General features: G+C 40.9%; 2 protein-coding genes and 1 long non-coding RNA gene across 3 annotated transcripts; all 3 read left to right on the plus strand.

The window, feature by feature from the left end:
- The first annotated feature begins 1,252 nt into the window (after positions 1 to 1,252).
- On the plus strand, positions 1,253 to 76,309 carry shisa9a (shisa family member 9a). The gene is made up of 4 exons (XM_022208251.2): positions 1,253 to 2,188; positions 2,846 to 2,952; positions 54,593 to 54,754; positions 66,465 to 76,309. The coding sequence occupies exons 1-4, from the start codon at positions 1,674 to 1,676 to the stop codon at positions 67,352 to 67,354; spliced, it is 1,674 nt and encodes a 557-aa protein (XP_022063943.1). The 5' UTR covers positions 1,253 to 1,673; the 3' UTR covers positions 67,355 to 76,309.
- A 36,011-nt stretch (positions 76,310 to 112,320) lies between these two features.
- On the plus strand, positions 112,321 to 115,792 carry LOC127531143 (zinc finger MYM-type protein 5-like). The gene is made up of 4 exons (XM_051939781.1): positions 112,321 to 112,541; positions 112,887 to 112,964; positions 113,128 to 113,232; positions 113,387 to 115,792. The coding sequence occupies exons 1-4, from the start codon at positions 112,463 to 112,465 to the stop codon at positions 114,385 to 114,387; spliced, it is 1,263 nt and encodes a 420-aa protein (XP_051795741.1). The 5' UTR covers positions 112,321 to 112,462; the 3' UTR covers positions 114,388 to 115,792.
- Positions 115,793 to 130,082: 14,290 nt separating this feature from the next.
- On the plus strand, positions 130,083 to 139,504 carry LOC110960848 (uncharacterized). The gene is made up of 2 exons (XR_007938124.1): positions 130,083 to 134,913; positions 137,520 to 139,504. It is a non-coding gene; the product is annotated as an uncharacterized LOC110960848 (long non-coding RNA).
- Positions 139,505 to 144,179: the final 4,675 nt, after the last annotated feature.

Here is a 144,179-nt window from a genome sequence, read left to right on the forward strand (position 1 = left end):
TATGTTAGCACATGAATAAAAGTGTGAGTTTTAATGGAAAACGTGAAATTGTCTGGGCGACTCCAAACTTTTGTAGCTGCGTCTGATGTGTACTTCAGCAAGATGTTTGTTTATGTTCAAACCTTTGTGCACCCTCGGATCACATCACACATATCGGCTCAGTGTACTAAAGAGAAAAGATTTGCACTTATGGTGACAAATGCTCTAAATATTTAAGGGGGTGTATCCTCTGCGTCCCCCAGTGTAACCTCCACCTCAACATCACATCACTTGTTCCTGTCGCCCACAGCTCCTGGTTTACACAAAGAGAAGGACCTTGGACAGAGGCTGCAGCCTTTCAGTACCATGGAGAGGGGCCGTTGTAACCACATAATCCATCTCTGCTCTTTATATTAATGAACAAAAACTGTTTATCTCATCGGTTATAGATGTTAAATGTTTGTTGGCTGTGCTCGCTTTTAATGCTTCCACACAATTTAGAAACTTTAAAGGATTAATGATTTGCAGGTGACATTATACCGAATTTTAGGATTTCTTACAGTGGCTCAGCTCACATCAAGGCATTTGAGGGAGTTTTTTTTTTTTTACACCACCTGTATTGGTGATAACATGCATTTAAAGCACTTGAAACATCCATTAAATGTGACTCCATCTATATAAAGTGGCGACTGAGATAAGCTGGTCAGAAAAAAAAATTATTCTGGTCTTTGGAAGACCAATTTCAAGGGAGAGGCATTTTCCAGTTAGATACCATATCACAATAGCCTGTGGTGTCATTTACCTTATTATGTGGTTGTGCCACTTGGTTATAATACATTTGAACAAAGGGCTGAGTGTTAATGGGCATCAGTGACTACGAGAACAATGGTGTTTTGTTGAACTCCCCTGGGATCTGTAGGCTTTATTTTTCGGGGTTACATCTTTTGTCAAAGGCTCTATTTCAAAATGTATCTCCTGTTCTTAGAAGCTCTGCCAGCCACTGCCAATTGTAACACATTAAGCCACTTGTGATATTTCTCAAACAATGGCAACCTACAGCTGCAAAATGCACAAAGTGGCGAAAATGGGGGGTGGTCTCCCACGTCTTTCCTCGCAAAAACTGCATAGTGATGTGCGTATTTCGGGGCTTTTATCATAATATTTCACAATAAAGCTTCTCTCTCTCTCTCTCTCTCTCTCTCTCTCTCTCTTTCTCTCAGCCCTCGCAGTCTCCCTCCCTCCCTCCCTCCTTCCCTCCCCCTGTTTTCCTCCTCCTCTCCTTTTGCGCACCAGGCGCTCCCACCCTCGGCTCCTCTCTTCGCACACTGCGCTCTCATCCTCGGTGCGGCTTGTGTCTCTGCCTACTCCTGTGCGTAAGAGCGCACAGATGGATATGTAAAGTGATGCACTCCTGAAAAACGCGAAATCTGAGCCTGCCAAAGCCATTCTGGGGAAGACGCATAGATGCGCAGCAGAGAGAGCAGCCAGTCAGATTAAGTTCAGTTCAGTTTCTTTTTTTTCCTGCGCGTTTTTGTTTTGGATGATGCTATGTGAGTAAAGATGTCCATCTGCGCGGATGACGGTGCGTTGCTACTCGGATGTATGTCCCTGGACTTTCCAGCATACCATGACCGTGCGCCTTTGTTCCTCTCTCCAAGTCTTTTCCTTTCCGCTTGAAGTTGACCGGAGGCACAATGAGAGGGAAATACTTTCTCCTCGGCTTCTTGTTGCTCAAACTTATGGCTCTCGTGTGCAAGGCTGACGGGGAGCCAGGACTGCTCGGCGGATTCGTCATGATCACCACCTCCAACGGTTCCAGGGAGGAGGAGAGCGTGTCCGAGGTGACCCCACACACGGAGGACCAATGTCGGGGTTACTACGACGTGATGGGCCAGTGGGACGCGCCGTTCACCTGCAAAACGGGCAATTATCTGTACTGCTGCGGCACCTGTGGCTTCCGCTTCTGCTGCTCCTTCAGGCACTCGCGGCTCGACCAGACCACCTGTAAAAATTATGACGCTCCGGTGTGGATGAAGACCGGGCAGACCCCCTACAAAAAGATGAACAAGATTCACGACAGCACCAAAGACAAGACGAACTTAATAGTTTACATCATTTGTGGAGTAGTGGCCATCATGGCTCTTGTTGGGATTTTCACCAAACTGGGGCTGGAAAAAGCGCACCGGCCACAGAGAGAGAACATGTCCAGGTAAGTCTCTCCCTCCCTCCCTCGTTTCTTCTCTCCCTCTCCCTGCCTGCTTCTCTCTGAGCGCTTGTTTACAAAGACACTTGCAGTAGTAGCCTACGCACGCACTCAAACGGAGCGCGTCGTTCCTCTGCGCGCATCAGAAGTACAACATGAAAATACATGAACATTTGCAATAAGCTGTAACTTGCTTTACTTAAACGCATCGTATTTCACACACTGGATGTGGTTTCTAGGCAACCAGAGCAACTTATGACATCTTCTGTGGCAAGACTCTTGGATGCTGCATGCGCCTTCCACTCCAGCCTATCCATCCATTGTGGTGGATAACATAACGCTGCTCCTGTCATGTGGCGGGGGCGGCTTCTTTCACTGGAGTAAAGGCGGCATTGCGCTCCATTTGTGTGCCTAATTGGAGACGCTTTACCTTCATGGTGTCATTTAATAGAGTATGTGCAGCAGAAACAGCACAACAAAACCAAATGTCACTGGGGAATGTCAGTCTTTTTTCCCCCACTTTGCTTCACCACACAGTCTCGTGAAAAGGTGCACCAGTGCAGCCCAAGTGAATAATTAAATTAACCACATTTCCTCTTGTCTGCACCCCTCATCCGCCACCGCCTCAATGTCTCTCTCCCCCCCCTCCTTTCTGTCTAACAGGGCCGTCGCCAGTGTGCTGCAGGGCGGGTGTCCAGGTGAGCAGTATCGGGGGGAGGAGGCCCTTGGGATGCATTCGCAGCACTTTGTTTCCAGGGCCACAAACCTGCGTGAGTTTTTCTTTTTTTTTTAAAATGATTTTTATTTACTCAGGGAGTTTAGGACTGGCTGCTGTGAACTGTGTGCGTAACTGATCAGCAGCATACGGAAGTGTGGGTGGAGAGTGTGCCAGCAAAACAAAAGCCCGTGTCCAGATTTGGTGTCAGAGGCTGTGAAGTCATTCAGAGTGATGTAAGGATGCAAGGGTTCGGGGATCAAGTCAATCAATCTCAGCTGAGTTCAAATGTTTGGAACCAAACTCATATTTGAGTCAGAAAATCCTCAAAGATTCAGTTGCAAGCGCGCAAAGAAAGCACACATCCCTGCAGGCTTGTTCCTATTTTGTTTCAAATGGGTTTTGTTTTATCTCTCAGCAGCCAGATATCCATCCATTTCATAACACGCTCGAAAGAGAAAGATCTGCTCGTCTCTTTCAGCCCGCTTTTTCAAATCCAGCCATTATTCAGTGCTTTATTTTGGTTCGTGCCCACATGATATAATGAGAGAAAGAAAGAGGAAAGTGGGAGTGTGTGTGTGATTGTGAGGAAATGGTGGTGGTGTGTTTGTGTGGAGGGTTTTTTTGGGGGGGTGGCAGTGGTAAGGGTATAATACAAAGACTATGAATGCCGTCTATTTCTGCTGTGTCCCGTGGGCTGCTACAGTAGCGGGCTTCTTTGTGTTTTTAACACCGAAGATCAAACACACGAATGCGCACAAAGCACAAATATGTACAGACCAGAGCATACGGTACATATAAAGATACTGTAGCGCTCAGTGCACAGCAGCCTCGCAAGGTTGCATCACCAGTCACACAGAGGAACGTCTCTCCCTCGTCTCATGTGTTACTATCGAGCTATACATGAATGGCATCTTGTAGTATTCCAACTAACTGCAGCTGAAAGCATCAAACAGCCTGCATCTTGCCTATTTGAGTGCATTTCATCACTTTGTTGCAAGGCAAAGAAAAATCATTAAGTTTTTGATGTGCTTTTTTCACAAAAAGTGAACTTTTCACTTAATTTCCTTGCAGCCAGCAAAGATTCTGATCACATTTAACGCCGGTAACATCCCCTAATTCTTTTTATTATCTGTAAACTCTGCACAGTTGAGTTTCAAATCATCAATCAGGAAGTGTACATGTAAGGAAGAAGTGGTGGTGGTGGTGGTGGTGGTGGGGATTGAATAACTACTTCTATTTGTGAGAATGAGATAAATATGCAATCCTACAACAGCTCCCCTGGCTAACGACAAGGTGACATAACCCTACTCAGCGTGAAGCACTACACCCACAGACACCATCAAAATCATGACGAGAGTGCATCTCATGTAGAAGGGAGAAGGAAAGGTTGCGTGCATTTTTATTTTTTTGTTTTTTTATTGAATAAACGGAAAGGTGGTAGGACGAGTCTTAAAAACCTGCCACTGTGAAAGGAGATAAATAACACTTTCAGTAGGTGTCAGGGCCGGCTCGAGTCTTTTATTCCCTCTCCTCACTGTAGGAGAGATGAGGTAGCGGGGTGGCCTATCACCTAAGTGGCCGGAGAGGACACAGCTGTGAAAAAGCGATTATTATTTGCAATGTGGAACCTGCTCCCTTGAACCTCCTAATCCTGGGGCTTGTGGGTAATCATGTGGAATTTTATTAACCTCTGTGATCTGGCGGGATCCCTCCCACGGCAGCCACCCGATCGGCCGACGGGTCCCTCCGTCGGTCGAGAGCGGAAGGCGATTCATCACAGTTTGTAGAGAGAGGAGGGGAATTAGATATGGATTTTGCCGGATGTGGACGTGGTATTCTTATTTTAAGTGATTAACCGAAGATTAATAGACTGGAAAGGGCAAGGTGATTTTTCATTAGGCGTGTCACTGTAAATGCAAAGGACAGATGACGGGGGAAGAGATGGAGAGAAAGAGTGAAGAGAGTGGTAATTGCAATGTAAAGATAAGTGGTCAGGTTAAAAGGGCCACTTGCGCACATGCTTGGGCACACTAAGGGAGTCTGTTCGGATGTGGCCCAGGATTGTGCTGGAAAATCTATTTAAGTGCAAACTCCATATTGATTATAGCTTATGGCCAGATTGCCCCTATTACTGGCATCAATGAATCTGGTCTGGCAGGTCTGTGCTTCTTATAAAAGAGGAGAAGATTCCTTTGGGTCTTGTGCGACTGCGCTGCTTGTAAAGGAATCACCGACGAGTGCTGCTGCTTGATCATTTAAAAAAGTGTATTTGCCAACAGAGGCGTGAAACAGACAGAAAACCTCCGTTGCCTGATAATTCAGGATCATAATGGGCCACACAAGTGAGAAAAACACAGAACCAATTAGTAATATACAAGCCGGAGGTCTGTGTTTGCCATGTCGGAGATCCCAATGCGTTTTCCTGCAACAGACTGAGTAATAAAACTGGACGCTGTTGTTGCTTTGTGAAACAGAAACCAGCCAACTCACAAATTCCCCAGTTGGGTGCAGGCTCACACTCTTTCATGTCATCTCGAAACCCCGAGACTTTGTTTGACTCCCTAAAAGGCTGAAAATCCCACGTCTCTTCAGCATCAAAGAGCGAAAAGAGACAAAGACGGGAAGGATGGAAAAAGAGGGGGACGGGGAGGACGGGGAAGGAGAGGAAGAAGTGGCACAAAGAGGGGAGCCAAGTGATCTCAGTGGCAAAATCCAGCCTGATGGCAGCGCTCCCTGATGAAGGACAGGGCTGTGTATTTGTCATATGTGCCACGTTAAGGCGCTATTAAAGCTACACTCTTCCATGGATTGACTCGGAACGTCTTGAGCCATTAGCATTTAATTCAAGGTGACTTTAGCTCAAGTTTTCAGCTCCATAACCTCAAAGTCCTCAGCTCATCTCACTGTTACATTTACTGTATATTCCGTTGAATGAGTAGTTGTGAAATTTGTTTGGAAAAAAGCAGTTATCCTTGATGGTGAATTATCCTCCAGACCAATAGCGCTTTTCGTTCCCTAATCGTCATTTTGCGTATCACTATAAAGAGCTCTAGGTGGGCAGCACTTGATTAAGACAAAACACACACTCACGCACTTACACAATGTACACAGTGCTCTGTATTCACAACTCAATTCACCATTTGCAGGCTTAATTACCTCCCCAGTAGTTATAATCTTTTCCTAAACATTCTGAGATGGGAAGGATGAAATTTTAATAGGTAATTGCTTCGGAGATTGCACAGGCACGAGAAAAGGCCCTGTCTGCAAAATACTGCTGCTCCTCCTTGTGACTGTGTGTGTGTGTGTGTGTGTGTGAGTGAATGGAGGTGCATGCGTGCGCACAGTGTGCATGCACTGTGTAAATGTGTTTTTATGCGCAGCACAGGCCTGTCAAAAGGAGTTGTACATATCCTTCGTTAAAAGTAGGTGACTGTGTGACCTTGTCTTCCCGACTGTCATCCGAGCCTTCAGCATGTCACATCTGATTGCAGAGTGTCAGAGCGGAAAGAGACGCTTCAGCTACTGAACCTACACACGGGCCGCAGAAACAAGCAAAGAGAGGCTGTGAAAGAGAAAATGACAGAGCTGTAGGTAGTTATCTGTGAGGCGTCACTCCAGCTCGGGCTCCGTTTGAAGCTCAGCTTCTGTTCTTGTGTTCAAACAGGCAAGAAAAGCACAGTTGAGGTTCCATCCCTGAGTTTGTCTTTCAGACTCATAGGCCGCTGGAGTGACAGTAAAGCTCCCACTATATCTACAGCTCGCTTTCTTTGATCGACACCATCGAGGAAAGGGTTTGTTCCATTTCTTAATCCGCTTTACTTACATTCTCACACAGACACATTTAGCGGACATTTTTACGCATGCACTTAAAGGTATACTTCAGCATTTGTGGAATATGTTTTTTCCCTTCTATAGGTGACACTCCTGTCGTATCTGCATGCTAAATATGAAGCTACAGCCAGCAAATTGCAACTTTAGCAATGAGACAAGAAACAGGCGAGAATAACTGGCCTGACTAAGTCCACAGTACTAGCAAGAAAAGCACTCAGAGAGAGCAATACTCCACAAAAGCTGTTTGTTGCCCCATATGGCATTGTCAGAAATGCAACCGAAATCACGGCAACATAGAATGTGGCCATTTAACATAGATGTACCCACAAACAAAATTACCTTGCACTGAGCACAGGTATGTGTTGTGCATGTGTACGTTATGTACGGATACTGAATCGAGCGACCTAAATATGTAGCAGGCACCGAGAATTGACAGGACTCAGAAACACCCCCACAATTTAATCAATTGTTCCTTGTATCATTTCCCACTGATCAGTCCCGATACGTCTGCAGTGGTGGATTTGTACTGGGATCGCAATCATGTGATTGTCAGCAAGCAGCTGATGCAGTGTTCACTTGTAGTCATAGTTACAGTGACGCTGTGCCACTAGCTCGGAACGATACAGTAATCTTTAACAAATCCGTGGATCCAAGCTATAAGCTGCATCACTGCCAAAATCTAATCAGTTGGTTCTTGTGTCATTTCTGACCTTCCCTGAATGAGACAGACAGACAGGCAATCATACAGACAACCAATGCCGATCGTCCCAAAACTCCACCATGTTCCTTTGCACAGTGAAAATACAGAGTTTTGTGTGGTATGTTTCTGTGCTAGACATGATGAGCATAAAGCATAGAAAATACACCAGAGTACAAAAGGTGGCTGGAGCACGCCGCTTAATTTATAGGCTTTTACTGTGCAAGCACTTTCAACATTACTGTGTCTTCATCGGAGTCAAAGTGGATGAGGACACAGTAGTGTTAAAACGCTAGCCAGCCAGTTCGCTCATAAAGTCTGTAAATTAAATTGTGTGTTCAGTCCTCTTATGTTTTCTGGAAATTTGCTGTCCTTGAACTGAGAAATGCTTGTTGCTGCTGCATGCAGAGAACCCTGTTTCTACTAGAACACATGATGTACCTCCCTTTTTTGTGGGAAATCATAAACAAGACAATACATTTAAAGAAGTCTTCTTAAGGAAGTCCTGCCACTCTTAGAAACACCACTTGGGAGTTATTTCAGACTTCAAGGACCAGATCCCTATCTAACTAATGGGGACAGGATCACAACTGCAATTCCGAAGGTTAATGAGACATAAAAACTACTAATCTGTGCAATTTGATTTTAAAAATGCTTCAAAATGAGGTTTAAAGGGGTTTTCAACACTGCTACTACGAATGCGCACAGTTTCTTGACACGGCGTAGGCTTGATGTTTCTGATTTAGACAGACAGTTGGTTTAGTGGTGAGGAATGATTTGATATAAAACCATCATCTCTGGTGATGCAGAATTCTCTCACAGATTTCTGTTCAGGATTCTTCAATTTCAGAGTCTCTCCTTTATATCGTCCCTGGTATCGTTCAGTAAACTTTGAAGGATGAAGGCTGGTGGATTCTTTATATTTCAAACAGAGCTGCTAATTGATTCCTGGCTCTAACATTATATGTAGCACACAGACGTGAGAGTTTTAATATAATTCTTTGGCTTAAACAGCTGCTACCATCGTGACAGTTGTTTCTACCCAGGAAATTGAAATTTGAGGAAAATGGATGCTTCAATGATGCAAATAAGATACAACCAGCATGATAGCACTGATTAACATCTGAGGCAACTGTTTGTCGAGACAAATATGCCTCAAATAATGCTTTGCTTTTAGTCTTAATATCTTTTTTAACAGAATGTAGACTCCTAAATTGCCAAAGATATATCAGAAGAAATGAAATTAGCTGCTGAGAACTTGACGTTGTGTAGGATGGTCATTAAATGCATCTTTGAGTTCATTTGGATCTAATATTCAGCCCATAGTTAGAACATGAGAAATACCTGCTGGAATACACTTGTTGGCTCTCTTTAACACAACGCCTTCAGGCTGTCAGACATCAGCATCAGTCACATTGCCATAAAGCAGATTTAACTGGCTGGAGAACCTCATCACTCATCAAAATCATGTCCTTCAGCATCATCTGGAGCCTCGCAATGGAATAGAATCAGCCACAGAGCAAAACGGCAAAGACACAGCAAGTCACAGAGCTCAGATTCTCAGAAAGTGAAGAAGCGTCTCCTCCCCCTCTCCAGGGCCTCATTCCTTCACCCTCTCGCTGCCTAATTATCCTAATGTGAGGCCCCTCAGCAGCCCTGGGACACCATTAGACTCCTGCTTATTAGGGCTCTGGGGCCGCACAGCCAGCGAGCATCGACCAACAGTAGACATCTAGTCAGTTTAGGCGCAGAGGGAGGCCGGACAAGGAGGTGTCAGCACAGCCGGAGGGAGGGAGGCAGACTGAGACCGAGAACTGGAAAGGGAACAAAAAGCAAAGAAGGTTTCAGAAACAGAAAATCCCGAGAAGAGAGCGTGCTTTTGTAATTTCTTCTCTGAAATCCTAAGAAGAAGCAGGTTACCCTGAGCTGCATCATGCTCTTGTTACTGAGCATTAGCTTTTCTCTGAGAGCTGGTGTAAATTGGAACGAGCGCTCATTCAGGGAAGCAGAAAGCAAACAGCAGTTTTGATCGGTCCGATGCGCTCCACCCGTCATCGTCTGCTCTTAGCGTGTCATATTTTCCATCTTTACGTTGTGTTGCGGTGGAATGAAAGAAGCAACAGGGATGGAGAATATCTTTAACTTCTAATCAGACGAACACCCCACCCCACTACCACCACCCCTTCCCCTCCTCGCGAATATTAATCAGTTCATTTACTCCCAGGAAGCCACATCTTGCTTTTGACAGGTAATTATGTGTGTGCGTTTTGCGGCTGTGCACACATTCACGTCTCCGTCGGCTCATATGCCCATCATATACACCTGCATGTGTATGTCTCAACCTGTGGCGCGCTTCAGTCAAATCCCGAGTGTGATGAGGAATATTGCCTCCGTCCGTCTTCATCTGTTTCATTTACATTTGACTATCTGTAATGATATAGCAGGCGCAGGCGGTCGTGGGATCCGCACACAGACTTCCCATCTGTATGTTTGAGCAGGTGGTTCTCACCACTGGCTTCTAATTAATTGCTACACTGACTCTACCTAATCAACTATTCAACCTAATGAGTCAAGCCTTTTGGCAAATATTAGGATTATTTTCTGAATTCACACAGAAATGTGATTATTAATGAGGATAACTGTAAACACAGCGGGTTGCATTTGTAATTCTGGACATGTTTAGGTTACAAGAGACGCTTGGATTCATGCACGCTTCCTTATATTAGTCAGTGCGGCAGAGGAGCTGTCGAGAAAACAGCTGTGTTCCTTATAACAATGACAAGCTTACCGTCAGTCAGATATACAGCGAAGCAAGCAAAATCTCATAGTGGCTTTATAAGTCTATTTAGGCTCCGTAACATGTAACTGTGTTACGCGGTGTAATACTGAACGCTGTGTAAAATCCTCTGTAATCTCTTGCTATTTTCACTCAGTTTTTCCTTTTTCCACTGTTTCTAATAAGAACATACAGCCCTAATCTTCAGTAGTGCCAACAGTATAATGTATACAGACATGTGAAAGGAAAAACCTGAATGTTTAGCCCTTACAATAAGGGGATCCGATGGATTTGTTATACTGTGGATGGATTTCAGCTGGCGTGGTTTGGATCCTTATGTCCCCTCAGAGGGAAAGGAGGGAAGGGTCGCCTCAAATCAATATAAAGTTGCTCTGAGTGAATGAAACATTTCTATCCTGATCGGAGAGGTGCTTTCCGGGATGACAATGCTTCCATCTATAGGGCACAAAGGGTCACTGAATGGTTTGATGAGAATGAAAATGATTTGCTGAAATGCTTTGACCTTCAACACCACCAGATCTTAACTCATTTTAAGTATTATGGTGGAATTTGATCAGCGTGCTACAATGCAAAGTCCACCACCGTCACCAACACCCAGATGAGGGAATATTTGCATAGAAGGGTGTTCATCCCTCCAGTGGAGTTTAGAGACTTGGAGAATCATTCAAACTGTTCCTGCAGCATGTGGTGGCCCAGCACTTTACTGAGACCCTTCATGTTGTTTTTTTCCATTTATTTTGCATCCATCTGTATATTCTTGCTACAGTATTCCACCTGTGATCTAATGGTGTAAGATACGTAAATACTGTTGGCTAATATTATTTGCTGATATTGGCCTATTTCATATGTATATTAGTCTTGGCATATATGTTGTCTGGTGTGTGCCAATATGTAAATTTACGTGAAAGAAATGACTTGGAACATATTGCAGAAAAATATGCTTTGGGTAATTTAGAAATGTTGTCATGCCAGTTTGCCCAGCAAAACAGCTCCATTCTCAAGAATACTCTCAGCTTGTCCTAGGAGACAAGACAATAGTTATATGTACAGATGATAGATGCTTCATCAATAGCAATAAGAAAATCATTCTATAGAATCTTTGATGATTTTACTTAAATGCAGTAGATGCAAACCACCAAGGAGGCACATAACGAGTCCATGGACATCTGGATCTCCATCTGAGCCCGCAGACCCTTCCCTGCTAGAGGCTGCAGCTGGCTGGGCCTGGCTTTGTGGTGTAAAACAGCTATGAAAGTGTGCCGAAGCAACACATTCCATACCTTAGCATCAGGGGGTGCACAAAGACTAGTGTGGGGTCGACGTCCGGTGATACCCAGTCCTGAATAAACATTCACTCCCTTAACCTCTCACATTAACCTGTGCACCTTGATAGAGGCAAATGTAGTTCAGTTCAAAGTGGTTGAATTCAAAATTTCATTTAATTGCTAAACACTACCCTCAGCACTGTCTGCAGCACATGTAGCAGAGTACAGCTGGTGGTGCAGAGTTAAGTGGCGTCATCATATTAAGGTGGTGCTAGTTTTTGTTTTCCCTTTTCAGTATAATTTTAACATATTGACATATATAAAGAATAATAGCTGACGAATATATACACTACCGTTCAAAAGTTTGGGGTCAGTTTGAAAGAAAAGCATTTTTTTTTTCAATGAAGATAACATTGAATTAATCAGAAACACAGTCTAGGCATTGTTCATGTGGTAAATGACTATTCTAGCTGGAATTGGCTGATTTTTAATGGTACTATATCTACATAGGGGTACAGAGATCCATCACTCCTGTGTTCTAATGGTACATTGTGTTAGCTAACCATGCTAACTCACGTTGCCTGGATGACCCCAAACTTTTGAACCGTAGTGTAGATATCTGGATTTTTCAGTATTGCCAGTGGCCCCATCGGCCTACTTTAAGTGAAATTGTGATGTGATTATATATTGTATATAATACATTAGATAGATAGATAGATAGACAGATAGACAGATAGACAGATCAAAAAGAACTTACAGCTTATGACTCATGGTGCTGTTAGAGTTCTTTGTCCAGCAGGTTTGTGTGGTTCATCTGAATAAAAAGGTTGCTACCACTGTCAGTATCTTATGATACTTACAGGAGCTATGCTGGACACTCACCTCTCCCTGCCTGTATATTCTCAAAGTCTTGGCTTCGAAAGCGAACAATCTGGAACAGTCTGTTGTGGTTGAACCTGCCAAAGCCACCGACCACTTTCCGTGTTCGCAGAGTACTGATGGCTCTTTTTTCTCCTGTCTTTCTAATGTACACACATGCATATGGACACAAAAAGGTACCCACATGCATATAATCTCCATGTGCACACAATTTGCAGTTCCAGGCCTGGGTTTCACACGGCCCAGGGGCAGGCAGCAGATTTGCTTGGCCAGCTGACTGATGCCACCAGCGTCACAGGCAGAGAGCTTCATGCTGGGGGCACATTTGTGAAACTCCCCGTCCATGCCACCGCCCCACACATACACCCATCACCAAACTCGATCCTGGGAGAGCGAGCTCCATTTCTTTTCTCTCTCTTTTGCCCGCAGGCTTCAGTATGGCCTGGCTCGCTCGCCACCCAGCCCCGAGGAGGTCAGGACACATTGGCAGCCTTCCCGTCGCTCACCCTCCCATCTTCGTACATACATATGGACACACACAAACAGTAAAACACACAACCTCGTGGACAGGCTTACAGCCCCCGCTCCCACACAGCCCCCCTGTCCTGCTGGGTGCTGGCCTGTGGATAGGGGACATGTGGCTAGGCGAAATGCGTCACGATGCTGGGCTCTCACTCCGACAGATCTTGTGCCTGTCTGCCTGCCTGCAAATTACCAGCCTGGAACGCCTCACGAAAACAGAGAAGGAGTTTTGTTTTCCACCCTTCTGATTGCAGCAATCGCCCTACTCTCAGCTCCACTAGGCTTCTGGCCACTGTTGCCTTTTTCTCTTGGCATTTCACGTGTCTTATGGCAGTAGCTGGTTACAGAATCTGCTCCTGTTGTGGTTTAGGTTTTCTAGATTCTCCTCCAGAGAGAAGCAGAGATGTGTCTCTGTAACAACATGGTTAGAGGACACTGATAAACCTGCTCAGATTGTTACATTTCATATATTTCATGCTGTGTGACTGAGAATGAGTAGCGTGTACAATTGAGCAACAGTTCTCCTTTCGTGGAGGATTTAAACCAAAAGATCAAACTGTTTGGTTTTTTTTCTGGGAGCTTTTCTTTCAGGAAAGGTCAGATGTTGTCTTTATTTATTTTTCCCATCCTGATGCTGTTAGAAAAACCATCTCACAGCCTGAATCACCTCTGTGTCAAAGAACAGAGGCAAGGAGAGCACACTGATTGAATACACAATGCTCGTAGCAAGGCTTTCAGCCCTCCTCGTAGCCAGCCTCCATCTACTGAAAAGGATTTGAGCACAAAAGGTCGCCCTGAGAAGTTTGCGTTTTACTCATTTTTGCAGGAATAAATTAATTCACTACCGCTACAGTGGATTACAATGCTGATCCAGTTTCATATCGAGAAAATGAGTGGCATGAAATGTTACAATGTTTGCTTATTTGCCTTCTTGCATATAGTTAAATGACAGAACTGATACCATTCTGATGTCTGATGTCGAGCTGGAACGTAATTTAACTTACAGACTGGAGACAGGAGGAAACAGCTACTGGTTGCCTGGCAACCTCACTGTGACAACAAAACACATAATGGTAAATGGTCTGCACTTTTTTAGCGCCTCTCCCTGGCGCTACTGGTACTGAAAACGCTTTACAATGTCTTTCTCATTCACCTATAATAGAGATTTTCATACCAGCCATGTGAACCCATAAATTTTTGCTTTTACACTTGTCAAGGAATGATATACAAAATATCTTGTACAGGTCTGTAAAAAGCTTACTTAACTCTGGTCTACTGTATGTCAGTTATTACAAAAAAAATGTCCATAGTCAGCCTCAGTGCCAGAATGAATTAGAAATAAAAATAAAAAGCTAGTATTTCAGCATATTAAGTTATTTTAACTGACTTATTTAATTATTCCATCCCCATCCTGATATCGTTGTTTCATTTTGATGACACTGACATCCAGCTTGCTGTGGGTGCAGCTGCTGCTACTGACAGATACTGGAGCCACCGAAGCTGCCGCTGGATGCGCCTGCTGTTATAAAATGTTTATTATACCAAACATATTGAAATATGCTAATTCTGATACGTTCACACTCAAAGCCTCAGGTGTTAAAGACCCCTTCTGGCGAAAATCAAGTTTTTAACCTTGTTAGAATGTCCATATGGTGTTTTTTCAGATGCCAGAAGACACGTCATGAGCAAAACAAGCAGTCGACACCATGGCTGAGCAATTCCACCTCACAGCACACTGACAGGACTCTCAAAAACATGGATTCAAACTTTTTTATACTTACAGTTGAGCAAAAGTTTCCACACGCTTGCAAAGGCGCTGTAGTGTTTGTAGCTGAGTCTAGTGAGTGCATTAATAGGCCCTATTTAAATTGGCTCAGAGGAGTCAGCAGCTGCAGTCAATCATAATCACGCATGAGAAGTTAAGAGGTCATGCCGCTAAAAAATGCAGTTAACACACCTTTCTACATTACTCAAACTGATCATTCTAGTAGCTATGTATAATTTTGACCCAGCAGATTTTGTCATATTTCCAGAAGATCTGTTAAGACAGATGAGTTTCAATGATTTCATCAAAGAAAATTCTGAGTTATAGGAGTCATTGGAAACTCAAGACTGCCATGATATACATATGTATGTAAACTTTTGTCCACAGCTGTAACAAACCTGAACAAACCAACCATATCAGCTTGTGGGAGGGGTTTTCTTTAGCATTATTCTTCTCCAGAATTGGGTTGCAGTACATGTACGGCTGAATGAACAGACTTATAGGTGAGCTGGTGTGCTCAGCTGCAGTGAGTGGGGACTTTGAAGATCTCCATATTCTAAAGGAAGCAAGGGTGTAGAGGAACATCTCAGTAATTTTATGCCACTATAGCTTTCATAATCTTAGATGTGTTTTAGGAGTTGAACCAGTGATCGGAGAAGGACTTGAACAAGATTTATCACTGACTTCTTTGACATGGTGCCAGCTAGTTTAAAGATGACTTTGAGTCAGTATGTTAGTAAATGTAAAATAATGTAAAAAATAAGCTTGATCTAGATGTCTCTATTAGTTTTGGTGGCTTCAATGTGTAAAAACCTGGTTTTCACAAGTAGTCTGTTCCTGCTGCCACCAGGAGTAATGGATTAATGTTGGAGGTCTGTTAACATAGAGCTTTTCTCCTTATGAAAGTAACACTGGTGAACGTCTGACAATATATTGACCAACCAATTGACTTGTCAACCTTGAGATTACAGGTTTAAATCAGCAAGGTTCAGGCATGTAACCTTTGAAAAGAAACAGGTTGGACGTTTCCCCCTGCATAATATATACACTAATGTTCAAAAGTTTGAGTCACCCAGGCAATTTCATGTTTCCCATGAAACTCATGCTTTTATTCATGTGCGAACATAATTGCACACGTGTTTTTTAATCATCAATTAGCCTTTCAAAACCATTAGTTAACACAATGTAGCATTAGAACACAGGAGTGATGGTTGCTGGAAATGTTCCTCTGTACCTCTATGTAGATATTCCATTAAAAATCAGCCGTTTCCATCTAGAATAGTCATTTAAGAATAGTCATTTATCTCAATAACAATGTCTAGACTGTATTTCCTATTAATTTAATGTTATCATCATTGAAAAAAGCTGCCTTTCTTTCAAAAATAAGGACATTTCTAAGTGACTACAAACTTTTGAGCAATAATTTATATTGCCGGTATATTCTACCTATCCTCTGTCCTCATATGTCTGGATATAGATAAATAACACAGCTGTGTTTATATTTACCATTTTGGAGGGGGGAGTGAATGAGAAACATTTTCCCTGTGATGAATAATTTTCCCGAGATACACAATAGTGCAAGAACACAACATTTACAGCAGCAACAGTTGTAGTGGGCAGCCCCACAGTCTGTGAGTCACTGTAAAAATGCGAACATACGGTTGTCGAAAATTCTCTCCACCAGTCATTCCTGGATAGATAAATAATATTTGTGTGCATTATCAGTGTCAAAGCCGGTATTTTAGAGTCCTTCTTGCCAGCATCACACTCCTGGTAACCTGTAGGCTGAATATGTAAATGTGGATTACTTCCCTGCCCTTTCATTGACCACTGTGTTTCGTCTCATGCATTTATGCAAATGCACCATTTCAGTATCTTCTCATCAGATCACAGGCAGCAGCATGACACTGAGTCTGCACACAAAGCAACTTAATGAGCTTCATAATCCCAACGGGCCTTACCTTATTGGAAAATCAGCGAGCACATTAATTTAGGTGTCTACCCCGTAATGTATAATATACACTACTCTGCCTGTGATGAGGCATTCCACTTTTATTTAGCTTTATTATCGCGAGTAGAACTGCATGCAAATTTAATACTTCCCTTGAGTGTCTACCCGACAGATGATAACCATCTCCAATCACACAAGAAAGGTGCTTTTTTCCCCCCACGATACGGAGATGGCAATAGCATGGAGTGCAGCAGTGAATGGAGGAAGAGGAATTCTTGAGAAGCATAAGAGACAGGCATCCAGAGGGAGAGGTACCTTTAGATGTCACTGTCAACCTCAGCAGCAAGCAGTGATTGAATCAGTCCCCCTCAGGAATCTTGGGAAATAGAAGCTGAAGGGATCTGAAAGTGCCATTTTTTCCTCCTCTCTCCTTCTATTCTGATACAGGAAGCCAGACGGAGAGGAGTTGTAAGTCTGGAAGACAGAGAGGAATAAAGTGAAGGACCAAAAACGGAGACAAGTACAGTGCAAGCGGGGGGACAAAAGATGAGAAAAGATTGTGAAAAAGAAAGAATAAAGGGCGCCGACTAAAGGGGAGGCTGTTTGACGTGAGAGGAAATCTATATCTGAGGCCATCGATCTTCCAGGCCTCTCTTGGTATGAAAGTGGAGAGACACAGAGGAGATAGGATTCAAAGCACCCTGCTGCGATTCACCATCAAGAACACAATAGCAACATTATTCTGTTTTGGCAATATGACTTCGATGCTTTGACATTCATTTAGCCTTGAATTGGTCCAAAGCCCCCCTGTGTACAAAGTCCGCTTTATGCTGTTGCATCAGCGATTCAGTTGCATGTCAAGTGTGAACAAACAGTATTGATGTGAACGTCTTGCACAGCTTACAGGTAGAAGATGAAAGACAGTGATTTCTTGTTTTTGCTGCCGGTGGAAAGCAGAAGATAATAGGCAGACGGGGAATTGGTGTTTGGAGGTAGTACGCTGTTGTTTGTTGGTATGAATGTGAATGGATGGATTGGAGCAGGCATGCCTGTCAGCAATTCTGAACTTGCTTTCTCGTAAATATTCAATTGTACTGTCAACTTCAGTTTGTTTTTAAAGTGAGCATCTCCAAAGAGCCTCTGCAGAAGTGTAAGAAAGCATGACATCTGGCGTATGATTTCATATTGGATGTAATCAGCAGTGGAAGAAGTATTCAGATGCTTTACTTAAAGTGAAAGTACCAATACAGCGACGTGAAAACACCCCATTACAAGTAAAAGTTCTGCATGTTAAAGTATGGCCAGCAAAACGTCGTAAAATTAAGTACTGATTGGTCCCTCTAACTGATAAATGATCATATATGATGACCGTATCAATAAATTGTTAATAGTGGGGCATCAGTGTTTCAGCAGCATGTTACTGTTGCAGCTGCTGCAGGTGGAGCTTGTTGGAACTGCTTTATATTCAACACGGTCTCACGGGGATTCGTGAAACTGTTGCGTAAATTTTTTGTTTCTTTTTCGTGCGCACCAACACGATTTCGTCATGTTTTTCGTGCCGCTCACCACGAAATGTTTTTCGTGTTGCTCACAACGAAACCCGCTGTGGTAATCACAGCTGAAAGTGGTTTATACCAGCGGATTCATGACGATCTAAGCTGTCCATCGGCGTATACTGCTTGTGTGATCGCGTTTGCGGCCGCCGGCCGCCGGACATTCTTTAAATTCCTATGCAAATTGGTAAGTGTACCACCGGGTTATGGTTAGGTTATGGTTAGGTTATGGTTAGGGTTATGGTTAGGGACGATGTCATGCAAAATATAGCGTTGGATTCGCCATGGTTTTACATTAAAAATATAATACACACATTCGTTTGAAATACGTTCTGGGTGGCACGAAAAGTCCGCCGTTTAAAATACATTGGTGCGCATTTCGTGGTGAGCGGCACGAAAAACATGACGAAATCGTGTTGGTGCGCACGAAACCGAAGCAAAAATTTACGTAACAGTTTCACGAATCCTCGTGAGATCGGGCTGTTATATTAGAGCAGGTATTTGATTAATCGGTTAGCTGTCAACTAATGATGATCAATTAGAAACAACGGTTTAATTCTCTGATTCTAGCTCCCTGAGTTTGAGAATATTTTCTGGTTTCGTTCCTCCTCTGTGACACTAAATTGAATATCTTTCCTTTTTGATCGAAGCACAGAACTTGAGGACAAAAGCTTTGGGTTCTGGCAATATGTCTTTCATCATTTTTTGACACTATATGGCCCTAATAAGTCACCCATTAATCAAATTGCAACTCTACTTGAAAGACAATTTTATGTACTTGAACAGCAGATATGGCTTTGGAAGTAATTATTACCATTTCTACCAATTATTACCCACTGATTTCGTCTTCTTTCCTTGCATTTCTTAGCAGATCCTCGCTGTATTTTGTTCTTAAGATTGTAATGCATGCTGTTTTGTTGATTCCAGTGCAGACTAGTACTGTCTCTCTCACTGTATTCCTCACCACAATGGCTGTCTTCTCTTCATCTCGCTGTTCTCTCCTTTTTAAGGCATTGTGGAGTTAAAATTTAGTTTGGATTATCTGTTGATTCGACATATACGCTTATGCACAAAGTAAAGGTAACTCAAATGTTTTAGTCATCTAATGTGAATTCTGATATTTTTAGTTTTAATATATCATATTTGAAGCAAAATTCATTGCATGTCTTGGATTATTATAAGACTTCTTTGTGTCTTTTACAAGATGCTGTAATTATTTAACCACTATGATAAAATCAAACACCATTACCCGTGCTGAAGGCCTGTTGTGTAGACTTTGCAAAGAAAACAACAGGTGGTCTAATAATTATTTTTCCAAACTGCAGATCTGAGGGCTCGTCAGATGATTAATAAGAGATGAGAGAGGAAAAAACTGAGTTCTGGTCCACAAATCTGTTTTCAGTTTTTTGGACTTTTTCTTTAGTCTTTGATTTTTGGTGCGATATTAGATCCTTTGAACATTTATTGCAAAGAAATTTTAAGATGTTTAGAAAGAAGAATCCCTGTTTGATTGAGCTGTCCAGCAGATGATGGACATCTGAAACATGACACAGACTACACAATGCTTTCTGTAAGAAGACAAAAAGATTTAAGATTTAACTACATGTTCTATTTTAAAAGCTTGTTTTGTTATGAACTGTGTAAAACCTTTATCCTAGAAGAAACTAAAGCTGTCAGATAAATGTAATGGGGCAGAAAATACAATATTTCTCTCTAAAATGTAGGGAAATGGAATTATAAAGCTGCTCAATTGTACATTACAGTTTAAATGTAGTACCTGAGTAATTGTATTTAGTTACTTTGCACCACTGAATGTACTAATGTTAATATAACTAAAAGAATTGAGAAGTGGGACTTTAGGAGCATTTGGGCAACACAATATTGTCCTAATTAAAGTCTGACTGAGATTATTAGCTTTATTAGATTTCAGGTGTACTTACTTGAAATAAAAAGGAGAACAAATAATAAACAATAAAAGCATTCAGAGAGCGCAGTACTCTGCCAAGACTGCTCAGTTGTTGTATCATTTCTGACAGCTGAAATTTAGAAAAAAAATTGTCGCAGAAATCACAGCACTGTAGAATGTTGACATTTAGTATAGATGTACCCACAAACAAAATTACCTTGCACTGAGCACAGGTATGTGTTGTGCATGTGTACGTTATGTACGGATGCCGAATCGAGTGACCTAAATATGTAGCAGGCACCGGGAATTGATGGGATTTAGAAACATCACAATTTAATCAATTGTTCCTTGTGTCATTTCCAATAGATAAGTCCCGATAAGTCCACAGCAGTGGATTTGTAATAGGATCTCAATCATGTGATCATCAGCAGGCAGCTGACATAGCGTTGTTTTGTTGTTATACCTACCGTGACGCTTTGCCGCTATCTTCCAATGATACAGAAATCTTTAACAAATCCGTGGATCCAGACTATAAGCTGCATCACTGCCAAAATCTAATCAGGTGGTCTTTGTGTCATTTCTGACCTTCCATGAAAATTTCATCCAAATCCGTTTTTCCATTTTTGAGTAATGTTGCTCACAGACAGACAGACAAATGGGCAGACAGACAAATGTACACCAATTGTCACACAACTCCGCTGTTCCTTGGCAGAGTTACAAAGTAGTTTAAATAATGGAGTAAAACATGTCTGGTGCCAGTTGGCTTTACTGCCCAAGAGCAATAGAGATTCTGCCGGTAGGATGAAAGTGTATTAGGCTTCTATAAGCTGATCATTAAAGCAGCATCCCCTCTGAACAGTTCACTTTCCAACTGTAATCCTGCATCACACACACGAGACCAATTCCCTTCAATGCACAGGCCTAATAATTAAATATTCAAGTTCTGCGGCTATGCAAAACCTGCATGACAGTCTTATTAATTTTTTATTGCTCTGGGATTTTCAGAGGTCAAAACTTGATTCAAGCCTTCACGCAGTCATGTCTCAAGTCATCATTTTGAGCATTAGGTTTAAATGTCCAAGCGTTTTTTTGATTTCTCTTTCTGTATGCTCATGTTTGCAAGAGGGGGCGTTTATGCGTCATTATGTGCTTTGTAGAGTAGGTAGAAATAAATTTTACGGGCATGGCCCTGAGTGCAAACATTTCACTTATACCTGCTTGTCTGTGTCTCATGTTATTTCAGCATCATATTGAATTTCATCTTGCTCTACCTGAGTCATTTGGTCCTGCTGTATGTTTGTATTGATTTTAATCTGCTCCCCAGCATCAGCTACTTCCCCTCCCCACCCATGTCGTACCTATTTCTGCTCCTCTCTCATTGTGTACATTGTTCCAGCAGGTTCTGCGATGCCCAAAGATCAACAGTTAAAAGCCATAAATGATGCATAAGTCATTCCATGCCGCAATGCCATGCAACAGATTAGATTTATGTATGAGGGCCTCCCTTAACCCACAATATCTGTCTCCTGCTGCTTTCCTAAATTATAATTCCTCTCACACCATTCCAAGCTTCTTCTTTCTTTTTTTAAATGTGAAAACAAGATGCCTTTTTCTCCTTAATTTGTTGGTAACAACCGAGCTGAAGTCTCTGGTTTTGAACTTTGAAGTTACTTTCATCAGTTTTCATCATTTGAACCATTTGATTACATAGACACAGCAATCTGCATTTTAAAGGCTTAATGTCATACCTTCTCATAACTGTTTAAACCTCAACTGTCCAATCACTCAGCAACCATAATTGTGACACATCTGGCCTGTCAGGCTTTTTAATTTCTTTACATGTTGAAGCTGTGTGCATGATGCTGCAGTAAGAGATACGCTGTACACTGCATTTAGAGAGTCTGAAGGTTAATGTCTTTTTGGATGCCTTCTTAAGGAACAATGTGAGGACTAGTTTTAACAAAGTGTGTATGCGATTTGAATGTAACCTAACAAATTGATTTTGTATACCAGGAAACTTGTTTCCTGTCTGTGTCTACAAACAAGTAGCAGTAACAATACTGCTTTTGGTGTCTTTAGGGTAAACCGAACCTTTACATATGTTCCAACCACTAGAGCCACCCCTTTAAAGTCTGTTTCAAGGCTGTTTTCAGGTAGACAAAATTACCTCTTCCAAGATAGGTACTTCAGAAAGGACAATCTCTCAATGTTCTCGTTGAGTGGTAGTCTTTTCCTCTCTAACACTTGCACCGTCAATACAAAATGTATCACATCAGCTAACACAACAAACCTCCATTGTACTATTTCCTACATCCTCTGAAATGGGGTTACATCCTGTAACTACTATTTGTAATTTTTTTCACATGCTCAAAGTTGACATCGCAGTTGAAGCTTATAGATTCATAAAGGAACAATTACTGGGCCATTCCTGTAAATGTTTGTGACACAGACAGATATCCTACAGTGGAAAGCTGCCAACTAGTCCATTAGAACTTAAAGTTACATTCAATTTGAACAGGGATATGGGAATTTCCCAGTTTCCAGTCAGTCATTTCAATTGGAGCACCAACTGTAGTTGAATTTCCTTCATGAAAAGTTGGAAGAACCTCAGCAATCCTGATGTCAATCTTGAGTAGTGTCCTTGAGTTGTGTGTCAGATCCACTCCTCGTTCATTACATCTGGTTCCATAAGACCAAGATGGCGCTGGCCAAAACACTCCACAAACCAATAAGTTATGCTATGTGCATTATTTTATCGTATACATACAGTGTATGACTGGAACTTGACGAAACAGTGTAATACTCTAAGCTTATATTTTTTTCTCATCATGCCTGTGATACTAGGATTAGCTAGCTCTACATTGCACTACAAGAACAATTCTGTTTAGTTTGACATCTGGTCCTCTCTGGTTATTGATTTAACCCCTAAAAAAGTTACATATTTAAACCTTGTCTTTGGCAATAGTCCCTTCCTGCCTTAAAATGGCTTAGATATAACTCCACACCATTGCTTCCTCTAGAATGCATAGAACTATGAATGTCTGCCTCTCTCACCACTCATGGCAGCTCAAGCACACCTGCTCACCAACAACTCTGCTCAAACACTAAAACTACTCTACGCTACACGATGACAAGTTGTATTACTGGACTGATGATTCTGCCATGCATGTTTACATGTCTGAAAACCTGAAAGTCCGCATCTGTTCTTATTAAGACAGTCAGCAGTATTCTGTACTTTCAAGGTGGAAATGCTCAGTGATGGTGTAGACTGTTTATTTCGCTGGTGATAAATCTTCTGGTGTATATAAAAAATACCATATGGACATGCTAACAAGGTAAAACCGGAGGGGATCTTTTAGTTCAGTATCATGTATGAACCATAAAGTGTGTGTTTAAGACCCCTTAAGACTCTCATTTTCTAGCATGTCAGCTGGAAAAATTAAAAAGTCAGCTAGAGACTGCATTTTTTCACAGCTTGTGGAGATAATTTAATTAGCTGGCTGGATGCAGCTAGAATTTACAGTCTTACCTTTAGTCCATTTACATTTTAGCATTGCTATAAACCACAGAAGCTCGTGTGTTGTGAGGCAATCTTCCCCTGCCATGATATCAAATTACTTAGTAGTAGAACATAAAGCAGAGTCCATCTGAAACAGCTGCCAAGTGATAATCTGTGTTTATGTCTTATTTGCATTAATGGATGATACAACACCTTTATATCTTAATTGCTAGCAATTGCACAGTTTGCAGCTTTCCAATGTTTGCGAATGAGATCATCGTCATTCTATTTAATATGGATTGGATAATGCACATCTCCACCTGCCAGATATGTATCAATGTCAGAAGAAACATATGCCAATAAAGCATCTTTCATTGGCTCCAGCTGCAGCAACCCTGGAGTGAGGGTTTCAATATCAAGTAGTTGACTTCTGATTAAATTTGCAACATGTCTTAAAATTTTAAGGAACAGTATTGGTTTGAATGTCAATATGCAGTGGCAAAACTGCAGCACTCTGGTCAGAAGCACCATCACCATCCCAGTATTAGCTCTCTCCTAAATTATTTACTGTTTTCTCATTGCATTTGCCAACTGACATCTCAGGTTTCTCCATCGCCACATCCGCACTCCCACGCTGTCTACCCATCTGTGGCTGATGGAATTCCACCACTGCTTCATCCGACGATCACGGCCATCGTGGCAACATTTGTTTATAGCGGCGCTTATTTATTTTTCTGGGATGATTTGCTAACAGCAGGCGCAGGGCACACAGGTTGATGGAGGTAATAAGCAGGGGAGAGAGAGAAAAGGAAGAAGGAAGCTGCATAGAGAGAGAGACAGAGAGTGATGATAGCTAAACCGTGTTTTTATGGAGGATAATTTTCCTCCCCAGAAGGCAGTGATTGGCATTAATTACCTAACAGGTGCTAACAGCGATGAATCTCATAATTAACCATTTTAGATTTAGTTCATTTGGGAAGACATGAGTATGAAGCAGTGGGTGGAGTCGTGTGTTTGTGTGTGTGCACATGAAAAAGCAGGAGTGAGAGGCAAAGTGAATGATGGTGCAGGATGCAGGTAGTGTAAGGCTGCATGCAGGTGATTCGTTTGACAGAATCCATGACATTTTATCCTTTCATCCTCTGATCTGTAGCATTTTTCTTGACACCATTCTTGGTATTTGAGTGAGACAGTTACATCTAAAAAGACAAAACCATTTGGGAGCCTATAGCATTTTGCACAGAGCGTCTATGTAGCCAAGTGTTTGTCCCCTCGGCGCCTGTCGCTCAGGGCTGCGGGTTAGTTTTGAAGGGCTGCTGGCAGAGCAGCAAGTGCCCAGCGGGGTGTGGAGGAGGGGGACGGAGGGTCATCCATATGGGGATTTCCTTATGACCCACTTCTAACCCCCCATGCTGTTCCACAGAAGCTATCTCTCGCCTGCCTGCCTCCCTGCTCTGCAGCATTCGTCAGGCAGATGGAGGTGTCTTTGTCTGCTTGCACTGGTTCCTCTCACAATCCCTGTTGCCAAGACACCGAGCGACGGCGCTCTGCAGGACCATCGCTCTGCACGGACCCTTGCATGATCATTCACCAGATATCTGTGCGTCGAACAAAGGCACACTGGAGGCATTCACGCGAGAAAAATCCGCCCTAAACTATTGCACAAATGCTTGCAAGTGCAAACAGCCATGTGAGAAAGCGCACCCATTCATTTGAGCAAACATGTGCACCGCCATGTGCTCTCATCTACTTGCGTGCATGCCTACATGCTGCTGTTTCTGTTGTTCTTTGTACATTTCTTCAGCCGCTGTCTTTCTCTCAAAGGCACAGCGACGCTCAGGCACACACTAAACAGAGTGATGCACACTCACACACTGTACACTTTGCACCCTGCCAGCGCCTGTGTTCACTTGCTTACAAATGGAGCGAGGCAGCCGGTCTTTCTTCTGTAACCTACTTTTTCTCTCCCCTCTCCTTTTTCACTTTCATCCCTAACTCTCTAAGGGAGTATAGATGTCTTGCTCGAGCCGATCCCTGGAGCACAGACCATCAATAAGTGCTGCGTTTAGTTTATATTTCTAATAATAGAATGTCACAAAGGCATCTTAGTGCATGAATAGACAAGTCCTGTGGTGAAGTGTGGGATTCACTTGCGGGCTAATCTGTCCGTCTTAGTACGGAGATCCCTCAGGACCCCACAGAGGTTCCTCAAATAATATTCCTCCCTTCAAATTTCATAAACTGGAGGTATCAGATGCACTTTTGGATCTGAGCGTGAGTGTTCAGTGGTGCATTGAAAGTGTGCTGACCTGTTCTCTCTCTGTTTGAGCTGCAGCTAGACAAAAAAAAGGAGAAAAAAGCAGAGAGACAGGTAGATAAACACTCAGGATGCTTTTGACAACAGATGGACTGAGGGGGAGCAGGGGATTGAGAGGAAGAGGAAGAGGCGCAGAGAGAAAGAAAAGACAGATAAACAGGTACACAAATAAACAGGCACACGGATAAGAGTGCGTTTCCTACCATGTGCTGATATTAGACTGGCATATGGCAGCGACACAGAGGCAGAGATGGAGGGAGAGGAGAGATCTCTCCAAGCCTCTCAATCTAACCTTCCTCCCTTTAGTCACCTAATGCCACATACAATAAAGCACCCATTCACGTTCTAGTAAATCATGCTTTGACTGCCCAGTCGAGTGCAAACACAAACACGCGGCCACAAAACATATTGCAGCCCTGGTGAAGTAAAAAACCTCCCGTCGGATTTCCCCCAGCGAGCAAACAAAAGGCAAAATTAATGTTTTTTTTAGGCTAAAGGAGGAGAAGAAGCACCAGACAGATGGAGTGATGACGGGACGCGAGGCTACTATGAACCCTCGGCTCGACACGCTTCGTCATTGATGTGTTGTCATGTGGACACACGAGCACATGAGACAGACAGAGAGAGAAGAAAGGACAGCAAGAGCGTTTGCTGTTGTGGAAACTTCTAAATGTCACAAGTTATGAGTCTGCGTGCAAAACAAATTAACGCTGTAGATCACGTTATCGAGCTGCTGTGCTCCGAGCCAGTTCTAGGAAGTATGTAACAAGGAGATATTTGTACTGGAGACATGCACCTAGAAGCCTTTCTTTGTTCGCCAAACAACAAATGAAGCCTAATTGCAGTCTGGGATTGATTAGATTGTTCGGATGTTGTGTGAACTGCATGCAGCTTAAGCCGTTGCTGCTCGCATTTAACTCTACTTCTCGCTTTTGTTCAGCAATTATTCTCATGCATTTCTCATCCTCCTGCTGCTGCTGCTGGCTGGCTGTGGAGGGATGAACTAGGGTAAATCTGCCTACTGCCCTGCCTTCTCTTCGCAGGCCAAGAAAAACCCCTCACAGCTGTGCTCCGACGCTTAAACCTGCCAGGGATTCAAACCAAGGGCCAGGTGCAGCAGACTATAAAGCTTTTTAACATAAAACTTCTCTTCAGCAGAGCCAGCGGAGCAGACTGTGGGTCAGAGACTGCACGGGAAATAAATTCAGAGGTTACACTTAATTAAACCCTATCAGCTATCAGAACGCTGCCTTCAGTCATTCAGCTGGATTAAGCGTTAAGGTGAGAATTGCACCTCAGTTTAGCCTCTTTTAACAATCAGATACGGGGTGTTTTTGTTAGAAGGCAATGAGCAACAATCAGTTGGATTAAATATGAAGATGGAGGAAGACTTTTGTAACTAAATAATTAAAGTTAAAAGTCCTTGTACAAGCTTGTGCGGCTTTCAGCTGCTTCTCAGGGGTTTTATTTTGGGTGTTTTCGTGCCTTTTTGCTCCAAGAGAACAATGAAAATGTATTCCAAAAATGCTATGTCCCATTTTAACTTTGCCAGAGACTGATAGTATAGTATAGTATAGTATAGTATAGTATAGTATAGTATAGTATAGTATAGTATAGTATAGTATAGTATAGTGTGCGTTCTGACACATACACATATATGCATACTACCATACCACTAATCATGTCCCCATATGTACCACGATGCCTTACTGCATCTGTTTTGCAGTATGCAAGCCAGCACGCTTTTCTGGCCACTCTGATCCACAATCCTCTGTGCAGCAGAAGACACGTCTTGTGAGAGTATGGACAAGCTTGAGCCTCTGAGAACACACAGATAGATGACAGCTCATTTAACACTACACACCGCAACAGATACATGAGCAACACGGTCAAAGCTTAAGGTGCAATATAATGATGGAGTAGTGTGTCCCAATTGTATTCACATTGCATGAATCAGTACGTACTTTGTGAGGGCAGCTGTAGTATGCACTTAAGGGAAAAAGGAAAAAGTGTGTGATTTAGAACGAAGCACTGAAGACATTTAAGACACGCAGCTGTGCAGTTTGCTCCTTTCTGGCCTCCAAAATGTCTCCTCCTTCACTTGTTTCGAATGTTGCCAATTAAATGACTGTTATCATTTGTTTCCTCCTCCACCTGCTATTAGCTCAGTAGCCTGTTTTCACCTCATTTGATGGTGCTGGTTCAGAGTGTTTCCAGTCAGAATTAGGAGATTGGAGGGGTTGTGGTGGTACAATTTTCACCACAGAGACTCGGGCAACATCCACACAAATGTGTTTTGATCTTAAAACAGTGTTTTGAAACAAGAACTACCTCAGTCCAAATGAGAATTTTAGCATGCGGGTAAATGCATATCGCCTAATTAGTCACCGGGTCTGCTTGTCAGTTTAAACGAGAAGCTGAGGGTTGAACAGAGAAGACCAAAAGTAAGACCAGAGATTTCCTCATTTGGACCAGTGATGAGGTGGAACTGTTGCTGAAAGTGAGTTACATTGGTTTCTTTGTAGTCTTCTGAAAAACAATACCATGATAAATCAGGAAAAGTGACCAATCACAAACTGAGGATGGGCGTGTCTGATTCCAAAAGTCTCTGCTCTCTTCATCCTGACTGAAATGCAAGCCTTGAGTTTTCAATCTAAAATAGGCTCTGCAACATCTCAAAAAAAATGTCAGTTTTAGGGGCCCTGACATGCTGGAGCAATGTAGATGGTAGGTATAAATGTAACAAAAGTTATGCATTTAACAAAACGTATTAGTGTGCAAGTATTTTTGAGTTTGAATCCCTTGTCATATCATCATTTTGTGTTATTCTTGACTTAAGTTATGTTCTTACACTTGTATTCAGTCACCGTTTTTAGCACCCAAACCAATAAGTTAGGTTCAGGAAAAAATTAGGTTTGGGTTAAAATACACCCTTTTGCTATATTCATCCCATGTTACAGAGTGATGACTCCACTAAAGATTCTATGTACACTTATTGACCACAAGAGGTCACCTACATAACCGTCGTCACTTTTGATTTATTAATGATCCCAAAATATGATAACATATCCTCTTCTGCACACACTAGCATGTGCAAGAGGGCTTCTGCTGTCGATATTTATGTGCCAATTAACAACTGATAACAGCCATGTAATGGGCTGATGAGATGTGAATCAGCTCCTCAAACTTTACACCTCCAGTTTCTAATGCAATCTTTTAGCTATTTCTATCACGCCATGTGGATTATTTATTCGAACTTTGGAAATCAACAGTTTGCCGAATGAAAATGACCCTTTATGACCAGTAAACTGAATCAATGAAACAACACTTTATGTTGGACTTTTGCTACAATTACAAAATCAATCAGAGCTTAACATCACAGTCTTTCAGGTGACCACATATGTTTGGGTTTACTTTTGTCAACATAGATGCCATAACTACCTGACAAGCTCTCCCAAGGGACCGTTGGAAAGCGGTGTCCTGCCTGTCTCTCTCTGGTGGTATCTGGGTCGACACTGCTGACATGTTGTCAGAGGTGTCAGCCCCCCATGGAGACACACATCATTATCATCACCATCTCCCACTGCCTCCCTCCCAATCTGTCTGAGTCTGTCTGTCTCGCTTTGTCTCTAACAGCATGTTGCCCTCAGTTGATAGAGCGGCAGTCCCACTGCTGACTCACAACACTGGATGAGGGGGGAAACATTTGGGCCCAGTAAGACAGGGAGGCACTGCGGCGGTAGCATCCTGCCAATCAGGAACCTCAGAAAGACTCAAATGACTTCCCAAAAAAAGAGACCCAGAGGAAGAAGAAAGAAGTGAGAAGAGGTCAAACTTAAAGGACACGCTAACTTTTTAGAAACTGGCCTCTTTTTCTGGGTAAAATTCAGAGATAATCAGGCCATGACTTGCAAATGGAACATATTTCTGTGGGACAGACAGAAGATCGTTGTGAAAACAACAGGGCCAGATGTTATAGTGGACGCTCTGTTTCCCTGAGTGGTGCTCCATCATCATGATGAATAAGGGCTCCTCTTTGTCAATCACATGCTTTAGTGAAGCAGGTATTTATTTTTCTGTTTTCACTGTGCCTCTCTCTGTGGCCCGGTGACTGATGAGCCCTGTCACAGCGAGGAACACCCAGTCTGTAGCCACTGGAGACGACTGCCCAAGACCCTTATCAGATACAACCATGTGACAGAAACCTGCATACTGACATTTTCAAATACCAAGGAAGGGAAATTTCTTTGAAATCATTTTGGAAGTTGGAGGATTGTGTGAAATAAAAAGAAGATTGTGTTCCAGACTGCTTCCTGAGGTAAATCTGACCTCTTGACACTGAATTGATTGTAGGGATACACCGGACCAATTTCCTCTCTCTTGATATCTCAAGTTAAGATTTCTGAGCTTTTCTCCAAATTCAAAATCTGTATACCTCACTGCGTAGAAGTCACTGAGATCCTTTTTAAGTCAGGCAATATGAGGTCAGGGATTGCTGTGCTGCTAGAAGCTAAGTCAGCGGCTTAGCATCAGCGTGACTGAATAACTGTAAGTGGTTGTAGGAAGTCAGACATTTTTGACAGAAAATGAAACTTTACTTAGCATGGACACTCACATCAGGAGCAATGCCTGTGTTATTTTCACATTTGTGCCTACACTTTTTGCTCCCTTTGCAAATTTTTGTTACCCGTACTGTTTTTTTTAGTTTATAGTTCTATATAAAACATGATATAACCCATATATACACACATTAGAACCGTCTATCTAGTCAAATGTACATCCCTTTTGTGCCACTAAAACAATTTTGAACCGTAGGGGCATGGACATAGGACCTCTGGTGGTCTTTTGCAGTGTCTGTCACTTGGACTTTGACAGAAGATCTTTATCGTTCTGTGCGTTGTTGTATTTTGGCCTTCCACTCGATGCACATTTGGAATGAGATCTGATAAATATGGCGGCCAGGCCGATGTCTACAGCTCTTGGCTGTGCCCTTTGATCTGTTCCTGAGCAGTTTTTACCATGTGGTGGGCTACATTGTTGCATTCAGGGCGTACCGTTGCAGTGGGTAGGTTTTGTTGGTCAGACACGATGTTTAGATGGGTTGTGCGTGTCAAAGTAGCATCCAGCTGAATGCCAGGACCCCGGGTTTATCTGCAGATCATGGTGGTTTTCATCTTGTATGTGATTAGTGCATGTTTATAGATTTCTTTTAGACTTTTTAAGAACAGATGGATACTATTGACAAGGCATTTAACAAGACAAAATATTTCACTGCACCTGCATTACATTGCATGATGCACAGGACAAATAAAAGTCTCAAGTCTTGTTCTATCTCCAGAGATCCCACGACATCAAGAGCTTTGCACCATTTACAAATGTTTGCATGTCATGCCACTAACACTTTAATAAAAGCTTTGTAAACTAGTGTTTTCCACATATTAGACCTCAAAGCTAATGCAGTATATATTTTCTTGTTGACATTTCAGTTATTAGCTGATGTTCTGCAGCTTTATTCTCCAAACAACCTTTCTGTTTTCTACCTGGGGTTCTCCCACACATCTGTCAGCACTCAGCAGTGCAGAGGACTTATGGTTTTAAGCGTCTAATAAACAGGTCTTTCTATCTGGAGGTGTTATTTTGCATTTCATTTGCTCCAACGCCCTTCACGCTTGACTTGTTTCCATCCACTCGTGCAATGTAGATGCCACAAGGTAGATTCCTTTACATTTGACACATTATAATGCTGTTACAAATGGCTGCTCCCATCTGCTATATGGTTTATAAGCTGGATACAGAGAAAAAGAAGAAAACTGTGCTTGCATACATTAGGTATGTTAAGCAATATGCTAAAAACAAGCGTCTTATGGGTCAGTAATTATCTGAATTGTTTGGTAACCTGTGTGGGATAAGCTCCCACGTACATAACCTTTAAAACATAACTCCATTGGGCTGAAATACATCCAGTTTAAAGAGCTAACAGAGTGATATCTTCCAGTTGATTCAGTGACGAGCTTTAACAATGTCCTGTGAGACTCGAGTCAATGCATTGTCCTTTGACAAGACAATGCAAGAGGGAGACAGCTGTTGAAACCCGTTGCAAATGTTCTGCCAACACAAGAGAGGGGGAAAAAACAGCAGAACAATAGAAATCGATAGCACTTCAAAATGAGGACGGTATGACGGAAAGCTCTAATCATAAAAAGGTGCCGCGGAAGTCATTGTGCTTTCAAAGGATCAGCGAGGAACAATTAAGAGTAGATAAGCTATTCTCTCTGGTGTCCCTCCTCCATTCCCCATGACAGATTTCTCAATAATAGCGTTTCCCTGTACCGCACTCCTGTCTGTTAAATGGTCAGTCGTCGTGGGAATCGCTCAAGTTTGGAACAGAGTTGATGGCACACATTTCTCCATAGCACATTTTTCTATAGGCCTATCTCTGGAGCAATTCAGGCTCTCTGTCACCATTTCTCTCTAAATGGGAGCATACTGATGCACTAATGAGTGAAGACAGAGCTAGCAGCATATGGTGATGATAATGAGATGAACAATGTTTGGAAAACAAGGCCATATATAAGACTGAGGATGTGACATGTTGCTTTGGAGCAGACAGACAGTGTTGTGCACTGAAATGCATACGGCAGCCTTAAGGCTAAGCTACATGAGATATATTATTCATGAACACACGCACCCAAGTCCTTAAGGCACGGTTTCTGGGCGAATAATTGACTGCTGATGGCGGTGACATGCCTTTAATATGGTAAGAGGCTTTGATCCTATTGCACATGGGTCGAGTTTGCAGCTGAGCGTTCATGCAAGTTCTCATTTTATGGCTCCAAAACTTCCAGTGTTGCTGAAATCTTGACATCAAAAGTGGTAGCTCCTTCTCATTCATCAACACAGCAAACTGTGTTCCGTATGTGTGAGCTGGAAGAGACTCGAACTGGTTGTTAATGAACACTTTTAGATATATAGAGATAACAGTACTGTTTTTATAGCAACTGTAAGAGTTTAGGTTTGTCTTTTTGTCCTGTGTCATGGAAATGCTTAACAATCCAACCATTTATCAGTTAGTTTCAGACAGTAATAATTCAGATCCTTTATCTTAAACTGATCTCCAGTTGTTGAATAAACTCCTAAAAATTCATCTCTGTGTTTCAAAGTGACATATTTAGATGTGTTTTTAATGAAAGTAACTCCTTCCTTAGATGTGACTCTACACTGCTGTTTTCACTAGAAAGCACAAACCTACATCGTCCCTGCCTCTACTGAGACCACAAGCCCCACCCCAGAATTGGTTCCTTAAGTTTGTTGCATGTGAAACCTTAGAAGTTTGAATCTGTTTTTGAGAATTCTATTGGGATGCTGCAGTTCCAAAGTGGAAATCCATAGCCATTGTGTTGACTGTTTTTTTTTTAAAAATCATATTGTGTCTTCCAGCATACAAAAAAACATACACAGACATGTTAACAAGGTAAAAACAAAAAAAAACAACAACAACATCTTAGTACTAAGATAATAGCATGAAAAAACAGGTACTCCACTTCAAGTAAAGGTTCTGCATTCAAAAAAACCTCATATATTATCAGTAAAATTGACTGAACGTATTCAAAGGAAAAGTACTCATTCTGCAGAGAAATGTTCCCAATCAGTATTTTACTTAAAGGTGTGATGTGTCTGGATTCTGGAAGGTTTGACTGGGTACTTTTAACTCACTTATATACTGTTGGGTAGTTTAATGATTTTCGATAGGATCATTATATGCTTGTAGTGTTGCCGCCTTTTGAGAAGCACGTATCTCTAAAAAAAAACTGTAGAAAGTCCTGTTCTCAGGTTTTTGTGCATTATATCTGGATATTTATATGTGTTTATCTAATTAAGTTGGATGATGATCCCAATCCATAAAGAAACCCTAACTCTTTCAGTTTATCAGGAAAATTATAAAATAATCATATTTGGAGATGCAAGGTTTTGGCTGAAAGGAAACGGTATGGAAGCTTGTAATCTATAAAGTAACTAGAGCAGTCAGAAACCTGTAGTGATGTGCGGAAAATAAAGACGGACAAACCCTCTATGATGTCACCTGTCGGTCTCTAGTTGTCATCACACCGAGCTTCAGATATATTCTCTGTACAGTTGTCCTGAATGGAGAAATTACCTTAAGAAACTAAAATATTTTGTACCAAACTGGAAACATGTTTATTTCTGCTGAAAATTTAGGTATTTAACATGGCGGCCTATGAGGATTTACTTACTTTTGAGGCCAGTTTAAACTTTAGCATCTTTTTTCAGCTCCAAAAGTTGCCATTTGGTTACAGCTCGTTTATTGTGTATACATCAGGCACTAACCGTGACGTCACCCGTTGGTTTCAACGCCGAGAAAATGAAGCCCGGATTTTGCTACTTCCTGGTCGCCGTTTTGGATTTTTTGGAGCCAGTGACGTAAAAGGCGTCATCAAACAGACTGGACCGGAGAGCACCTAGGGGCAGGATTGGCTGAGGACTCTCTTATCCCGCCCACGTTTTACCGCAGAGGCTTCTGTTGCTGTCTATCAAGTATAGCCACGCCCCCTGGCTCCACCAACTTTAACGATTTATTTAAAATTCAGTATTGATTTATTTTAAGATCGGCCACCTGATCTCTCATTTTGACCATGAAAACTAATGGGGAAAAAATCTTGAACTGTAGAACATCAGTCTATCAAATTTTATTTTTTCCAAAAATGAATTGGGGTCTATGGAGAAAAAGCTTTTTGGAGTCAACCCTAGCGGACGGCGGGATATTGCAAGTTTTTGACACTTCCGGGTTGGCTTCAATTCTGGAGCCAGATGCTACGTCCACTATATATACAGTCTATGGTATACATATATATTTGTATATTTTTAAATTGAACACAGCTTTTCTGTGAACACCTTGGAAACAGCATAATCGCTCAATACAAGTAACTGATGGGGCATCACTGCTTTAAAGCAGGCTACTCTGTGACTTTTGAAGCACCTCTAAAAGCTGTACACTGTTTGCCTGCCTCTCATAAAGCTGGCAGTCTTTCAAAGTGTAAGCACTGGTGTCAAATAGTTTCTATGTGTGAGCTTTCTGGCCCTTACACTTCAAACTCGCCTCCCACTGCTGACAGCGCCAGCAGGTAAAAAGACCCATGGAGCCTTGGACATCTGTTCTTCTCTCACTGTTTGCCTCTCATTCTCGCAAACTTTCCTCTTTATACAAGCATCTAATGAATTTCTCTCCCTCGTGCCTTCCAATCACACAGGTCTGACCCGCTCACCCCAGGGCCCAAAAACTTCCTCGCTCACAACTCCACATGAACTCTCTCACCTCACCGCCCGCCGTACAAAGGGGATTTTACAGCCGCCTCCCGGCAAAATTCCCATGAGCTCAGCGGTCTCATAGCGAGGCCTGTGCTTGCCTCTGTGATCTTCGCCGTCCTCCATGCTGCAAGGGAGAGATACGGGCCGGAGGGATGAGGTCAAGACAGATGCAGCTTCTTATGTGCTGTAAACAGACAGGAGGGCAAATAAAGAGGAAGCTCCCGACTCCTGCCTCACACTGGCTCACACATAACCTGCTTACCATTTTCACTGTGACTAAATATGCATATGCAGAGAAACAGAGAGGACCGCACATACTCCCACTCAAATTCAGGGATGTGTGGTCACACAAAGGTGAATGATTTCTGACAAAGTACAGAACTCTAACAGCTACGTAATAATATAATAAATTCAGAAGACTTTAGAAAACACTTATTTGTAGTGTCTGGAAGTAAATGGCACAGTTTTCGTGTTACTCCTCTGAGCTAATATCACAAAGATGTTTACTGTCGGTCTCAGTTTCACAACAATGCAAGCAGCAGCTCTGGCAAACTGCACGCGCGTCATCTTTTTCATTTCGAGACTCTGTTTACACAGATTTTTATTGTCGGTGCAGACTTTTGTGTCAACATCCATTCAACGTCAAAGTGCTTTACCCTACGATGACTCACGAAATTGCCTTCTTACCAAACTGGAACAAGTCTTTCAATCAAACGTGTGCTTTTTTGAAGGTGCCTGACAAAGCTGTTAGGATGTGACCTAGAACGAGCTCTGAGGAGGCACGCAGACACGTGAAGAATCGGTGGGGAGAGTTGAACAGACAGACCCACGGAGCAGCAGGCAGCATAACATAGGTTGCATAACAATGACTTTTTCAGTACAGTACAGCCGGCCTGCCTGTTGATATGTGGGCGCGGGTGACTGCGGGACAATGCGAACTCGCCGTGTGCTGCAGAGCAAATACTACACGAGAGAATACTGTTGCCATGACAAGAGCGAGATGGAGAGAGATGAGTAATGACAGAGAAGCAGTGCTGCAGCTGAAGAAAAGAAGAGGGTTTATCCACTTGCAGAGTGAGGAGAAAGAGAGAATAATAGATGAGTCAGCTGCTTACAATTTTCAGCGCCGAATCAAACAGGCAGTGAAATTACACTGTACAGCCAGTAGCAATGGAGTCAGGCCAAGCATGAGATAGAGACACTCCTACATACATGTGCTCTGGCTCTCTCTTCATATCTCCGTCTGTCTTTATGTTTTTTCTCCTTCGTTTCCCCTCGCACACACACACACAAACTATACAGCGCACATCAAGGGGACACAGTTGAATGTGCTGTCTACTCTATTTCCACGCCTTCACTGTGCAGCAGAACAGAATATATTCTTGTCTGGGATATGAGAAAAGCACAGATACCGCTGCTGCCCCGGGAGGATTGCCTCACGGCTCCATGCTGGATGTCTGGCTTCCCACGAGGGAGAGAAGGCAGCTTTGAAATCACTCTGTGTTTCGCTGTTGTGCGCCTCTCTGCCTCTGCAGCGTTAATGCTAGTGCATGTTTGTGCGATGCTGACTGCACTGTCTGTTACCTGGCGGTCGTAAGCTCGTCATGCACAAGCTGTCTCATCAGTGGCGTCACACTTACTGTAATCCTGACATTTCTGCGCCTTTGCCCTGCAGTGTAACGTCATGTAAACGTCTGCTGCTTTAACGCTGAAATTAAGGTTCAAACTGTGGCATATATTTCAAAAACCAAATCCAACCGCTTCACCCCCGACGATTCCTCAAGTAGTCCTCTGTGATGCCTTCATCTGAATAAATCCCCCGTTGCCTCCTGTCAGTGATTAATGTAACATCGCAATGATTCAACCTTAAGCCAATTTACAGCCACTGTTACAATATGCTTCTGCAAACAGCTGGTGTTGTGAGAGGAAAAACACAGCCTGGAGGAAGTGTTAAATTTTTCATATTGGGGTCAGTGTGTGTCTTTTTAGACAGAATTTAGGAAATATGTTTCCTTCACCGTCTTTACTTTGTTATTATTTGGGATCCAAAAACTAAGTTCTGTAAAGAATTTTTGGCAAAATTTTAAGAATTGTACGTTTTTAGAGCTACGAATCATTGCACACATGCCAAAAACAATCTTACCTAAGAACTGTGCCATTTCAAGTCTAAAAAATGCAGTCTTCAGTTGAGATTTCAACAACTTGACAGCTTGTGATATTTCTAGCATGAGCAGGATTTGATGTAAGGCAAGTATGGCAAGAAAGGATTCCATTTTTTTGCTGTTCTCACATGCCAAATTGGTAATGTGGACTCATTTGGAGGAGCAAAAAAACAGGTGTGCATTGGTGTCAATATATTGTTATTGCATCTGCAAAGTTACAAATTGCTTCCACAGTTTCCTCATGTTGAAATTTAACAACATTTAAGGCTTATTTTGCCTGGCCAGATGTTTCCATAGATATGTAGCTGAAAATGAGCCTGAACTGGGAAACATTGGGAATTCAACATCACAATAAATCTCTTGTTTATCTTGTTTACACACAATGGTAAGGGCTAAAACAATGAGACAAGTGAAACGGGATATCAGTGCTGTGCTAAAAGTAACAAATGAAAATGCCATAGAGGAATTATTAATCAGTCGATTTATGTCTTATATTTTACAAGGAATTTCTCAAAAGTCATTTCACTGTCTCTGTCGGTCATTTTCTCTCCTTACAGTAGTTGGAGCTGGATGGTGACAGAACATGAACTATTGGCACCAACAGATATCATCGGAGGCCACTTGAAGATGCAGATTGTGTGTTTGATCGTAAGTGGTGGCTGGATCCACCACTGACAAGGATGAGGAGGAGCAGGATGTGAGGAGGAAGTTCATGCACCCAAGTGGGCCAGCTGCATCGTTTAAGTGGCCTCCATCTGATGATATCTGTATAAACCCATAAATTTATACTTACAGGGGCTTTGTGGGGCCCTAATACCATTCTCTTTTTTTAAAAATAGCATAATTTTTCCATTGTCAAGGGTCAATAATGGCCAATTTGACCTCTGCGGAAGTCATGTGGTCATTTGTATCTACTAGAAGAAATTCAGTCCTAACCAGGTTTTATAGCTGTAGGAGTTGTATTTCTGGAGGTATTGCTACCCTGAAATTGCTTCCAAGGTAAGAATTTTTTAGGGGGAAAGGTTCCCAGGTCTGAAAACATGTTCATGAAATTCTCAAAATTCAGCCAAAATAATTTACAGAACTTACTTTTGGGTCTCAAATAACAAATAAGTAAACTCTGAACAAAATCTGAGATGGTGCAGCAACTCTACTACCTGAGATGACATGGACTGACCCCATTGGTCAGTAGTAATCTTGCACAGCCAGACGTCCATCTTGTCAAACTCAGAAAGGTCTGAGGAAAATCATAATAACTGACCTTTAGAAGAACTGGCTGTGAGATGGAACACCCGTCAATGGAATCGATGTACCTGTCTGGTATTTGATTATAAGTCAGCACCATGGACTCCCTGCTTCGACTTTTTATTGTGGAGAAACACAATAAAACAGTTCTTTCATGAGCACAGCTAACAGAAAACCTTTTGAAAGTTTGTGTGCCAGTCCTGACATTTGTGAAGTAAAGCCTCTCTCTAGTCATTGATTATGTACACTGCCAGTCAAAAGTTTGGACACATTTGCTCATTCAGATGAATTCATTCAGATGAAAGTTCTTCACATGGATCAGGAGCAGAAACACGACAAACATCAGACCAGTTTTACTTGCTCATTCAGATGAATGAGCAAGCGTGTCCAAACTTTTGACTGGTAGTAGTTAAAGGGACAAAGTTACAAATGTAAAAGTGGTTTTGATGAAAGTAATCCCTTCCAGCCCTTAAAATGTCTTAGATACACATTGTCTAGAATGTACAGATCTATGAAGTATCTCCTCTCTCTCCACTGACTGCAACTTGTGGAGAACACAATCTCACCTACGACTCTGCTCAATAGCAGTGGTCTGCTAAAACCACTCTGTGCTGCACAATAGCAATATTGAAGTAATTTCCAATGAGACACCAATTTTGATGAAGACTAATGATATAGAAAGTCCCACCTTGCAAGCTGATGGGACTGGTTCTCTAAACTTGTTACATCTGAAATCCATGAAGTCTGAACTCCACACTGGCCTGTTGCATGCCAAATGGTAAATGGAGAACACAGAGCTTTGGTAGAAGTTTGCCAATCTCAGTTATGCCAGTTTATTTCATCCATGTCAAAAAAAAGAAAGATGAAAGAGACATGCTAAGATTGAAGCCAAGAGCTCTGCTCTGATGAAGCAGCTAATTTCACTTATGCTAGCGAAAGTGAGATTCGCCAACTTTGCCCCCAAGGCTACCTTTTTACCTTTGTGTATTCAACACTGGAATTCTATGATTTTGGTTTAGCACCACAGATAAATGAAATATAGTGGGAAGGTGTGACTTTTAAAGTCCACATTGACGAGTCACTTGCCAATACTGCCTGATACAAGCGACCCTAAAACCACGTATGGGAGTGGTTCCAGTTGATAAAAGTGACTAACATCTGCATGAGGACATAGTCACAGGACCGTCACTCAGGAGAGAGTATGGGACCATCATCTTTTAACTCATTATGTTTTGCTTTCAGTTTTATTTTCATTTTCTTTATTTTCAATTGCTGATTGTTTAGTTTTAAATGGTAAATGGTCTGTATTTATATAGCGCTTTACATGATACGTCACATTCACCCATTTACACACACATTCACACACTGATGGCGGAAGCTGCCATGCAAAGTGCTAACCACAACCCATCAGGAGCAATTAAGGGTTTGGTGTCTTGCTCAGGGACACCTTGACACCAGGCCAAGGATCGAACCGGCAAAACGGCCACTCTACCCACTGAGCCATGCCGCCCCCCACCGTTGAGGCAGGAAAACTACTCAAACCTTTCACAATGTCAGCACCATGTTAAAAGGCTCAATTTCCTAGGTTTCCAGAGTGGCAAGTTCTCTCACATCATTCACACAATTGCTAACGGTTGCTCAATTTGAACTATAAATCATAACAGACTGAAAAATGATCATGATGTCCTTTTTGGAGAAATGACAGGCTCCATTGATGCCTAATACAATACGACATCCTCGTGCCTGTTCTACTGCAACTGACCTCGGAGCTTGAATGTTTGTGACCTTGTTGAGATAAGCAGGAAAACTACAACAGCTTAAAACAAGAAAAGCACTCAGAGAGTGCAGTACTCACCAAGGCTGCTCAGTCGTATGATTTCCGATGGCTGACATCTTGAAAAAAGTTGTGTCAAAAATCACGGCAATATAGAATGTGGCCATTTAATGTGTAATATAGATGTACTCACAACCAAAATGACATTGCGCTGAGCACAGGCATTTATGTATGTGTATGTTATGGATGGATACCGAATTACGTGAACTAAATATGTAGCAGGTAGTGGGAAGTTATGGGACTTGGAAACATCCCCACTATTTAATCAATTGTTCCTTTTATCATTTTGGATGGATAAGTCTCAAAATGTCCGCAGTGGTCAATTTGTAGTAGAACTGCAGTGATGTGATCGTCAGCAGGCAGCTAAGGTAGTGTTCACTTGTTGTCATAGTTCCAATGACGCCGTGCTGCTATCTCGAAATGATACAGAAATCTTTTTTTATCCCCCCCCAATAAAACAAAACTGCACCTTTCAGAGTGCCTTTTTACTGTCGATACAGAAATCTTTAACAAATCTGTGAATCCACACTATAAGCCGCATCACTGCCAAAATTTAATCAATTGGTCCTTGTGTCATTTCTGACTTTCACTGAAAATTTCATCCAAATCCATTTTTTGAGTAATGTTCTTAACAATCAGACAAATAGACAAACCAACGCCGACCATCACATAACTTTGCCAAGGCTCCGCCTCCTTGGCAGAGGAATAAATCCATTCGGAAAGCAATAGGTGATAGCCATCCTGGTGAAACAGGCAGAGAACAGTGCGCCACCTAGGACAGTTGAGTCACAGAAAATTGGAGCATTAGTCATCTTTAACCTTTCATACCAAACAAACAAGTAACTAGATGAGCCCTCAGTAGAGGGCAGAACCACGCCCTCTGCTGGCGAAAACCCTGTCCTCCCTATACAACTGATGCAATATGTATCAATTTTGATCATCGTACGTATCTCCCTCCCTACTTGATATGCTGACCTGTAACTCCACAACTGAGCAGGGGACCTTAGACTGATCTTCAGTGCCAAGTTTGATTATCCTGACTTCAGCTGTTGCAGAGATATTGGACCGGACATAGCCACATACACACGTGGACAAAATTGTTGGTACCCCTCAGTTAAAGAAGGAAAAACCCACAATTCTCACTGAAATCACTTGAAACTCACAAAAGTAACAATAAATAAAAATTTATTGAAAATTAAATAATCAAAATCAGCCATCACTTTTGAATTGTTGATTAACATAATTATTTAAAAAAAACAAACTAATGAAATAGGGCTGGACAAAAATGATGGTACCCATAACTTAATATTTTGTTGCACAACCTTTTGAGGCAATCACTGCAATTAAACGATTTCTGTATTTGTCAATGAGCGTTCTGCAGCTGTCAACAGGTATTTTGGCCCACTCCTCATGAGCAAACAGCTCCAGTTGTCTCAGGTTTGATGGGTGTCTTCTCCAAATGCCATGTTTCAGCTCCTTCCACATATGTTCAATGGGATTCAGATCTGGGCTCATAGAAGGCCACTTTAGAATAGTCCAACGCTTTTCTCTCAGCCATTCTTGGGTGTTTTTGGCTGTGTGTTTTGGATGGTTGTCCTGTTGGAAGACCCATGACCTGCGACTGAGACCAAGCTTTCTGACACTAGGCAGCACATTTCTCTCCAGAATGCCTTGATAGTCTTCAGATTTCATTGTACCTTGCACACTTTCAAGACACCCTGTGCCAGATGCAGCAAAGCAGCCCCAAAACATTACTGAGCCTCCTCCATGTTTCACCGTAGGGACAGTGTTCTTTTCTTCGTATGCTTGGTTTTTGAGTCTATGAACATAGAGTTGATGTGCCTTACCAAAAAGCTCCAGTTTGGTCTCATCTGTCCAAAGGACATTCTCCCAGAAGCTTTGTGGCTTGTCAACATGCATTTTTGCAAATTCCAGTCTGGCTTTTTTATGAGTTTTTTTCAGCAGTGGTGTCCTCCTTGGTCGTCTCCCATGAAGTCCACTTTGGCTCAAACAACGACGAATGGTGCGATCTGACACTGATGTACCTTGGCCTTGGAGTTCACCTTTAATTTCTTTGGAGGTTGCTCTGGGCTCTTTGGATACAATTCCAACGATCCGTCTCTTCAATTTGTCATCAATTTTCCTCTTGCGGCCACGTCCAGGGAGGCTGGCGACTGTCCCGTGGGTCTTGAACTTCTGAATAATATGAGCCACTGTTGTCACAGGAACTTCAAGCTGTTTAGAGATGGTCTTATAGCCTTTACCTTTAAGATGTTTGTCTATAATTTTTTTTCGGATGTCCTGGGACAATTCTCTCCTTCGCTTTCTGTTGTCCATGTTCAGTGTGGTACACATCTTTTCACCAAACAGCAGGGTGACTACTTGTCTCCCTTTAAATAGGCAGACTGACTGATTATGAGTTTGGAAACACCTGTGATGTCAATTAAATGACACACCTGAGTTAATCATGTCACTCTGGTCAAATAGTTTTCAATCTTTTATAGAGGTACCATCATTTTTGTCCAGGCCTGTTTCATTAGTTTGTTTTTTTAAATAATTATGTTAATCAACAATTCAAAAGTAATGGCTGTTTTTGATTATTTAATTTTCAATAAATTTTTATTTATTGTTACTTTTGTGAGTTTCAAGTGATTTCAGTGAGAATTGTGGGTTTTTCCTTCTTTAACTGAGGGGTACCAACAATTTTGTCCACGTGTGTACATACATACATACATACATACTTACCCAGCCAGATACCGCACCGAATGCAATAACCCCGCCGACGTACCCGTTGGGCGTGGTTAATGAGAAAGCCATGGTTTGCACTAAAGAACATAGCTGCACAACAAGAGGGCCTTTACTAAATTCAGCTTCAACTCTTACTTAACACTGGCAGAATGTGGACTTTGTGGTATTTGCACAACACATTTGACTGCAAAGAGAATTGTGAATTTGACCTAGAAACACAACAACTATAGTAAGACTTAAAATATTTAAGGTGACAACATGATTCAAATGAGGCCACTGTATCTTGTAACTGAATTATTCAGCAGCTTTCTTTGTTAACAGCTGATTCAGCATGTTATTATAATATCCAGTGGACTTTGTAACCTGTGGTTTTCTCTCAATTTTATGTTGCGCACAGCTACATGGTAGCCACTAAAATGTTTTATAATTTATAAGCATGTATTCTGGTCATTGTAGAGACATCTACAACTGGATATGCTGCTGCACTGATGCTGTCATTTTGTGTTGTAATGGGGAAGCCGGTGCTGTTGTGTTTTTGGCTATTGTTAGACTGAAAGCCCTTTTACAGGATTACATCCCCATACAGGATTACATCCACACTCAACAAAAAATATTTTCAATAGCATCCAAATGGGCTACTTCAGATGCCATTGAGCCAATATTCCCCATATGCTGTCAGTGAGAAGTCTCTGGAAATTACTTTCTGTGAAGTAATTCATGGCCCAGTGTAAGAGTCCATGTGAATGAAAGATGACCAAATTGCAGTGTACAGATTTAGTTTTATTTAGTAGGAGAAAAAAATGTTTGAGTTACCACTTTAAGAATCACAAACATCTAAAGTCCATCTTTTCTTTTAAAGGCATTGCAAAAGTCCGAAGAGCAGAATTGCAGGAAAAGAGACATTATTCTCTTGAACCTTTCAGTAGAAATAGACCAAATGAGGAATTAAATAAAAACCTGATAACCTGTCAAAATGTTCTTGACTGTGATATGGAATTATTTAACATGTCTTGGGTGGCAGTGTGGACTGGATGTGCTCGGCCCACCATAACTGTTTCACAGATGACAGCATTTGTCTCCATTGGTAACAAATAGTGAAGTCCATTAGAGGACTGCATGCACACTTGTAGACGTGGAGTTTTTTTAGAGTCAGCTGACTCTACATAAAGGCACCCTGACTGAACCAACATCAGCAATCTTACTGATAGTGACTTGGTAGTTAAACCACATTAGAATACTTTATTAAGAGACAGTTGGCATGAGATTTGAATGCTGGAGACAACTGATATTTCCTTGGGAAAGGAAGCAAAAACTAGAAATTTGATACATTTTCACCCTATTGAATTAAAATTTTGGATTGCATAGTGAAATTCTTCTTTAACTTTTTCTCATTAATAATGGAGCAGCCATTTTGATTAATTCCTCATATGGGATTTAAACATAATTTAAAAAAATCTGTGTCCACAATAAACATTTCAGAGATATGTATTGAGCTGACACTCATACAGATACTAAATAATTACATGTAAAGTTTGGCATTTATATTGCATTAGCTGTAGATCTTTTTCTCTACACAAACAATCCATCTAACCATCCATGTTCTTGCATTTCTGTGGGGTGTTGTTGTGGTGGCAGCAGGCTTAGCAGGTCATTTTAGATGGCCCTCTCCCCAGTGACATTTTCCATTGGCTCCTGGGGATTCCTGAGGCACTCCTGGGCCAGATGTATATGAAATCCCTCCAGTGAGTTCTTGGTTTACCTTAAGGCCTCCTTATATTTGGATGTACCCAGAAAACCTCCAAAGGAGGCATACTAATCACATGCCTGAACTGCCTCAACTGATTCTTTTTAATGGAGGAAGGAGCAGCGACTCTACTCCAAAACTCCCTCCAAATGTCCGAGCTCCTCACTTTATCTCTACGGCTAACATCAGCCACTCTGTGGAGGAAACTCATTTTGACTGCATTTATCTGGTGCCTCCTTCTTTTGGTCTCTACCCAGAGATCATGACCAGAGCTGAGCCTGAGACAGATCAATAAATTAACAGTCACCACGATAGTCTAGTGCAATGTCACCAGCATTGCTGATGATGCAGAAATACTATCTGTACATCTCGTGCTCCATTTTCCTGTCACTCATGAACAAGATACTTAAACTCCTAGCATCAGACTTGGAGGTTCTGATTCCAACAAATGCACAATTAAAATTTGCAAATTTAAATGTGGTCTACAGTACAAACATGAGATGTAGACAATAAGGGATATCATGAGCCCAGTTTTAAAATCATGAGGAAACATGACATTAACTATGCCAAGAAGATGCATTGCTTAGATGCAGGATAACTATTTCATGTTCTCCCTGCTAAATTTAACACTGATTCTGTCAAACCTCTGTCACGGTGATGCTTTTCTGGCTAAACGCTTATAATGCTTTCTGCTTGCCAACTCTGAAGAGCCTGTCTCTTCTGGTTGCTATTGTTTTTAACAGTAAGAGGCTCCACCTGGGGGTGCAAGCAGGTATGACAGCTAACCTAGAATACTTGAAGTGTGCTTTATCTAGAAAAATGGTCATCAGATACTAAATATTTGATTGTACATCCCTACAGTCGATTATATTGCGGGACGTCATCTGTAAACATAAGACCCCCAAGTAGATCTGGCAGGTCCAGTGTATCTATTACTGACACCAGTGAAATCTTCTACATCAGGTGGCTTATCAGTAACTGTACTTGCACTAAAAACTGTAGACCATGTAATCAACTCAGTTCATTCATTTGTCACAGACACGCTATCCACCGCACTGTCCACTAAATTTTCAAATACATTTCACAACTCCACATTTTGCCAAAAGTCTCTTTGGACTGGCACCACCATCAATCCAATCTTTTCAGTATTCAGATAACCATACTGTGTGTTCTGGTCTGTTTCATAAAAATAATATCTTCTCCCAGCTTGATCAAACTTTTTTTGACCTCTTGTCCTGTCATCTCTTCTCTCCAGCTTGGCTGCAAGAGTTCTGATTTACTGAGATGATTAGCCTTTGGTAGAGGTTTCTTTCCAGCTATATTGGGCAATTTCTCTCATTAGATTCTTTCAGTCGCTTATATTTCTTCTTAGTACACTAGATTTTCAATGAGCTGTGAGTTGGTTAAGTAAAAACACAGTAGGAGATGATAAAGGCTTTCTGTGGCTGAAGTGTTGTCTTGATTTTTATTTATTTTATATTCTTTTTCTTGTGGTATCTCGGTGTTGATTTTATTTTTCTTTTTGTTGATTTTCTTTTTCTTTTTGTTTGACCCACCACCTGAAACGAAATGAGACAGTTATTTGCTACTGGTGATTCCCAGTTGCTTCCAAATTCATGTTAATTTCTTTGTATTCTGCTGCTTGTGCTAATCTTGGGGGAAATATCTCTACTGCAGGAATAAACGCTGGCGGTAGATGACTGTCGTGACCTCAGATTCAGTTTGTTGTGGTTCAGCTCGGTGAGGCACCATGACCACACCGGCAGACTCCCACTGAATCCGTTTCATCATCCCGACAGACATCCCAGTGACAGCTGTCAGTCATCCTGCTGAATGGGTTCGTGGTGTGGTGATGTCATCTGGGGGCCTTGTTTGTTTTCACTCTGAGCTACCGAGTGTGTGTGATCTGTTCTTCTATGATCAGGGATGAGAGTTTTTTTTTTTTTTTTTTGCTGAGATAGATCCTGGATCACAATAAAGTAGAAGAGCAGAATAATGAAAACTGGTATTTTTGTGATAGCTGGGTCTTTAGTTATTAATTTTCTCAAGGTTGCATGAGGCAAACTGCGTCAAATTCACCTCTGTCAGTCTGCTAAGATGGGAGGAAAAATAACTATTATCCTATAAGCAAACAGGAGTGAGGATTGGGTTTATTGGAGTTAATAGTGGGTGAAAATATACAGTGTTATGAGCATTGTGCTACATTACTTTAATTCATTTCTGACCCGGAATGCATGTTAAAGGACAATTAGTGCACATTTTTACAGACTGGAACAGAACATAATGTGATAAACTGTGAAAATGTTCCTTTTAAAATGGATTGTGAATGTCCAGTAAAACTGTTTGTGCACCTATTGGAACCACTAAGTCAAAGAGAATCACTGCAGTTTGTTCTATGAATCATCACCGTACTTAGGCACTTCATGAGGTGTTGAAGTGCTTTAAGTCTGGCCCTTTCAAACATGGTTTAGCTTACTAAGAAAAGTGGCTGACGCAAATTCAACAGTTCTAGCAGGTGCTGGATAAATGAGAGGGCAGCCAAGTCTCACACTAAAATATGTAATAGGTGCGTGGGGCCTCAGCACAACATGTATTATTCTCAAAAAAATGGCAGTAAAATTGTGAGACTTGTGTGACTTAGTAAAAACCGAAGCAAACAGCAGCTGGACCTGAGGTGTAAAAGTGTAAAGATGATATGAAACAGCATTGTTTCACATGGTACTCAAACTGCAGTCTCCTTTGTAAAGGTCCTGTGACTAATGCTATCATCACCTTCTCAGCCTCCTAATGAGGACTGGTTTTATGTGAAAAACAAAAGAAGCAGTGGAAAAGTACAGGCCCAAAAAACTTCAGCATCTCACGGTTTTACAGCTTTTATTGTGAAGTTTACCGTGCGCCGTGGACCAACACAGTTGTTACAACTTCTGGTGAGAAACAGAGTTGGAGTGGGAAATAAAGGCAGAATCTGAACTGTCACACTTAATTTTACACTCTTGCAGTATTTGTTCCTGCCTTTTTTCTGTAATACTTCAGCCATGCTGCAACAGGTAATTAATGTTACTAACAGACTGCAGTTCCTTGCATCCATGTGGATCTTCACCCATGCATTCAGGACACATGCAATGTGTGGACTAATTGTAAAGTTAAACCATCATAGTCTGAAATAGTTCTAATGCTGTTGGTGCTTTTTAATTTAACAAGAAGGACACTTAAAGAGCACAGTCCTCCACTAAGACCAATGTCCTAAGATTATATGGATCTATGCAAAAACTAAACTGGGTGCACTCCAACTCTTCAGTTACAAGTTTCATGCAATTCTGCAATCATTTTGAAAAAAAAAAGCCCTAAATCTCAATGCAGTGCCACAGTGACAAGATAGAAAACAGTTGTGTGTTCACATGAATGGAGCATGCTAAAACCACTGACAGTGACGGTCACGGCAGTATTTGTAACCTCGACTTCCTTTGTACTTATGAATAATTATCTGATCCACAGCTCAAAATCTGTGATATCAATCATGAAATTGTTTATTTTGCCTTAGAATAAGGTACTGAGGCCAACTTGCGTTTTGGCACAGTGTTAGATGAGAATATTAAAACCATTTTCATGTCCGTTCACAAAATACAAAGCTATGACAGTTAGCTTAGCTTAGCCAAAGACATATTCAACAAGCAAGACACATCTATCAGTGGTCTTTAGGGGTGTTCGCAAGGAAACCAACTGTTGATGCTGTTGATATAGTGAGGCCTGCCTTTTCTTTTTCTTCAGTCATCATGCAAAGCTAGACTAATCATTTCTGAGCTCTGTTATACAAACTATACAGTCATGATGTAGCACAGTGCTACTGATCTTCTCTTCTTTGCAAGAAAGTGCATAAAGCATATTTTCAAAGTGGTGCATAACACTGGATTTTTAGCCAAAATCATTTTGACTGATTGTCGATAGCAATACATGGACATATTTTTCCAACTTATTGTAAAGAATATCAGGTCTCTCCTTTACTGGAACTTACATATTATTGTGTCTTCTCTTATTGCAAGCTCTATACACTTTTCAAATGTACACATTCACGTTGAAAGAATAAGAAACTTCAACTTACACATAAAACAGGCCTTATGTATTTGCACGTTAAACGTGGTTGTATCATTATGCATGATAGTATTTCCCAAAATGTGTAGCTGTTGTTTAAAGCCAAATGCACCACAGCTGTAACCAGGTGTTCCTTTGTGGCTCACTGAGAGAATAATTAGATTTTCCATTTTGTCATGCCTTCTGTAACATAAAGCATTTGCATACAATCACGTTTTCTTTTTTTGTTAATTTTTTTTGCAACTGTACCTTTTGCAATTTTGTGCAGCCATTTCCATGACTGCTCATGGATTCACTGCGAATCCGTTCATGGCAGATTGCCTGCAAAGAAGGAGGTGCACCTGTGCTTTGATAGAATGTTGAATTTTACAAATGTGCTCCTCAACCGGACAAAATCCATTATGAAATGAGAAAATTGGTGACCTTATGCCAGGCGATTTGGCCTTTTATGAAAAATAAAGGAGTGGGCCGGCTTTTATCATGACTGGAGTGAATGTTGTTTGTTTTTCTGGGGAATTTCTATTAAATTAATGAGAGAGAGAGAGCTCAGCATCATAATAACTCGATGCCGTCAGCTTCTTTTCTTCTTTATTCCTTCTATCCATGGCGTCTCTCTGGCCCTGTTTCTCTTTTCTGCCCTCCACAGTGCACCTCAGCGTACCTAAATTCATGCAACCTTCAATGAGCCAGTGTTGCCAGACCGTCACAGTCAATGCATCACAGAGACACTGTGCAACTTGCATCCAAATGCAATAATATTGTTGGAAAATGAGTCAAGCTTGCATTTTCCACCTCGCTGTTGTCTATGAGATCTTAGACCGAATGTGTCTTTTTATTCTCACCAAACACCGCGGGACGTTTCATCACAGCGGGGAACCTCAGGCCCTCCTCCTTCGTCTACACGACCTCACACGCTGTCTCTCACTTTGATGCGCTTTTTAATTGTCTCTCCTCTGCTTCTACCTTGTCAGTCAGGGTGTGTGTGTGGTTTGAGTCAGTGCCAGGGCTAAGTGTTTAATTAGTAACAACACAACTTGTTTTGCCTTGGCAGTTGAGCTGTGCAGGATTTTTCGGCCTTTGAGCGCACCTCGAGGCTCAACGAAGCACCACTGGGATAAAACAGGGAGAAGATGGTGCAGGAAATCAGAATTGCACATCTTTCCCATCTCTGTTTGCTGTGGAGCAACAAAAGGCCATCTGTATGAGTACTTTCAAGAGGAGAAAGTAAAGAAAGGCGAGGGAAAGAAACAGGACTTCTTGAGATTATGCGTCTTTTCTGTGTCCGTGTCTTGTATTTTCTGCTTTAATGATTTTTGTCCGGCTTCCTTTGAGCTCCGTACACCTCCTTTACAGCATGCCAACTAACTTTCTAACTTTTTTGTTTATTCTTAACGTATCCTCATTCTTCTCCACTTTCCCTATTTCACTTTTTCTCCCTCTCATTTCATAGTCTCACTCCCTGTCTCAACATTTTTTTTATGTTCTTCAAATTATCAAGTGGCAGTATTGGGGCTTTTAGCAGAATGTATTCACTTAGCAAGGATACCTTCGCCTTCCATAACAGGAATTTGCAATTATTATTGCTCAGCGCAGCGAAAGAACAAGTCCCACATTATAGTTCAGCGTTCGGCTATGCTTTAAAGTCAGACTGCGCAGCTCCGCTTCAGCAGTTCCTCGTTGCTCAGCCCACTGCACATCTTTTGAAATCTAATTATCTCTTATTTAATTAGAGGAAGAAAGTACAGTTATCTAATTTCGCAACCACAATGCTGTAATTAATATAAGACATCTGTTACTTCCTACACCATAAGCGGGAAGCACGAAAGAGTCACACACAGTTACCTGCTAATATAGTAACAGTGAAGAGATGTACTTTTAAGGTTTTAAGTCTTGAAATGTGAGAGCTAAACAGATAGAAGGACATGTAAAAATATTTTGGAGAAGCTGAGCTGTAACTCCTGAAAACAACCTACTACAATTGAGAATGTGTGTAATGAAATAGAAAAATAGCTGAAGACGTAACTAAAAGTAATGGATAAACAGTTAAATTACCTAAAAGAAAATAAGAGATAAAGGTTGAAATATTCATATTCTCAGTACACAGTCCACAAGTTTCAGTTTTGGTGATGTCAAGGTGCGGAGGGTGTCTGGTTTGGAAAGCAAAAGGTGTATTTTAGCTTTTTGCAGATGATGTTCTTCTGTTCACTTGTTCAAGATGTGACTTTCAGTGCAGACTGAGGCAGTTTGCATTGGTGCAAAGTAGCACAAAAAGCAAAAAGCTTCCCTGTCTAAAGCCATAGTTCTGTACCAGATACCAGAGGATTGTTCCCTGTAGGTTGGGGGTGAGTTGCTGCCCCAAGTAAGAGATAAAGTATCTCTGAATTTAATTCAAGAGTGACTAGAAGATGAAGTGCGAGATTAATACAGATTGGGCATCGTCATGGTGAAGAGCAGTCTATGTTCCAACCATCAGCTGTGGCTATGAGTTCTGGGTATTGACCAAATGAACCAGATCGCAAAAACAAGCATGGTTTTCTCTGTAGGGTGGCTGTGCTCAGCTTTAGAGATAGAGTAAGGAGCTTGCAGTAGATTTGCCTCTTCTTTGTGTCAAAAGGAGCCAACTGAGATGGTTCGGGCTTCTGATTAGGATGTTTCCTGGATGGTTTTCTTTGAAGGTTTTTCAGGCTCACCCAACTGGGAAACTCGGGGGGTAGACCCAGAACTTGTTAGAAATATTACAATTCTCATCTGGCCTTGAACACCAAACTGGGGGATGTTGATGGAGAGAGGCACACGGGAATGCCCTGTTGAGCCTGCTGCTACCCCGACCCAACCTAGGATAAGCAGATAAATGGATGGATTAATGGATGGCTGAGTTTTCCAGTGGTTCAAATAATAAACGGTGAAGCTCAAATGCCTCTCTCAAACCTCAATAAAGCTGCTGTATCCTGACTTTACCATTCATTTTTAGATGAGTTAAACAAGCAGATTACGAAATCTTTGTCAGGCTTGTCAAATTTGCAGACTTTCATCCTCAATCAAAGCAGTGAGGCTGATTGCAGACTATTTAATATTTGGAGCACTGAGTGCACAAAACTCAACAAATGTTACAAGTAAGTCCAAGAACAATGGCTCTATTCTTCAAAGCCTCAAAACAACACAGTGAGATGTCTGCATGTGAAAGATTTTTCTTCCCTGCTGCTGTTGTGGTAATAACGTCAGCACAATAATGATAGTCAGCTGCTCCCTACACTGGAAAAATACCGTCAAGAGGATATTCTGAGAAACAGAGGATCAAATATTTCCGCATGGCTCGCATTCTATTGCTTTTGAGTAGAATTATTTCTTTACCACAAAATAGAACATTTAATATCTTTTTAATGAATCCTAAGAGTCCTGGGAGAGGACAGATGTATTTCCTGAAACTTTTTATTTTTAAGCCATTAGAAGATTTTTCAAACCCAGAGACAGACAGTTCTCACACAGTACCTGAAACCCCTCGATTTAGGATTTAGGATTTAGGATTTCATTTTTTATTTTTCTACTGATGTCCCTAGGTTTTTGTACATCCCCTAACATTGAAAAAGTTCCCACTGTGGGATTAACGGAGGTTTATCTTATCTTAAAGTACCTCAGAGAGGACGAAGGGAATAATACTTCTAAACATCCACAAGTCTGTAGGGGTCCGAGTGATATGGATTTTGTTATTTGCCCAACTCTGCCAGAGTCTGCATGAATCTCTTTGTGGACATCCTTGTGCATCGCAAAAATGTGTGTTTACCTGACCTCTACACTAAAGGGGCAGTAGATTAATCCTCAGCACAAGTGTGCCTGCATGGAATACCTACATGCTGATCTACTGCACATATACTAAACATGTCTTGCTAGCCGAATAGAGGGTAGAATCATATACAACAGCTACACATCATGCTTTCTTCATTTGCTTGCTTGCAAGGGTTCACTTGACGTAAACGTCTTCAACCGCTCATGTCCAGCAGAATCTGCAGACACCCATGTGCAGCCCACATTTTTGACCAGACTCACCACACGCACCAGGACAACAAGATGAATGCATGTTTTGACAACACACTGTATGAGGAGATCTGCCATCATCAATTCATTATTCACGTATATAATATATCATTTAAGGAGTTCAAATTCTCCAGAAATTCTGTGCCAGGTCCACCCAGTATGCTTTGGCTGCCAGTATAGGGCTTGGACACCTTAGGAATGATCCGTGACACGGTGCTACAGTCCAGTCTGTGATGAGATGTTATATTCTGTAGAAACAGCAATGTGTTTCAGCCAGCCTTTCAGAAATGCCTAGTGGATTTTTGTGTATTTTCCTGTGTATGTCTGCCTAAAAAAACAATGTACATCTAATGTTTGCATTCAAAATTCTCATTGTTTATCACACAGACATAGAAATCATGAATTGACCTTAACGCAATTCAATTTCCTTGTTAGAAAAACAAGTCAGTTGTATTGTAAGATTTAACAATTCAGCTGACATCACAGCTACAATTTATTTCTTCTAGAAAAATCTGAGAATATTCTGCAAAGTTCTTGTAATGGTGTTAGTAGGAAGTTCCCTTTTAGTTCCCATAATGTTCTCGTTAGAGCTGGGCTAACTAAAGGAATTCCAATAATTTTGGTGATAAAAATTGATGGATCATACTCTTAACATTCTTGAAATGTTTTCAAAATGTTGCATTGAGAATTTCCTTCTTTTGGCATCATGTAACTTTGTGGGAACAACAATCTATAATGTGTCACCACCACAATATCCCCAAAACATCCTCAGAATGTTTCTGGCATAATATGTCAACAAATCACATTACATCAACATTTTCTTTTTTTTTCCAAACAATTCTGTCATCTGACATCTTGAACATATCTTGAGAACAGTTTGTGAATGTTGGTTTCAGAACATTCTTCATTTTTTTGTCATGTAACATAATCTGTGATGCTGAGAACGTCCATAAAACATCCTCTGAATGTTGCAGCTAAAACACTTTCTAATTTACTCTATACCTTGTCGGAGCATTATTTAAAAAGATAAATATCCTCAAGACTTTCATTAAACATTACACTGAACCTTTCAAGCATTATTTGAAATTGTTGGTAATGTTAGTTACTTCCGTGTTAATGTTTCCTGCCAGCTGGGACATTATACTGGCATGCATGACACAATTACTGAAAATCTCATATAATAGACAGCAGATGCAGCTCATCAGTGTGCATATATGTGTATATTTACACACTGGATTGTGCCCAAATGTGTAGTAGGCAGCGAGACATACAACAGGCTGCAGCTGTAGAATGATGGCAGGAGTCCATGAGTGGATGGTTATAAGAACTGTGGTGGATGGCCAGAATCTCTGCAGCAGCAGAGCATACAGCATGAAAAACAGACGCTTATGTAAGTAGTTGCTGGAAAATGTGAATGAGAGCTGTTCCTGTCAGGCTGCCCTTTAGCAAATCATTTGACCAGCAAAGTCCCTCCCAGAGTTAACCCTTAAACATGATGATAACCTTGTCCTGTTGTGTGTCCTTGTCCACAGAGGGTGGCCAGATTAATAACAACGTGGCACCGGGGTCAAACATGGGCCATCAGCACCCTTATCCTGCCCTCAGCCAGCTGGCTCATGTCTACGAACAGCAGCAGCAGCAACAGCAGCAGCAGAACAAGGATCTGAACAAGTATGCCTCTCTGAAGGCTGTAGGTGAGTGTCCAGAGTTCTGATTATTATTTAAAATTTCTAATGAAGGAGAATAGAGAGCATTTAAAAAAATCTGAAAATCTTGTCATACTGGAAGCTGTGACTGTTTGGAGGTGCTACATCCTCACAGTGACTCTCGGTACCCTGTTCTTGTTAGTGAAGTCACCATGATTGGTCCTGACAGTGAATCCTGACAAAATCGGACTTGAGACTTTTCTTCTAGTGCAGTTTACTGAATGCCTTTTGACCCAAACACAAAGGGCACCAGATGCTTCTTTTTCTGGAGATCTCCAGGAAAGACATGGCTAAACTTCAGTACAGCAGGTATGACAGGTTTTATTGGTTACACTACGAAACTGGACATGCTATCAGACAGAAACTGCTTATCAAGCTTTTTGACTTTGTAATTCATCCCGCCAACTCAAATGAGTCAGTTGCCAGTGCAGCTGATGTGAATTCACCTCACCGTGTCCATATGTTATTTGGCAGTGGCATCAATATTTGATAACTTGAATTAATTTGAGACTGACACGCCAATTTTTCAATGTGTGCCAGTCAACTTGTTTGTGCTAGACAGGTACCCTGCCCTTATTTGATTCAGGATGCAGCCCACTCACAGAAGATATGATCTACAAATACATCTAGATATCTGTTTGAACAGCTACGAGACATTACGCATCCGTGGTTTTGCTACAAAAATGATCGTGAAGACGTTGTCTATAAAAGCCTTTTTCTGCATGTCCACCAAAAGAAAGGAAAATTGATTCTGATGAAAAATGCAGGCATGTACCTCGTCTAATCCTAACACTAACTCCATACACTATGCAGTGTGAAATTTGCAATGCTACTCCATACACCACACTGCATGTGAAGGGCTCTGACTCATCCCCAGACATGATACGGTAATACATTACCATGCTTGTTTAGGTGGAGCGCTGTTTTTGCGCCCCAGAATCAAGAAGTACTTGTGTGATTATGGTAGCAGTTTATATAACGGCCAGCAAAATCAAAAACAGAGAAACTGATGAATGAGTAATAAATAACAACAGATAAGTGGACACATCAATTTTTGAGCCTACCCTAAAAGGACATCATTGAAAATGATAATTAACGCTGTCATCCTGAGTCCTTTATCAGTTGCTGGTGTATTTTTATAATTCCCAGAAAACTGGCCCAATATAGACATCAGACAAAGTCTAGATATTTTCGGCACAGCTACAGCTGCATTTGATTGCAGAAAATTGTTCAGCTATCTAAAACGTGAACACAAGACATCTTGGTGTCAGTCCCCGGGGATCAAAGAACAATAGGAGTCTTTCTCAACTCAACATTCTGCGCCGATATTCGACGAGGAGAAAAGAAATCCATCACAAGACAGGCAGACATGCCAATTTCTCCACTGACAGGAGCTTCAATAGATCAGAGTGCAGTGCAGCCACACTACATGCTGCAATTTGAGTATGTAATGCAGTCCCAGTGTTTCTCATCTCCAAAATCTTACTCTGATGTTAGACTACGGCTTCCTCTCCTCTCATCGCACATAAACCCAACAGATGGATGCAACGCATGCTCCGGGGACTGCGGACAGCATTTTGAGAAATGGATGAAATCTCTATCTGCAAGGAAAACAGATGAGGCAGGTTGATGGATAATAGGTACAAGAAAATTTCATCAAAGTTACTGGAATTTTAGCTATGACAGACTGAGAATGTACCTCACACATTATCAGTAGTCAAAGATCTTCCTTTGACACAGTTTACTGCTTAAAATAACAACAACATTAAAATCAGTGACAGGTGAAGTGAAAAGCATCGATTATCTGGTTGCAATGGCATCTGTCAAGGGATGGGATATATTAGGCAGCAAGTGAGCAGTCAGTTCTTGAAGCTGATGTGTTGGAAGTAGGAAAAAATGGACAGCATTAGGATTTGAGTGACTTTGACAAGGACCCAACTGTAATGGCCAGAGCAGAGTCAGAGCAGCTCAAAAACAGCAGGTTTTGTGGGGTATAGGCTGGCTAGAAGCTACCAAAAATGGTCCAAGAAAGTAAAACCATTGAATCACTGACAGATGACAGAGTGATGGGCACACAAGTGGCTTTAATGTTGTGGCTGATTGGTGTATACTGTCTGCAAACATGAAACCACAAAAAGGAAAAAACAATCTAAAGTTACATTTCTTAGATTGCTCATTTTACGAAAATTTAAAAATCCTGACCTTAGCATGTAGCACATTTTATCAGTTGCCAACAGGTGTCACCACCACCTGCTAGCAATAGATAAAAATGTTGCCTCTACATGCTGGAGATATTTTACTACTGGCTACAGCAAATAAGTCTGTCCACAGTTTGTTGCAAAGACATTCAGTAGAAGAGCTTTGTTGAAAGCATTGTTTTTATCTGTTGGAGCAGAAACAGTTGTTCTCCACTGCTGCAGAGATAACACCAAATTGGAGCAACACTGCTTTTCTTTGTCCTCTTCCATACACCAGAACATTCAGACTGACGTCTGTTTCACAAAAGACAATTACAAATTGACGTAGGTCAATAAATTATACTTCACTCAGATACTGAAACAACTTTTTAAATTAGAAAGCTGCCCTCTCCCAATTGTCGGTTATGCAGTTAGAGCCCAAAGCTACTCTTTCTCTTTGTTCATTAATCAACCAGATGCATAAAGCATTTGTTTGTACATCTCTTTTATACTGGGTGTGATGTGAGTGCACTTTATATGATGTCATCGTTGATGGTAATTTGCTAAAATACACTAGTGGAAGGCCAAATGCATTAAGTGTTTTGTCTTTTTCTTGTCATGGTCATGCTTTGCTCATACCTTGCAATGTGCCCATGTCATGTTCTGTATATGCTGAAGACGAGTAATAGTAAAATTAAAAAGCGGTCAATGTCATAGCTGAACGGTTTCATCTTGAAACAGCAGGATTTCAAATACCCACATTTGGACTTCTGGAGTTTCATACATAACACACCTACGAAACCAATCCATTCAACTTGCAGGGTGGGACTACCTGTATCATATGTCTTCAGAAAGGAGCTGGAGTGCTTCAGTAAGGGGCGAAGTGGTGAATGAACATCCCCATAAATCCACACATACAAAAGGAGCAGTGGTCGTAGAATTGATTAGGCCACGTTAAGACAGGAGGAGATTATTTTCATCTACAATTTTGAAACTCAGAGAAGAGTTTTTAGTGATTCAATCAATGACCTGAGGGGTAATTTAAAGATGCGCTTCAGAAAATGGCTGACAACCTGGGCGAGGGAAGCAACTTCAAAGCAGAATACAACAGCAACTTGGATGAAAATAGCAATGACAATCACGAAGATTGTCGTTGAAGGATCAGTGAAGATGATTTGAATGTACCCACTGACCGATCTGACCTTCTATCCAACACTCATGCATGTTTGAGGAAGAGATGCAGTCACGTCACATCTGGGTCCAAAGGGAGAAATACATAAGTGTCACATCCAGATCTTAAAGGGATATACACACATATGGTGCATCTAGACTTAATGGGTTAATTCAAAAATCAAATTGTTTTTAGTTGTTAATGAAATCTGAGTCATGACACCTAGCATCTGAATCCTAAATCTAAATCAACCTTATTAACAGTAGCAGCATTTCTGAGTGGAGGGAGACTTCAGAGTTTGAAATGTATTTACCATGGTTCTGTTGTTTTGCATCAAAAGTTTTGCATTCAATCAGCTCTTCAGCAAAAGTGGACCAGACTTAATGTGTGTCTGACTATGATTGATTGTTATTCTGAGGCAGTATTAAGTCTGTGCAAGTTGAGCTTTATAATGTACTGTCATGGTCTGAAAGCAGTGACTGCCTTTTGGCCATTAAATCAATCTAAAAAGCTGCTCTTAAAATGGCTGGAAGTATTGAAAAGTGTCCATGATTTCAACCTAATGAGGGAAAGTGTGCAAAAACTACCCATGTGGTTCATGTACAATGAGGCCACTTTGTATATTTTGGCTTTAACATCAGTCTTTTAGCGAAGATTAAAACGAGTCCAGACAGCAGTGTAGAAACGGTATTGAAACCTTTCAGGATGTCCGCCGATATTCCTCTCTTCAGCACCTTTTCGAACCAACTTCTCCATCTCTGCTTCTTTGTATCTAAAATGGTCCTCATCTTCCTTTCACCCCCTCCCTAGACCATATTCTTGCCTTCTTTTTGCTCTGCGAACCTTTAATGTATCGGCTCGTTTTTCTCTCCCTCTCTGCTTCTCACTTTGCCTCTCCCCTTCATTTCCTCTCACCTCTTCTCCCGTTCTGTCCCTCCCACCTTTCCCCATTTCCTATCTTCTCTTTTTCCGTCTTTCATATCATCACCTTTGTCGTCCACCTCCTGCCCTCTCCTCCTCTACATTTTCCTCTTAGCTTTTCTTCTTTGCTTCTTTTGTCTCCCTCTCCCCTATCTCCTCTTCACCTCCAGACCAACACACCCTCCTCTCCCAGCTCAATCCATCACATTCCATATCGCTCTTTAAAGAGTCATTGGACTGCTAATCTCGATCTTCCCTTATAGCGGCTCATATCTGATTCCATTTCTGTAATTGAAGGGAGGCCTCCCCCCCTTGGGCTCACACTTGACTGACAGATTTCCATTCCACAAGTGGTATTCAAAGAGGCACCTATGAAATGATTGGAAACCTGTCCACAGATACACAGCACCAGAGCTTGGGATTCCAGGAGGCAAAGTGCCATTACTGCGAAACCGGTGATGGAAACGTCACACACTAGCTGTGAAAAATGCTTGTGAGGAGCAACAAAAACTGAGAAGCTACCGCAGAGACAGAGGGAAAGAGGGAATAGATGACAGCAAGCAAATCCAAAAAGCCTTTTCATCTTCTTTGCTGCAAATTCTGGTGTTTCCGCTGCCTGTTGACCCCTCGAGAAACCAAGTCTCAAACCAACACCCACCAACTGTCTTCTTCCCCACTTTTCTTTAATTGCCTCTGCCAATTTCCCAATGGTCCCACATCCAGCTGATAAGTCACACTTCTGTCAATCAATAGCCATCTCCACCGTCCCCCTGTGCATCTATATAAGGTCACTCTATCGAATTTTAACAGGAACTGAGGCAAAAACGGACTAATAAAGGTCTCTGGATACAGGCCTGTAACTCAGCCCAGAGGAAGTCGCCGTCTTCTACAAGTACAAATGACCAATTATGGGCCATGTCTAATGTACAAATCCTCTGCTAAATCTAACAACTGCCATAAACCCTGAGGAGACAGTCCTTGTTCCGACATGCCTGTTAATAAGTTAGTTTGCCACAGATGGTCTGCAGAGCGAATCCTTCATAATTGGGCATGGACTTCAGATCGGTTCAGTTTAATTTATTTATTTTCTTTACAGTGCCTGCACCTGTGATCGATTTTCCAACATCACAATCAAACAATACAACTCACACTGGCTGCGAGGTGACAGAGTTTCAACTACTTTCGGTTCAGGGAATAAAAGTATCACCTAACAAGTCTGCTTTTATGGATTTTAGACCACTTACCGTCTGTTGTATCCTGAAACTCAAACTGAGATTAGTAATAAATCTTTATCAGCATGAAAATCTAAAGTGTTCTGAGGACTTATATCTCACAGTTGAGCTGTGATTTAATCTTCTATAATCCTCTTTACATGCAAATATGTTTGAAATATAAGACAGAAGGTTGAAATGTTCACCCTTTTGGTTACTGATTAAGTGCAGCATGGGGAAGTGATACCTTAAGTGAACAAAGAGTTTTCAGCCACACCTGCTGCTCTGTGAGGCTGCTTACTGCTCTGAGCTTAATACCAGCGCTACCATTATGACATACAGTGCTAATGCTTAGAAGCTGATGTTTAGATGGTGAAATGTTCACCATTTTGACCATAAAGCAAAAGACGGGACAGCATCAAATGCTACTGGTGGGCTTGAAAAGAGAAAAAGTCATTGGATCGCTAAAGACTTTAAGAAACATTAATTAATCAATTAATCATAATTAGTCAATTAATGCCTTCCACGTTCATATGCACCAAATGCAGACTTTGAAAGTGGTCTCACGCACACACACACACACACACACACACACACACACACACACACACACACACACACACACGGTTCTTTTCACACTAAACGGTTTTCTGCCATTCTGCACAGACAGTCACATTGCTCCTCATATTTCCTGTCAAAACTATGACAGTACTACTTACAGACTGGGCTGTAGCATTGTGCTAATGTGATAATATCTGAGGTTTTTTGAGAATTTAGGACTTAGAAATGTGCATGACCAAGAATCTCATTGCGCAGTCTTTCCTCATAACAAGCATTTGTTCTTATTGCACATGCACAGTCAACTCACAGTGCACAGTTCACACGGTGCAAATTTTGGGCTGCACATGAACGAGATTTGGCTGGATGACAAAATTCACATTATGTGTATCCTTGCAGACATGGGAAATATGAATTGTCCTTCACAATATCGCTTATGAGCTGCAGTTATAGCAGAGATTGTAGCTGATCTACTACAGAAGAGGATTGAATTAGGTTACATCACACACCATGTGCCAACATTAAATATCATTATATTTGACCAGTTTTCTGCCAAAAACACAACCATGCAATTGCAAAGATTTCAAAGGAAATGAAAAAAAAACTCCCAGACAGCATTTAAGCAATAAGACAGTAAAACTCTCCACTGAAACTCAGACTAATGGATGTTTTTGGTTAAGGCGGCAGAACTATGACAAAGAAATCCACCCACTTAGAGTAAATACTAAAACTATCAGGAATACATTCAGTGCTTGAATTTTGAAAAGAAAAAATAAAACAAAAACACTTCAAAATGTGAAACGTTTTAAAGACTTCTAGAATTAATAAACCCTCCTCCACCTTGGCAGTAGACAACCCAATTGCCTAATAAAGAGCAGATTGACATTCTGGTCTAATCCTAATAAGGTTTTTATGTTACGGGTGCCGAGGGACTTGAGAGGAGCAGTGCTCAGTTTTTTCCTGATGCATAATGTGTTAGTCTCTGTGGGGTGCAGGTTTTCTCAGGCAGAGGCACGTAGGGCTCACACTGCGTAACAGCACTGCTTTCCGTTTCCACTTACGTACGCCGCTGGATGTGTGCACCGTCAAGCTGACTACCGCCGGATTGATTCACCTGTCGCCTCAGCAGGTTTGGCCCCCAGGGGCGGACTTGCAGTGACTCGGTGGGTGAGACATGGCTCCCCTACACCCAGCGTCCCCATCCTCACCCTCACAGGGCTGCTTACTCATTTCTCTCCGCCGTTCACAGAGCGATAAACTAGATTTATAGTTACAGCGGCAAAGCAAACTCGCTGAGTGTGTTAACTTTATCTTCAAGGACATAGAGGCAACAAGGGGCTAAAGAGTAATGACTTGAGTGAGAACGCGAATCCGACGGAGAAAAAAAAAAGGCCACATTTCGCAGTGATAAGAGAGACTGTAGCTTGGTGACACTGAGTGACAGAGGGAGAGGAATAAATGTGAGGCATTAAAGCTGACTGCTCCAAGGCTGAAGGAACACAGATACACACACAGGTATACAAAGCTGGGAAACACACTTGCACCAACACAGAGCACAGTCAGTGTGTGAGCAAGTCGATGCATGCTGGCATCTGTTGGGTGTGACATTGCATACGTCTTACTTTGTTGAAGCATATGGATGTATTCCCTCATACTCTTTACCCGTTTTACAAAATTTGTCACAATAACGTCATGTTATCTGACCATCTATGACTGTAAATGCACTGTATACACTTGTTGCGCTTCATGGTGGCATGTAAATGAGTCACATAGACTGTATATAAAAGACGCATGTCGCCACTGTTTGCCACTTGTTACTGTTTTGAAGCTTTGCGTTAGATTTGGCCATCACCGTAATGACCGAGGGATGGATCTGTCTGTATGGTAGAGATGTGTTAATCACAAGCTGGCCACACTTTATGCCATACCCTTTTTTATTGCCTGATATACTCTTAACGGCACCATAATTTACAAAATTAGAATCATGTTGTATTGACGGAAACTTGAAACTAGCAGCTGACATATAAAGTCTTTAGAAAAATGTTTACTAAGGTAACAAAGCAACTAAAAAGTAATGTAGTTTGTGGATATGCTTACATTTGGACTTGATTTTGGAACAGGAAAATTCCCCCATGCTGTCCATTAAACAGAATGCACACTGGCTTCACTTTTCACAGTATCAAAACATACTTTTGACAGTTCATTTTGATTGGTTGTACCTCTGCACAGCAACCTACATTGGGCATAACTCTCTTGGATTAGCACAATTACACAGCAATTACACAACGTCAAGCCACGTGTTCCTATTTAATAAAGTCATCCATGAGCCATTAACCCCACATCACTATACGTAGCTGGAATCATACACCATAGAAGGATTGTTGCGTATATACAACCGCAACTCCAAATCCATATCTTTCAATTAAAACAGCATTCTAGTGCTGAATAGCGTAGCCCTTAATGGAAGATGTCCCAAAGGTTTTCTTCTGATCTTTGCTTTGCTATTTGAGAGGGTAAGTCACTGTATTTGTATATCTGGTAGTGGGGTCATGATCTACCAGTACTGACAAGAGCAATGATATTTGAAAAACAAAATACTGATATGCCAATATGATGCTAGTGCTGATAACCCAGTGCCAGAAACTGTCAGATTGACACTTAGTAGGTGGTGGTGTTGCACCTTGACACTGCTTACCACCCACAATGAAGTGAAAAACAGCACTCAGTAGCTTGCTAAATAGCTACTACCACAGTCTGTGGCTACTACAGCAATGCAAAATCGTGTTGGAGGAGATGACAGATGAGAGCAACACACTGCCAGCAACTGAATTATTTGTTTTTCAAAAATCTCTATAGTTATTGCCTTAATAATGCATCATGAATTCTTTTGGCCACGATAAACATGTAGTAAAAATCTGACATCATTACAGCCCTCATGTCTGCTATCTCAGTGTTTGGACCTGTAGGCCGCTGCATAAACAAGGGCATCATGCCATGATGGCAGAATATCCACCTCAGTGCATGCTGTAGTGTTTTTTCTTTACTTTATGCAAATGTTCTTGTCGGAAAATATCTAATGTAGAAAACCAGATCAATAGCACTGCATGAAAAGGCATTCTTGCTAGAGAATTGTACTACCCAGAAAGGTGGAGTATGTGACTTCAATCCAATAAATGTCCTCATGGTCTACTAGCTGTCCATCCTGTGTTTGTGCTGAAAAAACATCTGGTGTTTGTCCACAGCCCTGGCTACGTAAATGGGGAGCAAACAAAATGACTTGGACCACACTACACAATCCTTTTCTAGTGTTCTCTGTGCACATTTATGCTCATGCATGTTTATGCTTGTGCACAGGACAATGTGAAAGTGGGCAGTGGGAGCAGATGGGGCGGTTCACCTGGCACGTAATAAGTATCTAAATATGCCAACTAGCCTATAGAGCATTTAATAAGGTCTCCTTAAAATCTTCTCTTTATCTTGTCATACAGTCAAATCCATTTTGGACATTGACATAATTTCCAGCATTTCTGCTCTGCACACCACCACAATGGATTTGAAAAGAATCAATCAAGATGTGCTTTAAGTGCAGACTGTCAGCTTTAATTTGAGGCTATTTACATCCAAATCAGGTGAATGGTGTAGGAATTATAATACATTTTATATGTGCCCTTCACCTTTTTAAGCGACCAAAAGTAATTGGAGAAACTATGATAATCATAGGTCAAACTGTCACTTTATAATTGTTTGCAAATCCTTTGCAGTCTATGACAGCCTGAAGCCTGGAACCCATAGACATCAACAGATGCTGGGTGTGGTCCCTTGTGATGCTCTACCAGGCCTCGCTGCTGCTGTCTTCAGTTCCTGTTTTTTCTTGGAGCTTTTTCCCTTCAGTGCTGTCTTCAGCAAGTGAAATGCATGCGCAGTTGGATTCAGATCAGGTGACTGACTTGGCCATTGCAGAGCATTCCACTTGTTTGCCTTAAACAACTCTGTGGTTGCTTTCTCAGTATGCTTTGGGTCGTTGTCCATCTGCACCATGAAGCACCGTTCAATGAGTTCTGAAGCATTTGGCTGAATATGAACAGATAATATTGGCTAAAGTATTTCAGAATTCATCCTACTGCTTTTGTCAGCAGTCACATCAATAAATACAAGAGAAGGAGCTCCATTGGCAGCCATACATGCCCACGATATTATACTACCACCACCATGCTTCACTGATGAGGTAGTATGCTTTGGATCTTGAGTAGTTATTTTCCCTCTCCAGACTCTTTTCTTCCCATCATTCTGGTACAAATTGATCTTTGTCTCATCTGTCCATAAGATGTCGTTCCAGAACTGCTCAGGCTCTTTTGGATGTTTTTTTTGACAAGCTGTAATCTGGCCTTCCTGTTTTGGAGGATCACCAATGGTTTACACCTTGTGGTGAACCCTCTGTATCCACTCTGGTGAAGTGTTCTCTTAATTGTTGACTTTGACACAGATACACCTACCTCCTGGAGAGTGTTCTGATATGAAGGGGTTTGCCTTGACCAGGAAAAGGACTCTTCTGTCATCCGCCACACTTGTTTTCTGCCGTCTTCCAGGTCTTTTGGCGTTGCTGAGCTCACCTGTGCTTTCTTCTTTTTTTTAAAGAATGTACGAAACAGTTGATTTGGCCACACCTAATGTTGATTTTTTGATTTTTAAGGCTAATGACTGCTTGATTCACTGGTAATGACAGTTTTTTGGACTTCAAATTGGCAGTTCAATTCACCAGATTTCAAATACCAGATCTGAAATTCACTCTAGATCTTCTACCTGCTCATTGTAAATGAAACAATGAGGGGATAACACACACCTGGCCATGGAACAACTGAGCAGCCAATTGTCCAATTACCTTTGGTCCCTTGAAACAGTGGGGGGCACATGTAAAATGTGTTGTAATTCCTACACCGTTCACCTGATTTGTATGTAAATACCCTCAAATTAAAGCTGACAGTCTGCACTTAAAGCACATCTTGATTGTTTCATTTCAAATCCATTGTGGTGGTGATGGTAAAAAACATGCACCATGCAAGAAAAAAATGCACCATGGTGCATGTTTTAATGGTCTCACATCTTTCTCCCAGATATTCTTCCTTTTTTTCTCATACTGAACACCTTCACACAGCACAGAAATGAGATGTTTTCTTGGCTTCAAAAGGGAGGAAGAGGCGAGGTGGAGGAGACATTCTGGGCTTTCCTTTTGATTTCACTCCTCCAGTGGCATAACAGGCCTTTACATGCAGGCGTTAGCCATAGCCCTGACACCTGCTTGGTCAGTTACATGAAGGGAGGCTGACTAACAAAGTTAAAGTGTACTGGGTGTCATACGACCTTTTCAGGTCGTGGGAGTAGAAAGGGATGGGATGTTTTCTATCTAAATTTCTGCTTGTGTGTGAGTGTGTGTGGACTAACATGTGAACATCTTAGTTTGCAGCGGTTCATAAAGCTGTTGAAAGTCTTCATTTTTGAGTAATTCTGTATAGGAGCTCTATTTTCTCATGTTCTACAAATGGCCAACGACGGAGGCAAGAAATGTATACAGATTTTAACATTTAACCCAAGATTTCAGCTGTGTTCTTAATTGTCTGACATTTTTATTATTTTTATTCTTCTCTGTCTCCCTCTTCTGTTAGCTGCCAAGTATAATGGTGAACTCTACAACAAGCGTCGACTGATGGTAGAGCTGCCAGCGAAAGGTGGCCTACCTCTGCAGCCTATGGGCAACTCCAGACCCTCCATGGGCAACATGTCGTCAATGACTCCACCAATGACTACCAACCCCATGGCTTCAAACCCTATGACTTCCATGAATCCCACCATCACCCAGATGACTTCAATGACGCCCATGACGTCTATCACTCCAATGACATCTATGACACCCATGACCTCTTTGACACCTATGACCTCGCTCACCCCGATGACCTCCATGACTCCTATGACCTCCATGACTCCTATGACCTCCTTGGGTCCACTGACTCCAGAGCCGGTGGCCACCTATGTCACTGAGATGCCCACCATCTCCTCTATCTCAACCCTCCCAACAGAACGGCATTTAGCCGGTGCAGGAGGAGGGGGACTCAAGCCAAACGGCCAGAAACTCAAAAGCAGCCATGGTCACGCTGCCCACAGCTCTCACACTCATCTTCACAGCCACAGTAGCAAGCCGCCAGGACTTGGGGCTACCTCCCTGGCACACATGGCGGGGACCATGCCAGGTGGCACATCCCTGGGCATCTCCAGGGCCGCCGAGACCGCCATTGGCCACGGCTCAGCAACAATGGGCCGCCCACTGGCGTACAGTTCCAACACAATCGCGGCTGGGCATGCGATGGGGCTGGGGTTGAAGGGCTGGGACGGGACTGAGACGGTGGGCCGGAGAAAGACCTACGGGCACAAGAGGCCTCAGTGTACCGTGCTGGAGCCAAACCAGCTCCACAGCACCAGAGGCCACAGCCACAGCCAACACTTCCTCCCCACACAGCCCTACTTTGTGACCAACAGCAAGACAGAGGTGACTGTGTGAGAGAGGAAGAAAGGGAGACAAAGAGTGGGATAGGATGCATGTGGAGTGGTGGCACAAGTAATCTCTGAGTGGAGGCGTCAACTCCTGGGGTGTTCAGAGGTGCAGATCTACATGTGTGTTTGTGTGAGGCTTGTTGGTTTACTGTGTCTGGGTGGGTTTCTCACTTCACAAACAGAGTTCACCAATCATATCACTCAATAGACCTTTATTGTCAAGAGGATGGCGCCTAAATTGGTGGCATCTGAAACCATACTAACTAAGGGCCTACAGAGCAGGGATGTCTGTACACTTGTGGTGACATTAGAGTGTTGTCTCAGAGCTGATAGCCACTCTGAAATGATAATATCTGAGTAATACGGTGTGACTACACACAGTGGGAAACTGAAGATATGAATGGACTGGCTTTAGGGACCAAACCTGAGAAGCAATATAAGGGATAAAGTGTAAAGCACTGAAGCATCGTGGGAAAGGAGAATTACAGCAAGTTTACCCACAAGCCTTGCATCAAGAGGTGTGCTCATCTGCCCAACAAAGCACTGAATGGCTTGGAAGAAATAACATTCCCTCATGATTCACACTCAAATCTCCTGAGGGCTTTGAAGCAGCCACACATGATGAGGGCACTCGGCTTTGGACTGCAGACATGCAGGGCTTTGTACTGTGGCTATTCAGAAGCGCCTTCATAAGCTCTGCAGCTGAAGGTCGCCCCTTTTTCCACACGACTCCAACATGGAGAATGGAGGCTGTCGCACTGGTATTGTTCTGTTCTGATCTCGTCTGTGTGGTGACAGTCAGCACAGACGAGGGATAAGGAGGCAGGGAGGCAACATCTGGGTGATGCTGCAACTAGCAGAGGCTCCTTGGAGCATCGTGCTTACACACACTTTAAGAAATATACAGACAGATTTTCACACACAGAGAAATATATTCTCTAGAAACACCACAGACAGAGTCTGACTGATAAGGGTTTTTTTTATAGAATGATAGCAGTAATGATGAAATTTGTTTGCACTCGAATAATTTGATTCACTGTTTCTCATTAATTAAATCTTGTCAGTGAATTTAGATCATCAAAGTAATCTAAAACTCTTTTATGAGCGCTCAAAATTTTAAAATGTAGAGATGGCAGCTAAGTCAGAATGACAGACCTTATCCAGTCACTGACAGGATGCAGTCTGGGATACATAACTGCTTTTAAATTTGAAAAAAGACAAAAGAATTGCACATATTTTGAGAGATATGCTTTCTTGCCAAGCATTCGATAAGAGGATTGATACCTCTTTTATGTCTGAACATTAAAAATTATGCTACAGGCAGCGTAGCTCAGAACAAATACTAGAAACAGGAAGGGAACAGTTAGCCTGGTTCTGTGCAACAATAATGAAATCTGCCTACAAGCACCTCAAAACATCACTAACTAATATGTTACATCCAGTTTGTTTAATCTGAAGCTGAAGTGTAAAAAAAAAGGACATCCTGTGGTTTAAAAAGGGTTATGTGCCAGACTAACTGTGAAATAACTTCACACTAGGTTGCCAGGCAACAAACTGCTGAACTATTTCTCTGAAAGAATAAATAAATTGTGCAAAAAATAAATCTGTTTAAATGTAGCTGTGGTTAGGAAGGGCCTTGATCATGCTGGAAGTGGACAAGGTGACTTATTTAATCAGAAATGTATTTGATGTATTTATCAGTTTGAGGTTAACACATAAAATATGTGCAACCATACAATATCCTACTAAGTGGACCAAATATCAGTTCTCACCATGTTGTTTTTGCACAGATTTTGTATAGGATGTTATACTTGATTATAATTGACCTTGAGACAAAAAAAAGTGCCGTGAAAATAGGGTGTAACAGAAATTAAAAAGACAGATTTTAAGACACTGCCACAAGAAACTAGGCTTGATTAGATCACTCACTGTACTCAAGCTCTAGCTGGAAAAAGGAAACATTACAACCAGCTGGAAAAATCTATCTGGGTTACATGACTCAAACATAAAAATAAATCCCTAAGTCTAACAAATAGGCCAAATCTTCTAAGGGTGTCTCCAAGCCTGTTGGCTGATTTCTTTTTTAAGGTGAGATGTTAGCAGCTGCAGCCACTGTTATTTTCAATTTGTCATTTAAAGTGCTGCTTCCCCTTCCATTAATTAAAGATGGAGTATGAGCCTTTCATAGCCTTGCAGTCGGTCTGAAAGTCGACCTTTGAACCTCATTTTGATTTGGTTTTGAGACTTTAAAAAATGTAACCTGTGACAGGACACTGACGGCAATCATAGGCACTTTTACTAAAGTGGGTAAAACAGCATAAAAAGTAACAAATTCTCACAGTGAAAGTAGGTTGTGGTGGTGTAACATTGGACTTTCTGTGAGTGAACTGCGCATTTCAAGTGCATGCATATGTCTGAGATTGGAAGGGGCTTAGAAAAGAGAAGGTTAGTTTGTTTGCTTGTTTCTGCCCTTTCCAGATACCAGCCTACTGCAGCTTTAAGTGAATTAAGATGATCAGCTTATAATAAAAATAAGAAGCATTTGGTATAAGTGTAAACTCTCAAAATCTGTGTGCAGACCCAACTGAAGCACAAACAGTTGATGAGTGGCTCAGACAGCACCACACTAACAAAGATAGATTGTGCGGACATTTGTGAATAGAGAACAAGCAAAAAAAAATTCTATTTTAAAGCATAATAAGAGGAAGAGGTGCACATGACAATCTGGTGAGAGACATTGGCTTACAGAGTGTATACCAGAGACACATTTTAGTGCCAGAGTTACACACAGTTTGGGTACACTTTGTTACCTGCCTGCATGTAGATTCAAGGTGCAAAGGGGAACCCTAATACTACAGCTCCTAAATCAAAAGCCAGATAGAACAACTAAGCCAGCTGAGTGTGAGATAAGAGGGAGTATAAGAGGAATATTCTTGCTTCATGCTGTGGAACCTCCTGCTCCTTCGAGGGCCACATGGCTGGAAACCTGAGAACAGATTGGAGTCATGGAACAGGATTTAAGAAGTCTTCAGAGCATTAAAATGCGTCACCTATACACCCACACCTGAACACATGCGCGCACACAGACACACTCACATCCACAGAATATATTACAGGGTGGACTCTGCTTTTTCTTGTGCTCCCACAGTGCCAAGCGGCAGGTGTCATCGCAGCAGAGAGACAAAGAGTCAGTACTGTTACTGCGCCTGTTGTACATGAAAGACTGTGAAACTCCAGACCTTGGCCCCTTTGTAGCGATAACTGATATTATGCTTTTTATATATATAAATATACATAGCCTTTCTCTCTTTATCTATTTCTTTTCATCCTTTCTTCTTCTACACTTCTTTTCACCCTTTACTTCCTTTTTGCTCCCTCCAAGTCTGAATGGAAGACCTTCAGAGCAGAAATATCAGAGAGGAACAAAAACACGTGGCTGTGATTAATCTTTTCTCTAACTCTGCCGTACAGTTATGATGAGACAGTGAGTAATAATAGTAATTCACCTCCACCTTGAAAGACAAGATTGGTTTCCCAATGTGCATTGTTCTAGCAGAAAATATAAGTGATTGATTGATTAAAAAAATGGAATTCAGTTTGTGAGTCCTCCTGAACATTGCGCACATTTCACTGTCTACAAAATTGTGTACATCTATGTGTGTGTGAATCCAACTTTGCTATATGATTATTGTCTCTGAAAGAAATCATAACTCAAACAACCATACCAAACAAAGTCAGTCATATATAAATGGGATTTACAATCCCATAAACCTATTTGGGTCCAAATAGAATCCTGTGAAGCTTTTGTCTTTGTTTTCTCTCCTTCCTCATTGCATTTACTTTCTCCTTTTTCTGACAGATGGTGGTTTTGTTTGTGACAGAGTTGAGAAGCAGGTCAATGTTTGCTGGATGTACATTATCAGACCCAATTGACTTAATCCAGCAAAGCGGAAATGTGGAAATGAACCCTCCTTGCCATCTCCTTTGCCTGCCCCATTCTTAAAGCCCATTCAGCTCTGCAAAAGCAGCCACTGGAATGATTGGTAAACAGACAGGACAGTGGAAACATTTGGTAAACAAGACCAAATATACAGGAAAAAATCCTTCATCACTCACCATAACAGTCAAAATAAACCGATAGAAAGCGAGGGATTGGCTGCACTGGCTAGGTCACGGTTGATAGGGTCAGGGGCACAGATGAGTGGGTTCTGGAGGCAGTCGTGTCTGACATTTTTCATCAGACGAGTCAGTCGGACAAAAACACAGCGAAGACAAAAGGACACAGGTAGTGAGCAGGATCCAAACAGCCAGGTCAGTTACAGAGCCACCAGGAACTGTAGAGTCACGAGTCTTTATGTTCATTATTTATTGAGAAGATAATCTGGGAGGCTCTTGTTTTGCTGCAAACAATTTAGCACGTAAATGTAGTGTTTGAACTCAGTGGCTCAACATTCTGTAATATTAAAGACAGCACTTAAAACTGCAACATTTATGGTTATTGGTTGATTCACTCATGAGGCCAAATTACTGCATCCATATTTTTCATGCTATTTTCAAGTTTTGGAAACTTTGGCGTGTGAATTTCCACTGCCAACAGCAATTTCTTACTGTCTAAAATAGAGGAAACTATTGTTGCTTGTTAAGTGTGATTTACCGTTCACTCTTCTGATGGAGTCTTACCTGCTCCACAACAGATGAAAGGTTTAAGGCAGGAGTTGATCCCTTTAGCGATCAAGCGTACTTACAAGCTTTTTGCTGCTTCAATAACTCTTAGCTGAACTGATGTACAATCCTGAAAACAAAATGCCAAAGGGGAGCAAACAGTCCAGTGAGGAGAGAGTAGTTAGAAACTTGAGAGCTGTTGTGACTTTTTGTTCCAACCATGTTCTTGACTGGCTATGTATGCTAACTAGTCTAAACTCCTAGAATTGCATATCTCAGAAAGATAACCACCTGATTTTTGTGCTGCCACCTTACAATGTGCCCAAGCCTTTTGTCAGTCACACCTCGCAGTATAATGCCAGTAATCACCTTCACCTTTTAAACTTCTTACTGCCAAACACCTCCCATGACACTGCCAAATGAGGTCCAGCCTTAAGGACGAACACTCAGTGTGACCTTGTTGCTCTCAACCACCAAAGTCCTGATTGCCCTGTAGGTCCACTGCCTGCCACAGTTTAAAGGTTGTTCTCTTAGTATTTTTTCCCCTCCTTCCTGGCTGAATGGAAGTCAAATGAAGAGTGGAGGTGCAATTGACCTAATTATAGTAATCAGACCCGAAGTAGAGGGTGCAGCGGTTCACTGGTACATTGATCAGCAACACCAGCCGGAACAGGAATCAGGCCAGTCGAGCATGCAGCCTGTGAGTTAGTGCTTGCAATGAATATGCTTTAGCCTTGAGGTAATAAGTAAATTTATGTTATATGTAGATGTAATGCTTTGACAAGTTTTACACCCATAGTTTCTGTATTAATGAAGAAGTGGAGCCACTATAGACAAATGAAGTACGTTTTGTAATAAGCAACAAGCAAAAAATGTAAAATTCCATCATCGTTATCTCTTGGGTGTACTTGTGTCACAGATTAGGTAGTTTGGTGGTACAACCTTGTTTGCTGGAGCTTTGCACAGTACGACTTCAGAATTACAAGTACTAATTAAAATCAAAATAAATTTCTACCAAAACAGGCATTTTGGCACCATTTCAGAAATATTTCCTGTGCATACCGAGTGACAGTTGTAAGGAATCACTGCAAGCCCTATTTGCATGGCACTGCGATTACCTGGGGACTTCTAGCAGTTTGTCATCATTGTGGAGATTCAGCGTGCATCTGCCATGTCTGTCATTTTCAAAATAACAATTCCACTGCACATTACCTTCCAAATTTTAATCAAAAACAAAGGTACTGTAATAACTGTCCAACATGAATTGCTGTGATTCAAGGTCATTTTAAAATATATTGGGGAGGTTTTTTTTGTTTTCTCCCCACCTGTCTTTGTCTCTCAAGAAATATGGAGGTGTCTTTGGCAAAAACAAACGAAAGCTTGGCTAGCATACTGTGTGCAAATTTCGGAGGCTCATGTTACTATGCAGCATGAAGGCTCAACTGCAGAGAGAGCAATTCCAAATCCAACAGAAGAGTGAACTCTCATTGCTTGTCCTAATGAATGCACCACACGACACACATACATGGGGTCCCCATGTAGTACTAGTTCTGTATGAAGGGCCTTAAGATCTCAAAAATCCTCAACTGCATATTAGCTGCTAGTAGACAACAAATTCAGCATGCCTCTAATTCATTATCCATGCTGAATTAACCACTAGCAGTCAAGGCTGATATCTTTTTTCTAGAAACCGGTCACGTGATAAGAGCATAAGAAATCATGGGAAGGACATGTAGTTTTCTAATTAATACAGGGTCAACAATGTTTGAAAAAGTCTCAGTTTTAGGGGTTGTAAACTGCTGAGTAGAGTGGATGCTAGATGTAAATGTTACACAAATTATGCGCTTTAAAACAAGAGTGGCTACTGCAACAGCAATGATCCCTCACTGGCTTCCCACCTGCAGAACACTGCCAATTCTTCTCTTCCTTAAACCAGGTCTCTGCGACAGATCTCTTTAGTCCTGCACTCCTCTCACTGCCAAGAGCCACCAGTGTTCCATTGTTGTTGTATGGCACCAACGCTGCATGAAGCTAATTTATCGATCCGCCCACAGCCATCAACAGGCACAGTGATCACATTAGGACAATCTGAACTAAAGGCATTGAGCTGATGTTGAGCTGGTTGGTAGGACTGTGTTTCATGTGTCACATTAATAAGGGCACAAAAGAAATGCAACCAGCGAGTGTGGCAGATGAGCGAGACAAATTCACCCACCTTCCCACTCACAAAATACACAGACAAGTGTTAATACTTACTAAACTAATCATAAAAAAGCCTGTGCTCCCACCAGCCCACAGACAATTCATAGAGAGACAGAAGCAACAGAGGTGATAGAGAGAGTTAGTTAGATGAGATGCGAATGGGATATGAAATGGGGATTGTGGCCTAATAATTTCCTCTCTCATGGTTTGGCCCATTAATACAATAATCCAACCCGACTGGAGAAGTTGGCCTGAAACCAAGCTGTCTTTTTCAGCAGAGCAGCCAGCCGATGCCAGAGAACCGCACAGTGGAATATCTCAAGGGAATATTCAATAGGAGACAGAACAGGAACTGTACTGGGACCAGTGGCCAGGAGGCTTTATGAGTTCTCATTGTGGTCTTTCATCACCAAACCCAGAGAAACATGAGGAGGAGCTTTAGTGCTGCAACAGGGATTCCACAGTCCACAGTGGCACACAATACAGAAGTTAATGTCAATAGTTGACAGGCAGGAAGCTTTGAATTACTGATACTGCAAAAAATGTTGGCGGTGCAGTTGCACGAATGCTAACAGTTCCATTTGGAAAGCTGTGAATCAGAGACGACTGTTGGCTCACACACACATCCACGCACACAAAAACTCCTTTGTCTAGTTATTTCATGTTGCAAAAATGTTGTGAACTCTATCAGATCATCTATTGCTCAGTAGAAACTCAAATTAATCACAGATTCCTCCAAACAGATTGGCTATTTCTAACATGCTCTGGAACTTTTTGTCTGCTCCTGTTGTACTTTTTTTCTTTCTTTTACACTCTCTGTCCTATTTAAGCTGAAGATGTGAAGCATGGATTGTCCTCGATGTCAGTCTGAATCAGGAAAATGCTGTTGTCTGTAAATATTCATTTCATGGTGGGGAAGTAGTTAAGAAAGTTTCCCTTAATTAGTACAGATCAAATGCAGTATACTCTTTTCATTGAAGAAAAGACAGAGCGGCGTTGTCATGATTGGAAGATGGGATACAGTTGATCGGAATAACACTAAAGGGCTCAAACACAAGCAACATTTCTCGCAGATTTTCCTCCACTTGTTTCTTTTCTGTCCTTTACTGTTGCCTGGACTTGATAGCATTGTAAACATTACAGCCACCGAGGAGCAGTGCGATAAAAAGAAAAATCCATATATCACTATATTATCAAAGGGGTTCCCATCACCTATGTTTACGACTTTGTATAGCATCAATCTTTATGCGCAATGTTTGCACCAATCCGGAGCCGCCTACTTATGCACACTGAGATGAAGGAGATGCTGTGTTTGTTGTCCAGTGACGCTAAACATCTGTTGTTGCAGGGTTTGCTCCAGTGGTGTGCTTTATATGTTTGGTTTTTTATCATGAGCCCATATTAAATATACTTACCGGACGGATTTCAATGACAGTGGATGTGAAAAATACTCTGGTTTATGACCTCTGCTATGGTCCAGAGCCAAGGGATTTTCCATTACTTTTGAAGAATCAATAAGCTATTTGCGATATAACTACTATCCATTAGCGAGCATATCCTTTTATAGAATAACTCATTGATTAACTCATTTTGGTGTTAATCATGCATTACATGCAAAGTTATATGAGATCCAGTTTTCTATTTTTGATGTCCAGACCAGTTTGTGGTATTTATGCATATGTGTATATGGATACATATGGCCCCAACACTGCATTTATGCGTGACTAGTAAGGCATATTTTTTATGGTAGAACCCATCTCCCACTATTATTTGCACAGTAGCTTATAATATGCACCGTGATGCCCCATCGTCCTTTTACTGTTTACTGACTTTATAATTTGTGACATTAAGTTATGAAAAAGCTGTATTTTGGTACTATTCAGATATTGTTAAAAAAAAATAAAGAAATATAGGAGACGTTTTGTCCAAGAAATATATTACCATAGTGTTGCTATGACTGTCTGTTTTCTTTATTTTGGGGAGGGATGATAGGGATATTTTTGTTCTTCTTTTGTTGTTGATTTGCCATCTGACAGTATATCACCATTGTTCTATATACGACTTTCTTACGTGGCAATAAAAGATGACTTCTGTAAAAGCGCTCGTGTCTTTGCCTTGCTTTGGTGTGTCTTTTTTATTCTCTTTTGTTTCCTTGTCCTTTTGTACTCAGGAAGAGATACTGTACCGTTCTTCAGCTCTTCTTTATTCCCCCTCCTTCTCCTCTTTATGTCTCCCCTCCCACTTTCCTCCTCTCAGTCTCCCTTGGCTCTCTCCTTCCCAGCAAACATTTGATGTTAAATAGATGTTGTAAGGACGGATTGGACTAACTTTGGAAACACATTTATATATAGCAGCAAAGTAAGAGTTGAAGTAACGTTCATGCATCAGCTGCTTTGTGCTTCGTGTCTGAAGTTCACACTTAAATGTCTCACGGGTTCAAAACAAATTCCAGATCAGTTTTTTCTATTCCTGTAACGCTGTTTAATTAGCAGATTGCTCTGTTTTCATCACAGTGAGCAACTGACAAGTGCACAAAGTGATTTATATTTAAAGGTCTGGTTTTACAGCCCTTTTTGTTTTTTAGTAATTTTTATAAATATATTGTGAAATTTTGTTTTTGTTTCAGACAATTCATGCCCTCTGTTGCAAACGTATTCCTTAATGGCATTGCCCTCCCCCTGTAGGACAACGCTACACGTCAAAAACTGCTTAGGGGCAGCTTGAGGTACATTACAAAGAGTCCAAGGTCTCCAAACTCCCCACATTTCAATTCAATCGAACATTTGAATGGAACAAGGCTGAGCTCTGGAAGCCCCACCCTGCAATTCACAGGACCCAAAGGCTCTGCTGCCAATTTCCCACTACCAGATACCACATATCTATGATGTTCCCAGATGGATTAGAGGTGGTTTGGTGGCACATCTACACAGTATTATGCAGGTGTTCTTCTTGTTGCTGTTCTTCAACATTTGCCCTTTTTCAACAGAAAAGTACAATCATGTCTAAGTTGTCTAAGTGAACCTTTTTAAATGCAGCCAGTGGTCACTAATTTAGCTTTAGCCACGTTTAGACATGATAAGGGAAAGATTGGCTCCATAAATGCATTCAGCTATCACATTCAACTCAGTGTGCCATTAGACAGGGTTGGGCTCACGATAAAGCTTCCTGGCATATTTTATTTGACTTTCTGGAGTGATGTAGAAACAGTCACAACCTCGAAACTCTTTGCTCTAGAGGCATGAATTTCAAAATTTCAAATACCTTTGAAAGACAGAGGAGATAGAGTTTAGTGAAGCACAGATGGGGCCCCAACACCACCATAATCAATCCCACAACTCTGTTCTCCACAGTTACATGTTGAAGTTATTGCATTCAGTCATATTATAGTTTTTCCTCCTAGTGACAGGGTCCACTATTTTTGCACAGAATTTAAATTTTCTCCCATCATATAGGAGTAATTTTATCTGACTGATATCATTGTGCACTATTCAATTCAATTCTATTCTATTCTATTTACACACGTGGACAAAATTGTTGGTACCCCTCAGTTAAAGAAGGAAAAACCCACAATTCTCACTGAAATCACTTGAAACTCACAAAAGTAACAATAAATAAAAATTTATTGAAAATTAAATAATCAAAATCAGCCATCACTTTTGAATTGTTGATTAACATAATTATTTAAAAAAACAAACTAATGAAATAGGGCTGGACAAAAATGATGGTACCCATAACTTAATATTTTGTTGCACAACCTTTTGAGGCAATCACTGCAATTAAATGATTTCTGTATTTGTCAATGAGCGTTCTGCAGCTGTCAACAGGTATTTTGGCCCACTCCTCATGAGCAAACAGCTCCAGTTGTCTCAGGTTTGATGGGTGTCTTCTCCAAATGGCATGTTTCAGCTCCTTCCACATATGTTCAATGGGATTCAAATCTGGGCTCATAGAAGGCCACTTTAGAATAGTCCAACGCTTTTCTCTCAGCCATTCTTGGGTGTTTTTGGCTGTGTGTTTTGGATGGTTGTCCTGTTGGAAGACCCATGACCTGCGACTGAGACCAAGCTTTCTGACACTAGGCAGCACATTTCTCTCCAGAATGCCTTGATAGTCTTCAGATTTCATCGTACCTTGCACACTTTCAAGACACCCTGTGCCAGATGCAGCAAAGCAGCCCCAAAACATTACTGAGCCTCCTCCATGTTTCACCGTAGGGACAGTGTTCTTTTCTTCGTATGCTTGGTTTTTGAGTCTATGAACATAGAGTTGATGTGCCTTACCAAAAAGCTCCAGTTTGGTCTCATCTGTCCAAAGGACATTCTCCCAGAAGCTTTGTGGCTTGTCAACATGCATTTTTGCAAATTCCAGTCTGGCTTTTTTATGAGTTTTTTTCAGCAGTGGTGTCCTCCTTGGTCGTCTCCCATGAAGTCCACTTTGGCTCAAACAACGACGAATGGTGCGATCTGACACTGATGTACCTTGGCCTTGGAGTTCACCTTTAATTTCTTTGGAGGTTGCTCTGGGCTCTTTGGATACAATTCCAACGATCCGTCTCTTCAATTTGTCATCAATTTTCCTCTTGCGGCCACGTCCAGGGAGGTTGGCTACTGTCCCGTGGGTCTTGAACTTCTGAATAATATGAGCCACTGTTGTCACAGGAACTTCAAGCTGTTTAGAGATGGTCTTATAGCCTTTACCTTTAAGATGTTTGTCTATCATTTTTTTTCGGATGTCCTGGGACAATTCTCTCCTTCGCTTTCTGTTGTCCATGTTCAGTGTGGTACACACCTTTTCACCAAACAGCAGGGTGACTACTTGTCTCCCTTTAAATAGGCAGACTGACTGATTATGAGTTTGGAAACACCTGTGATGTCCATTAAATGACACACCTGAGTTAATCATGTCACTCTGGTCAAATAGTTTTCAATCTTTTATAGAGGTACCATCATTTTTGTCCAGGCCTGTTTCATTAGTTTGTTTTTTTAAATAATTATGTTAATCAACAATTCAAAAGTAATGACTGTTTTGATTATTTAATTTTCAATAAATTTTTATTTATTGTTACTTTTGTGAGTTTCAAGTGATTTCAGTGAGAATTGTGGGTTTTTCCTTCTTTAACTGAGGGGTACCAACAATTTTGTCCACGTGTGTATATAGCGCCAATTGCAGTCAAATTGTCTCAAGATGCTTTACAGAATCCATATGCCTGATTCACTCTACTACAGATGTGTCAAAGCTGCTTACTTCTAATGCAAATTCAGTATTTACTGTTCATGCTGCTTCGATTTGGTAAAACATGGTTGGACTTTTATTGCGAATAAAACATGCGCGCATTTGTCACAGAGGTGAGCGCTGACAGTGATCATTCATCAAAAATGCATCTAAAAAGACAGACAATTTCTGTGGCTGTGGATCACATTTAAATATTGTATCAAGCAAGTCCTGAGGGACACAGTGAAGCTGTCACAGCCACCTAATGGGTGAGAAGTTTTCTGGATCACCTTCAACTCCTTTTTTGGTGCTTTGCTGGTAAACTATCTACACCATATTCAGTTTTAAATCAGATTGCATGCATTGCTATGTAGTAATGTGGAGTTAGAGCACCAGCTCCTCTTTTATTGTATTTCTAGCAAAGTAGCTTCTGGAGTGTTTGTTCCTCCCACAATTGCATGACCAAGACATAAATCCTGAGGATTATATACTTGCAATAATAATTCACCACTTAATTTAATGCATGATTACAAGATGAAACTTAGTGTTGCAAACATCATTTTGATGAGTTGTATTAACCTAATGTTGGTAATAACACCAATTTAATTGATTTAAAACCGGATTCTAGTTCATGTAAATTAATTGCATTGACTTAATAACCTTCTCCTCCTTGAGTTCAAGACTTGAAGTCCTTAAAAATGTCTGTTTATGCTACCAATTAGCAAGTAATTGGTCATTTGAAATGCCATAAACTACAGAGGAAAATCTAATTCTCCTAACTCAGTAAATTTTGTTGGTTTAACAAGGGTTCATTAGAAGCTGTTATAACTCAAAAAGATTGATGCAAGGTGTTTTGCTCATTTCTTTTGCTGAGTCTAAACATTTTTAGAGTGCACTTGTATTGTAGCTAGGCTTAGAACCACAACTGTGTAAATCCATCCATCCATTCTCTATACACCGCTTTATCCTCACGAGGGTCGCAGGGGGTGCTGGAGCCTATCCCAGCTGACTCGGGCGAAGGCAGGGGACACCCTGGACAGGTCGCCAGTCTGTCGCAGGCCACAATTCAATATACAGACAAACAATCACACCTACGGGCAATTTAGAGTAACCAATTAACCTCAGCATATTTTTGGACTGTGGGAGGAAGCTGGAGTACCTGGAGAAAACCCACCCATTAACAGGGAGAACATGCAAACTCCATGCAGAAAAATCCCAGGCCCAGACCGTGATTTGAACCAGGGATCTTCTTGCTGCAAAGGCAAAAGTGCTAACCACTACCTCACTCTGCAGTCCAACTGTATACATGTCAAACTTAAACTACTTTTGTAACTTTTTGCATGTAGTATTTGGCAATTTGCATTTAATTAATAATCACTTTACAGATAAAAAGGTCCCACCATAGATGAAAAATGCCTCAGTCTACAAAGTCACAGTGTTCAAATGGATATTTATTCATCCTGCATGCAGAGCTGAAGTCTGACAGTTAACGTGTCCTTGGGCTTCAAATGGAACCTCCCTGCCAGAAAAAAATCTGACTTACTGTGTCAGTTGTAAATTTTTCCTTTTTTGCCTTCAAATGAACAGGGCATGCACGCATAAAAAACAAACAAGAAACCATCGTCTCTGTCCAAATACAAAAATACTAATACACACCCATTCACACAATGTGAGTTTACACTAATTACTCAGGCTGCCAGTGCTGTTGGCAGCAGGAGACAGTCCAGGGAATTTAACCCAAAACAAAGCAAAACCTGCTCTTCCTCCCGCTCCCCTGCCAATCCCTCTCTACCTTCCTGAATCCTGCTCAGCAGAGCGCAGATACACAACAAGAGTTCTCTCTGTGTTTAAAGCCATCTGGCACTGATCTCTGCTTCCGCCTTTAGGGGCATCTTCACCATAATCACAATCGTCATCATTATTTTTTTGCAGTTTTGCTTGTTTTTGTTGTCACTGCTCTTCCTAGTTAGCATTGTCATGATCAATGTCGTCTTCTTAACCTTTTTGCTACAATTGTGATAAGAATCATGATGAAGTTTATTCGAGTCACTGAAGTTATCTCAAACCAAAGTTACAGCCCAGATAGCAAACTATGGGTGAATCAATGTTGAATCTATGTTGAGACCTAACGTAGAAATTATACAGAAAGTGCAAGGTTGATAAAATGCTGAGTCAACGTTTGCTTACATAGATTACATGTTTGCAAACATAGATTCAACATTAATTAAACATTGACCTGTCAAACATTTTAATTAAACCAAAATACAATGTAGATTCAATGGTATCTTTTAAACACAAACTTCAATGTTGACAAAATGTTGTTGAATCAACGTTGATCCATCCATCAATCTTCAACCGTAACCAAAATTCAGCCTTCTTAACCCTAATTCAACATTGATTTAACATCTTTTGCTATCTGGGTAAAGTGTGATTTATGGTTGAAAAGCAAACGTTGACTCAACATTTTATCAACCTTGCACTTTCTGTATAATTTCTACGTTAGGTCTCAACATAGATTCAACATTGATTCACCCATAGTTTGCTATCTGGGAGATGTGCTGTGAAGCTAAAAGTTTTTCATGCTTGTAGTTAAAAGTTGCCGCTCAGCTGCATTTTGCAACCCTGTTGAGCACTTTCTAGTTTAGGCTTATTAAAAGACGACTGTAGTGGTTCACTTGTGAGAGAACAAAATGCGCATAGAGCATGTAGATGAGCCTGCTAAAACAGCTGAACTGAGATGTACACCTATCAGCCACAGAATTAAAAGTATCCTGACAGATGAAACGAATAACATCAATTATCTTGTTACAGTGAGGCGTATCAAGAGGCGGGATAAACAAATGAACAGTCAGTTCTAAGAGCTGATGTGTTGGAAGCACAAAAATTAGTCAGTGTAAGGATCTGAGTGATTCTGACAAGGACCAAACTGTGATGGTCAGAACATCTTTAGAACAACAGGTCCTGTGGGGGTTTCCTGGTATGCAGTGGCTTATAGCTACCAAAAGTGGTCCAAGTAAGGACAACCAGTGAACCAGCAACACATTCATGGGCACCCAAGGCTCACTGATGCATGTGGGGAGTTAAGGCTGACCTGTGGGTTTCCAGTTCCGCAAAAGAGCTCCACAAATTGCTGAAAACCTTAATGGTGTTGGGATAGAAAGGAGTCAGAGGACATAGTACATCACAGAGTACCCATGCTTTCTCATCTAACTACCGCCTTACTAAACTAAACTCTCTCATGGGAGCTAAATTCTTTGATGGCAGCGGTCTCTTCCAGCAGGACAACGTGCTCTGTCACACTGCAAACATTGTTCAAGAATAGGTTGAGGAACACGTTGAAGAGTTCAAGGTGTTGACTCCTCAGATCTCAATCTGATCAATCCCTTGTGTGACATGCTGGAAAAACAAGTCAGATCCCTTGGCTGTTTGGGCAGCACGATGAGGACCTAGACAACATTAGGCACGTGGTTTTAGTGTTGTTGCTGATCATTGTGTAATAAAGTTCAAACTGGATCATTGAAACCAAATGAAAATGTATTTGGCATTGTAATTTTTTTCATCCTTTAAAGGTTTGATTTAGGTTAAGTGACATGTATCATTCTGTGTTGTCTTTCTCAACAATTCAAGTCAATGTCAGAAGATCTAATCAGATTAAGGTCCAATCAGTCAGAGTTCCCCATTTATGTGTCTGCTTTTATAGGTGGCATGCAGCTGCAATCTGGGTACAGTTGTGATCCTACCCAAAGGAACATTGTTCAGATTGTACATTTGTCCTCAGTAGTATCTTGTCTTGTTGATCATTAAATCTTCTCGAAGGAATCTTCAGACCTGCTCTCACGATAAAAGAACTGGTCTCCATTTTGTTTGATATTGTACTATATAGTGTACAACATCCCACTAGAGCATAACAGCATCATCTGAAGTACTGACTTGAAATTATTTTCTACTGTCTAGTTCCATTTCTAAATCCTCAGATAATTATAAAAAATAATGTGTTTGAAAAAAAGGAAACAAAACAACATACCTTTATTGTGTGGCGGAGAGGAATCAGAGGTTGGTATTACAGTTTAGCCCTTGGTTTTCACGGTTGCAGTAGTGGTTTACTTCTTACTGAGATATGTCACCATGGTAACTGGCACACCTAACATAGTGTTGAACATAACCTATGGTAGGTTATGTTCAAGGTAACAGAACAATGTGCATTCAAACACCTACAGAGCAGGAAATTCTCTTGGAAATTGGCATCAGCATTCCTGGAAGGTCTCATGTAGCTCAATGTGTGGATAATAAGAAGGTCTCTAAGAGGGAGTTTTTAAAAGTCCATCTAAAGCCTTTTCTTTGCCTGCCGAGCATAGAAATAAGAGATATTGATTGTTAGTGGAGGGAACTCTTTAATGAAATGAAAACCAGCTTCGTGTGACTGTGGTTGTTTTGTAAAGTTAGATAATGACAAAATATTCTGTTGAACTTGCTTAGTAGTGCAGAGCTCTAGACACTCAGGTGCCAAATTTGTTCTCACTATAACCCTTTACATACAGTCAGACACAAGGAGAAGCATCCCCAGAAAAAGGAACGCCAAGGAGGAACAGAGGGTGTGGCTTCCATGGAGCTCTGACCTCAGTATGGAGTCAGACTGGCAGAAGACACTGAGACAGCCTGAATCCACAAAGGAACTGTGGCAAATTCTCCAATGTGCTTGAAAGTGTGTTTACAGAGGAGAATTGGTTGTGTTTTAAAGGCAAAGGGGGGTCACACCAAATATTGATTGCAGTCAGGTTTCTATGTAGCGTCCATTGTTGAAAAATGTTTGACATTTGTATTACAAGAAAAGAGCGGATTAAGTCATGTTAGCAAAACACAACCTTCAGAAGATCTAATCATAAAGTCTTATCTGAGATCGTGACACCAACAGAGATTTTTGTTGTCTTTATCATCATACATAATGTGTTGATCTTCTAATGTCTTCCTCAATGTTCTTTTCTCTTCTAATAAGTCTGTTGAAGCCTTCGCTGCACAGCACAATCAATTATATAGTGAAAACAGCTTTGCAGAAATTGCATATGTTATTCTCATGGCCCAGGGCAGCAAAAATCTGTGAAAATGAACCATTCCCTTCCAAAGCTCCAGACCAGGAGGAGTCAGACTCTAATCTGTGAAGAGAAAGCGATGTACAGCCTGGAGGGATACCACTGACAGGGACACTGGGACTCGCTTTGTCGTCTTTTACACTGTTTGTTTGAACTTCAAGATCCAAGGGAGCTGCGTTTCATAACATAGTAATAGTGTCTGTTTGAAATTAGAAATGGGGGCCTGCTAGTCAGAATATATCGCGCTTGCTTCTGCTGAGCTTCTTTTTCATATCTTTTTTTCTACATTTTCTGTTCAGCCTTCTTTTCGCTCCCATTTTGCCACTTCATCTTATTATCCTGCATTGCAGATCAGGAGCCCTCTAAGAAAATTGTAAATGGATGAAAAAAAAATGTGACCAAAAAGACGGTTTAAAGAAGCTAAATGCTAGAGGTTCTGCAAGTTTTAAAGGCAAAAATCAGAAAAAAGGATAAACACAAACAGAAACAAAAAGCATCTTAGAGTGCATTTTTATAGAGTTATGCAATGAGAAGCAAGTAGTGAACGAGAAAATAAGCTGAAAAAGAAATATTATGAAAGAAATAAGGCCGGAAAGAGAGTTTAAAGAATTTCAAGTCAAGACAGAAAAAAAGAAAAATTATGAATATAGACATTAATGAATTTATTATACACCACACACCATCAGTCTACGTCACTGGGACATCTGAAGTATGCCCTCTGGCGCACTTTTAACCAAATCAAATTTTATGCAAGTTGTGAATCATAGCCCCCATGCTTCGAAATAATCCTTCTTACCTTTTCCCCTCAGCTCTGACTTCCCTTTCTGGCATTTCTCCCACAAACACACAGCATCAGAAAGACTGCATCTGCAGCCTGAGCGACTGCAGCTCCAACCTTTAGCCTGTTCCTGCTGGCTCCTTGTATTGTTGTTCATAGGAAGAGAGACATCAATGTCATACATGTCAGAGGAAATGTAAAGCTGAACTTAAGTAGCATAGCTAAAGTCAGAGCTCGACATGTCACGATGTGCACATCAATGTTTTTTGTTTTCTTCCCATGACCCTGCTACAGCTAATTATGGTGTGCAGAATGCAGTGTATTATGGGACTACCCTCTACACAAGGTTCAATGAGTCATCTTGTCAAAAGGATTGACCGGCCAATCTCCCCAGAGACTCTCTGTCAAGATAATACGGTATTCAAAGACACACAGAGAGGCAGAGTGGGCTCTGGGCTCTCGGGGATAAAATGCTCTGTGCTAAGCTGGCCTCCTCTCCATGCTCTTTAGAAAAGGCCCATATTGTGGAGAAGTCGAATAAATAACTTCCTCTTTTTATACCCTTCTTTTGTCAGAGTCTGCCTCTCATTTATGACTGAAAGACATTTGACTGAAGTGCAGTTTAACTGGTGTGTGTGAGTATTTTTTACTACTGCACCTCTATGTTTTCTTGAACCAAGTCTCTTGAGGGCACTTTTTTTGTTCATGCAAGATGAGATGTGACATACACACGTGGACAAAATTGTTGGTACCCCTCAGTTAAAGAAGGAAAAACCCACAATTCTCACTGAAATCACTTGGAACTCACAAAAGTAACAATAAATAAAAATTTATTGAAAATTAAATAATCAAAATCAGCCATCACTTTTGAATTGTTGATTAACATAATTATTTAAAAAAACAAACTAATGAAATAGGGCTGGACAAAAATGATGGTACCCATAACTTAATATTTTGTTGCACAACCTTTTGAGGCAATCACTGCAATTAAACGATTTCTGTATTTGTCAATGAGCGTTCTGCAGCTGTCAACAGGTATTTTGGCCCACTCCTCATGAGCAAACAGCTCCAGTTGTCTCAGGTTTGATGGGTGTCTTCTCCAAATGGCATGTTTCAGCTCCTTCCACATATGTTCAATGGGATTCAGATCTGGGCTCATAGAAGTCCACTTTAGAGTAGTCCAGCGCTTTTCTCTCAGCCATTCTTGGGTGTTTTTGGCTGTGTGTTTTGGATCGTTGTCCTGTTGGAAGACCCATGACCTGCGACTGAGACCAAGCTTTCTGACACTAGGCAGCACATTTCTCTCCAGAATGCCTTGATAGTCTTCAGATTTCATCGTACCTTGCACACTTTCAAGACACCCTGTGCCAGATGCAGCAAAGCAGCCCCAAAACATTACTGAGCCTCCTCCATGTTTCACCGTAGGGACAGTGTTCTTTTCTTCGTATGCTTGGTTTTTGAGTCTATGAACATAGAGTTGATGTGCCTTACCAAAAAGCTCCAGTTTGGTCTCATCTGTCCAAAGGACATTCTCCCAGAAGCTTTGTGGCTTGTCAACATGCATTTTTGCAAATTCCAGTCTGGCTTTTTTATGAGTTTTTTTCAGCAGTGGTGTCCTCCTTGGTCGTCTCCCATGAAGTCCACTTTGGCTCAAACAACGACGAATGGTGCGATCTGACACTGATGTACCTTGGCCTTGGAGTTCACCTTTAATTTCTTTGGAGGTTGCTCTGGGCTCTTTGGATACAATTCCAACGATCCGTCTCTTCAATTTGTCATCAATTTTCCTCTTGCGGCCACGTCCAGGGAGGTTGGCTACTGTCCCGTGGGTCTTGAACTTCTGAATAATATGAGCCACTGTTGTCACAGGAACTTCAAGCTGTTTAGAGATGGTCTTATAGCCTTTACCTTTAAGATGTTTGTCTATCATTTTTTTTTCGGATGTCCTGGGACAATTCTCTCCTTCGCTTTCTGTTGTCCATGTTCAGTGTGGTACACACCTTTTCACCAAACAGCAGGGTGACTACTTGTCTCCCTTTAAATAGGCAGACTGACTGATTATGAGTTTGGAAACACCTGTGATGTCAATTAAATGACACACCTGAGTTAATCATGTCACTCTGGTCAAACAGTTTTCAATCTTTTATAGAGGTACCATCATTTTTGTCCAGGCCTGTTTCATTAGTTTGATTTTTTAAATAATTATGTTAATCAACAATTCAAAAGTAATGGCTGTTTTTGATTATTTAATTTTCAATAAATTTTTATTTATTGTTACTTTTGTGAGTTTCAAGTGATTTCAGTGAGAATTGTGGGTTTTTCCTTCTTTAACTGAGGGGTACCAACAATTTTGTCCACGTGTGTAACAAGATGCATGAGATTATACTTTAACTGAGGTGAAGAGAACAAAATGTGCCGAACCAAACGGTTGTTGTTGAGACGGTATTACTGAAGTGAGAATATTTACAAAAAGAAGTGGAGCTGAGCTGGATTTATTATGAGTACAGACGTGAACTAGTGACACTTATTTAATTAGTTTTAATCGTAGACATTTAAATAATTTAAGTCAGTGGATTTAACATTTAGGGTTACGATTAAGGTTAGGTTCAAGGTTTGGCTCAATATTAGATTAATGTATTAATAACACTGTTCACTATTCAGACACAGAACAGCATTTATTGAACTGGCCAGGTTGGATAGTATCCTGAAAATGTGCTGTTCAGAGAAAGAAAAGAAGACCCTGAAATTGGGTTGGATCACAGAATTCAGTTTTAGTTTTGATCTGGATCAAGCTATTCATATGTGTTGTTCCAAACTTTACAATAGGATCAATATGCCTGTGATTTAAAAATAAATTCTGGATTATCCTAATCCTAGTAGAAGGCTGGATTCAGGAAAAAAGGCAATAAAACTTTAAAATGGCTCAAATAAGACAACATTTGCACCATGTATTACAGTGTGGATGTGATTTTTAAAAAATATTTTGCACTTGATTTGTTCAACCATTACAGTGATAAAGTAGGTAAAGCAGGAATTAGAACACTTAGCACAGTTAGCCTTTCAGCACAGTAAAGTTATCTTCAGAGGTTATAGTGTCGTTGTGCACTTTGTAAAAAAGAGTTTCAAAACATCTCTCCACAAATGTAGAATAAACTTCATTATTTTAGCCATTTTTATTATTTAAAAGTTGTATTAATCAGAGACTCACACAAAAGATATTTAGTCGGGGCATCTCCGTCATCACCCCTGGGCTAATGAGGTGAAATCTTTATTTCTTTTGAATAACTCATAACTTATTTTTCATAATAGCTTATTCTGTGATATTCAGGAAACAAGGATGATATGTTTCTTAGGTTTCAAGAAAAATGGTCTGTTGATATTCGGTGTAAACTAAAATTATAAACTTATTGTCTTTAAAAGGATAGATGCAGCGTGGAACCTTATGTGAAGCATAATTTAAGTAAAACACAGAGATCCTCGTGAGTACAGTTACTTTCAGGAACATTACCATTAACTTTTGGGAGGTTTAATGCTACTCTACAGAAGGTCAGGCTTTGTTTGCTGTGTAACTTAGGTGAAGCTGAGAATAAGGTTCATTTTATGTTTTCTGTCCTGTGTACAAAGATATCAAGGAGGTACTTTTCAGGAAAATGTCCTCTGTTCATTTTGATTTCTTTTGGTTGGATGACCATGAAAAGTTTGAGTTTTGTTTTAGAAGGGTTAGGGTTCGAACCTTTTTCATAGCAAAATTTCTTTGCTAGACCTTGGAAAAAAGGCAACACATTGTGTCTGAGAACTGAGAAGCAGAATAATGTACGTTTTGGATGTATTGCTGCAATGCTAGTATTTTCATCCATCCATCCTCTATACACTGCTTTATTCTCATTAGGGTCGCGGAGGGTGCTGGAGCCTATCCCAGCTGACACGGGCGAAGGCAGGGGACACCCTGGACAGGTCACCAGTCTGTCGCAGGGCTACATATACAGACAGACAAGCACACTCACATTCACACCTACGGGAAATGTAGAGTCATCAATTCATCTCAGCATATTTTTGGACTGTGGGAGGAAGCCGGAGTGCCCGGAGAAAACGCACGCATGCACAGGGAGACCATGCAAACTCCATGCAGAAAGATTCCAGGGCCAGGCCGGGATTTGAACCGGGGATTTTCTTGCCTCTTGCTGCAAGGCAAAAGTGCTAACCGCTACACCACTGTGCAGCTGTAAAAGCCCTGAAAAGGGGAGCAATGAGTCAAGAATGCACGGACACAATCTTTGCTTGGCCATGTGTGTATAATGACTGAGACACAAGCAACACAGCAACACGACTGACGATACAAACTAAACATACTAGCATGGTAAAATGGCTATGCGGGAAAACACAAAGCACTGCAGTGTAACTCATACCATCCTCATATCAAACCATCAGTAAATCCATCAATCTACTCTATTAAACATTACAATAGCCTAACATTTAACACAACAAGAATAAACATAACTACAGACCATCTTGAAGATGACAATGTAGCTTGTTAGCATCGAAACGGGTTAGCTCATGTGGCTCACTGAATCGCCGTCAGTTATTTCACTTCACAACTTCACAAAACATGGTCATATACATCACAACTCATCTCCTGGTAACGTCTGTACATTCAACCAACATTCTTATAAACAATAACTATTATTTTTGAGGAGTTCATACCTGAAAAGGGGAGCAATGAGTCAAGAATGCACGGACACAATCTTTGCTTGGCCATGTGTGTATAATGACTGAGAGGAGCGTGGAGTGTACCGTGAACTTGCTCAACAAATTGAAACTCCCCCTGCTGGCATCCTCCGGTAACTGCTGTTACAATTGTATCTTAGACATAAATCATAATTGCATGACAATTACTGTCCTAAGACCTCTGCAATCAACATCAAACATTCACTGAAACAGAATGAACTATGGAATCAACTGGGTGCCCTCAATTATCAGGATTCATAAACTGGTTTCTCTCAATTAGCAGGATTCAATGATCAGGGATTGGAAAATAATACTGCTCGTATTATAGGTATTTCAATCCATCACAGCCTCTGCTAGTATTTTGATGTCATGTAAATCCACATGAAAATAAAGAAATCAATCAATCAAAAATATTAAAATATCCACAATGTATTTGTGGACAATGTTCATTTGTTTGTATTTACATGCTCTGCGCCAGATGAGGGGCCTGACAGACTGATGGGCGATTTTTCTGTCTCTTCAAATAAATACACTTACGAGCAGAGCACTTATAATCCACATTTGTTCATCTTGATAATTCTGCATCTGGGTCACAGTGATTTATTCCAGTGTTATCTTGAAAAAACAGCACCAACATAATTTGGATTATCTGATCCTGGATAGCAAAAATTAGGATTTCCAAGTTCTTATGCAGATTATGCTTTTTGAAAAAATGGGCACAGGAGATAATGTTATCTTTAGTTCAGGGAAAAATCAAGAAAACAGTGTAATAAATTTTGTGTTACCATGCTAGTTAAAGCTGCAACAGGTGATATTTTGACATTAGTATTGAAAAACGATAATGTATAATCATTAGAAGTGGTGGTCATAGTGCAATTCTTTGGATTTACAACCTGAAACTTTAGCATTATTATTCTGTAACTGTTCAGGGGAAAAGGACCCAAATGCAGGACACAAGAGACCAAATAAGAGTTAAAAACTCGAGTCTTTTACTTAGGCAGCTCTGGGTCTTACACAGGAGGTCTGTCAGAGCAGCAAAACATTCCAACAAGGGAGCAGGTAAAAGCAAAAATCCCTAACAATCAAACAAAACAGGAAACTCGTGAAACATGAGGAAATAAGCACAAAAACAGGAACACGCAAGTCATGTTTGGAAGCTAAGGGATGAAGCAATACAGGCCCAATACCAATTTCTAGAGACTCACAGACTCTGGCTGTGTCCGAAATGGCATACTAACATACTACTCATACTAAGTGTGATGTCAAAATAAGTATGTAGTGCGTTCACATTAGATAGTATGAAAAGACTGAGTACGCGAGAAATACCCGGATGTATACTATTTCCGGAAGTATGCGCGGTGACCACACTAGTCATACTCAACCGCCCCATAATGCTTTGCGAGCTACCCACCGAAATGGAAGCCTCCGCGGGATCTGTGGCCGGACCAGGGTGATTTTTATTTTATTTTATATGGTTAAGTAGTCATCCTAATCACCCCACAGATTTGAGAAATAGGCGTTTTCTGACCAATGTTTTAAATTTGTCAGACGCCTCACAACGTGCTACTGAATGCTAGCCGCTAGTTGCAGCAGCTCGCTTTGCATACGGAACAAGTAGCAGCTACCTTCAGTAGCCTGCAGCTACAACTGAAACAATTCGCATAATCTGGCTAATAACTGCATGAGGAGTGGCGGCTTGAAATTGCCACATTAATTATGCGACTGTTTGTTAGTGTAAAATCGACCTGAAGCCGGCATTCAGCCGAGATATTTGATAGCCGTACTTCCAGTTTTTGTCGTCGGAGGTTTGAAATGCATTATGGGAAACGTAGAAGTATACTACAGTGTGAACGGTTGGCATTCTAATCATACTTATAGTACGTAGTATACAGTATATACTCATTGAATATGCAGTGTTGGGCAGTAACGTCACTACAAATAGCGTCGTTAGTAGTTTAACTACATTTTTCTGTAACGACGTGATAGCGTCGTTGTTTACAAAATCAAAAAACGTTTCAACAGCTTAGCTAATCTTTTGGTCATGTAGCGCGGTAGCGAACGCAAAAAGCTACATTTTAAAATGATGAATGCTGAACTGCTTGAAGCGGAGCTTTCTGCTCTGCTGCAGTCTCATCTCACACTTTTAAGGATCAGACAGTGACATCCTCTCCAAACGCTGACGTGTCTGTGTCGACCAATAGAAGCGGAGGAACTGTTGATGTCGTCATTCAACAATCCCTTCCACTGGATCCACACACACACAGACGCTCGCTTCAGTTCACTGAGAGATGGCAGAGAAGGAGTCAGAGTCACCGTGGCCCTACCTAAATAGTTATGAGTTTTTGTGAAAAAACGGAGAAAAGTTGTTTTCAGATGCCTACTGTGCCAGCCCAAGGCGAAGTGTCTGTCAACTTCAAAGACGTCAAATACAAATCTGAGAACCCATATACAGGTGACTACCGAATATGCACAACCAGCAGCAGTTAGCTAACCACCACATGTCAACCGCAGTATAAGATGCACACACAAACGAGCTACTTTTCAACATCTAAAATTTGCGTGGCAGTAAATTAATTAAATTAAGCGTAAGGTTGTGGGGTGGCAGTGTGTGAATATGTATAAATTGGGGGATTAAATAATTAAACTGATACATATAGGAGGGAAGAGGTATGGGAGAAAACGAGGTAACAGTAAAACCAAAATCTGTCTTCTTCAGTATTACTGTTCACACTAATGAGCAAATGGCTGAAAAAAAATAACAGAAAGGGTAACAAAAGTGATGGCATAAATGATTAAATATGTTAATCTTACACTCAAGACCAAAATTGAGTTAAGTAGTAGTGGATACAGCACTTTGGGAAAGCACTGAATGATTTTACATAGATATTAGACTTAAGAAATAAAACTTGATTTAATACCCAACGTGAATACCCAAATTATGTATAAAATTGTCTTACTATAATATTGCTTACTTTATATGGAAATTATATCAAATGTAACCTATTATACCCTCCAATGTAAGTGGTGTGTTAATATAAGCTACTGCAACTTAATTATCAGATACATTATGTCTGCAATACAAACTAAAAAGAAAATCAGAATAATGATTTCTAATGTAAAAAGGTTGATTCATTTTAAATATAGCTCCACATATTCCTCAGTGTATCAACTTACTAAGTTTGGAGCACTGAGAACAAAAATGATGGTTTAATAATAAACAAGTCAGCATTTTCTTGTCTCCGTTTGACTGACTTCATTAGTCCCTGAAATTTTTTGATAAGAAAAAAAAAGTAACTTGAATGTATTAAGCTGCTTTGGCCATATTGCTGTAGCTTAGCTTGCTCCATTTCTGTGGGTCATAGCTTCAGTGTAGTGAAGCTTGATTTAACACAGAGTAGCTGGTAGCTTAGCTCATTACAGTTTCCAAGTAGCTTGCCCAACACTGTGAATATGTAGTATGTAGTATGTTAGTATGCCATTTCTGACACAGCCCCTGTGTTCCTCCTAAATGCATGAAGGCTTCAGGCTGTTCAGATGTCAAACTATCAAGTACAAGAGGGTCATGATATGGCCTTTTAGACACTACATGAAACTTTTCTGTTGGTCTGCATATCTGAAAAGATAAGTCTTTATTGAAAAGTTCCATCTTTGAACAGATACGTATTAACAAAAAAAAAAAACCTGATACAGGCTATGCAACACCATCGTGGTGAAGAGGGAGGAGGGAGCTGAACCTGAAGGTGAAGGTCTCAGTTTATCAGTCAGTCTACATTCCAACCTCTCATCTATGGTCATGAGCACCGAGTAATAAACAAAAGAATGAGATTACGATTATAAGTGGTCAAAATGAGTTTCTTGCGTAGGATTGCTGGGCTCAGCCTTAGAGATAAGGTGGGAAGCTTGGAGTAGACTCGCTTTGAGAAATAAGTTAGCACAATAGATGATCACTAAAGTGCACAAGTTACAGTTTAAATGCAGAACCTGCAGCTTTAAAGGATGATTTCACTCAAAATATACTTAGAACTTTAAAGTTTTTCCCAAGAAGTTGTCAACATTCATTTTGGCCCCTGTAAGTTTGTCTATAGAGCCGGAGGCTGCACTTTCAGGACCACTTCGAGTATTCTACACAACGTACTACTTCATATTGTACCTAAGATTTTAAAGGTTTAATTCACCCAAACAGCACTAAGACTTGTGTTAAGCAACATGAAATTTATTCGCTTTTGCTCATTATGTTACGAGCCATGCTTTTAATCTGAAGGAGGTGTGCACGATACACGGAAGTGAAGTATTCTATGAGTGCTGGTTACTGTTTGACGGTCTATGTGGATGAAGTTCTGAATACCTAACTCATGAAGAAGTCTGGAAATAATTCCTTAACAATTTACATTTGGACAAATTGTGTGATTATGAGGTAAAATAAAAATGGAATTATCTGTAATGGCCTTTGTGGTGTCGAGATCTCAAATAGCCTAATCTGAAAGGTTGGAAAGAGGCAATACATACAGACAACTCTGGAGGCAGATATATATTTATATTTATTTTATACAATCACATTAAATAAAAATAAAAGTTAAATATACAAACACACAAAGGTAAATTAGCTCCCTGACTCCCTGAAATGCATAAATACAAATGTTTAGAATGTTAAACAAATAAAACTTGATAAAACAAACAGCCCTCTCTGTGCAGCCTCCAGCTTTGCAGACACATACTATTGCTCGATTTGGGCATCTGATTCAGATGCCTCCTGGGCAACTTCCCTTGGAGGTTTTTCAAAAACGTCTACCTGGGAGGAGATCCTGGGGCAGACACAGAATTCTCTGGAGAGATTATATATCTCATCTGGCCTAGGAACCCCACAGGATCCCCCAGGAAAAACTGAAAAGTGTTGCTGAGGAGAGGGACGTCTGGAATAACCTTTTTCACTTGCTGAATCCATGACGTTACCGCAGACAAGCCATCTGTCCATCCTTTTGACGGATGGACGGATGGATGGGTTTTACTTTGTGCATCTGCTTTATCTATGAGCTGTCAGTGGTTGACATTAGCATTGGTGTTGCGACCATGTCTTATATGGCACGTCAATGGTACTTACCAAAAATGTTGTTCTTTGCAAAACCCTGCTGATAAATGCTTTCCTAGTGTTGTATACCATCCAACAATAACACATAGTGAAACTACATGTTGCCCTTTTGAGCATTTAGATCCACAAGTGTGTACAGAAATGTCCTCTTTACTGTATTTGTTTTCCTGAGCTTCACTGTCAGGATTTGTTTCATCCAAACAGCATAATTACACAGATTTTTCAAAATAAGATGGACATACCATTGCTGTCAGCTGCGCATCTTCCCCCTCCATTAACAAATTAGCCTTCCAGCGAGCACATTATTCTCAGGTGATGTACTCAACTCGCGGCTAAGAAGCAGAACCATGCAGGCCAGAACTAAACGGATGGCAACAACATCCACGCCTAAATCTTTCCTGCAGATGAGATCGATTTTACGGAGAACAAGTAGCCACCAGGGGTCAAACAGCTTCCCACGGGCAGGAGTTAGAGGGACAGACAGATGTCCTAAGGAGGACAGAGCTAACAGGAGGGAGAGGAAGCTCATAATGCACCTGGACAGCAGATGGTTCATCGGCAGGTCTCTCTTTGTCCTCACTGACAGGAAATGGATTGCTGAGGGCCAGACTGTTACCTAATTACTACAGGACCACACACACGCACAAACCCACGCATGTCTACACACATCTCTGCATTCACACACATAGACACTATTCCAGCTGAGTCACATTATACTGCATACATACAGCAGAAATACACACCTGTACACACCTGGATGCTCACACACACACAGCAGGCAGTGCACTGGCTGTCAAATAGGCCACTCTCTTGCTTTCCTCTTTCCTTTTCCCAGAGTGCATTTCAACAACGAGCTGTCAGATGGCTCTTTATTTCCAACTGTCCCAGAGTGCCTTGCCAGACCTCCACACACACACACACACACACACACACACACACACACACACACACACACACACACACACACACACACACACACACACACACACACACACACACACACTGTGACAGCAGCGTTTACACACACACTCCCACACTGGAAGTACCTGTATACATTAGTGTGCACAGAGACACACACTGTGACAGCCCCATTTACACACACAGACACACTGTAAGTAGCTGGATACATAAGGGTGAACTGAGGTACACACACACACACTTGCTAGATAGTTTTTCACATAAAGTCTCACAAAACACACACACATACACATCCCCAGATGCCAGCATATACATATATATCTTGTTACAAGCAAAATTAGGTTCAAATCTAATGCAGTTATGCCTATGAAACTCGTGCTACAGCAAACTTACAAAGCAAATATCTTTAGTTGCACATTTGAGAGCAACAGAAATCCTTCCTTTGGCCCTCAGAGTTGGTAAATTTGATAATATCCAAGAGAACAGGTTGTGTGAAGTATGCAAATTAGGAGAAGTTGAGAATGAATCACAAGTTCTTCTTGCTTTGCCCTTACAATAGTGAGTAAATAATGTCTATATCAAATGAAATTAAATATCAAGAGAAGTTCTGGTGCACTGACAGTGAAAGAATTGGATGGTTGATTTATATTAATGCTTATATGCTGCATACCTTTGTTTGTCAAGGGTGAAAAAAATGTTTTAAAATGATTTATTTTGATATGCTGTATTAGTAATACATAATAATTTATGTTGCTGACATTTCCTTTTCTAAATATTGGTGTCTTGTCAGTCTTCTACCTGCATATTACTGGTGCATAATATAATAATGACAGCAATTAGTCAATGTACATTTTTACACTTTTTCAACAATTTTACCTCTCACCCAAATACATTAAAGTACCTGGCAATATATGGTAGTTTTATAGTGCCATTACTAGCTGTAGTCCAATAAATTACGCGCATTAATTTTTAAAGTTTCAGAAAAAATAAACTAATAAGAAGATGTCAGCTACAGATTCCGTAGATTTTGGCTGATTATTGTTAGTTATTATGACTATTTTTGTCTTATGGAGCTTTTTCTTCTCAAATGTTTTAATATTTTGCATTAGGTTACTGACTACATTTTCTAACGGCTAATTAGCACATTTTTACAGTAATCTTCCCGACTTACACATTTCTCCTCACTTTCACACCGTGCAGTTTCCATCCTTGTATCTCTCTGTCTTCAACACATTCAGTACGTACAAACACATCAGTGCAGCATGCAGTGTGTTGCATTCCCATAAAAATGGACCGACTCACTAACAATCACACTGGCTGTCTTCCTCATTTCTTTAATCACACCAGCACCTACCTGCTGCTGTGCAAAAAAGACTGATGTGTTTACATTTGAAATTCTATAAATCAGTTTTCTACTGTGTCACAAGTTGTGTGTCTCATGTTCTCAGGTCAGAAGGTTAATTTAACCTCGGTGTGCAGAGACCAGTAGATCAAAGATGCTGTCACCCTCTTAAGGCCTGCCCTCTTTTGCTCCCACACTCCTCATTCACTTTCATGTTCCTCCTTCACATGACTGAAGTAGAAATTTCAGTCTCTGCGAGACAGTAGAAAAAATAAACCACCTCAGCGCTTCAAGCCGATAGCATCACCACAATGCAAAACATATTGATGTTAGCATCAGAGCTAACGTTAGCTACAGGAGTCCTGGTACAGGTAAATGTTGTAGCCATCCCATAATAGACCACTTTAGAAGACACTGAAAGTGCTTGAGTTTACAAAAAAATCTTACAATGTTGAATGTAATCGTTACAATTGCACTTTGAGTTTGCAGTAATCTGTGAATGTAGCAGAGAGATGAAAAATGCAGATAAATATAAATGAAACAAAGATTTTCGTTTCAGGCGATCGGCTTTGGTATGTCTGTTTGTTTTTTAGTAACTTAATTATAAACATTTAGTTTATAAATAAAAATAATTATGAATACGAATTTATATTCATAAAAAAGAACCATCAAAATTACACCATTTATCAGGCCTATAAACTATGAAAACAGATTGAATTTATGGATTTTTTTACTTTTTGAAGGTCCTTGAACTACTTATGAAAAGAGATGAAAAACACAGATCTGTCTATCAAATTTAAGTGTTAGTTTGTTGCCTTTTTAAAGCAATGCAAAAAATACGCCATTACAAGTCAAACATCTGCAGGTGAGGCTAGTTCAAAGCACTTGATGTACAGTTCTGACGACGGTGGTGCTTTGTGGTCATTCTCTCTGTGCCAATTGTGTTGTCAAAAATGCAAATTGGACTGTGCCAGTGCCAGTCTGTTATTGGTTCACTAGCTGTCAGCCTGCAGGTGATTGGCTCTGGAGAGATGACACTGAAATTATAAGGAGCCAAGATGGCACCATGGAGAGAATAATGCTCCCATTGGTCTCACCTCTCAGTCGGCCATGCTGACGTCATGGCTTTGCAGATGCAAATTTTTTATACGGTGGATTCTTTGATTGCTTTTTTTGTTAGACCATGTTCTCCTGTTTTACTAGTTAGACGGGGAAGTCGGTGATATATATTGGTTTGCTACCTTCTGTAGATTATCTTGGTTATTGTATCCGTTAGAAAGCCTGCATTCTGCACCTGGGAGAAGTTAGGTAACATTCATGCTTATGTCTTGACCACATCTAGATGGATCTCAGCATATACAGTATTAACAGGGACAGCAGAGAAATCTGAGGGATCATCAGATGATTCATTGGAGAGGGAATGGTAAATGGTCTGTATTTATATAGCGCTTTATTATACCTGCAAGTTACCCAAAGCGCTTTACAAGATACGTCACATTCACCCATTCACACACTGATGGCGGAAGCTGCCATGCAAGGCGCTAACCACGACCCACCAGGAGCGATTAGGGGTTAGGTGTCTTGCTCAGGGACACCTCGACATGAGCACGACGGGTCGAGGATCGAACCGGCAACCTTCTGGTCGCAAGACGGCCACTCTACCACTGAGCCATGCCGGAAGAAGAAAAGATCAAAGTTTGTTGCACAAGTCTGTTTCAGCTTTTGGATTTTTTCTACAATATTTGATTTTGGTGAGATTCTGGACATATAACCAGGAAGAAGTCACTATTTAGTAGAACTTTTATAAAATTTAATGTGACTGCGACTACAATCTTTTTCTTGTAAGATATCAAAAGCCAAAAAAGTTGTAAATCACTGGTTCAGTCTTGACCAATGTATCATATTTTAGAAGCTCTTTAAATTTTCTATTGTGTAGTCTATTCATCTGAAGAGTTAGTGAAACTGTCTGATAAAGATAGTGGAGTAAAGGATTTTTCACAATAAAATGTTGAGGGTAGAAGTATAAAGTAGCATACAATAAAAGTACAGGATTACAGTATCTCAAAATTGTATTTATATAGCATTTTTTTTGAGCAAATGTACAAAGTTACTTTGTTATATATAAATGATGGACACTTGCTTTTAGTAAATTAACTTTTGTAGAATCTATACAACAAATAATCACAGCTTAATGGTCAGCTCGTGGTTTGAGCAGAGATGAGAGCAAGGAAATATTTTAATGTTGAATAGATGTGGATTTGAATGGTCGTCTTTTTAGGCTGAAGCACATTCTACCTCCACTGGGAGTGTTTTTCTACAAAGTTATCATTAATTGAAAGGAAACTGACAAAAGATTATCTGTACACCTCCACGATTAAATGATATGATAAAACACCAGTAGTGCAAAAAAAAAAAAAGAAGAAGAATATTAACTTTTACAGTCAGTAATGTGGCGCTCCTTCAGGCCTGTGTCATGGTTTGGTTATATCATGCTTTACCATTATCACCTGTTAGTTCACTGCTAAGAAAACAGAATCATTTAGCACAGTTTTATGGACAGACAGAGAAATATCAGTTTGGCATTTATGTTGAATTGTCATCCGTGAGACATTTCGAGCTCATTAGAAAATACAGGAAGCAACTGGTGGATGAACTTTCATGTGTCTGCTGTGTTTAAATGCGTTTCCAAAGTTAGTACAGATTGTGCTATCAGTATCTAACATCAAAAGTGCACTGCACAGTACAGAACAAAGGAATCAGAAGGAAATCAAACAGAAAAGGAGAAAGAGGGAGTAGAGATGTCACTCTACTGCAGAAACATTTGCAGTTAATCTTCTTTGACTTAAAGAGAATGAAGGCAACGCGTTCAACAAGCTATCAGGTGTGTTTAACAAAGATCATAAATGAGCAGTATAAAACAGAGATCACAAAAGCACTGATTCCATTACATTTCTTTTAGCAGTTTAATAAGATGTTGTATCTGTTTGACCTTAAAAAAGAACAGAAGAAAAACGGAGTAAGACAGAAGAGAAAAGACAAATACAAGTCATATCTTCAGTTCAAGAGCTGCAGTAGTGACTTGACGCATGTTTGTCTTGAAAAGAATGTCTTCAAACCAAATCAGGCTTCATAAACAAATTCAATTTATTGTTGGTGCTGGAGGCTCAGTGACTGCAGCCTCCAGCAGAGTGTTTCCACTGTGTCATTGCTTCCTCAGCCAGCAGAGCCTGAACTGTGACTGAAGCATTTCTCAACTTACAGCCCTGGATTGCATGATGATGCAACAGCTTGGTACTCCATACACTAACAGTATGTGTGTGTTGTGTGTGAAGAAAAAGAGCTGCATTTCTCTGAACATGCCTGAACAAGAGGGCCAAGATACGTGAACATGTCTCTTTGACTGAAAAAAAACCAACAAGGTGAAGGTGAAATCATTGCAGTTTCACTCTGAATTTGACAGCAGACTGCTATGTGTGCTTTACAGGTGATGGTAAGAATCACTGCACAAGTATTCTGGGTTGTTATACTGGTAATTATTTAGGGGATTTTGGTCCGAGGCAGTTTAATGTCAGTCTTGGATTACTGTGATGTGATTTATAGGTACACTTTTCTACCCTTCCACTACTGGACCCTGTCTATTACTCTTCCTTGATATACACTGTCCGTCCCAAAAAAAGTCGTACACTTTAATACTCTCAACAAAAATCTAAACGCAACACTTTTGTTTTTGCTCCCATTTTTTATGAGATGAACTCAAAGATCTAAAACTTTTTCCACATACACAATATCACCATTTCTCTCAAATATTGTTTACAAATTGTGGGCAGTCTAAGGCACACCTGTGCACTAATCATGGTGTCTATTCAGCATCTTGATATGGCACACCTGTGAGGTGGGATGGATTATCTCAGCAAAGGAGAAGTGCTCACTATCACAGATTTAGACAGATTTGTGAACAATATTTGTGAGAAATGGTGACATTGGGTATGTGGAAAAAGTTTTAGATCTTTGAGTTCATCTCATAAAAATGGGAGCAAAAACAAAAATGTTGCGTTTATATTTTTGTTGAGTGTATTTCAGCACTTTGCCTTGCTGCGAGAAGATCCCTGGTTTGCATCCCGGCTTTCTTGAGATCTTTCTGCATGGAGCTTGCATGTTCTCCTTGTGCATTCGTAGGTTTTCTCCAGGAACTCCGGCTTCCCCCCACAGTCTAAAAAAAAAAAATGCTAAGGTTAATTGATTATTCTAAATTGCCTGTAGGTGCAAATACAAGTGTGATTGTTTGTCTCTATGTGTAGCCCTGTGACAGATTGGTAACCTGTCTAGGGTGTCCCCTGCCTTCGCCCCAAGTCAGCTGGGATAGACTCCAGTTCCCCTGCGACCCTAATAAGGATTAAGCGGTGTATAGATGATGTATGAATGGATGGATTTTTTCTGTCCAGTGTTGGATTAATTTTCTGTCAAGATCTTGTATTAATGATGGGAGAGTCGGACAAAGTCTTCTTCAGAACATCCCAAAGATTCTCAGTGTTGCTGAGGTCTGGACTCTTTGGAGGCCAATCCCTGTGTGAAAATGATGTCTCATGCTCCCTAAACCACTCATTCACAATGTGAGCCCCATGAATCCTGGCATCGTCATCTCAGAACATGTCCATGTCATCAGGGAAGAAAAATTCCATTGATGAAAAGACCTGGTCATTCAGTATTCAGGTAGTCAGCTGACCTCATTCTTTGGGAACAGAATGTTGCTGAACCTGACCAACCCCAGATCATAACCCTGACCCCCACAGACTTGTAGGCACTAGCCATGGTGAGTGCTTCACTCCATCTGCCTCTCTTCTTACCCTGATTCACCCATCACCTTGGAATCTGGACTCATCAGACCACATGAACTTCTTTCATTGCTCCAGAGTACAACCTTTTTGCTCCATAGCAAATTGATTTTCTTAAGGCTACACAACTGTTTCATCCTAATCCCTTGAGTTCTATTGGCATTTTGCATATGGAAATGCTCTTACTTTCACTATTAAACATAGTCATGAGTTCTACTGTTGATTTCTTCTGATATGATTTCTCCAAATGTTTATCTCTGACTATGATCATTCAAGAGTTTGTTTCGACCACATTTCTTTCCCAAAGATGATGGTTCACTAATATCCTTCAGGTTTTAATAATATGTTGGACAGTTCTTAACTTGATTTTAGTAGTTTAAGAAATCTCCTTAATTGTTTTCTTTGCTTGATGCAGGCCAATAATTCGACCCTTCTGAGACAGATTAACAACCATTTCATGATCACAAGATATAGCTTCCAACATTGTTGTTTAAGAAATGAGAAGCTCCTCACTGCATCAGCTAAGGTTAAATAAGTTGATGCAGCTGATTGTATTCAACACTGCAGTAATTATTCAATGGAAGGCTCTTACCTATTTGTTTAATTTAATCCATTTGGTGACATGGTTTTTTGGACAGGCAGTGCATATTACCAGTCATGTCTATGGCACACACTGTTGAACGGTGTTCACTCCAAAAAGGAATAAAGATGCATAGGTTTCATGAACACAGTTTTCAGGTTTGGTGTTTTCGCAATGGCCTATGCCTGATTCCTCCCATTGTAAACCTAATCAAAACATAAACACAAGGGAAGCTGATGCAAACATCTCTGGGCCTAAGAGGAGTCTTAATACAATCCAAACAGGTGCATTTTATAAAAATTCACTCCTCACACAGTTGTCATGAAGGTGGAAGTTGTTATACATGCCAAAACTGTTCAATAAGGAGAAATCATATGGAAGTGGAGAATGAAAGTTTACTGTGGAAACATGAGAATGCTATGACAAAGTATTTTCACAGTTAGACCACGATGAGCATCAGCATTGTATAGCAGGGATTCAAATGAAAGTAAGAGATGAAGGATACCCAGAGTCTGGATGCTGGTGGTGGTGGTGGTGAAGTATAGTAGGAAGATGTCTGATGGGGACTGAGATGTAAAGATGGGAGGAGGGATACATATACAATGGTGTGGAGTTATTTTGACACCGTGGGAAATCACAGAGAATAGTGCAGTCGAAAACCCTCCCTGGAAACCCAGAGGAATGGAGGCAAAATGTGGGTAAGAACATCATCTTTATTGATCTAATGTTTGAGCTCCATGTTTATTGTACTAGGTTGAGAACATGTTTATTCTAACATGGGGCTCTATTTGGATTGACTCCCTTGTGTAGCTAGCCTCAAGTGGCCATTTGAAGAACCTCGGTCTTTGTTCCTTCTGCTTCATTTTTCAGCCCTGGAGGCCGCTCGTTCCTTTTTATCTATACAGGCCTTACTGAAATATTACAATGCTGCCTTTTAGAATTGTTTTAATACCCAGATGGATTTCATCAGACCTGCTTCACTAGTCATCATTTTGGTTCTTCCTTACAAGCATTTTAGAAATCTGATTTGAACCCCCTACATTCTATTAGTAATTGTGTAACATGATTGTATTTCTTTTTACATTTTATTAATCTGCTGATTTTTTTAACCTTATTTGCAAGTTTTAGTTTCTTATATTATTGCATTTGAATTATTTTATCTAACAAATTATCTTCACTAAATTCTCTTTGTTGTTCATTCTCCTCTTTTTTATTTGTTTTTGTAATTTGACTTCAAAACAGTGACAAATAACCCTCTCAGTGATCTGTGGTTGAATGAATGCTTTCAAAGTTTTTTGTTAATAAAAATAAATTAGACTTTTCTACCAAAACACATTGTGATAAATGTCTGCAGTATTCTGAAACCTGAATGATTTGCACCTCTGTCATTGCATTGTTTCCTATTGCAGGGATGTGATAGAGGTGCAAAGAAAAGATACAAGGATGGAGAAACAGTTTTACCAAGCAATGCGCCCTCATTCCCTCCAGCATTATTTTGAAGAGATGGCAACACCCTTGATAAAAAGCATCTCAATGTCAAATGTGTAGAAGTCTATGAAATGTGTCAAAGTAAACACTCAGAGCCCACAGACTCCTGCATGAACACTCAATATAGATATATAAGCATAGTCCCAGTAGAATGTGGCTGACAGAGATAACACAAATAGGCACTTTTGTTTATTACTGAAAGAACAGAGCTGATGAGAGGGGAGCAACAAAACTGCTATAAATATTCTGAATGAAATCAATAACCTAAGCAGTTTGCAAAAGACTGCAGGTTGAGTCCAACTGATGTCCTCTTCAGGTTGACGCTGGCTAATAATGATAACAACATATTAGACAAAACTTGTATATTATTTTCAGAAGGGAAGTACAGATGAAATTTGACCTCAAAAACAGAGAGGGGGGGGGGGGGGTAAATGCTTTTAGTTTATTAACCTTTTGATGCTCATTGTGGGGCAGGAGATGCTCATTTTCCATTGGACTTGGGTCACATTTGACCCATGTTGTGCATCACAGGGTTAAGAAAAACACAAACAAAGCTGCTTACATTTTCAAGGTTCATTTATGGTTCTGATTCTATAGAAACCAAAGTTTTTCTGCAGGGTTCTTTCAGTAAAGCTGCTTCCACAAAAGTCTGACCACTGAGAGCCTAGAAAAACATTGCTCCATAGCACTACTAGTGGTTGAAAGCTTTTTTTAAAAGTTTTTTTTTTTTTTTTGGGGGGGGGGGGGGGGGGCTTTTTGGCTTTGCTAGATAGGGACAGTGTAGAGGCAGACAGGAAAGTAGGGAGAAGACATGCAGTAACCGGCCATAAGCAGGAATCAAACCCAGGCTGCTGCGTCGAGAATTAGCCAATGTTCATGGGTTGCCCACTCAACCAGTTGAGCTGCCCACTTTGTGGCTGAAGGCTTAACAGAACACCTAAAATTTGTTGACATGGATTCCAATAGTTGCAATGAAAAAGTTTGAAAAAGCAGGCAATAGCTGAGTCTAAAAGATGAAGAAAACGTGGATATTTAACCTGACTTCTGAACCATGGGTCTTGTATTTACACCCATTTTTGCTTCTACATGTAGGTTATGCAGGGCTTACTTGAGATAGCATGAAGCAATTTTAGAAAGATTCCCTGCAATCACAGAAGACACAAAGCATCTCAGTAGTCCTTTTGACAAGTAAACTAAACTACATTAAATACGAGTGTCCCTTCATATCAAATTTTAATTAAAGCGATTTGATTGTCATTGTGTCGGGCCAGTTACCATGACAGTGAGGGTATGGAGGACTAATCTGTCGAGCAATACCCAGAGACATCCTTTCAATAGGCCCTGATGTGCAGCAGACAAAGAGTAATGTGAGGAAAGAAAAAAAAACTCATTGACACTCAAACAAAAGACTGAGAACAACAACACGCTGACACTCTTACATAAGTGTAATCAGTTGCCGTGGCGTTGATACCAGCTTTTGGCCTGGTAAACGTATAAATCCCCAGCCCCTGCCAGTCTGCCAAAACACAATCCCATTAGCATGACATCTCCAAAGTGCATTTTACTCGATGGCACAATACATTCAAAATGTCACGTCTCCTGTTAGTGTTGTAATAAGCCTCTCAGCTGCCAAACGGCTGCTGCGCCATGCGAGTGGCGCTCGGTTTCAGCACCAGCTGTGCCGCATTACAGCAATATCTGTGTTCCGCCAGCAGAGGAGTAGCGGGCGTGTGGAGGAAGGTGACTTGGAGCCACTTGTGTCTCATGCACACTGTTATCATGAATATTTATTGACAGGTCAAACCCAAGTTCTTTCACAGTCACATCAAATAGTTTGGACCCAACTATTGGTGTTAAACATACAAGCAGTGATCCCCAACATAAGTCAACAAATGATCATTTTGGTTCACTGTTTACAAGACAACCTTTCACTTGGTGTTGAATATAAAGGTTTATCCCCTTGAACCAGGCTTTTGTGCAGCTTTTTGTTCATTTTCTATTTGCACACAGCATGTCTCAGCCAGATATATTTCTGTATATATTATTATTTTCAGAATATGTTGGCCTACTCTGAAATGTCAGGGATTTGCAAGTCTGATTTTCAGCACAGGCAAATATTTTTACACTGATGGGCCAAAACATTATGATCACCTTTGCCTGAGATGCTGTTGGTCCTTCATGTTCTACTAAAACAGCTGTGACCCAGTGAAGCTTAAACTCTACAAGACCTCTATACATACCTGTGGTATCTGGCAGCAAGAAGTTAGTAGCACATCCTTTACTTCCTGTAAGTTATGAACTGGAGTTCCCATGGATCAGACTTGTTTTAGCATTCTCTAACGACCTGTTCATAGATTGTTCTTGCTCAGATCTCTGTTGGTAGATACTCCACTACTGACTGGTATGACTCCACAAGAGCTTCTATTTCAGAGACATTCCAATAAGGTTATGACCAGATAGTTGGGTTGCAAAGGTCTTAAGAGCTGTAAATTTGTGCTACAGCCAACACACTAAACTATCATCATTTACCATCTAATAAATCCCAGAACTTGATGTGTGCGCACATTTCAGTCAACGTCACTGACTTCCTTTGCAAATGGTCATAATGTATTGACTCATCAGTGAATATAAATGCAGATAAAGGAGTATCAGAATTCCAGGTATTTAGGAAACAAGTTGACACAAGTCTTAGAAATATGCATTAATATTGCAAAATTAAAAATAAAAATAACAAAAAAGGTATTATTTATGATTTTTTAGTTATTTGTTTCCTTTGAGATAATCATATATTATGTTTAGAACTGACATTCCGATAAGGAACACAAGAATAAACTATAGTGGTTCAAAGTGGAAGAGCTGATGCAGATTGAATCAGCCAGGAGAATGTAGCGGTGTGACGGCGTTTGCACAAGCTAAAGCTCGCAAACATCATTTTTAGAACAGCAGACCTGTGGGTACCCTGTTTTGCACAAGCCATGGTGATTTTGTTTTGTTCTGTTTTTGTTTTTTTGTACATTATTTATTTATCATTCACTTTGTTGCAGTTTTATTTTACATTTTATTCTTGGCACCATCCACTCAGATTTGTATATTTTGGAATTGAAAAATGTTCATATTTTATATGTCTTGTGGGTGTCAGATTATTTTCGTAAACATTATTTCTAGACCAGTGGACCTGTTGGTATCCTGTTTTGCACAAGCCATGTCGAGTTTTTTTGGTTGTGTTTCTGTGTTTGTTCTTATTCTGTTTTTTTCTGTTATTTATGTATTTATCATTATTTATTTATTATTCACTTGCACGCCAACTTATTTTACATTTTATTCTTGACAGCATTCAATTTTGTATTTTTGTAATAAACAAAAGTTCATATTAAATATCTTGTTGGTGTCAGATTATTTACAACAATTATTGATAAGCCAGGGCTTTCAAGGACTTCTGTTGGTCCCTGGACCTCACTTTGACAGGTTTTTCAGTATACATATCAAATGTCCCAGAAATTGTGTGCAAAAAAAACACATTTTTTCGGTGTGCACGGATGGGGTGGGGACCCGATGAATTTCTTGCTTGGAGCCCCCAAGGACCCTTGCCCCCCCACTGGCAATAATGTTATTTCTATAATCAGTATTTTTGTATATCTTGTATTATTTTGATCATTTTTTAATTTTTGAACTACTTTTTCAAAATGTTGGCACTATCTTCGCTGCTGGAACAATTCAAAAGTCCCCCCTGCTGGATTAACAAAAAAATGTCTCATCTTATCTTCTGAGATATTTATTCCAAATATTTCCACTGAGTCTTGAGAGTCTAAGTGAGTCAGCAAGCATTTACAAAAATATGAGCCTTCCGTGTCAAAGTGAAGAAAGATTTTTAAAAAAATATTGTCAACAGATGTACAATCTAAACAGGTCAGATTATGATTGCATCAGTATTTACCTCATTGAAACCAGGGTTTCTTAGATACCTCTTTGGCTATATTCTCCTCAAAAAAGCAAAATCAAGTTGTTCCACATTAAAATAGAGAAATAAAATCAACACCGTACTTCCTCAAAGCACCAGAGACTTTGAAACTGATTTGTTTCAAACATCCAGTTTGAAAAAAAACAGATCAACCGACAATTAAAGAACACAAGAAAGATTCTACAACTCTGCTGTAGAATTAAAACACTAAAGTTTAGTTAAAAGTGTAGTTAAAACACTAAAAACACATTAAAAGACATTAACACACACTATAAACACATTAAAACACATTAACACACACTATAACAGCTTTGTTAGATGATGTCTATCATCTTTGTTGGATGATGATGTCACAAAGGTCTTTGATGTCACAGATGATGTCATAATCAGGGCTGAGAATCTATAAATATGACTGGACTTCACTACTAGCAACCAGTAAGGACTGGAGGGCAACCAGTGAGGACTGGCGAGCACCGAGAACATTTACACAACCACCGTTGAGCAACAACCCACAACCTTACTTGTGTCAACTTTCTTTATTCTTCGCTGTCATGGACAAAACATCCCCAAAACACAAAATAGGGTTCCCCTCCCTGTTAAAAAAAAATACAACGCAGAAGGCCTCAGGTGAGGACAGGATGAAGAATGGCTTGAAGGACCTGAAAGCAGACAGGGAGAGTAGCGAGCAGAAGAATCCAGAAATCCTCAGACTTCAGAGTTTGACGGATGATCTTTCTGCAGAGCTGAGCAGAACAAAACAGCAACTCCAGGCTGAACAGCAAAAGATCCAAGACATTCGTGGTTGCTATGAAGCAGAAATTGGATTCCTGAAGGAGGAACTGCTGAATGGAAGTCTGAAATATCAAAAGTTGAAAAAAGCCATGAAGACAGGTGAGGACGAGATGCAGAAGAACCCAGACCAGTCCAGCCCTGAGAAGGATGACGAAATCCACAGACCCCTTAGTCTGACCAAGAGTCTCTCTGCAGAGCTGAGCAATATGGAAAAATTCCAGAATGAAAACAAAAAACTCCAGAAGGAGATGGAGAAGCTGCAGCAGCTGCTGGCGCGACAGGAACTGCTGCAGCAGAATTCAGACCTACAGAAGTTAGTCAACAGCTTGAACACCACGACCGAAACTCTGAAGGCTGAAAAGGATAAACTTCAAAACGACATGGATATTCTGCAGCAACAGCAGGACACAGACCTGCTGGCGCGACAGGAACTGCAGCGGCAGAATTCAGACCTGCAGAAGTTAGTCGACAGCTTGAACACCACGACCGAAACGCTGAAGGCTGAAAAGAGAAAGGCCAATAATCTCTGCTGTTCCTCCAAAGTTAGAATCTCGAACCTGATCTGGGAACAGTGGCAGGCACAGAGAGAACGTAAAGAGCTGGAGGCGGCCATGAAGACAGAGAAACTAAAGAACGAACTGTTCAACCGGGGCAAGGAGGAAGAAATCCTGAGACTCAAGAGCCTGACGGAAACTCTCTCTGCAGAACTGAGCGACGCAACGAAAAACTTCCGAAATGAAAGCAAAAAACTCCACAAGGAGATAGAGAAGCTGCAGCAGCAGCAAAACACAGACCTGCTGGCGCAACAGGAGCTGCAGCAGCAGAATTCAGACCTGCAGAAGTTAGTGGACAGCTTGAACACCACGACCGAAACGCTGAAGGCTGAAAAGGACAATGCCAATAATCTCTGCGACACCTTGAACATGGCGACTGAAACTCTGTGTGTTAAAATCTCGAACCTGATCGGAGAACAGTTGCAGGCACAGAGAGAACGTGAAGAGCTGGAGACGGCCATGAAGACAGAGAAACTAAAGAACGAACAGTTCAACCGGGGCAAGGAGGAAGAATTCCTGAGACTCAAGAGCCTGACGGAAACTCTCTCTGCAGAACTGAGCGACGCAACAAAAAACTACCGGAATGAAAGCAAAAAAATCCAGAAGGAGATGGAGAAGCTGCAGCAGCAGCAGGACACAGACCTGCTGGAGCAACAGGAGCTGCAGCAGCAGAATTCAGACCTGCAGAAGTTAGTGGACAGCTTGAACACCACGACCGAAACTCTGAAGGCTGAGACAGAAAAACTCCAAAATGACATGGATGTTCTGCAGCAGCAGCAGGACACAGACCTGCTGGCTCAACAGGAACTGCAGCAGCAGAATTCAGACCTGCAGAAGTTAGTGGACAGCTTGAACACCACGACTGAAACTCTGAAGGCTGAAAAGGAAAAGGCCAATAATCTCTGCTGTTCCAACAAAGCTAAAATGTTGACCCTGATTGGAGAACAGTGGCAGGCACAGAGAAAACATAAAGAGCTGGAGGCGACCATGAAGACAGAGAAATGAAAGAACTGGTGGTTCTTTTAGTTTCTCGTTGCCCAGTTCAACCAAGGCAAGGAGGAAGAAATCCTCAGACTCAAGAGTCCTTTAAGTTAAGAACCTTAAAGGTAGGTCAACGTTCTTTTACTTTCTTTTTTATTTTATTTTTCTGTACTGTTATTTCTCCACTCGTGATATTTTCTCACTCTTTGTCCTTATTCTTCCTTCCAGACCTTTCTTTTTTATAAAAATAACAACCCCTTCTGCCTCCTTTCTCCTCACCTCTTCAACCCTCATCCTCTCTATTTCTTCCCTTTCCTTCCATCTTTTCCTTTCCCTACTACTCTTTCTTTCTATTCTTTCTATTCCTCCTTTCCTTTGCTTTCCTTTCCTGTCGTGTGTCATGTCTTGTGTTCTGTCCTGCGTCCTGTGTGTCCTGTCTTGTGTCGTGTCCTGCGTCCTGTGTGTTCTATGTTCCCCTCTAAAGAATCGCCACCTTATCGCGGTGGAGGAGTTTGAGTGTCCCTGTGATCCTGGGAGCTATGTTGTCCGGGGCAATAGCCCCTGGTAGGGTCTCCCAAGGCAAATTGGTTCTAGGTGAGGGACAAGACAAAGAGCGATTCTGATGACAAAGACGAAAGCTGCTACCTCGTCCAGACTAGTTAAACCGGGGCCTCTCCCTGGAGCCTGGTCTGGAGGGGAGCTCGTCACAGAGCACCTGGTGGCCGAGTCTTTGGTCCCCGTGGGGCTTGGTCGGGCACAGCCCGAAAAAGTCACACGGGGTCGCCGCCCAGTGGGCCCACCATCCACCGGGCAGGAAATCGGGGTCGGGTGCTATGCCAACAGGGCAGTAGGCAGGAGCGGGTGTCTAGGCGCACCGCCCCCTGGTGGCATAGACTAGCTTTCCTTTCACCTCTCTAAAAAAATAAATTTAAAAAAAATCACAGTATTTCTGCATATGTGTGTATCAGATCTGAAGACTTCATGCCTGATTTCAGAGTTTTCAGGTTTTTGAAGATCCCTAAAATGAGCTGAAATTGAATTATTTTCAGGTGATGCTGCTTCCAAATGTTCCAAGGATTATCATCAGAGGAGACTATCTTAAAAAATCAAGTTTCAAAGGTTTTTAAGAGGATTTTTTGACGATTTGTTGCTTTGATGAGTCTTCACAGATAATCAGACTTTTAACTTTTCATAATGTTGGATTTATTTTGAAACGTTTTATGCTGTGATTAGTCCTACTGTTTTATTCTGTACGATGTGATGAATGTTCTGTACCTTTACAATATCATATGCAAAGATAGTGCCAACATTTTGAAAAGTAGTTCAAAAATTAAAAAATGATCAAAATAATACAAGATATACAAAAGTACTGATTATAGAAATAACATTATTGCACACACCAATGGTAATGCATAGATTCTTTCACAAATGGAAATGTTGACATAAGTCTTAAGATTACACAAATTATTATCTATATTGCACAGTTTTAATTGAAATAAAATGAGTCTCCCATGGAACAGATTGTATTTAAATAAAATCTGTGAAATATAGACAATAATTTGTGTAATCTTAATACTTATGTCAACATTTCCATTTGTGAAAGAATCTATGCATTACCATTGGTGTGTGCAATAATCAGAGGCAGGTCGTGCCAACAGGCAAACCAGGCATTTGCCTGAGGCCCCAGCTTTTAGGGGGCCCCTGAGAGACCGGGTGCCCTAAGTGCTAATGCATGCACTGCACAGAAACGACAACAATGGGCATTTACGATGCAATTATGAAACAACGACGTAGCAAACCCCCTTGGAGGCCCCCCCGCACGGCCCTATCTGCCTTCAGCGCTGTCTGCATCAATCAGCGCGAGCTGCGAGGTATTTTTTGTTTATCGGCCACCGAGTTCCCCACTTGTGAGAGACACGATGAAGAGGAGTTATCCCAGTGGGGCAGAAAAGAAAAAGCAGAGGAAGGAAAAGGAGGAAAAAAGAAAGAAAGACAGTGGTAAGTGCATTGTTATGATCTACTTACTGACTGTTGTCACAGACTCCATAGGGGCTAATAAGCTAACAACTAAGCTATGACGAATGACACAACACTGAAGCTAGCTAGCAGTCTCAACCAGCAGAAAATAACAAAAAGTCTAGTGAGGCAGATAGTCTAATAATAATAGATAATGATAATAATACTAAAGTACACCTTGTATGAAAAGCTTTGCATAATGATGAGATAAACTTGATAGTGTCGAGAGGGGGAAATTTGTGTTGGGCAGTACATATGATACGTGCTCTTAATACATGTTGAACTTGTATCTATATAAATATATGTTTCACTCTTATCTCTCCTCAGGATCATTACTAACTTTTTTAAGACCAAAAAATCCAGGGAAGGATAATGTTCCCCCTCCCATTCCTGATGATGAAAACTGTAAGTTCATTATTCCACATTAATTGATACTATGTTATGCCCTCTAAACATTCTTCATGGCAGAAGCATAAAGTTGTAGTAGTAGAAAGTACTGTGCATATACATAATCATATGCCTGCCCTGAAAGATTCTTATATGCCCTGTTGTTCTTTTTTGGGTTCAGTTCCATCAACATCCACCTCCAGCAGCACAGCAGTTTGCCAACCTCCTGCGCAGGAAGATCAAACAGATGATCAAACATCAATTTCAACTGCGGATACAGATGACTGTAAGTTCAATAGTTTTTACTTCCATAGAGAACATATAACAACGACAATAATAATAACTCCAACAAGAATTGGTGTAATTAGTCAATCCTAGTTAAAGATTATTGATAACAAATATGGCCTGTTGGTTTTTTTTCCCTCTTTTTTTGTCATTAGTTCCATCAAGACCCGAAGGTGAAGAGTTGATCTCAGCGGACCCTGCACAATGGCCAAGCATCCTAAGCCATACCAAACTGTGCCAACTGGTAACAAGGGGACCCATACAGGTGAAAGATATGGCTTTCTCCCAGAATACAGACAAAACTCCACGTAGATTCAAAAAGGAATATTACGATATGACCATGAAAAATGGTGACAAAATACAGCGAAGATGGCTTATGTATTCAGTCAGCACAGACTCAGTCTTCTGCTTTGCATGCAAGCTTTTTGGAAAACTGGACAGTTCACTTACCAAAGGGGGATTTAGGAATTGGAAAAACATAGCTGGTCATTTAAAGGAACAGGAGCATTCAAAGACACATCATACCAATATGATGAGTTGGCAGGAACTCAACAGGAGGCTCAAAACCAAAACAGCCATTGATCAGATGAACCAGGATTTGATGCATCTGGAGGTAGAGCACTGGAGAGGTGTAATACACAGAGTCATTGCCATCATATGCCATTTAGCTGAAAGAAATCAGGGTTTGAGAGGGCATACAGAAGCTCTATATGATCCACATAATGGCAATTTCCTAGCCCAGGTGGAATTGATGGCCCAGTTTGATCCCTTCATGAATGAACACGTAAGAAGGATTCAAACCAAACAAACAAAAGTACATTTCCTCAGCAACGATATTCAAAACGAAATAATTTCATTGGTGGGAGGCAAAATCAGTGAGGAGATAGCCAGACAGGTGAAAGGAGCAAAGTACTTCTCTGTCATAATGGATTGTACTCCAGACACAAGCCACACCGAACAACTGTCTATCGTCTTGAGAGTGGTGAAATGTGAGCCATCAGTTGGTGCATCGATCTCTGAACATTTCCCCGGATTTGTTGCTTTTCAAGACACCACTGGAAGAGGTCTGTGTGAGACACTTTTGGAAAAGTTGGTTGAACATCAGAGACTGCCGTGGACAGTCTTACGACAATGGAAGCAACATGATGGGACATAAACAAGGGGTTCAAGCAAGATTACTGCAACTGAATGTGAAGGCATTGTGTGTCCCATGCAGCAGTCACACTCTTAATGTGGTTGGAGCAGATGCCGCCAAATCTTCTGTAGGCTCCTCTGTGCAACGCTGGGCAGTTCTACAGGAACATGTTAAGCACGCAACAGTAAAATCCTTGTCAGTGACCAGATGGGAAGCCAGGATTGACAGCATGAAAGTTGTCCGTTACCACCTGCCAGAGCTCATACAAACACTGGCCTCCAAACCCTCTCGGTGCAGAAGAAGGACTCTGAGACATTGTCCACAGCAAGCAGCATAAAGGCTGGACTAATGACATGGAGATTTGTACTGTGCACTGTAACCTGGTATGATATTTTGTATCAGATCAACCGGTTCAGCAAGATTCTGCAGAGCCCCAGTGTTTCTCTTGAAACACTTAAAGCAATAACAAGCGCAGTGAGAACCTATCTAGAGAATGCAAGAGAAAGTGGACTTGCTGCCACTCAAACTGAAGCTACAAAGATAGCAGAGAGCCTTGAAATTGACAAGACATTTCCTGCAAAAAGACAGCGAAAAACAACAAAGCAGTTTCTGTATGAGGGCAGAGAAGAAACCCAGTCCACCCCAGATGTGCAGTTTAAGAGAGTTTTTCCTGCCTCTGGTGGACACAGCCCTCACCAGCTTGACTGAACGATTTTCTAAAATCGAAGATGTTTTCTGCCTTTATGGTTTCTTGTTCTCAAAAGAAAACATGAGAGAGAGTGATGAGAGTGGCAAACTCACAGACAACTGCAAGAACCTCGAGAAAACACTACAGGATGTAGAGTCTGAGGATTTGGTTCTGGAGATAAGAGCTGCAATACATACCTTCCCTGATGCTGTAGCCTCCTGTCCAAGAATGATGCTGGATTACATCTACAAGGAGCAGCTTCTGGATCTCTATGGAAACCTCAGCATTGCTCTTCGTCTGCTTCTCACTCTACCCATCACTGTTGCCTCTAGTGAGAGAAGCTTCCCTGCTTTAAAACTGATTAAAAAAAACTACCTCAGGGCAACCATGTCCCAGGAGAGACTTACTGGACTTGCTCTCATTTCCATTGAGCACAATGTGCAAAGGTCTTTGGATCTGGATGACTTTGTGACGGCGTTTGCACAAGCTAAAGCTCTCAAGCATCATTTTTAGAACAGCAGACCTGTGGGTACCCTGTTTTGCACAAGCCATGGTGATTTTGTTTCCTTCTGTTTTTGATTTTTTGTACATTATTTATTTATCATTCACTTTGTTGCAATTTTATTTTACATTTTATTCTTGGCACCATCCACTCAGATTGTATATTTTGGAATTGACAAAAGTTCATATTTTATATGTCTTGTGGGTGTCAGATTATTTTCGTAAGCATCATTTCTAGACCAGTGGACCTGTGGGTATCCTGTTTTGAAAAACCATGTCAAGTTTTTTTTTGGTTCTGTTTCTTATTCTGTTTTTTTTTTCTGTTATTTATTTATCATTATTTATTTATTTATTTATTATTCACTTGCACATCAACTTATTTTACATTTTATTCTTGACAGCATTCAATTTTGTATTTTTGTAATAAACAAAAGTTCATATTTAATATCTTGTTGGTGTCAGATTATTTACAACAACAATTATTGATAAGCCAGGGCTTTCAAGGACTTCTGTTGGTCCCTGGACCTCACTTTGAGAACCCCTAATCTCTTCTATTAGATTAGGGTTTCTCAAAGTTTTTCAGTATACGTATCAAATGTCCCAGAAATTGTGTGCAAAAAAACAAATTTTTTCGATGTGCACGGATGGGGTGGGGGCCCGATGAATTTCTTGCGAGGAGCCCCCAAGGACCCTTGCCCCACCACTGGCCCTACTAATGTCGTTTGCATAGACTGTATATAAAGTGAACGTAGCATCTGGCTCCAAAATTGAAGCCCACCCAGAAGTGTCAAAAACTTGCAATATCACGCCGTCCGCTAGGGTTGGCTCCAAAAAGCTTTTGCTCCATAGAGCCCAATTCATTTTTGGAAAAATAAAATTTGATAGACTGATTTTCTACAGCTCAGGAGTTTTTCCCCGTTAGTTTTCATGGTCAAAATGAGAGATCAGGTGGCTGATCTTAAAAAAAATCAGTACTGAATTTTAAATAAATCATTAAAGTTAGCGGAGCCAGGGGGCGTGGCTATACTTGATTGACAGTCCCATCGACTGATCCTGCCCCGAGTTGCTCTCCGGTCCAGCCTGTTTGATGACGCTTTTTACGTCACTGGCTCCAAAAAAATCCAAAATGGCAACCAGGAAGTAGCAAAATCCGGGCTTCATTTTTTATTTAATTTTTTTAAATCAATTTTATTTGCAATTTGACACAAAAATACAACAAAGCGGAAAATGCCAGGGATATTCTACTTTACATCACACAAGAGGGGGAGATAAAGTGAACAATTAAATGACACTCAAAGAAACAAAACAATTAGGAGGAGCCAGGTTTAAGTTTGAATTTTTTAAGGTTGTTAATAGATCTTTCAGCTTTTTTGTTTTTAGTTAAATTTATGGTAGAAATGTATAAGTTAATCCGGGCTTCATTTTCTCGGCGTTGAAACCAACGGGTGACGTCACGGTTAGTTCACGCCTGGTCGTTTGTGACCTTCCCTGAAAATTTCATCCAAATCTGTTAGTCTGTTTTTGAGTAATATTGCCAACAGACAGACGGACCCACGCCAATCATCACATAACTCAATGCATTCCTTGGCGGAGTAATAAAATAAATGCCAGATGAGTACAATTTAGATGTATAGGAATGAAATTGTTGTCTGTCAGTGATTTTAAAGTTGTGACTGATCAGTCTAATTCAGAGTAATATTCAAATATCACGTCCACTCTAGACACTTTAATCACTGCATCCTCGTCAATGTCTGAAGCAAACCTCCAGTGCTTGTCTTGACAAAACAAAAACACTGACTCTCAGCAGTTTCAGTGGCTCCATGTTGCTCCTGATAGATGCACTCGAGCGATTTCCAGCTGATGGACGGCCTCGTTCTGACCATGGTCAGTACCAGCCGGCTGGAGTGGACCGGAGAGCGGCGCGCTTCCAACAACGGCCTGGAGGAAAGCCAAGCGTTGCCACGGTGACATAGCTGCAAAGAAAATCTCTTTGTATTGTTACCAAGGCAACAACTGTGGATAGGTGGAGAGGGAAGCGAAGGAGAGATGGAAGAAGGCAAGAAAGAAAAGAGGCTGGAGCAAGAGAGGGAGAATCACTGGCAGGGTGAGGTGAGAGGAAGGGGAATGGATGATGAGTTGTTGTTCGAGGCGCAGAGATATTGAGCCCAGGCTTTATTATTCCCTCCATCTCTGCCTTGTTTATGCTGGATGATTCTTGACTGCGTGGGAGAATTTACAGTTTGCTGTAACCTCATCCCAAACAAAGTTACTCAGCAGATTCTTTTGAGTCAGATGGATGCAGCGGCGCTTCTTTGAGAAGGCAGGACACAATAAGTCAATGGCTCCTTTACCTGCAGGCTGAGAGGAGTGTTGAGCACTGCTACAGCAATCCAACTTTTTCTTCTCTATAGTTACCCTTCTTTTTCCTCACTACTACACCCTCTGCTCCTGTATTGCCCTCCTTTCTTTCCTCTCGTTGCCTTTTTCCTCTCCATCATCCACTTTTTTCTTCCTTTCTCCTGCTCTGTCTCTATTTTTTTTCTCTTGAGCTCAGAATTGAGATTTTTTAAGAGTTTTGAACTGTGACTTCAAAACATTTATTGGAGTCATTTTGATAACTTATGAACTGCTTTGCTTCAGGGCTTCACTAATTCCCACTGTGTTTGAATTGATTGCATAAATCTAGCGGGGAAGAATAACATTGCTTTCTTCTCAGCATTTTGGGGATTTTAGCATATCTGTGTGAATGTGTGTGGGACAAAGAAAAAACACTCATCTAAGTGGTTCCACTGCAGCTTTATCTGCACCGTAATAAATATGATGAATAATGTAATAATTTTACATTCTTGCAAGGCCTGAAGAGTCTCAGTTGACAGAAGGACTTGGCAGAGAGAGGATGAATTGCTTTATTTCAATATGCTCCTGGTTACATTTGAATACAGATTTATGCAAACCCTCCCTCTTTTAGGCTGCTCGTTATTCACAGTAACTAGAAGTTTCTAATCGCCCCACCCCAATTCTACACTTTGCATGCAGCTCCACACATCGTAATATGCATGATGGAGCGATTAGAGGGAAATTGAATCAAATCCAGAAAAATTGCACAGAGATTGGTGGAAAGGTGTTATCTAACACAAACATTGCATCTCATCTTTACAGTTTACCTTGAGAAAATCAGTCACTTTGCAGAAGGAGAACAGAAGACTTCACTTCAAACTTTAGGAAATGTCCTGCAGTGCTGCAAATTTGGTCAGCCTCCCCCCGTCTTTTTCCACATGGAGTGTTTTGGGCTTTTCAGCACTATCAAACTGCTGGAATAACAGGAGAAATGAGCACAGCAGGAAAGCAGGGGAAGGAAAGAGTTGGGAGCACCGTTGAGGTCTTAATTGATATTCCAGCCGAATAGTCGGAATATTCAAATGTCAGTAAAACTCTGTTGTCTCACTTGGGAGTCGGCAGAGATTAGGGGATAGGTGAACGAGAGACGCCGCGAGGTATCACACCGCTTAAACTCGTGACATGCAAACACACACATGCAGCAAACACACAAGTTTGCACATGTGCACTCATGCGTGCTCCATCAGAAAAACACACATGCAAACGCACACTGGCAGTCCGGCTCACTCCCACAGAGGCTTTTGACTAACACACACAGACACACTCTTTTCCATTTTATTAAAACAAAACGAGCACACACACTTCACCTCTGTTCTCGTTGCATGTTTTGTGTGTGCAGGGAGGTCGGTGAGTGAAGGCTATTAGCTCAGGAGAGTCTGTCCTGCTGTCTGTTCAGGCTCAGCTACAAAGAAGGATCACTGTTTCAGATCAATACTGCTGTGGCCGGATGCCGGCTAATATACAGAAAATAGTTTGTTGTAACCCTCAGCTAAAACCAGATCCTATCAGCCTCTTCCTGTTTCCTCTCACATGTCTATCTAGCCAGAGCTGCACTATTATTCTCAGGTACATTTATATTCATTATTCCAATGATGTATCTTCATTTTTGTTTACTCTTCTCTTTCTCATTTCCCCAAAAATTAGCCAAAATGACTCTAGACACCAGAAACTGAACGCAGCTCCCATCACCATCTCTCCTTAAAACACTCACACATGCACTGCCGCTGTTAAAGATTTACCTTCTCTGCAGGCCATGAAATTGATCCACAGACCAACGCAGCTTTGAGATATTCACTCGGTTTTCCACTGAGGTTTACTCAGAAAACAATGAAAGCGCAAATAATCAGATGCGTGCGCATGCATCCATAGCGAATATATTCATACATGCACATCCCACTGAAAGTACTAAAGCAGTGCAAGAATGTATAGTTTATTTCTCAGCTAGCATTGTTTCCTCACTTGACAACTGTTTAACTAGAGGAAAAAGTGCATAAACGCACACACCATTGAAACTGTATGCATATTAATGCAGGCATGAGAATAGGGAAGCATGCAAATTTGCTTTCTGCAGGTAGCTCTTCAATGCACGCTGGGAGCTATAATGGAATGGTGTGATTACATGTATATAGAGGTGGTTTCTGCATATTTTAACATGCAAAAACATCTTTCAGCCCTACAGGAAAATTGCATAATTAAAAAAGGCGAGGTATGTAATGCCACCAAACTCATGAAAAGAATACTCATGATTAATGTTTGAGATGCTTTTATATCAAAACACAAAGCAGGGAAACTTTACTATATAAGGGATATATTGTTTATTTTTGTCTCTGATTGCTCTATTTAGTGTGCATTTCTATTATTCGATGAAATTCATGTCTGGCAGTATTGTCCAACAAGGGCTCATCTTGCTTGCTCTTGAGTCTCTTTTAGTAGAGGAAAGCAGATTTACTGTCCACAAAGCATGACTGAAGCGACTGGAGGTTTAATACTCAATACAGCTATGATTCCAATATGCAAACTTGAAGAATCCAGAGTGCAAATACAGATCCTGATGCCCATGTGTGAAAAGATTAAAGCAGGAAAAGTCATTTGGCTGTGGCTGGGGAAAGATTGTAGTTTTCGTTAAATGCTAATAAAATAAATGTGCTGTGTTTTAGATGAGTCTGAACTGTTAAAATAACGACCTTCAGCTTTTCCTTTTAAATCAAGTCTCATGAGTGCATAAACATAACCATAAAATAGTTAATACTGTTAGTTCATGTATAATGATATTACAGGATGCAAAAAATAAATACTTAAGTAAAAACTGCAACTGCAACATGTATTCAAAGATTAAATCTACTTAAAGTGATCTATTAAGTGGAAGGATTTATCTCTTGGAAAGCCTGAATGCTCACTCTGTAGAAGCAAGTCAGTCCTTGGATTCAATTTATTATACTGATATGTTGTAACTGGGCTTTGAAAAACACAGCCATGCGTAGCAAGTCGTGTCTTTATCAGAGCAGAGCGCACATGAACTGAAGCTGGCAGGTCCGTGTCTGCATGCTCAGTTAATCAATCAGGCAGGAGCACAGATGTTTATTATCAGACAAGAGCTGCACCAACAATACTAGACCCCACTTCTAAAACAATGCCATTGGCTAGAAAATCTAATCAGTTGATTCTGCATGTAAAGAGACATGTCTCCACTGCACACCCACTCAAAAACCACCGAAGACAACAGAAGAAAAATTGCATGCAATGAATTCAAAACAGCCTGAAATTTATAAATACACATTATGGCGTCATAATTGGGTCAAAAGTCACGCGCGCGTAACACTCTCGCGCGCACGAAACACATACCCCGCGCGAGCGGAAAAAAGTCTCCACGGGCGCAAAAAACACCCCGAGCGCACGTGGCAATGTCTCCGCACGCGAGGAGCCTCCTACGCGCGTACAGCCATTGCTCCGTATCCGTGTATGGTGCCATAATTATCCGTGGAGCTCTGATCTACGTGTGGGGGGAGAAGACTTTTGACCCTTTGTGGGCGGATACCAGTGCTCGCCACAACCTCCCTATGATTGGCTGTCTGCGACAGCAAGAACTCACCCCGCACGTGGGATGCCACTGTATACAAGAGAGGAAAAGACACAGTCCACTGGAGCCCCTTTGATGCTGCTGCCGCTGTTCTGCTGTGCCCATGGACTGCAGCTCCGCCGAACACACACAGAACTGAGCCCGGATCTCCAACTGGGTGGGTGAGTGTATCCACGTATTTCTGGCTCTAAACGGGAAGTCTCAGTGCTGCATTGCGGGGCTGTCAGCCTTTAGTACAGCAATTAGACGTTAGTTAGCTCCATTGCTAACGGCAGTTACCCAGGTGGACTGACTGGAATCGGCCCAGAAGCCCAGCGTGTCTACTCCAGTGATTCTGACAGGGAGTTTAAGAGTCACTGGAATCACTGGAGTAGACACGCTGGGCAGCTTCTGGCAGCAGCATCAAAGGGGCTCCAGTGGACTGTGTTATTTCCTCTCTTGTATACAGTGGCATCCCACGTCTGGGGTGAGTTCTTGCTGTCGCAGACAACCAATCATAGGGAGGTTGTGGCGAGCACTGGTATCCGCCCACAAAGGGTCAAAAGTCTTCTCCCCCCACACGTAGATCAGAGCTCCATGGAGGCTCCTCGTGCGTGGAGAAATTGCCATGCGCACGCAGAGTGTTTTTTGCGCCCGTGGAGACTTTTTTCCGCTCGCGCGGGGTACGTGTTTCGTGCGCGCGAGAGAGTGTTACACGCGCGCGACTTTTGACCCAATTATGACGCCATATTACATCAACACTCAGTATTGAAGAACAGCACTTGCCAGTGATTTTAACATTTAAAAACAAAATAAACACGCAAAAAAAGATGAACTAAATCCCACAAAAAAATGTTCTAAATATGCTTTTTCATCAAGACCTGGGTCAAAACGCAAGCAAGAGAGTGTGAGCTGCTGGGAGTTGTCTCTGTTGTGTGAGAGGTTTGAAGCACCCAGGAGTTACCAAGTGGCAGGTCAAAATTACTTCCTGCCACAACAGCAGAAGAAAACAAAACACAACGTGCCAGTGACATTCCACACCGAGAGTGACAGAGAAATATCAGAGTTCCTGTTTGGCGTGAAGAAAGTCAGAATGTGACTTCATTGTTGGCCTGTTTTAATGAGCTTTTCCTGTAACTCGGGGTAAAAGTGCAGTTGGAGCCAAAGATAATGAGAAGCTTCCTCATGTCCTCCATTAACAGAGGACCTGATAGTCATCTTCACTTCAAATTAAAGTTACGAGAAAAGGCCTGAGCTCACAACAGTTTATGAGGGCAGAGAAATTAAAAATGCTTTGACAAGAGTCACAACAACAGGGTTAGAGGGGATGTCTTGGTGTTTATATGGAGGAGCTCATTTTGCTTCAAGCCGTTTGACACAGACTTTCTCCTTTTCATCGCCAGTTTTAATCTCTGAGCAAAGAATTCAAAGTTATCCTCCTGAGCTTCTCTGGTTTGAACACAAAGCTTTTGTCATTCTCACTCACACAGTAGTTACTCTCTCTCATCTACTTTCACTGATTCATTGATTGAAGAATGAGATTTCTTTTAATCGACTTTTATCTGATGTATTTTAGAGTTCCATATTTGTGTACCACTGTTGTTTACTGTAAATTCACTGGACTGGTTTATTTAGCAGGATGTCACATATCAAATTACAGTAATACAGACGCTCCAAAGTGGGCTGTGGGCGGACAAGGATTTACATGTTCTAAGAGTAGAACAATAACTAACTGTAAATAAAATATGACTGTACCCACTGAAATGTCACCAGCTGGTTTGTGGACAAACTGTTTTGATGTAAGTTTGGAATTTATTCTTTCCCCATCTTGGTCTTTTGAAACCAGACATGTGTCTATATGACTCACAACCCATGTGGTGAGTGACTTGTTGTGGTTGTATCATAAATGGCCTTATTTTTTCAGTTTGCCTTTGCCTTTGCTATGTTATGTTACCCACTCTTTAGCTTGCTAAATGGTAGCCGTTGCTTAGCAGCGAAGGTCTTGAGACTGATGACAAATGTTACCTCTTGAGTGTCAAACATTTATTTGGTTGGCATGATTTTTCTTTTGATAATAATGAGCTCATGAGTGACATTTGAAAGCGACACATCACAAGATGGCCCTGCACTAAAGCATACCCTGCTTTATCATCCATTTTACACTAAATGGAACCATAATTTAGAAAATGATAATTGTACTGTATTGAAAGAGTCTTGAAACTAGCAACTGAGACATAAACTCATCAGGAGGATGTTTACTGAGGTGAAAAATGAAGGAAAATAGGGTAATTTCCTCATAGAACTCTATACAATCAGACTGCTTTCTGCAGCCAGAGGAGTCGCCTCCTGCTGGCTGTTGAAATAAATGCAAACTTACTTCACTTCCATTTTGCCTTCACTTTTCAGACCCTGACACTACATTCATCTTTTACATACAGAAGATGCACAGAGCATCCTACAACCGCCATTAGCTGGTTTATTGGCCACTTTGAGTAGGCAAATATAATAAACACTAGTATGACAAATTTTAGCATCCAGTGAGCTATTTACACATCCAGCAGATACAGAGCATCATAAGCACTTATTTGTAAAAATGAGTGCGGAGTGTAAGATGCTCAGTGCACTCTGCTTGTAGCTCTGTTTTGGTTTCCATGGACTCTTAAGGCTAAGTCCTAAAATCTCTAGCTGTTAAACAGTCCTTGCTGGCTAGTTGCTCAATCTGCCATTTAGTTCTGTGGGGGCACAGCAGATCCTATCAGAGATTGTTTGCTTAAAATAAACTGCTGATTGGTGTCACAGGAAACAAGAAACTAGACTGATGATAGTCTTAAGACTGAACCAAAAACAGCAAAACTGCAGGCAAATAAAACCAATAACGTGCTTTATGGTCAAGCTGGAAAAGGAAGTAATTTTCTGAAGTAACAAAAAAAATTCTACTGCAGAAAATTGGAGCCACCATAAACAGAAACTTTTCATCTTTTCTGTTTCCATTGCAGTGCAGGATCCACTGAACTAACAAGATGACGTAGCCATATTGAATCAGCTTGAGCACTATAATGGAGGGAACTGAGAGAGTTGCTTTTTGTTCTGTTTCCATTGTTGATCGCAATGCTTGAGAGGAGAAGAATGCTCCTGAAAAAAAGGACAACGAGAGGCCTGAAAAAGTGCACTTCTTGTTGTTACTGTCTTCTCTAAGTTAAAGCAATCAGAGCTGTGTCCCAAAAGTAGCTTTTCAAGGTACTTCCCCTGTAATAGGTTTTTTTTCTCCTTCAGCAGCCCTAAAAGAGGCCCTAGTGCTCCAAGAAAAAAAGCTCCTGCAGTGAAAAAGCAGTCTATAGATGCAGAATTAAGACTTCAAACAATTGACATGCTTTTGTTTCATTTGTGTTCCCACTGTCAAACTGCACACAGATTAGAGCTTGTAAAAAAGAACAGAACAGAAACAAGGTTAAAGATTTTGATGATCAGGTGGAAAACCGAACGTGGCTGACTTCACCCCAAATAATGAGTTGTGTCCTTAACAAGCACTTTGGCTACTACAGATGTCACCGTGCTCATTGGGAGTCAGCGAGCAGTGCAAATGAATTACAGGCAGGATTAAATTCAGCAAAGACAGAATCAAAAGCAAACCAAAGGGGAAAGCTGGGCAGTGTGACCTGACAGATACTGAGTGTCAACAGTTCATTAAATAAACAGAGTATGATTAGTGATGGGGAGCAGCTGGACAGGCAGATAACAAGGTCAGGTGACAGGTAGGAGAAAAGAACCAATCAGAGGTGACCTGTGGCCAGGTGAGGCATTTCCAGTGACTAGAGATGTTAGTACCAACTGAAGCACATGTTAAATTAAGCATATTAAATGAGGAAGAGTGGAGCAGATTAAACTATGACAGAAGACTGTGTGTGCAGAAATATGATCATCAATCCACTTCATGTTGTCTTCAGTTTATTTTGCTCCATTTTTGGAGCATAAATGTCCCTTACAGCCAGTAACTTGCACATTTTGCAGTTATTTATCTCAAAATTTTGGGATTCTTGAGTGCTTGTGGATGAAGATAATAACTGTTATTTGATGCAACCTCAGCTCAAAACGCAAATGCTGTAATCTATGAACATGCCCTCATTAACTCAACACACTTACCTGCTTACTAATTTTATCAGCCATTCACTTATTTTCACTTGTCGTGGCACACACATTCTCCAACACGCACTCACTCAGGGCTCCTCTCCGCTCGTCCGTCCTGCTCTGGGCACAGTGCCAGCGCTCGCAGATGGCATTAGTGGAAGATGAAGTGCTCGTCTCCGCAGCCAGTGAAATGTGAATGCCAGTTAGTACCCTAACTGTTATCTGATCAGCCTCGCTGAGTGTCAAAGACTTGTTGACTGAGAGCAGAAAGAGCCACAGGTAGACTGTAATTTTTGAATAATTGTTTAAGATGACACAGGATGTGCTTTTTTTTTTTTAAGAATCCTTAATTCACATGGTAAAATGTGAGACTACAGCCAGGACATGCCAACACAATACTTCAATGAATATCAGTTCTGCTTACATATTGAATAAATTGGTTTGTCATGTTTGCACATGTAGGTCTTTAGTTGACTTTTTAACCCTCATTAATACTTATATACCCCTGGGGTCCACATGGATCCCAAGAGTCAAACAGGTGGATAATATATAAAGCCACCTGTGTACAGCCGTCATGCACATGGAAGTTAGCTATAGAGACCAAAATAGTTTTTTGTTCTAGGCTTTAGACATGTCTATTCCTGCTGTAAAGTTAACATTTTAACATTGGGATCTATGTGGACTGATTCGCTTTTGGAGGAAGATTGAAGTGGCCATTTGAGGAAATGCAGTTTTTGCCATTTCCACATTAACTTCATTTTCTAGCCCATTAGTGCCTCTTGGTGACAACCTCCAAAGAACCCCAACAAAGTGGAATTTATAAAAATAATAATGGGGGAGGTCTTCAGAAATTGAATTACTCTTGACATGTCTGCTTGTAATAACCATGTGTCATGCTTTTCAGAGTCTCTTGAAGCAGAAATGGTTGATCAGTCATGTGAGTTAAGTATTACAGTATATTATATTGTATATCATTAACTACACTGACACTATTTTTTGTAACATCCCATTATCTGTACATACAGTGCAAAGAGCAAAATAACCCACAGAGACAGCCCAGTTATTTAATAGTGACTGTCCAGTAAGCAATATGGCCATTATCTCTACTTTTAAACAAATCAATTTCACATGAACAAATATTAGATTTAGAGTCTGGCGCCTGTGCTTATCCTGCAAAAGTCATGATATCTTATCTTATTAAATCTGTTTAAAATGCCACGGACACATGCAGTGCCACTGGTAAATTACCAAAGGGCCTGCTGAGATAAAGCTGCTCCTAACGGGGATAATGATGCAGGGCCAAGCAAGCAAAGTCACCCTTCTCCAAATACTGTGAGGCTCATTTTAAGAAGACATTACTTGTATAAACCGGCAACATCTTCAAAATCTAAATGGTCAGTTTCCAGTCTGAAAAATAGCAAAATAGTAAACTGCAGGAAGAGTATTTAACTGTTCTGAATTTGAGAGAAATTCTCCTGTGTCATCCACTGGATGGTTGAGTGAAGATGCCATTTGGACAGATTTGACATTTCACATTTTCACAAAAACACAAGTGCAACACAAGTATAGATTGAAACAATGACAAAGTCTTTTTGCAACAGCTTATTGTCATTTTTTTCATAACTTAATTTGCTTTCCCTGCTTTAAGTCTTTGTGAAAAAGTTTATTTTTTCCATTTTAATTGAGTTGTGCCCTGCGACAGACTCCCGACCTGTCCAGGGTGTCCCCTGCCTTCGCCCGAGTCAGCTGAGCTAGGCTCTAGCACCCCCCGCAACCCTAGTGAGGATAAAGCGTTGTATAGAGAATGGATGGATGGATAGAATTTAGGTGTCTTTTCTTTACGTTACAATTTTACAACAATACTACCAATGTCTCAGAATTAAATTAGTGAAAATATCTGGGAAGTACTCAGTATGGGAAATTTGAACATTAATATAACAATTAGGTTAAGTTAATATATATCAGTTACATACAACATGTACAGTTTTTATTTTCTTTGTATTTGTGTGTGTGTGTGTGTGTGTGTGAATTGAATTACTGTCCCTCAGGTTGTTACATGTTGATACATTGTTAGATAGGCCCTTTCTTTAAGGAGTAGTTGTACCACAAACTTTGCTTTATTTTTCATGATTTTTTTCTTTTTTCTCTTCCCACTTCATTTATTTGCCATCAGCCCCTTCACTGACCATTTTCATTGCACATTTTTATCATTTATATGGGCCAATAGCGAATTCCTCCACCTTCCAGTTGGCCAAAAAGCACGTTTTTATTACCGATAATCAGAAAGTAACCTGATAGTGTAGGAGGCCTCTAGTGCTCTAAAAGTATACCAAATTGAGCTTTTAACATGAGGTAAATACATAGCCTGTATATATAGTGGACGTAGCATCTGGCTCCAGAATTGAAGCCAACCCGGAAGTGTCAAAAACTTGCAATATCCCGCCGTCCGCTAGGGTTGGCTCCAAAAAGCTTTTTCTCCATAGACCCCAATTTATTTTTGGAAAAAATAAAATTTGATAGACTGATTTTCTACAGCTCTGGATTTTTTTCCCGTTAGTTTTCATGGTCAAAATGAGAGATCAGGTGGCCGATCTTAAAATAAATCAATACTGAATTTTAAATAAATCATTAAAGTTGGCAGAGCCAGGGGGCGTGGCTATACTTGATAGACAGCAACAGAAGCCTCTGCGGTAAAATGTGGGTGGGATAAGAGAGTCCTCAGCCAATCCTGCCCCTAGGTGCTCTCCGGTCCAGTCTGTTTGATGACGCTTTTTACGTCACTGGCTCCAAAAAATCCAAAACGGCGACCAGGAAGTAGCAAAATCCGGGCTTCATTTTCTCGGCGTTGAAACCAACGGGTGACGTCACGGTTAGTTTACGCCTGGGTAAATACAGCAGAAGAGTGTCTTAACCCCAAACTCATTTAAACACAAGTTTAAAAGAAATTGTGAAAACAAAAGTTATAACAAGATTTAAGTCATAAAATAATACCATAATAATAGTCCAAGATGGAATTTGACCTCAAGTTTCTTGGTTGAAAGTCCTCTGACTTACACTACCAGCCTCCCCAAACTCACAATGTAGCTTTTTATTTCTACACAAAATGATATAATATCACCATAAATGAGGTGATAACAGCTACTGACCCTACTAGAATGGGAGGAGGTCCCTACAGGCCGCACATGTATGAGAATGACAGCAGCCTTTTAATGCACTGACAACGTCTGAAACAGTTGGTTTTATGGTTGAGCCTGTGCTTGGCGAGGATCTGTCTCTGCTTCATATCTATTCAATGAATTCATGGTCATTCCATTAAAAAAAAAAAAAGGATCAGTGCCTTCTACCTGACCCCCTCAAAAATAGATGTTTGTTGTACAATATCTTTAGTATACTTAATGAAACCATACAAAATTTTTACCAACATAATATTAATGTTTTTGAGTTCCAGGCTCTTCAATCACAGTGAGTAGGGTCAAAATTCCATGCTTTTAATTTTTGCTTTACTTTTTCTAGCATTTTTTTTTTACTCTAATACCATCATAAGTACAGGAGATAAACACATTAAATTTTCAAATTTTAGCTCTGTTTTAAAACTGCAATCAAATAATTTTGCAAGCTCTCCAGGTGTCATAATCTAAAACCAAAATCTTGATTTTGTTCAGCATCTGTCTTTCTCGAGCCAACTTTAAGCATCAATAAAATGTAATACATCATATAGTTTCAGAAACAGAAACATACGTTAGTGCCCTGGATGTGTTGTCTGTTTTCTGATAATTCACTGGAGAAAATGCATTTTGGGTAAACTTTTTAGGGTCATGTGTTGTAGATAGTCTACTTCATACCTACTTTTTATCAATGGCACCTTCTGTGTCAGAACAATTTTTTAATATAGATAAACTTTAATATTTTCAAACAAAGCTTATAGCTGTGAAATGGAGAAACAATGCTATTGTTCACATTTCATATAATAACTCAAACAAACACACTGATCAAACAAGTTTGAGGTTTTTTTTAATTTAAATTCTGCTTTGACTCTACTCTCTGTCAGTTCTGTCGGCATCGTGCCATTGTCAGATTGTGAGCAATAGTGATGTTGTGTAATCTTGGCATCCAGTATTAGTCTTAGTCTACTGGGCAGGAAGATTTATCATGGTTTTAATTCCTGGAGTAAATATTATCTTAAATTTAGCATTTTGCAAGTATCCAAAAATGTTTGGAAAAGTACCGCCAAGTTAAAAAGTGCAAAATTTCATCTCACCAGTATGTACTTCAGTGGCTTAGAAGTAAAAACATCCATCCATCCATTCTGTTTGAAATATGTTTATTTTTCACTTTATAACAGACTTTGAACATTTTGACGATTGAAAAAGAAGAATATTACATAGAACAGCAATCGAAGAATGTCAACATCCAGTTCACTGACATTTTTCCACTCTTTTTCTCCAGCTGTTGCTGCTCTCTGTCCCTCCAAGTTTCTACACTGCTCACCTCTTGTATGATATTATCAGTAATAAAGAGCTTGAGGAAGTAATACAAATATTACAATTTCTTTAAAAGTATAAAAAGGAGTGATATCAAAAACATGTTTTTTGCGGAGTAGCTGGAATGATAAAAACTTTTCACTCACAAATATTGCGAGAAAACAACCTCACCGGGTCATTTTTGACCCACTTATGCATCTGATGGTTAAATATACTACAGTCATTGTTCATACAACAAAAAAATACTCTTGAATTCTGAGGGGATCAGGTGGGAACTTTTTTCAGATTTGGTTGATTTTATATTGGAATGATCTGTTCTCATTACCAGATAACATTCTAATCTACTTTGGCTCCTAGTTTCTTTTTCTAAGTGTTCTATATAGGTTTCAGTTCACCACTTTAAATTTAGTTTAGAACTGCCAGGTAATAAAATCTAATTTACAGACTGAACCTTTACAACTGTAAAACAAAGAAAAAGTTTTCATTTCAGTTGTGGACAGTTAGAATAGTTCTGATTCTCTGTTATAATGATCCAAGGCTTAATCTGAGTTTGTTTTGGCTTTTTCATTTTATGATATGAGCGTGGGACCACAATTAGGCGAACAGCAAACCTCAGATTTTTGTGCACAATGCTGCGAAAAGTGAGTCAAGGCAGTTGGGGATGACTGTGACTGCCAGGCACAACCACTAATCAGTGCTAGGCGGTCCGTCCTGCAGATGAGAAGTGGGCTGCTTGTGGCTCCAGAGCCGCATGATGGGCTACTTGTCTTTTATTCCCTCCATCTCTGCCTGTTAATGCCCAATTATGCGTGACTGCGTGGGTGAATTTACAGTTTGCTGTAACCTCCTCCAAAACAAAGTTACTCAGCAGAATACTGAATCAGAGAGATGCAGCAGCAGCAGTGCATCTTTGAGTCAGAAGCTCAAAAGGAAATACAGTCTTCTTCTTTTTTTCTGATTCAGCATATGTTTCCAGGCTGGGTGCAAGATTATGTGAGATGTTTGCTGATGTGTAATATTAGTTCTATAGCCGAACTGGTTTATCTTGTTTCTTGGAGGAGGATGTGTGTTTTCACAGATAAATTCACTCCTGTGATTCTTATGCCTCTCTGTTATTGTAGAAGCTTATTGATTACCAGTTGCAGAGGTTGGATACAAGAACTCAGGGCTTCACATTGCAGCAGATTGTGGATCCGCTTCTGCTCCAACACACACATCTATCGCTATGACAACACATACACATGGATAGTTTCAGGTGTTAATCGGCTTCCCAGATAGAAATGGTGTGATATACTAATAAGGCAGGCGCGTCACAGAGCCAATCAGATAACCAGCATGCACATAAATTCACACATTCCTGTGGTACATTCACCGGAACAGTGAACCTCTAATTCGATTAGTCATTCCTAATTACAGCTAATTTCATGATTCTTAGCTTTCAAAATGAATGGCATGACACCGAAAAATCAAAAACTAATTTTGAAAACATCCTAAAGAAATGTACAGCTTCTGTTTTTTCGTATTTCTCTCCTCTGTGTTGGAATTTTTATTGATCTCTCACTGCACTATTAGGGTTTGAAGGCAATGGGTCATCAAACAGCAGGAGAGATAAGTTGGCTTTTCCCTTTTGGAGGAAATAGAGCTGAAATTGCTCTTTTGAACTCTGGTCTGACTGCAGATCTTCTGCTGCTGCCTTCACACAGTTGCACGTCGGCCAGCAGCAAACCATCAAACCCAGCTGTCTGCCAAAATGCTCACCCTGAAGGATCCTTCCTACCTTTACATGCATTCACAGCACACACGTATCGAGTGCTGGGCTAATTAATTTAAGTGTTCTGTTCTGCCTAAGGAGTTGATCAGTGTTGACTAATTCAAAATCCATCTTCTCCTCAAGGTCCTCTTTGAGCAAGGTTTAGCAGAAAACATTCCCTCATTGTCCCTGAAAGTATTCAAAGCTTTTGGTCGGTTCTATTGTGCTGTTCATTTTATTCAGAATGCTTAGAATTTATTGAGAAGTCTGGGTGTAATGCAAGAGACTGTGGCTCTGTCAAATAGAAAAAAAATGTCTATGTAACAGACCTATTGCTGTTTCCAACCTGTTCTCATTTTTAGGGCCTCAAGTACTTCTGTTTTTCCAGTTTAAAAGATAAAGGTGATATAATGGTATCACAGGGGCATTTCTAGCTATTGCTTCCTAACATTGGGCAATTGAGAAGCGCACGACCCGCCAGTGTCACGCCAGATGATACAGAGACTTCACCACCCTACAGACACTGGCTGCACCTGATTGGCCGAACGCTTGACTTGGAAGCTGCTTGCTCCTGATTTAAGACAAAACCAACATGGCAACTCACTAGAAAACCTTCTCTTATTACAAAAACAGTTCAGTAAAATGTGCCTCTGAAAACCTTTTGAGCCAAGTTTTTTTGGAAGGTTCCACAGACGGCAGATGACCTATGATACTCCTCATTTGCATAAGGTAGCCTCAATCTCAACCTAATGCAAATGAGAAGCAGGTAAAATGATGCCCCATCTCTTGAAACACAATATATACAGACAATGAATGGGAAGTGTTGAAGTGACAGATCCTGTGGACATGTAGCAGAAGACTGAGGCTTGTGCCCCATGCTGGAGTATTATTTCTTTAGTTGTGTTTTACGTTGTGAATTAATTAAGTCTCTTTTTCACATGGTTAAGATTAAGCATCAACATCAAAAATAAATGTTATAAAGTAAACTTGTTGCTACCTGAACAGGAGCGACAATGGCAATATAAACAGAAAATTTAGTTCTGGATTCCTTGTGCTTATTTCTAATGCTTACAGATTATTATAGGTCTATTAAATCACCGTGCACATTGAAAAATTACACTGAAGGGTTTTTAGTGTGTTAAAGTTTAACACCAAGGGATCCTGACAAAGCTGCAGTGTGTGACAAGAACAGGCTCATATCGCTGAAGAAGTCTGCCGGTGCATTCATACTAGCAATGAAAACTGTACGTCCCACCAGCTCTATTGCTGATGTAATTCTTATGGGTGCTTAGCAATAATGGTACTTTGTTTTGAACTGTCAACTTGAATCAATACAGTGGGTGGAGCTATTCACGGCACCCATGGTTTCAGAAGTCAAAATCACAAAACCAGCACAGTGTTACAGTCCGACTGCTCCTCCCTTCTGCTGTTTTTTCCTCTTCCCTCATGTCTCCTGTTTGTGCTCCCTTCTCATTTCTCACTTTGTACGCTGTTGATTCTTTTACTTCACCTCCCCTTCTCGTGTCTTTGTTCCACCTACCAATGGATGCAAGAGGAAGAGGCAAGGAAAAATGTGAGGAGAGACAAGTTAAAGTTACAGTCCTTTAACAAAAGGAGATATCCTTGTTGTGTTGAGCGGTCGTTTTAAAGCGATGTCAGTAAAATACGGCATGTGCCCAGCATACATTTATTTTTTGTTCATTTCAGAACATGGCAGAATTTGATAAGAAAGTACGGAGGTCATGCATTTAAGTTTTTTATTCAGGAGTACTCTACAAATAAAAGTATCTCTGTAGGTGTCTCAGGATCTGGAGGTACACTTCTCTGATCTGCAGATAGTGGCTTCATCAACTTCACCAATATGTTTGTCGGTTCTCCATTTGCTATCCTGTTGTCTTTCTCTTTTACCCTCCCCCTGATTGGTTGAGGTAGATGTCTGCCCTCCCTGAGCCTGGTCCTGTGAGGTTTTTTCCTTTCCTGGTAACGGCAAGTTTTTTAACTCCCCATCTTTGCCAAGTTCTTACTCCAGGAAATATTGGGTTTATTGTGTTTTTCCATATAAATTTCACAAGATCTTCACGTTACGTTAAATGCAATTGTGGCAGGACGGCCCAGTCCGTCTCCACAGGTGTATTAGATCAGGTGTGCGCAGCTGGGAGTCATTATCCTGATGCACCTGGCATACGGGGCGGTGCTACACTGCAGTATATTTGAGAGAGGGTTGCACATTTTCCACATGCGTCCTCTACCTGGAGCTGGGGTGTTCACTCAGCCGCGTGGTTTTGCCGTGGCAGTCTCGAGATGCTGGCGGAGTATTTCTCTACCTACCTGTCAGAATTTGGCTGGTACCTTGGCCGAAGGCTGGGAGCCGGGTATGTGTGTGGCCTCGGAGCTGGGCATAACCTATGCATCGCATTGGATTTTTGAGTGATTGTGCGGCTGTTTCCCCTGATGCCTGAGGAGCTGCAGTTTTATTGACCAGCCGCTCCACGTCTGAAGCAAGCTGCTGCTGTTCTGTCTCCATGTTCTGCCTCCACGATCTGTTCAGTGCGCCAAGTTCTCTTCCCATTGGGAATTGCTGCATTGGTCATACTGTATGGTTGTAAGGATAATCTAGGTGTGCGTGTGCCCATCGCCTGGCACGCCCGTTGATTTTACTGATCTGTTTATTATTCTCTCTTTTTGTGATTTGTATCTTTATTTTTTCAATTATTTCTTTACGTTTGGTATGATTGTTTCTTTTGTTTTTGATTGGTTTGGGTGAGCAGGTGGCCTGATTAGCTTTGGTGGTGACCTCCAGGGTTCAGTATAAGAGTGTGGTGTCCGATCTCTGTTCCTGTGGCTAACCATATTTCTTTTTCTGTGGACAGGAGCTGTTGGGCTGTATGACGAGTGGCTGGCTGATTTCCCCCTGAGGTGGTGGTCCCCTCACTCTCTGTACAGTAGAGCACTTGGGTGTCCATTAGTGGTTTTGGGTTTTTTTTTTTGCACACGTGATGCGTTTCATCCGGACCCTCTCCCTCCCTCTTCAGTCAGTCATTCCAATCTGGTAAGCCCTCAGCCCTGCGTTCCGTACACACGTGGACAAAATTGTTGCTACCCCTCAGTTAAAGAAGGAAAAACCCACAATTCTCACTGAAATCACTTGAAACTAACAAAAGTAACAATAAATAAAAATTTATTGAAAATTAAATAATCAAAATCAGCCATCACTTTTGAATTGTTGATTAACATAATTATTTAAAAAAACAAACTAATGAAATAGGGCTGGACAAAAATGATGGTACCCATAACTTAATATTTTGTTGCACAACCTTTTGAGGCAATCACTGCAATTAAACGATTTCTGTATTTGTCAATGAGCGTTCTGCAGCTGTCAGCAGGTATTTTGGCCCACTCCTCATGAGCAAACAGCTCCAGTTGTCTCAGGTTTGATGGGTGTCTTCTCCAAATGGCATGTTTCAGCTCCTTCCACATATGTTCAATGGGATTCAGATCTGGGCTCATAGAAGGCCACTTTAGAATAGTCCAACGCTTTTCTCTCAGCCATTCTTGGGTGTTTTTGGCTGTGTGTTTTGGATCGTTGTCCTGTTGGAAGACCCATGACCTGCGACTGAGACCAAGCTTTCAGACACTAGGCAGCACATTTCTCTCCAGAATGCCTTGATAGTCTTCAGATTTCATCGTACCTTGCACACTTTCAAGACACCCTGTGCCAGATGCAGCAAAGCAGCCCCAAAACATTACTGAGCCTCCTCCGTGTTTCACCGTAGGGACAGTGTTCTTTTCTTCGTATGCTTGGTTTTTGAGTCTATGAACATAGAGTTGATGTGCCTTACCAAAAAGCTCCAGTTTGGTCTCATCTGTCCAAAGGACATTCTCCCAGAAGCTTTGTGGCTTGTCAACATGCATTTTTGCAAATTCCAGTCTGGCTTTTTTATGAGTTTTTTTCAGCAGTGGTGTCCTCCTTGGTCGTCTCCCATGAAGTCCACTTTGGCTCAAACAACGACGAATGGTGCGATCTGACACTGATGTACCTTGGCCTTGGAGTTCACCTTTAATTTCTTTGGAGGTTGCTCTGGGCTCTTTGGATACAATTCCAACGATCCGTCTCTTCAATTTGTCATCAATTTTCCTCTTGTGGCCACGTCCAGGGAGGTTGGCTACTGTCCCGTGTGTCTTGAACTTCTGAATAATATGAGCCACTGTTGTCACAGGAACTTCAAGCTGTTTAGAGATGATCTTATAGCCTTTACCTTTAAGATGTTTGTCTATAATTTTTTTTCGGATGTCCTGGGACAATTCTCTCCTTCGCTTTCTGTTGTCCATGTTCAGTGTGGTACACACCTTTTCACCAAACAGCAGGGTGACTACTTGTCTCCCTTTAAATAGGCAGACTGACTGATTATGAGTTTGGAAACACCTGTGATGTCAATTAAATGACACACCTGAGTTAATCATGTCACTCTGGTCAAATAGTTTTCAATCTTTTATAGAGGTACCATCATTTTTGTCCAGGCCTGTTTCATTAGTTTGTTTTTTTTAAATAATTATGTTAATCAACAATTCAAAAGTAATGGTTGTTTTTGATTATTTAATTTTCAATAAATTTTTATTTATTGTTACTTTTGTGAGTTTCAAGTGATTTCAGTGAGAATTGTGGGTTTTTCCTTCTTTAACTGAGGGGTACCAACAATTTTGTCCACGTCTGTATATAGATGTTCAGTGGCTGCACCTTGGAGGTCCTAACAGATTACCTCTATTTGGCCACTTACTATTGAGCTATCTCGTGGCACCGCCGCTAAGGTTTTTATATTGAAACATTGTCATTTTAACAGAATATATTGTAAATAAATTCCATTTTTGTGTATATTTGTGTCACGTCTGTCTCTCGTGTCATATGCACCTGTGTGACCTTTCCCTGTATTGGAGTGGTGCTTCCCTCTAATCGGATTTCCTGGGGGTGAAATTCCCCCAGGTGGCGTTGTCAGTCATTTGGTAATCAGCCAAAGTACATTAACCCTCGTAGCATTGCCACACATTGAGATAACAAATGTTACAAAGTGGCATGATAGAAATAAAACTAAATTATAATTATGAAGAATATTATAATTGAGTGATATGTATTATATGCACACATTTGTCAGTCCTGCACATGGTTTGTACATTCCAGCTGTGTGTCACATCTCTGTTATATATCACAGGTGTAGGAAAGACTTCCCCAAAGGACACATGGAGGATGGATTAGTGCATCCTTCACCTATCCATCCTCGCTCATAGCTCCTCTAGTAAGCCTCCTCCCTCCTCAAGATGCATTTTAGAAATTGAGACATCCCTCATGGTGCCATGCTAAGATTGATTTCCAGTCACTGGCAGGAAGATGGAGGAGACGAGGAGATTCAAAGTAGAGAAATGAGATGAGCCTTCTGTGTTTGACTGTGTGTTTGTCTGGGCGTGGCCTTCCATTCTCCTCTGGCTCCCAACCACCCTGAACGCGGTGATTCATCCACCAATCATGCTCCTGAAATACTTCTACTCCCCACTTTCCCTTTCAGTAGCTTATTCAGTCTGCTGCTGCGGTGGAGTAACAATACAGCTAACTTTTGCCCTAGTTGTTTTGAGAGCCTGTCTAACTTTTGCCTCTATCTACGTCAGGTCAGCTACTTGCTCTGCTCACCTACCCATCAGCCTCGTCTTGCTCTCCACTCGGCCACTTTGATCCCCTGCCAGAGAGTCAACTATCTCCAACAATACCACTCTCAGTTCACCACTCCACTCAACCTGCACAGTCGCCGCCACTCTGCCAACTACATCACCTGCCAACTACATCAGCTGCCAGTATCTCCCTCTCTGGACACTACCTGGACAGTTACCGAGCACAGTGTCCTCTACCTGCTGTTTGCCATTCCATCACTTTTCAGCTACAGTTCTTCCCTGTAAGGAATCATGGCTCCTATGAATCTCAATCATCTTTCCTCTTCACCATTGCCATCTCTAAAACTATTGTTGAACTGTTGCCACTGTGCTTGAATCTGCTTCTGGGTCCAAACAAAGGAAATTTTATACCGTAATACATAGACTTAACTGACATCATCTGTATAAAAGGAAAAAGTGGACACGCCACCATGGCAGCACATAGTACTTAGAAACTAGATCACAAGTTGACAGGAAAAAAGAAGAAAGCCGAACATCCAGCATGTTTTTGACAGTCACTCCATTTTGTGAGATTACACTGTTTATACATTAAAAAACTACTGATGGTCTGAAAATCACCGTACATTTGACTAAAAATAAAAACTCAAATACAAATATTCAATGAAACGTCACAGTGAAAAGCAACCAGATGATGTCAGTTACAACTAAACTTTCCAGCAGATTTCTTCTCTGCAAAAGAAGTCTAGTTAATCGAACCATCTAATTTGAATGTGGCCTCATCACTCCACACAATCTTTGTGGGAAAGTGTGCATGTTCGGTACATCGTTCCAATTACCACTCGCAATACTGTACTCTTCGGTCTGGATCATCGTCATTAAGAGCATGGACTAATCTTGGAATGTAACTTCTCCATTGACAACGTTTCATGATGCGATGGACAGATGATTTTGAAATGCCTACGTCACGACTAGCTTGCCACACAGACTTTCTTGGACCTCTTTTTATGGGGATACCTAAAAGACAAAGTCTACGCAATGAGACCTGCAACAGTCACTGAATTGAGAGCAACCATTGAACGTGAATGCACGCAAATACCAAGGGAATTGTTTCATGATGTGTGCTATTCCATTGCTTCGCGTTGTCAGCAGTGTCTGGACCAGAACGGACATCGGTTTGAGAACAGGCGGTGACAAAACAATAGAATGATATTCTTTTACATGTTGAAAATCAAATGAATTATAATATAAATCTAGTTTACAATTATTTAAAGTGTGTATACATTTTTTTTGGGACACCCTGTGTATACTGCCAGGCATGCACACTACGGATCTTGCGGGGTAGACGCTGCACGAACACAATTTTGGACTCCATGCGAATAAAGTAGTTGAGTGGTCAACCAATATAACAACACTGCTGTATATCTTTATAGCCACATTGATAATAACGGCTACCAGGCGGGGTATCAAAACTCTTGATTTTTACGCTGAAAGTCAAATCCAAACCATCTCTGTGTGAAATCTGTAAATTGTCTCTTTCAGGTCTCCCACCAGTATGGAATTTTCATGGCTTAATGCTGTCAAATTAATGGTTGTATCTAAATGTGCAAAAAGTGAAATGAGGTTGTTGTTAGTGCAATAAAAGAAGCTGGATTTTCAAAAGAAAAGCCACTACACTTTACAGTCATCACAATCTGAGCTTGATTGCATGAGATGGTGGCTGTGGTATTTCCCAGGATACACCGCGAGAAAGGAAGGCACCTTTCATGAGTCATCAGTCTGTCACAAGGCCTGTAGAGAAGTCACCACAATCAAACTTGACTGCAATTTAATTTTTGTGCTGTGGGCAGAGTGCAGATTTTCTCACACGTATACACTGATGCATGAGGGAACAGCCTGAATAAAGCTTTTGTTCTGACATCATGACTTGATATATATGCATGTTCCATATGCACATTATTGGTCATATATTAAAGTCTAACAATGCTGTCTGTGTGCATTTACATTTGCGTCACTGTCCTCATCAGCACAACTGCAAAGCAATCATCGTTTAACACAGAATGCCATCAGTATTAACCAAGTCAACTGCAGAAGATTACTATGCATGTTTTCACACTTTTCAGTCAAATGCCATAAGGACTGGATTTATTCACAGTAATTAGTGGCAATATTCCAGCGACACACACACACACACACACACACACACACATGCGCTGTCCTAGAAATGGATGTTTGTCTTCAAAAGCATTGGATCTGTGCTTCAGTGACAGATTATCTCTCTTTTTTTCATGGTACAGATTTATGAATTACAGCCAATAATGCTTTGATCGATGGGAAAAAATAACAGCCTCATTTTCCAGGCGGTGGGGGAAAAAAAAGACAGCATATGTCAGTGTCATGCTACATTTTGTAATTCCCTTGTTCTGAGAATGGGGAGGAGAAAACATTTGTTTTATGTCGTCTATGGGTCTGTTTAATCACATATGGAATGGCTGGTGGAGCATTTTTTAAATTCATTAAACTGAAATGGGAAAAAAAGTTGTGTATGTCAAGTATGCATATATGCAAATGCAGACATGTGCACAGCTAAACAGATGCTAGCAAGCACACACACGCAAATACATCAGAAAATAGGACCTATTACAGCGCACCACCTCCAAGATGTAGCCTTTAATTTAGGTGATGATTAGTAAATATGAATAAATAAGGCTTTTCATTGGGAATCTTCTCATAAATTCAAAAATGATTAGTTTCGTTCAGCAGCGAACCTGTAACAAAACTCTAGAGAAGACTAAACCAAAAACACTAAAACCATCTGTCTGGTTAGATGGAGAGCCAGACTATATTATCCATATTTTACACTCTGTCTTTAGCATTCTTTGATTGTTCTCAGTGGTGTTCAGTTCATCCATTTTAAATAATAAAAAAAGTAAATATGAAAATACAGAAATTAAATTCAAATTAATTGAATGTGTTCAGTTTACTTTACTGACCTGAATATCAAGTTAACAGTATTGCCAAAGCATCAAGGATGGTATCATTAAAAAAAAAAGAAAATTATGGAAATTACATAGAAACAATAGCCTAGCAGCGCTAGACCCAGCTCTTAAGACACAAGGGTCCAGGAACGCTCGACAGGGAGGGAGGCGGGCTAAAAGGTTGTCTTTCAAATCACTCTGCAGCAATTGGGTAGGTATACAACCAATCAGCGCAACGAATAGGCTGACGTAGTTCCTCAAGCGCCGGATTGTGGCTAAGTCCCATTAGCTTCCCAACCAGCGGAGCCAACTGGTATATTAAGGATTTGCCATATCCCGTCGGCATAAGTCCAAATACGTCTTTCTTCTCAATGAAACACTTCAGTGCCGTCCTTTGTTTATCTTTCAAGTTGAATTTTAGCTTCAAATCTTTAAGGGCTGTGGCCAAAGCCAAGCCGATAGATAACTGTTCATTGTGCGCCGGTTGTTTCTGTCAGAATCGTCGTGCCTCTGTCGTCACTTAGTTACGCCCGCCTTCTGACTCTACACTTCATGGTGATTCGTCTGACCAGTTTTAGGAGCATCCAGCCTCGAGCCTTATGGAGGGTAACTAGACTCACCCTGGCAGAGAATTAAATTTGTTGCCGTGGGTTGTCTAGCGCGGCTAGGCTATAGAAACAATTCAATTTAAGTAAAATAAAGAAAATGATTAAGATGATAACAGAAAAAGAGAATGAGCAAAAGTGTGTCTGTCTGTCGTAATTGGCTATGTCAAGATAATGGCCATATTCAATGATACTGTAATAATGTGTGTTAAGAACTGGTTTAGCAGCTCAGGTGCAGGAAATGATCAGGCGGATTCAGAAGACAAAAGGATTTATTTATAACACAAAAGGACTACAAAGATGGCGTAGCGAACTTTCAGGAACTAAGGTAAATAACTCAAACTATACTCGGCTACTCCTAGAGGCCGGGAAGACAGACAACACTATCAACTCATACAAGGTAACACCTAAGCAAGAAGATAAATTGCTTCACCGCATCAGAGGAACTACAAAACTAGGAAAACTGTAACTACAGGACTTAGCCTACTCTCTCTAGCAGGAGGCTATCTAACTCACAACGACCAGGATGCTCAGGACCGGGACACAGCATCGGTTTCTGTGCCAGGATGGAGAATGGCTGGGGGCAGCGGCAGGTGGGTGAAGAGGGACGCCAGCTGAAGAGTTCGGCACAAGTGAGTTTCTTATCTTTTCCTCGGTGAGGGCTCCAGGAACCAGTGATGATTTTGGACACGCTAGGTCAAACGACTGGAACAGGTGGATCCGGTTCTGTGATAGAGGAAGACAGAGGTGGTTAGAAGAATGACAGAGTTCTGGAGCAGAGTAACTGAGTGTACTAGTTGTGAGCGGTTACTGGCAGAAGTCACAATCCGGCGCTGGAGAGTCAGTGGCGTCTGATTATATTGCAGGTGAAGTGAGGTTTGATTGGCTGTAGTCCACCTGTGCCTGAGAAGCCTAATCACAGAGAATGAGGAACACCTGCCGCTGCCACATGCTGCTTGGAGGTCCTGAAAGGGGACGGCCACTATCTGGGCCTGGTCTCCGCTGTCCTGACAGTGTCCTTCACTTTATAACCTCCAGTCAAATTTGGGACTACCAAGAAAATGGTATATTGTGGCAGTGAAGTAATAAAAGTGCACATTTTTATACACTATGAATGATGCTATAGTATATCATTGTGTTTTGTTGCATTTCAAAAGAAAGCATATCTGCCTGCCATGCAGTGACCACAGACTGTCTCGCCCATTGGTAGCCGCGACTTCTTGTGTTTTTCTTTCTCTTTGGACAAAATTTGTCTTTAATTTGTACGTCTGACAGCAAAGAGATACTTTGCTAATTTCTAGTCGTGGTTTAGGGCCAGATAGCAATTGGGCATTTGAACTGGGTTCTTTTTCAATGTTAATAATCAGTATGTAGCAGCCTAATTCTTCTATTCTCCTTCATATACATCAAACAAAGCAAGACAATATATTCAAACTAGGGATGTGCGCGACTAGTCGTTTAATCGTTTAACCGCCTACTCATTTATTAAACGTTTAGTATTTTACTAGTTGGTTAAACGCTGCATTAAGCATCATGCACCTTGTCCCCGACCGGGCGCCGCCATGCAGCTCCACGCAAAAACAGAAACGGCATATTTTGACTATATTTTAGATGTGATTTTCCACCGAAGGAGGTCCGACTGTTTTGCACTTTTTCAACTACGTCATGTTCTGCAGTGGTTTAATTCTACCTAAATGGAGAATTTGCACCCACAACTCTGATGAACCACCTCCTAATAATTGCCAAAGAGATAGATGCGATCGTGTATATTCTATATTTTTTTTTAGAAATTCAGTTGCATTTCTAATGCATTTGGATGAATACCTTGCTGGAGTTTTTACTAAGGCATGTGTTCCATTGGCTGTACTGGTGTGAGGCTTCTTATAGAGCAGCAAAAATGGAAATGTAGGTGGTATGTGTTCATTAGAAACCAGTATGTGGAGCACTGCACTGGTCGTGTCACAGAGATATTAGTTGTGTTCAGATTGTCCACTTGTCCTCTCACTCACAGACGGTTTGCTACAAACAATAATTGCGCTAGTTTTGTAGAGTTCCCATCTGCATTAACAATTGAAAACAATTTTTTAAAAAGCTTGAAAAACTTTTTCATATGGTGTAACACCAGCAAAGAAATTCAAAATAGTTTTTTGCTTTGGGAGGTGTTCACATCTGACTTAGCTCTGCATACAGAGCCTTGTCTTGCTGATTTAAATTGGCAAAAAAAATTGTTTGTGTTGCTTCATGTAGTGGCAACAATTGTAAGATACCGCTGACAGAATATGTGTTTCGGGTCAAAATCATCTTTTCAATACAAAAATATCGCCTTCTGCATTTCTTTTTGCAACCGATTCTTGCTTTTCAGCATTTTTATCCTTGTCTTTGCTTTTTTGCTGTGCACATCTGGAGCCTGCATGTCAACGTTGTGAATGTGAATTGTGAATAAAGTTTAAAAAATTCTCAGTGTTTCCAAGAACCCTTTATCAATATGAAGGGAGTTCTATCAGACAGACTTCTCTTGCATATTAGTCATGGAAATGAGACCTTTGTGAGCTTTCTGTTTTTTAAATCAAGTAACAAAAATTTACAGCACTATTGTTTGAGTTAGGTTGCTTTACTCCATATTGCACTTTCTCCAATGTGACTGTCGTGCATGTGTACATGGCAATGTTGATGCTGACACAATGTACAATGCAGCCCTACTTTTTAACACAAATTTTTGCACAAGCTGCTTATTTACAACATAGTTTTGCTGTACTGTGCCCATTTTAACAAGTATGATGAGGACTACAGCTGCAACGACATTAGTATATACTAATCTTTATTATATTAATTGTAAATTAACATTACCCATGCAAAGCAGTCTGCAGGAGCTCCACTGCTGTTTTAGTTTGCATGAAAATATTAAGTAACTGAGCTACTAAACAACATATCACCAACATAGATACAGATACTAAGCAGATAAAGTCAGTTATGGTTCAGGTAGGTGTTTATTATTCATTGCTGACCAGGAATGTTTTGCTCCATCGGCTCCATATGTGACGATTCCTCTTTTCTTCTGACACACACACAGCCAGACAGCA

This window comes from Acanthochromis polyacanthus, chromosome 19 (genome assembly GCF_021347895.1).
Source record: "Acanthochromis polyacanthus isolate Apoly-LR-REF ecotype Palm Island chromosome 19, KAUST_Apoly_ChrSc, whole genome shotgun sequence".
NCBI lineage: Eukaryota > Metazoa > Chordata > Actinopteri > Pomacentridae > Acanthochromis > Acanthochromis polyacanthus.

Coding starts and splice junctions, on each gene's coding strand:
- LOC127531143 (XM_051939781.1), top strand. CDS start 112,463: ATGAAGAGGAGTTATCCCAGTGGGGCAGAAAAGAAAAAGCAGAGGAAG. Junction 112,965..113,127: donor CATTCCTGATGATGAAAACT/GTAAGTTCATTA, acceptor TTTTGGGTTCAG/TTCCATCAACATCCACCTCC. Junction 113,233..113,386: donor AACTGCGGATACAGATGACT/GTAAGTTCAATA, acceptor TTTTGTCATTAG/TTCCATCAAGACCCGAAGGT.
- shisa9a (XM_022208251.2), top strand. CDS start 1,674: ATGAGAGGGAAATACTTTCTCCTCGGCTTCTTGTTGCTCAAACTTATG. Junction 2,189..2,845: donor CAGAGAGAGAACATGTCCAG/GTAAGTCTCTCC, acceptor TCTGTCTAACAG/GGCCGTCGCCAGTGTGCTGC. Junction 2,953..54,592: donor TTCCAGGGCCACAAACCTGC/GTGAGTTTTTCT, acceptor CCTTGTCCACAG/AGGGTGGCCAGATTAATAAC.